Source organism: Giraffa tippelskirchi, chromosome 3 (assembly GCF_054371585.1).
Source record: "Giraffa tippelskirchi isolate mGirTip1 chromosome 3, T2T-mGirTip1v1.2.pri, whole genome shotgun sequence".
In the NCBI taxonomy this organism is placed as follows: domain Eukaryota; kingdom Metazoa; phylum Chordata; class Mammalia; order Artiodactyla; family Giraffidae; genus Giraffa; species Giraffa tippelskirchi.
The window spans coordinates 68,579,152-68,701,047 of NC_137277.1; the positions used below are offsets into that span (position 1 = coordinate 68,579,152).

At 39.5% G+C, this 121,896-nt stretch overlaps 2 protein-coding genes across 4 annotated transcripts; one reads left to right on the forward strand and one right to left on the reverse strand.

Moving 5' to 3' along the window:
* Positions 1–41,920: 41,920 nt before the first annotated feature.
* NAB1 (NGFI-A binding protein 1) lies at positions 41,921–92,556 on the reverse strand. 3 transcript variants are annotated; one of them, XM_081581207.1, is made up of 8 exons: positions 92,296–92,556; positions 79,684–80,521; positions 65,272–65,405; positions 62,653–62,704; positions 50,644–50,733; positions 48,561–48,720; positions 45,998–46,114; positions 41,921–44,458 (listed from the first exon to the last, which is right to left on the reverse strand). In XM_081581207.1, exons 2-8 carry the CDS (start codon positions 80,500–80,502, stop codon positions 44,370–44,372), a joined length of 1,461 nt encoding a protein of 486 aa, XP_081437333.1. In that variant the 5' UTR covers positions 80,503–80,521; positions 92,296–92,556; the 3' UTR covers positions 41,921–44,369. The 3 variants fall into 3 exon arrangements, with proteins under 3 accessions (XP_081437333.1, XP_081437332.1, XP_081437334.1); XM_081581206.1 differs by having other exon boundaries at positions 48,561–48,723; XM_081581208.1 differs by lacking the exon at positions 50,644–50,733 and having other exon boundaries at positions 48,561–48,723.
* On the forward strand, positions 87,983–112,394 carry LOC145540438 (uncharacterized). The gene is made up of 5 exons (XM_081574977.1): positions 87,983–88,003; positions 91,930–92,287; positions 107,959–109,035; positions 109,465–109,546; positions 110,263–112,394. Exons 1-3 carry the CDS (start codon positions 87,983–87,985, stop codon positions 108,096–108,098), a joined length of 519 nt encoding a protein of 172 aa, XP_081431103.1. The 3' UTR covers positions 108,099–109,035; positions 109,465–109,546; positions 110,263–112,394.
* Positions 112,395–121,896: the final 9,502 nt, after the last annotated feature.

A 121,896-nucleotide genomic window follows, 5' to 3' on the forward strand; every position in this document is an offset into this window, starting at 1 on the left:
TCTGCAGGACAAAAATTAGAGAAAGGATTTTGTAGGTGTGGCTTTTGTTTAACTGATGAGCTGTAGTGAGATTCACAAGAGTCCCACAGAGTTTGTGAGAGAATTTTATCTACTAAAACACTGCCAGCTTGGACTTAAAGGGACAAAAACCGTAAAAAATGATGTTATCTTTATAGTGCAATATTGGATGGTATGTTACCCCAAATATCCACAACTAACGGTTATTTTCAAAATAGCTCATTATAAAGGTCAAAACATAATAAACAAAAGCCCACTTAATTAACTTCATAATTTAATTTTTAAAGTTAGTTTAATAAATTAATTTATTCAACTTAATTTTTTTTAAAGGGGAATTGACAGTGGTTGCTATGGTAATTAAGTAAAAACAGTAGTCTGATATAAAACATTTCTATGCAAATAATAGTCACTCAAGTCCCAAACTTCTCTATCTGCCTCCTCTTGAATTTTCTAAAATGGTTCTTGGAAGCCTTGAATTGGGAGTCAAGAAACTTGGGTTCCAGGCCTAGAGACTTCATCTGTCTGCCTTGTAACACTGGGCACATCTCTGTACATTTCTCATCAAATAATAGTCTTGTTCAGGGACCATCATCTACCTTGGCAATACAGCCTGAAATATAATTTCAGGATGAAAAATTATAAAGCTGCCTGTGGCGAGCTGCTTCATAAATATGTCCACACATTAACATTCTAGTGGCTAAGAAACAGTATTACTTTCTCACTGATGTTTTTCAATTCAGCGCATTGGGTTATGAAAGTTCTAAGGCTTTACATTTCTCCATGAAACCTAAAAAAAACCCCTCAAACTATTTTCAGCTTGGAAGGGGGAAAACTGAAAGCTACAAACAGTTTTATAACTCCTGATTCCAGGTAAAGTTTGCTCACCTCTGGCTTGGATGCTCTCTCTAAGTGATGTCTTTGAATTCTAACGTTACATGGCTCTATTCCAATTCTGGCCCAAGACTGGGTCATCTTTCTTCAGAGTCTCAGGCTTCAGGAAGTATTCTTGTCGCACCTAAACAGCCACCCTGTGCTTAAACAACTTTCTGTGCCTCCTACATTTACCCTCCATGTCAGCATGTACCTGAGCAATCTGGCTAATGGCTAAGTCAGGTTATCACAGCTGGACTAACCTGTCAAACTCGATGAATCTAAGCCAGTAGTTAAGAAGTTCAAGGATGGATAGGGCCACTGGTGGTAAAGCAATCCTTCTCCCCTCTTCTTACCTTTCATCACCCAGCACACATAAGCACACATAGTACATAAAATTCAAAAAACATCCTTAACTCATAAGTCCTCCATGCAAATTACCAATGGCCTTTGGGAATTTTTAACCCTTTTAAAGACGTCTTTTGTCATGTAGGTATACAATAGAAACCATTGACTTTCTGATGTGGTGTCAGATAGATTAAGACAGATATGAATACAGAGTGGGTATATGTATATTTAACTTATGTAACTTTAGGTACACACGAAAGAGAGAAAGAAATAAAGAACAGTTTACAGAGTGAGAAAAATTCTGCTCTCCATTCTACTGCAGATGCTTAGGACCAGAGTGATCGTAATACGAGATACGGCTTTCATGCCATCTTAAGACCCTCATCTTTGCCAGAGCTCTAGTCATCAAGTCTTCATACCTTCAACCAGAAACAGAGAGAGAGGCAAAAAGAAAAATTATACCTACCAAATGATTTTTCCCTCTCCCTGCTCCCAAATGCTCTCCTAGATGTTCCTCCAGTCACTCTATTTATATGGGAGATCAAGACGGTTTTGCTGTTTTCTCTTACTTTTTCAAACTGGGACCTTTGCTACTCCAATAAAATCAGGATTCCTGGAGCAAAAATATATATTATATTCCTGGAGCAAAAAAATGTATATTTATATATATTTATATATTATATATTCATTATTATATATTATATATTTACTATTTATTATATATTATATAATATATATTATATATTGTATTATATATTACATATATTATATATGTAATATTTATATTACATATTATTTTATATTTCATATATTAAATTTAAAATTTTAATTTTAAAAAGTTTTATTTTATTTATTATTTGTTATATTATATATTTATTATATTATATATTATATTATTATTTATTTTATATTATATATTTATTAAATATTTATATATTTATTATGATATATTATATACTATATGTTATATATTTATTAATAAATATTATATAATATATTATAATTATATTATAATATATAAAAATATGATACATTATATAATATATATTATATAATAGTTATATCAATTTAAATCATATCAATTTATAATATTATTATATAATAATTATATAAATTCTATAAAATTTATATAAATATATATTATATATAATATATAAATATAAATTCTATATAATTCTATATAATATATAATATATTTAATTTATATTTATTTTATTATATATTTAATTTATATATTATAAATATATAATATATAATATATTTTAATAATTAGTATAATATATAATATATTTACATATGTAATATGTATTATACAATATATTATAATCATATAATATATAATATATTTATTTATATTTATATAAATATATACATATTATATATTATAATATGTATTATTTATAATACATATTATATAAATATATTATATTGTATAATTAATATATAATTATATATTTATTATATATTATGTATAATATTTATTATATATTTATTATTATATTATATATTATATGTTTACATATATATAATATATAAAAATATATATTGCAAGAGGCAATGAGTAAAAAGCAGTCTCTGTTGTGCACCACTTTTGTTTATTCTCACAGAGAGCTAGCTACACTTAGTCATTACTATATTTACTTTTGACCCATGAGCTACTTCACTTTCACTTTTCACTTTCATGCATTGGAGAAGGAAATGGCAACCCACTCCAGTATTCTTGCCTGGAGAATCCCAGGGACAGTGGAGCCTGGTGCGCTGCCATCTATGGGGTCGCACAGAGTCGGACACCGCTGAAGTGACTTAGCAGCAGCAGCAGCAGCATGAGCAATAAGGGAAAAAAGAACTACGCATTCTCTTTCTTACTTTCATAATATACAAAAATGAATACAATATAATAATAGAGAAGCTAAATAAACCATAGCCCATTCATATTATGATATATTATGCAGCCATAGAAATTTGGAGAAAAACCTTTATTAACATATAAAATAGTTATTTTATACTAAGCTGAAATAAATCAGCTTTGAAAACAAAATGTGTAGTATAATCTTATTTTGAAGGAAAAGTGTTACAAATGTTATGTTTTTTGTGTTACAAAAGTGTTTTATACACACACATTAGAAAAAAGTGACTGGAAATACACACCAAAATCTTGATAGTGATTATCTCTAGAATATGGTATAATAAGAAATTTTAATTTCTTTTTTTGAACTCTTCTGCATTTTCCAGTGTCTTAATAATACAGTTATTACTTTTGTTTTGAGTAAGCAAATGCCTTAAACTATATTTTAAAATTATTATCTCCTTTTCAATTTGAAAACATTCTGAGATAAAATCCAGCTATCTTTTTTTAGCAAACCAATATGACATTTCTGTGTATTTTTTAAGATTGTATTTGTTTGGTCATTTGTCACCAAATCTGTTGCAAGGCATTTTAATTTATGAATTATCAAACACAATCCTAAGTCTTTGAAGGAAATAGAAGAATCATGAGATTCAGTAAGAGTTATTGCTGTCTTGTTTCTCTCAAAAATGCCAATTATCTCATTATTTGTGCAATTAGTGAGCTCCTGGTATACTGTGAAAGACTATCAAATGCTTTATGAATTCATTCTGCCCATTAAGCATAGCTGATAGTGTGCTCAGTCACACAGTCATGCTCAGCTCTTTGAAACCCCATGGACTGTATCCCACCAGGGTCCTCTGTCCATAGCACTCTTCAGGCAAGAATACTGGAGTGGGTTGCCATTTCCTACTCCAGGGTATCTTCCCGACCCAGGGATCTGGGTCTCCTGTATTGGCAGGTGGATTCTTTAATTAGTTATCTGTAGCTGAGGAATAAATTAGCTCAAAACTTAGCAATTTAAAGCAACGAGTACGTGTACCCCAATGTTCATAGAAGCCAGTTCACAGTACCCAGGACATGGAAGCAACCTAGATATCCATCTACAGATGAATGGATAAGGAAGATGTGGTATATATATACAGTGGAATATTACTCAGCCATAAAAAGGGACAAATCTGAGTCAGTTCTAGTGAGGTGGATGAACTTAGAACCTTTTACACAGAGTGAAATAAGTCAGAAAGAGAAAAACAAATATCATATATTAATGCATATATATGGGATATAGAAAAATGGTATTGATGAACCTACTTGCAGGGAGGGAATGGAGGCACAGATGTAGAGAATGGACTTGCGGACACAGTTGGGGAAGAAGAGAGTGGGACAAATGGAGAAAGTAGCATCAGCGTATATACACTATCATGTGTGAAATAGATAGCTGGTGAGAAGTTACTACATAACAAGGGAGCCCAGCCTGGCACTCTGTGACCTAGAGTGGTGGCATGGGGGGAGGGGAGGGCGGCACAAGAAGAAAGGAATAGATGTATAATTTTGGCAGTTTCGTGTTGTTGTACAGCAATAACCAGCACAGAATTGTAAAACAATTTTCCTTCAATTAAAAGATAAATAAAAAATAAAGCAGCAAATATTTCACTAGTCCTCTTTTTAGGAATCTAGATATAGCTTAGCTAATGTCCTTTGGCTCAGGGTTCCCTGCAATCAAGTTGTTGACTAGGGTTGCAATGTAATAAATGATAGTCATCTCAAGGTTCATCTAGGAAAGATCTGCTTCCAAACTCACACAAAATTGCTGGCAGGATTCAGTTCCTCCTGGCTGTGGACTGAGGACCTCAGATCTTCTCTGGCTACTGGCTGGAGACTCTCCTCAGTTTCCTGTCATGTTCAGTTCAGTTTGGTCGCTCAGTTGTGTCCAACTCTTTGTGACCCCATGGACTGCAGCACATCAGGCTTCCCTGTCCATCACCAACTCCCGGAGTTTACTCAAACTCATGTCCATTGAGTCGATGATGCCATCCAACCATCTCATCCTCTGTCATCCCCTTCTCCTTCTGCCTTCAATCTTTCTCAGCATCAGGGTCTTTTCCAATGAGTCAGTTCTTCGCAGCAGGTGGCCAAAGGATTGGAGTTTCAGCTTCAGCATCAGTCCTTCCAAAGAATATTCAGGACTGATATCCTTTAGGATGGGCTGGTTGGATCTCCTCGCTGTCCAAGGGACTCTCCTTGCTGTCCAAAGAGTCTTCTCCAACACCACAATTCAAAAGCATCAATTCTTTGGTGCTCAGCTTTCTTTATAGTCCAACTCTAACATCCATACATGACTACTGGAAAAACCATAGCTTTGACTGGATGAAACTTTGATGGGAAAGTGATGTCTCTGCTTTTTAATATGCTGTCTAGGCTGTTATAACTCCTCCTTATAAGGCAGTTCATAACATGGCAGATGGCTTCAAATTGAGTGAGTGAGCAAGTAAGAAACTTGAGAAAGTAAGCAAGATGCAAGCCTTTGTTGCTTAATCTTGGTGGTGACATTTTATCACTGAAATGTGTATTCTAGTCATTAGAATCAAATTACTAAGGCCAACCCACCTTCCTGGGCATGAATACTAGGAGGAAAAGAGCCATCCCAGAGCTGTCAACCACACTAACCAAAACATGGTTTTCCAGCATTCTTATTTTAAAGTTGTATTCAAAGTTCTGCTACAAAGATATAGAAATCTGTTCGGCATCTTTGTCAACATATGTCTCTGTATATTGGTGATAGGTAGGCTTTTACAAATCAGGGAAAAGAGTTCTGAGCAGAGCTAAACTCAAACTTTTGAAACCCACAGCATGAGGTTCTTCCTGGTCTTCAGGGCAGAGCTGCCCAGTTTGTGTGCCCCAAGTGGATGCTATTGTATTCTAGATACAGATTCCCTAGTGGAGTGGGGTTTGACAATGTGCCCCAAGACTCCTGCAGAGGACAAGCAGAACAGTGTCCTTTATTTCCACTCTGTCAAAACGCAAGAATTGCAGTCAAGGAAGTGCTTTACTACCTCCTTCAGCCAGCCATGTTAGAGCACACCAACACAGACTCAACACGAATGACAAGGCTACGGTCCTGCTGGGGGAGTTAGTGTTCTGGATCCTAAATTACAGAGAGTGTGTGTGATTGGGAAGCTTGGATGGAGCCTTCTGGCCTGTGTAGCTCCTGACCCGACATTAACCCTTAATCTCTATTTTAATATTTATTCAGTGTTCCCATCCATTTGCAGCCAACATGGTTTTTTGAGGGACATCTAAGCTAGCTGCACAGTAACTATAGTACAATGCATGCATGAAAGTAACACACTAAGCAGATTTGAAAATTTTTTAATAGACTTCAAAGCCATTCCTATCATTACGAGAAAGGTCAACATTACGTTTATCAGTGAAAGGATGAAAGAGCTATTAGTCTTTAAATATATTTTCAACAGCAGTGAATTTTTGAATTGCTAATTTTAAAAGTTTTTACTTTTTCCCTCACCCATTTGTGAACAGTTTCTCATTAATAGTGACTATCAAGAATCAGAAGAGCTCTTCACTGAAGAGCATTGATAATAAATACATGCAGCCTTTTCAAGCAAAAATCACAACATAAAATGGGTCATGTTTATGGAAGCAAGATCAAATTTTTCATTAAAATTTCAAAATATTTTTTGGCAATTTCAGGCAAATTCAAGGTCTGCTACCTTCCCTTATACTTTGTATTATAGTTCTTTATCATAATTATAGTATAAATAAAATGTGATAGGTAGTTTTATCAAGTCCAACATAGAGATCCCCAGATCTCAAGTTTATCCCAGTTTCAATATATGCTATGACTTTAATAAAAAGTTTGTTTCTCAGCTTTTTACTTAACCTTTTATAATCTACTCTGTGTTGCTTAGATCTGAAGGTCTGTAAATTACATTTCTCAGGCTCTTTGCCAGTGGCTTCCTATTAGTATCTGCCAATGGCTGGCATTAACAAAGATCAGAGGGTTGGAGGAAGGGAGAAATATCCTACTTCTAAATTCAGCAGCAGCAGCTACTGTGGCAGCAGAGGGGCAGTTCTGCAGACTCCAGCAGCCAGGCAGCAGCAGAGGCTCTTTGTTGATTACAGCCTTAGCCATGGAGGGACACTTGTGACAATTCCAGTCCCAGAAGCGGCAGCATTCGGAGCTGCCCAGTGGCTGGAATAGGCTCATGAGGGTCAAACTGGAAGAATCAGGAGCTTTCAGTTCTCCGTGTATCATCCCTTCCTCCTTTTGCTCCTTCAGCTGTTCTGATTTTGTTGTTGTTGTTGTTCAATCGCTAAGTCATGTCTGACTCTTTGCGATGCCACGGACTAGAGCACACCAGCCTTCCGTGTCCTTCACTATCTCCTCGAGTTTGCTCAAATTCATGTCCATGGTGTTAGTGATGCTATCTAACCATCTCATCCTCTGCTGCCTCCTTATCTTTTTGCCTTGAATCTTTCCCAGCATCAGGGTCTTTTCAAATGAGTCGGCTCTTCTCATCAGGTGGCCAAAGTTTTGGAGCTTCAGCGTCAGTCCTTCCAATGAATATTAGGGTTGATGTCCTATAGGATTGACTGGTTTGATCTCCTTGCTGTCCAAGGGACTCTCAAGAGTCTTCTCCAACACCACAGTTTGAAAGCATCAATTCTTCAGCACTCAGCTTTCTTTATGGCCCAACTCTCACATCAGTACATGACTACTGGATAAATGATAGCTTTGACTATATGGACCTTTGTCAGCAAAGTGATGTATCTGCTTTTTAGTATGCTGTCAGGGTTTGCCATAGCTTTTCTTCCAGGGATGAAGTGTCTTTTAATTTCATGTCTGCAGTCTCCATTCACAATGATTTTGGAGCCCAAGAAAAAGTCTGTTACTGTTTCCACTTTCTCCCCTCTTATTTGCCATAAGGTAATGGGTGCAAATGCCATGATCTTAGTTTTTTGAATGTTGAGTTTTAAGCCAGCATTTTCCCTCTCCTCTTTCAGCCGCATCAAGGGGGTCTCTAGTTCCTCTTCCCTTTCTGCCATTAAAGTGGTATCATCTGTGTGTCTGAGGTTGTTGATATTTCTCCTGGCAATCTTGAGTCCAGTCTGTGAGTCATCCAGCCCAGCATTTTGCATGACGTACTCTGCATAGAATAAGCAGGGTGACAATATACAGTCTTGCTGTATTCCTTTCCAAATTTTGAACCAGTCAGTTGTTTCATGTCCAGTTCTAACTCTTGCTTCTTGACCCGCATACAGGTTTCTCAGGGGATAGGTAAGGTGGTATGTTACTCCCATCTCTTGAAGAACTTTCTATAGTTTGTTGTGATCCACACAGTTAAAAGCTTTAGTGTAGTCAATGAAGCAAAAGTAGGCGTTTTTCTGGAATTCCCTGACTTTCTCTATGATCCATTAAATTCCCCTTGTTTGAAATACCTGTCATGGTTTCTGTATTCCTGACTGAATTCAGAATATTGTATTGAGTTTAATGTGAAGAGGAATTACTTTTCTATCGTGAAAGGCCCTGACAGCTCCTGGGAAAGGAGACAAGAATTTTGGGTCCAGTCTAGGACCACGGGGAGTGTTTGAAGACATGTCACTCCAAGCTGTCCTCTTTTTCCTAAAGCACGGAGAGAAGGCACTGAGGATGGACAGTGGGTAAAGAAAGAAGGAAAAGATAAGAGTAGCAAATGACCTACAGATCTAATGAATGGGCCCTTAAAAGTCACTGGAAAGTCCTGATTGCCTCAGTGAGGACTCCAAAATGAACCTTGGTGTCAAAAAAAAAATGCCTGTATTGTTGATCTCTCATAGGTACAATCTCATCTCTTAGTTACAATCTATACTTTTCTTTGGTGTTTTCTTATTTGATATTATTAGCATCTTTGCATCCCATTAGAAAATTACTACCTCTAAAGAGCATGTTGAATCCACTTATCCAGACAGACTGAATTACAAATATCAAATATTATTTTCCTAGAATTAGAGAAAAACTTCTAGAGCTTGAAGTGTCCCTTCTCTTGGCTAGCCAGCTATTGAATAAGTGAGGTGCTTTCAACATTCCTTATTTGATCTAAGATCAACTATTATTCTAGAGAGATATAAAAATCACTTCTGTTTTAGACTCATTCTGTATCAACTGATTAGTTGCATTCCAAGATATCTGTAGCATTTCCAGAAATGTCAACATATTGGATAAGATATCATGTAAATTATATCTTACTCTTAAATTCCTCAAATACTTGCAGAAAAGGCAAATATGCTTATATGCTTACCTGCACAACTTAATGTACATTTGCCTACATGCAAGCAAGCTTTGCTGCACAAGAATAGCACAATACAGCAGACTCAAACTGCAGCCTGCTGGCTCTGCATCTGCTCTGCAGTGCCCTGGAGTGGCTGTTAGAGAATATCACAGGTTTTCTCCACTTCCTCATTGCCTCGGCCTCCCCTGGAGCCAAGTGAGAATGGAACAGTGTTCAAGCCAAAGACTCATTTCTGGAGAACCTGGGTAGGCATAGAATATACCAGCATGGCTGAGAAAGAGAAAGCGATTAATTATATATCCTTTCTGCCCTATTTATTTTGACTTTCATTGAAATGAAATTTCCACAGGGAAAAGTCCATTTTGCTTTAAACCCCAAATTGTCCATTCCTAGTAGTGGGCTGGTGATTGGATAGGAAACATTATACTCAGAGCTAGCGTGTGAACTGTAGCCCTTCTTTACCCCTGTTGTGTGTGGTGTGTGGGATGTGTGTGAAATGGCAATTAATGATGCTCAGCTTGACTTTTGGAGTCATTGTGGTATCTACACATTTTTAACGACTTTTGATGTAGTGATTTCCAGTAAGGCTTGTTTGCAAAGTAGAAAGAGAGTCCATTTGTAAATTCAAAGGTCTCAGTTGATATTAATCTTAATGCAATCATATTAAATTTGTGCAGGTTAACTTTCTAGAATAGTAGCCCAAAGACTCCTTGTATAATAGCAGATCCCTGTCTTCCTGGGGTCTCTTCAACAATTCAAGTTCAAAGATCTTATTTAATCCAGAATTGTATAAATGTCCTTTTGCAATATGTTTCCTTTCTGAGACTTACTCAGTGTCAGATTCTTAAGTTTATGCTTGATGCTAATGTGCATTTGACCATATTTCCCGAAAATCTTCCTATAGTTATTTTTATACCACCACCCACCACCTTCCTTTATGTATTTCTTGTACTTCTGTTTTTCTGCTTGGATTGCTCAAAAGTCTTGTTTGACAGCAGAAGTGAGCTGAGAACTTCACATACTCAAGGTCACTGCCACCAAAAGCTCTGCATTATCACACGGTATCTGTCATCACTAGGGGAAAAATATCGTACTTCAACCTGCCTACAGCCCAGCCCAACTGTGAAATGTCTTTCTAATCATATAGGATCTCAGAAGGTGTGGTTTGCCTGTATAATCAGATAATAACAACAAAAGTCCTCAGGGTCTATGTGAATATGCTGCCTTCTTTGATAAAAAATAAGACCGACTCTCTTTGGAGAGTCTGGCAAAAGAGGCAGCTAAACTACCAGGACTTGGCACTGCTCACGAAATTCACCTTTCCCTTGAGAATTCTGATCACAAGATGTTAGTATTTCCTAGTGCAACTGAAACAAAGTCTTTTGATTCAAGGCAGGGAGGTCACAAAGGGAAAACGAAGCACATAGTCCCAGGAACAGGAAGCAGGGTTCTCCAGAGAGGCGCTCACACGGCTCAGAATAAGGGGACTCACTGGGGCACAGGATGAAAATACTAGGATGCTCTACATCTGTTTTTTACATCACCCTTTGAAACTTTATGTGTATGTTCTGTGATGTACAGAGAATGTTAGTGTAATGCACATGGGCTCCCCAAGTGTCTCTGTATCTGCGTGCCAATGTAGGAGACGCAGGAGACGTGGGCTGGATCCCTGGGTTGGGAAGATTCCCCTGGAGAAGGAAATGGCAGCTCATTCCTGTATTCTTGCCTGGGAAATCCCGTGGACAGAGGCGCCTGCTGGGCTACAGTCCATAGGGTGACCAGCTCTTCTGTTGGACATGACTTAGTGACTAAACAACAACAGTGTACGTGTGTGTAATGTGTACATTTGTACACATAAAGTTGAAAATACATGTTCAAGTTTGTTTGGGGGTACACAATCCAGAACATTTGGTGACCACTTGTTCAAATGTTATATATATGTATATAGCTTATAAACGATGGATGGTTTTCTGTCTCATAAAAAATAAAAATTCTTGTTTAACAATTTGCTCTTGCTTAGTCAAATATTAAGGTCAAAGGAAAAGGAGAGGAAGACTTATTACTTTTAGAGACACACATCAAGGGAGGTGGAAGACACAGTAATCTATTTTTGCTGTAGAAACTCAGAGGACAAAATGTCAGTTCTGCCTTGATACAGATTGGGAAGGGTTTATGGAAACGGCTCTCAAAAGAAGTTTGGCATAAGAATAGTAATAGAATCTTGACAAGAAAAGGTGGGTAAGGGACCTTTTGAGAGGGAATTGACAGCATAGATAAAGGAAAAAGAAGGCAAAAATATCAGGCTTCTTCAGCAAGCAGTGTGAGGTTCTATATGGCTAAAAGTACAGTACAATAAGTGAGAGGGAATCAGACATGGTGGCTGAGGCCAGTTCATGGAGGCCTTGAATGCCTTGCTAAGCAGTTTAATATTATTCTGAAATCAATGAGAAAAAAAACTGAAGTTGTCTTGATTTTAAAGCTAGACACTCATTTATTCCACAGTTTACATTAGGAAGATGAACTTGGCCGCACTGGGTATCGGTGTGACTGGAGAAAGAACAATTAGAGGAACAACTGTCAAGAGGAGAGCATGGTGGCTTAAATTACAAATATGATGGTGGTTAGAATGCACAGCACACATTCAGGAGACATTATAGAGATACCTTTGGAAGGACTATCAGCCAGCTGGATGGGAGTGTTTTGATTCTAAAATGACCAGATTAGGGAACTGGAAGCATTGCCTGAAATCGAGCTTCAAGGAAGAATAGGTCTTGGGTTAACAGTGAGGGGAGGGAGACCTTGGTTGGGCTTACTAAGATGATGGAAATTTGTATGCAGGAATTTGGGGGAGTTTGATAATTTGCTAGGAGGAATAACAGGGGTTGGTATATGGCTGTACCCACAGATATAATTAATCACAGTAAAAGGATATAAAGAAAAATTAGCAAAAGGCAAAAGGTACCTGGGACAAAGCCAGGAGGAAATAGGGCACAAGCTTCCAAGAGCCTTCTTCCAGTGGAGTCACACAGGACTTGTGAGGCAACACACGTGCAATGTGTCTACCAGGGAACTCAGTAGAGACTCAGGGTTTTATTGGTGGCTGGTCACGTAGGTATTCTTGACTTAGCACACGCCAGAATTCCACACTCCCAGAAGGAAAACGGGTGTCTAGCACAGACCACATTGCTTTCACAACCAGTTTGGGCACTGTGAGCTACTCCTCTCAGTTCTGGGAATGGAATAAACCCAAGTTTCCAGATACCAGCCAAGGGCCATATTTCCAAACTGGTGTTTTGAGGATAGCCCCTCAGACCACTATGCCAGCTCTTTTCTGCACAGGTAGAACATCACCTATGTAGAAGAAAGGGAAGCAGAACTGGAAAGAGAGAAGATTTAAACCACGAAGCAGTTGCATGAAAGGCCTCAATCAATCCCACAGAAAGCTCTGAAGCTGGATGGCCCTTCAAATCTATCTGAAATCAAGCCCAAGGGGCCAGACTTTCCTACCCCAACATTGACCATTGGGAGCTCCCTTCAGCTGAGAGAAGGAATTCCTTAGGGAAGGAATGAAGGAAGGGAGGGACAAAAGGAAGGGGGAGAAAGGAAAACAATCAAGCCCTCTGTAGGCAGTCCTCCAGAAAGCTGGATCAGGGAGTGTTCTGTCCCATGGGCAGCACACCTCAGCATCCACCTCAGAGGGCACAATGAACTGAGTGCTGTTGCTGGGACCTTTCCTTTTATGCTAATAAGATCCAACCACTTTGAAGATGTCAGAATTCTAAAGCAGAAATTTGAGTTCCAGGGGTCTAAATCCAAGCAATATAATGGTGTATAGATATATAAGACAAGCTACAAGATAGTGTAGAAGAGAAGGTTTCTAAAGCATCCTGGCACCTGAGGGCCCTCAGAATAGCCCCGACTTTTCTCCAGAGAACTGTCTGAGCAGCTTTACCCATCGGGTACTAGCATATGCCTAAATCCTATCACCACCACCACCTCAATTCCCAACGTTAGCCACTTAGAGGAATTCTACATTGGAATGATTTGCCCAGGACAAAGGAAACTGTGGCACTGGCAGACAGAGGTAGCATTCTATCCTTTAAATGAGAAAGAAAACCCAATTTCCAGGAGCCTGGTAGGCTACAGTCCATGGGGTCGCTAAGAGTCGGACACGACTGAGCAACTTCACTTTCACTTTTCCCTTTCATGCACTAGAGAAGGAAATGGCAACCCACTCCAGTATTCTTGCCTGGAGAATCCCAGGGACGGCGGAGCCTGGTGGGCTGCCGTCTGTGGGGTTGCACAGAGTCGGACATGGCTGAAGTGACTTAGCAGCAGCAGCAGCAGCATGCTCACAATGATAATCAGACATCATTTTACTTGACGTCTTGTTTCACATCTCTTTTACAGACATTAGGCCTTCTGAACTTGTGTGAACTTCAGCAGGCAGTGTTACAGTTCTTAACACTGAGGAAATTGAGACTTAAGGGTTATGGGATGAGCCCACCATTCCACCACCAGTACGTAACAGATGCGGGCCTGAGATCTGATGAATCTGATCTCCAGCATTCTTTCCACTACCCGACACATCTCTGCCTTACCATCAGATCTCCCTCCTAGAAGACAGAACCAGGGTACCAGATGTGCTTTTAAAGTAACAGGGAAATTATTTATTTTAAAAAATTAACATTAAAAATTCTACTTTGTTTTATTTGGACCCAAATTGCCAGAATTACTAGCAAATGAGAAACTAACAGACATAAACTTAATGAACAAAGAGGTTGGAGAGGTCTGCAAAGAGTAATTCCTGCTCTGGGAATTCAAATATCCTGCTATATGAGAGAGATTCTGTTCATTTTGGAAAGACCATGAATCATTTCCTGAAAGAGAAAATAATGGAAGCATTTCATTCCAAGTTTCCAAGAAATGTTGTCTAAAAGCAGAAGAGACTTGCAAACACCAGGCCACGTGTACGAGGCCTTAACTGTGTCCTGGTCAGAAGTGGACCCTTCCTCTTAAACCCTGGGCAAACAGTTGAGAAGCACCTAGTTACTGGCAGGGTCTTCTTCCTCCCAAGTAGTCATCCGGTTAAGGGAGAAGATTCATTTCTTTCTGTTCTCACAGGTTACATTGGTGGGGAATACATTACTTGGATAGTCAGTGGCTGGTATCAGAGCCTAGAGATCTAATTTTCAAAATGTTGGTAAGGGTCTTTTTACCAGGGAATTTCCACTGAAGTCAGCATGTCTGCTGTCTTCCTCATAACCCCACAAGAAACCCAGAAGTGCAAGATCCGTGTTTGCATCTGTGAGATTTAAGTGCAGTAGATGCTTGTCAGCATCAATAAATCAGAACACAGTCAGCATTTCCATTATAAACCTCTCGTGTTCCCCTCAGTCTTTAGACATTTGTAAGTCAACCATAAAAATTCACCGCATGCTGGAACTTGAGAACTTTCTTTTTAGGCTGGAAATGTTTTTTTCTCAAATGATAGAGTGGAGATGGCTCTGACATTTCCCAGTGAGCTCCAGGGAAGGAGGATGGCTGGGAGATGTACAGCACAATAAAGAGTTCTTTCTCCAAGAGTGAACTTGGGTATGAATTGTGTCCTACAGGAATCATCTTTTTGAGTTTCACCCAGCAGATAGAGAAAATGATAGGGATTCTGTAGGTTCCAGAACAATCTTTTCCCCAGAAGCTCTGGAGCTGTGTTGACTAAATCAGTCTCTGATTTAGTTGTGAAGGACAGTCTCCAATTTATGTCACACTGCCTTTGCTGATGATCAAAATTAGCTTTCTCAGTTTGACTCAAATGATCTATTTGTATTTCTATGCTATCTTCTTACCGAGGAGAAGCAAAAACTCAATCTGTATTGATTAAATTTGGCAAGTTAACTGAGTTTCTTAGACATTGTTGAAATCTTTGTTGCTTTTTTGAACAAAAGAAGAGCAAGATGTAATAGCTGATCACGTGACTGTAGGGTCAGTTCAAACATAAAAGCACTCAGATGTGCTCTCTGTAACCAGGTTCAGCTGTGGCTTTTTACACTGATAGCTGTCTCCTGTGCCTCACAAGGCAGGAAGGTGTCTAAGGAGAGGATGGGTGGGATTCGGGGAAGCCTCTCATGATTTCAATACCAAATATGCCTTTAGCAGCTGGTGAGGCTTTAAGAGCCTTCTGGCTAAACCGCTTGCCTCTATCCTCAAAGCTAAGTAGACCATTTGTTTCTCAAGGTGATACACATATACCAGCTTGATTAGTGACCTGCAAACCAATGAAGTGGACCTCTATGTTTTCATTGCACCAGGTTTGGGGGCATTAGAGTCAAAACAAACATTCTGTCCATGCATCACAAAACTAAAGTGGTTAATTGAGCACTATTACAAAAATCACAGGTTTTGATCGTAACACTCTGGCAGTGTATTTGTGAAAGTTGAGTAAAATAGCAACTTATAAACAGGCAATCAGCTTTTGTATAATGACACTAAAGCATTTTACAAATTCATTCATTTCAAGAAAAGTTTGGTACTTAATAAATGATCTATTCTTAGAGTTGCAAGGATTCTCTTTAGCTTAAACATGTTGGCGTGTTCTTCAAACCCTAACAACTTGCACCACCTGTTCATTTCCACCAACATAATCAGGGTGACGTTAGGCATCGTCTCATCACCTGGAAGTGCTCCAGCTCAGAAATAGAGTTCAAATCTCCCCAAAAACAGCTTTCAAACATTTCCACTGGCCCACAGCTGCTTTTTCTTTGTGTGTGTGTGTGTGTTTTACCATTTGGCTCATGGCCTTCTACGTTATCTGCTACCTTACTAGCACTCCCTGCCCCACTCTTTGCATTCCATGCTGACATGCTAGTCCCACCTTTCTGTCCTCCCAAAGCAATGTTGTGTCTTGACTAGGTGACTTGCTCATGTGGTCATTCAGCTACTCAACAGGTATTTGTTGAACTACCTCTCTGTGAGAATCACTTTGTTGACCCCTCTGTCTAGAATGTCAGCCTTCTCTCCCACATGGTGCTTCTTCCCTGTAATTCTTACACATCACATAAGAAACAGTCTTGGAGGCACATCCTGTAAGAAGCCTCTTTCAACTATCCCTTCCATTCCACTCTTCTCCTTCCATTACACTAAGTCATGTGCCCCGTAACAATTTGTGCTTATCTGCATCAATGAATCAGTCTGAAATTGTTTCCACATCCCCCACTAGACTAGCATACTCACTTTTGGGGGTGAGTACAAGGCAGTGGTTAGAGTCAAACAACCTAATGTCATACACTATCTCCAACTGCTTATTAGCTGTTAAGATCTTAAGCAACTTCTAAACCTCAGTTTCCCCATCGATAAAATAATAAGCCCACTAATAGGGATTGTGGGCTTCCCAGGTGGTGCTAGTGGTAAAGAACCCACCTGCACATGCAAGAGACACGAGGGATGTGGGTTCGATCCCTGGGTTGGGAAGATCTCCTGGAGTAGAAAATGGCACCCCACTCTAGTAGTTTCGCCTGGGAAATCCATGGGCAGAAGAGCCTGGTGTGTTACAGTCCATGGAGCTGCAAACAGTTGGACATAACTGAGTGAGCACAATGGAGATTGTATGTAAAGCATTTAGCACAATGCTTGTATACACTAATGGGAAATAAATACATGTTGAATGAATAAACATTACAGGAACACCCTTAGAAGACTCCCTAAAAGGAAAATATTTATCCTTTAAACAAAGGACATAGTGACAAGGAGCTTGTTCCATTGCTGGGTAACTCTAATTATAGTGTAACTCAAACTATATGGCTTGACTCATACTAGTTTTATTGACATAAATTAGCCCCTCCCCTCTATGGTCCCCTTCTATGCCTAAGAATTTTGAGACTCTCTGAGGGTCTACCCTGTCATGTGTTTCTGCAAACAGTCCCTTTAGTACCCCATTCCAGCCACTATCTCTGATATAACCGACTACAGTGAGATGATCTTTCCTGGGCAAAGTCCTTAGCTAGTGCCCAAGGCTGGCCACTAGGACCACGGCCTCAGAACAGAAGTCTCCTCCCTACTTTGTACAACTTTGCTCCATGTGTGTTGTGGACTTTTCTCCATAATTCTTCCCAGGACATCAGAAGTCAAAATAAATGAGATGCTTATGAAATCTTAGGAAGTTCAGGGACAATGAATGGAAACGGGGAACACAGAGTCGATTCTGGAGCATAGGCTCAATCACCCCCAGGAGGAAGCGTGTCATTCCTGGTGGCCCACGTGCTCTGGGGAGCACCTCAGGGCCTCATGAGGTGCCCTTCCTGGGAGATCTACTCAGGCTGACTCCAGATCCCAGAGTTCTAATTTCCTGCCCCACTGCTGACCTCTTCTGAGGACAGCTGGCTGTGAGCAGTTCCAGTCCCTTTGGGGGAAACCCCACCCGCATAATCACACGGTGATTCATCACCAGTGCATTTCCACAAAGCTGTACCATTCAGTCTTGCCTGTTGCCACTGTGTTGGTAATGAAAATAGGAGCTACCGCATCTGGTGTATTAAGCAATCCTCGTTCACAGGGGAATCAAATATGAAATGATCTTATTTTTCTACAGCCACTTCCTTCAGATCTGCAATGTTCATAGACTCCTTGCTGTGCTATCCCCACCCCCCGACCCCATCCCCTGAGAACTCAGGCAGATCTTAGGGTTCCCATCACTTTCAGAAATAAAAAATCCAATCCAGTCTAATAGGATCTAAAACTTCAGTCTTGCTTCAGTACAATGACCATATCCTTTTTCCCAGCCCTAGACAGTACCCCCTGGAGAAGGAAATGGCAACCCACTCCAGTATTCTTGCCTGGAGAATCCCAGGGACAGCGGAGCCTGGTGGGCTGCCGTCTATGGGGTCGCACAGAGTTGGACACGACTGAAGCGACTTAGCAGCAGCAGCAGCAGCAGCAGACAGTACCCCCACCAGAGAGACTTAGCACACAGAGGTGTTTACCAGCTCCTGGATCCTCCTCCTCTCTGTAAGGAGACAAGGAAGAGGGACAGGAGAGACAAGTGTTTCTTACCTGCCTGGGGTGTTGGAGTCCTCTTCGGCAGTGCTGCTGGCTGCCCTCTCTGTGGCAGACATCCTCTCTGTGGCAGATGTCCAGATCTGACTCCCTTGTTGCTGCTTATGTGAATTTTCCAGAGGCCTCACAGAAGGCCTCCTACTTCACCATCTGCTCCTGCCCTTGGTGATTCACCCCACTGTTTCTTGTTACTGGGTCCACTTTCCTGGCAACCAGTTCTCTTTGGTGGTATACCGGTGAGACAGCCTCAAACCTGGCTGCCTTCCACAGCATCCCTTTGGTCCACAATAAAATCCCATATTCATCACCAAATGCTAAGTTCTGGGCATGGAAGCTACTACACTTTACCTCTCCTTGCTGCTCCACCTTCTCCTTCCAGTTCTCTATTCCACTTACTAACCTGGGCAGAGGTAAACCAGCCCATTTGTGGTATAAGCAGACAGCCAACTGGTGAATGAGCAGGGAGCAGGAAAAGCATCCCCTCACAATGCAGCCAGCCCCCCCGCACCACCCCTATCCCCCCGACCCCTGCCACAAGGATGCAGATGTCCTCCCAGAAGTCTCTCCTCCTGATTCCTCTCTGCTTACGTGGACTGGAAGCAGGTGGCAGTCTTCACTGGGAAAGCAAAGTAAGTTCAACTACTTCTTGATAAGCCCTGAAAAGGATTTCTGATCCCTAATCATTTATCATTTATTTTTTGGTCCTTGATACTTTGCTCTCAGTTTTGGATTCCAGTTGTTAATTCTGGAGCAACAGGAAACCTTTCCTTGAACATTCTAGACATTGTATTAGGGCCTTTATATGTGTATATATATATATATATATATATATATATGATCTCATATGAACCTCAAAACTCTACATTGTTACCTACATTTTATTGGTGAGGAAATAGTAATTCAGAGTTTAAGTACATTTTTCAAGCTCACACAGCTACTAGTGGTAGATCCAGAACTTAGACCCAGTGCATCTGATTCTAAAGCCCTGGTTCTTCTTCCTTTAGGCCAGTGGCCCACAATCTCCTGGAAAGATTTCAAACTAAAACACCTGGGCTCACTCCCAATGTATACTGATTTAATTTTTCCCTGTCCCCAGGCAGAGATGGGGTTGTATAAAGCTCCCCAGGTGAATCTAAGATGCACCCAGTGTAGAGAACTACTGCTTTGGTGAAGTTCAACTTCTTAGATTCGTCTTGCCCACAACTGTGTTGCATGATGATAGTTATTTATTCTGCAAGCTTCTCTGCTCTTATAAATCACTACAGTGGATCTCAGGCATTTTCTGTTTCAACCCCCTCTTGAACTGCCCACTATTTTCCAGTTGGAGAGTGATCCTTGTTCTCCATTAATTTTTAGGGCATTTGTGATTGGTTTACTCTGAGTCCATGGAATAATCAAGTTCTTCCTGACTTAGGCCACCAGCTTTGTTCACTCTCTCAGATTCTCTCTGGCAATCCTTTCAGGCAACTTTCCCCCACTGCCTCTGCTTCTCTGGAAGGGTCTCTCTCAGTGTCCTCATTAGTAATAAAACTAACATGCCTCAAGCCCAGAAAAGGCCAATTGGCAGTATTCGCACCTCCAGGCTTCCTTTCCACAATCATTCTAGACAGTGCTAATCAATCAGGTGATGGATTTCCCTAAGCACTGGCTTTGACATTCTCCTCACTGAAGTGCCATTCAATGCAGTTAGCCACTACTAAACAATTGGAACTGCCGTTGAAAATAAAGCTGACCAGCCTTAAACTCACAGTGAAAATGGCTCTAACAATATTCAGTGAGGGAAGATGAAGGGCATCATCCTTAAAGTTCAGAGCCTCTTTATTTTTATACCTTCTCTGTAAGGGTGCCCTCAAAACAGACAAAACATGTCTTGTGACAACTCAGGTTTATATGTGATGCAACCAGCGATTGTTTCCCATCGCCCATGTCATTCATTAACCTTGCAATAACACTGATCCTCATGTTACTTGATTGACGTTTTTGAATTTGGCTTACAGCATAATAGCGGGGTTTTGCTCTGTGTTAAACTATGGTTTGCCTGTTGTTTTTGACTGAATGCTTATGTCCAAATTCATATGTTGAACCCCTAACATCCAAGCAATGGAATTTGGAAATGGAGTCTTTGAGAGGTAATTAGGTTTAGATGAGGCCATGAGGGTGGGGCATCCATGATGAGATTCAGTTCAGTTCAATTCAGTTCAGTTCAGTCACTCAGTTGTGTCTGATTCTTTGTGACCCCATGAACCGCAGCACACCAGGCCTCCCTGTCTATCACCAACTCCCGGAGTTTACACAAACTCATGTCCACTGAGTTGGTGATGCCATCCAGCCATCTCACCCACTGTCGTCCCCTTCTCTTCCCGCCTCCAATCTTTCAGTGCCCTTAAAGGAAGAGGACAGACCTTGCTCTCTATGCACATGCAAAAGGCCTTGTGAGCACACAGGGAGGTTTGCAACCCAGGAAGGGGGCTTTCACTAGACACAGAATCTGCTGGCAGCATGATCTTGGTTTTCTAGCCTCCAGAACTGTGAGAAATAAATGTCCGCTATTTAAGCCCCTCAGTCTATGGTGTTTTGTTACAGCTGCCCAAGCTAACTAAGATATTTATGCCCAGTTACACAATACTTGCCTACAATGCGGGAGATCTGGGTTCGATCCCTGGGTTGGGAAGATTCTCTGGAGAAGGAAATGGTACCCCACTCCAGTACTCCTGCTTGGAAAATCCCATGGATGGAGGAGCCTGGTAGGCTACAGTCCATGGGGTCGCAAAGAGCCGGACACCACTGAGCGACTTCACTTTCACTTTCTTTTCACACAATACTTGAGAATGGGATAAGACCCAAAACTAAATTTAACAAATTAAAGGCTGAAGAAAGCTTTTATCTATCCTTTTTCTTCTTTCTCTTTCTACCCATCTTTTTTTAGTTTTATTTTCAACAGAAGAATCAAGATTAAATTCTCAATTCTCACTATATTAAGGTTAAGAGGTAAAAAGGGATAGTCTCTATTAATGATATATTCAGCTTTAAAAATACGTGTAAGGAAAAAACTATGAAATTCAAAAGTCATGCCAACATGCAAGCAGTTTCCTTTTAGGCTGGTGGGGTTAGAATTGATTTCTTTCTTCTTAGTTTCTACTTTTAAAAAATATAATATGGATCTATTATTTAATAATGAAAAAAATTGATTCATATTTTGAAATATCAGAAGTTTAAATTGATAAAATTAGTTATCTTTTAAAAAGAACAAAAAGTGTATTTTTTTAATATGTTCTCTTTGTAGGGTTTAATACAAAATAATCTCTGTGTGATAGCCAAACAACAGGAATATTGAATTTCAATTTACAAGCAATGATTAGATTAGTTTACCAGGGTTTCATTTTGAGGATCCTGAAGACACCTCCAAAGAGCTTAAAAAAATAAGTAAATAAAAAGATTTTCTTTTGAAATAACATAAGTATGAAAGCTGAAGAAACAACTGTTTCTCCCACAATTTTTTTCTTGACTTTACATTAGCTCTGATCTGGTTTAAATCTTTGCTTGGACAATATCTGCTATATTTCACCACAGGAAGGTTATACCTACTTTGGACTTCTATGTCTTCATGGATAAAATAATCTTTATCTTGAAAAACTGTTGCACAGTGGAAAAAATTATATATTTAAAAGCACTAACAGTCTCATATAAAAACATGCCTGAATATAATTCATTACAGTTGAGATTCTGAGATCAAAATCTAAATTTCTTCCAATTTTCTAGCACTATTCAGTTCACTGATGAAAAATTCTTTTTTAAAAAATTAATTAATTTATTTTAATTGGAGGATAATTACTTTACAATATTGTGGTGGGTTTTGCCATACATCTACATGAATCAGCCATGGGTGCATATGTGTCCCCCCACGCTGAAACTCCCTCCCAACTCCTTCCCCACCCCATCCCTCTGGGTCATGAAAAATCCTTTTAGCATGTATTATGCTTGTCTGCTGTACTTCCTCATCATATTTTTAAGTCATCAGAACTATACTGACACATGTCTCAAAGGAATATACAAAATTTAGGTTGCAAAAAACACATCATTGAAGGAAATGGCATTTACACATGAAGTTGGTGAACATATTTTTTCTAGGAATCGTAACTGTAGTATGATTAAATCTTTAGTGTAGTAAAGATTGGCTTCTCTATAGCACTGGATGAAACAAGCAAGGAAGATCATCCCCATTCTGACTCCACCTCTGAAATGCCCTGGAGAATCTCCTTGCCCATTTCTTACCCAATATTGGTAGTTCCTGCCCAAGCTCTCAGTGGCCCTCGGCATTCCCTTTACTCATGATTTACTATATTTCATATATTGGTTTCTCTTGGGTTGTTATTATTATTCTAAAGGTACCTAAGAGGACAGCTGAAGCCAGAAGATGTCTGGGTTGCTAAGACTTCTTGAGAAAAGTGTGGTTGATTGGATAGCTGGAGAAATGGGCAGGTCTCATCTAAGCTGGATTATAAATCCTTGGGGATGTGTTTTCCTACATATACTTTTTGTCATTTTCTGTATTTGAAATGAATAGTGTTAAATTTAAAGCAAAGAAATGTAAACGAAAATGTCTATTCTGCCATAGTGCAAAAATTATATTCCTATGGAAAGCTTGTGCTATCAAAAATGTTGTTATAAACTTAATTTCCTTGTGAGATGGGGTTAGGATCTAGAGAATCTTATACACAATTCGTATCACTTTCATTGTTATTATGAACAAGACAAAATTGGTGTAAGAGATTAACAAAAGAAAGAGTTACATGAGCAGCCAGCTACACAAAGCAGGCATGTATTCCTAGCCTGTGTGAGCCACAGAATTTTCATTTTTCTTATTTTGGTGCCAGTTCTTGATTGCAATTGTTATAATCAAAGGAAATCTGTGTTACACAAAACATGTTCCCCAATCAGTCAATTGTCTCTTAAGCAATTAGTGTTAAACAAAACTTGCTCTGAGGAAGAAGTATCTGTACTTAATATCCGTGAATGGAAGCATTGTCTGTCCACCTCATTCTAATCTTTTAAAACAGCCCAGCCCATTCACTGAAGCCCTTCAGAATTCCTGATTTTGACTCTTTGTCCTATTTTGGTTTCATGCCTTCATCCTCGCTTCCCCTCAGGCCCCGAGACTGGTATCCCAATTTTGGATTTAGCCTCTTCAGGACAGAGTTCCCAGGTACCACCACCTGGTCTCAATCATCCTGACCACGGATTAGAAGAGATGCTCTGCCCCTGAGCACGGGCCACAGCGTGTGAGATCTGCCAGGTTTTGTCCAGTTCTTACCTCCTATGGGATGGATCCTGTAGAGTGGTGATCAATAAGTAAGGTTCATGAGAGTCCCTTGGACAGCAAGGAGATCAAACCAGTCAATCCTAAAAGAAATCACCCTGAATATTCACTGGAAGGACTGATGCTGAAGCTCCAATACTTTGGCCACCTGATGCAAAGAGTCAACTCATTGAAAAAGACCCTGATGCTGGGAAAAATTGAGGGCAGGGGGAGAGAAGGGGGCAACAGAGGATGAGATGGTTGGATGGCATCACTGACTCAGTGGACGTGAGTTTGAGCAAACTCCAGGAGATGGTGAAGGACAGGGAAGCCTGGAGTGCTGCAGTTCATGGGGTCACAGAGAGTCAGACACAACTTAGCGACTGAACAACAGTAAGTAAGGAACACACAAGCCTCCTCAATTATTTTTCAGTCTATTCTGTGGATACTGATATGGATGAGCAGAGCAAGACAGATTCTTATACCTCTGGGAGGTTTGATATAATCTAGTTTAGAAGAAAGGGTTTGCACTAGACTAGGATTTCTTCCCATCTGGTGATTCCATAACCTATTCTTATCAGTGCTTGCAACTACAGAACAGAGTTATTTTGAGCAAGGATTTGTAGTTTACAGCTCAATTCCTTCAGTGTGAACAAGCAGTGCTATTTATAGGGAACTCATTTTATTGCTTTAATTTATGTATCTGAAAGAATCTGCTCTAATTATGGGCAATTTTCAGTAGGGAAATGTGCTCTCATGCACCTCAGGAGATTTGTTTGTGGCCTATGGTTTTAAATAGCCCATTTATTCCCCAGTGGGTAGAAAATCAATTTTATGGATCTTCAAACATACATAATAACCATCATGAATAATACAGTTATATATTAAAGTGGCATTAGCACATTATACATTTGCTTTAATGGATTTTCTTTTTTTAATCTACAAACAAGTTGCCTGTGTTACACAAAACATGTTCCCCAATCAGTCAATTGTCTCTTAAGCAATTAGTGTTAAACAATTTCTACTGTGTATGTACTTCCAAGGGTATTCCTCATGTAACACAATACAAGGAAGAGCTTTGACTTACTCTATGGATTACTAGTAATCAAGACTGGTTAATGGCGTTGACAGGAGACACAAGGCCTCAAGCAACAGACAAGACCCTCTAAGGCGTGAGAAATGGTAGAGTGAATTTCCTCTGACTGCAGATGACCTTAAGGAAACATGATATGTCTAAACAAAGCTGGCCCTCCCTATCAAGTATTTGATATATACCTTTCCAACCCAGCTTTCTCACTGACACAGAGTTGTATTTCTCAACCAAAAGTTGAATGAAAATATTCATCTCCTCAAAAACTGGAAGTGCATTTTTGTTGCTTATAGAATAAAGTTTGAATCCCTAGCTGGCTTCTTTACCCATTTGTTCCCCCAGCAATGCCATATTCACTAACATTTTAGGCCTTGCTTATGTAATTTCCTCTGACTTTAATGCCTTGTCTACCTGTCAAAACCCTGCTTCACATTGAAGGATATTAAATAACACCACTCCCAAGAAACTTTTTCTGATCAAAATCAACCCTCCTCAATTAAAATCAACACCTCTCCAACCTGTCAAAGAAGTTATTTTGTGTTGTATATCATGACTAGTTGCTGACATATCACCTGTTAATTTCTACACTCCTGGATTTCAGATTGTCCCATTTATCTGTGCATATCCCACAAATTCCACATGTATCCCCTACATAGAAGTTGTGAAGAAGAAGTTGTGTGATTGCTATGTGAGCACAATAGTGAGTGGTGGGGATACATAGAATATCCCCATCATTATCCCAATCCTATCACGGGGAAACTTGGAATCCAAAGAATCTGATCAAAGCTGAGACACCCTTCTTAGACAGATGGTGTGTTGGCTCATGTCTTCAAGCCAACTGTTTCCCGGCACAAAAAAAAACAGCAGGTTCCATTTTTTTTTTAAAAGGATAAGAAAATCATAGTAACAAGAGACTTAGCCTAAAAAAACAAAACTTACATTGGTGAGGTGTGACTACCTTCTGGCTGACCAGTGGGAAAGGTCAGCTTTTTATTTATTATAGTTTATTGTAGTTCTCATGGCCAGGAGACTTACCTGGGGTTAGAACAGCTACTTTCACCCTCATTTATGGGTCTGGAGCTTGTTCCTTCCCTCCAGAGTTGACTGAATCAACATTAGTACCACAAAATATACCTTGTCAAAGCCTGATGGGGTCAGATTTTCAAGATTCAAAAAGGTTTCTCTGGACACAGCTTCCTCTTCCTCGTTGGAAAGAATTTCCCCAGAGAAAGGATGAGGATGGGGCCTTTAACGGTGGAGGGGAGGATGAAGGGAAGGAAAAACGGAAGGATGGACCTACAGAAGACAGTTTCCCTTTGACGTCCACGCTGGGGAGAGTTTTTGCTTGGACAGGACAAAGGCATGCCTTGGAGTCAGCCACAGTTGATGCTTCTTCCACACTGCCCCACTCCCCTGAGATCTGACACATCCGTGGAAAACAGCAACCACACACACTTTACATACTTGGACTGAGGCTCTGTTTGTTTGATCAGGCAGGCCAAGGGGTCAGGCAAAGACAGAGCTGGAAGGAATTTTGTCCCCAAGTAGATTACTGAGAGTGGTCATACCTGAATAGTGGCAGTGATAAGGAGACCCACTGTCTCCAGAAACAGAGAACATGAGACATAGAGATGGTCACACTGGACTTCTAGGTGATTGTATTGATATATCAGCAGTTCAGTTCAGTTCAGTTGCTCAGTCATGTCCGACTCTTTGCCACCCCAGGGACTGCAGCATGCCAGGCCTCCCTGTCCATTACCAACTCCCGGAGTTTACTCAAACTCATGTCCATTGAGTCGGTGATGCCATACAACCATTTCATTCTCTGTCATCCCCTTCTCCTCTTGCCTTCAATCTTTCCCAGAATCAGGGTCTTTTCCAATGAGTCAGTTCTTCGCATCAGGTGGCCAAAGTATTGGAATTTAAGGGCATCCTAAAAACCAACAGGTGATGAGTAATAGGGATTCTCATAAGGAAAACTTTCTCATAGTTGGGGGCTTAGAATGGATGAGTGGAGATTTAGGGAACTCTTGGTGAACTCTTTGCTGAAATAAATCATTTGCATAGAGAGAGAAGGCAAAAAAAATCTATGTGGAGGCCATCCTGAAGAAAGCATTAAAGGCTATCTGACCTCCCTTTCCCAGCTGGTGAATGCCAGGGTTTCCTATCCAGCTGAGTTGGATTTGTCAGAGGACCTCATCAACTGCACCATATGGAGCTAGATATGAGAGGCACCATTTGGGAAAAAGTTCAGTCCAAAGCCAAGCAGGTGTCCAAATTCACTATCAATTGGATAGAGCAGGGTAATGAGAAATCTGGTGATGAGACATAGGACAGATTTGAAGTGCCAGGTAGGAGGGTCCTCTGAGCCAGAGAACATACTTTGCTTTTTTCTAGTAACCCAGGGGCACTGATATCTGGATAGGGAGGAAACTCCTAACAGTACTCACTGGCCCCTCTATCCCTGCAAATGCTTGCCTAGGGAATTTGGATTTTATGCTATTAGCAATAGAAAATCATGGGAATTGTTTGTAGTGCTGTGTTTTGCTTTTCTTTAGAAGGGGAATGAATGAAGAAAGTACTGTTGGGGGGAATTATTCTGGAAACAATATACAGAATGAGATGGAGGACAGAAAAAAAGTAGAGGTTGAAATTGCATGAAATGATAAGGGACTAAACTATAGGATGACAATAAGACTAGAAAGATATGAATGTATGTGTGAGAAGATGCAAATGAAAAATCAACAGGACTTGGTATTTGGCCAAATATGAAGAACAGAGAAAGGTATGTTTCAACGATGACAAGTTTTGAATGTAAGTGAAGATGAAAGTGTTGGCACCAATCAGGAGTAAGAATAGTTAGCCTTTCCATTGTTTCCCCTTCAAGTTCTCCCTGAGCATATTTTGGTGGAAATAACTCATTTTAGGGAAGCCAATAAGCTAAAAATAATTGTATCAAGTAATTTGAGCAGAGAAAGAGAAAGAATGAAACTCTTTCCTGATTACAAAATTCTTCCAGCTAGATAGGAAGGTAACATAAGCAGAGTCCAGTGAAGATATCATAAACTCAAGCTAATATTCTTTAAATATTGTTGTATAGGTGTTTAGTAGGAATGGGAATAAACTATTATTCATTAACAAAAGCTGTGTTTTTTTATGTTAAAAAGCATTGATTACATGACCTGAACGTAACAACATTTTCACATTTTACAGTTTTAAAATCATTCCTGCCAAATAATATCATTCAAATTTTATTTTGCTGAACCAATTGGAACTTGCTTTATTTAGAAAAGCAGTGTTCCAGTTTCAATCAGCTCTCAGTTATAGAATCTTCAGAGTCATTATCTGACACAGAAGATATCCAACACTGTTTTATTTGATTTTTCCACATCATACTCAGAAAATGAAATGTATTCTGCACAAAAAATGTTTACATAAACAAGAGAAAGAAACATTTATTTAGGGATTTACTCCTGTAGCCAAAAATCAAGACTGAAATGATTTGGCCAAAATATTCCACATTTCTGTAGTTGTTTGTTTGTTTTGGGCCCCTCTCCCTTCAGTTTTCTTCTGCAGTATTTTGAAATAGCACATTTCTTGGGAGTCCTACGAAGGTTTCAAAATTTAGACAATAAAGCAAACCACTTGTTCTCAGTAACAGCCCTGTACCTTGCAGTGTTAGGTGTCACAGTTTTAGCTGACTGAGACTTCAAGAGACTGTCAGCTGATCTCATGGTTGATATCCATCTTACAACTGCATGGTGCAACATGCATTTATGTGTTGCAAGATTCTCATCAGAGATTGCGGTTTGGTATTCCTACCCAAGAACACCAAAGGAGCAAGACAAGCTATATTTAACCTATTATTCAAGGAGCTACTTAATTAACCACCAAGATATTCCCAAATAGTTCCAGTGTGTCCACATGAATCCCTATTGACTGGAGTCCCAAGATGGTCAACAAGCTAGTTACCTTTTAAACCAGTTCTGAGTTTCTGTTGTGGGAAATTACATAGGAGTCAATCATTAAACAGTCAACTGGCTTGTTTCAGAGACTTCTTACAAAATCACTTAAAAATGTGGCCATTTTGCTACCTACAAGGCCAACAGTCAGGAGCTGGGCTGAAGGTGTAGCAACGTGCTTAGCTTTACGTGGATAATACTAATGTCTTCTCCCCATCTCTAAAAAGCCAGAGTTATAATTCAATGAATCTTTCAATCTGTGATATTAGAAAATCCATAGAATTCAGAGACGAAGAAATTTCCTTTGGAAACCAACGTTCTGGTATGTTAGTTTTCTGGTAACAAAGTACCGCAGACTCAGTGACTTAAAACAGAAAGGTACTTACTCACAATTCTAGAGGCTATTCTTCCACCATGAGAGTATCAGCAGCGTTGGTTTCTTCTGAGGGCTGTGAGGGAGGGACCTGGTCCAGGCCTCTCTCCTTGCCCTGTAGTTGGGCATCCACTCCCTGCATCTTCACACCGTGTTTCCTCTGTGCACTGCGTCTATGTGTCTAAACTTCCTTTTCTTAGAAGGAGAACAGTCGTATGAAGGCCCACCTATGAGACCTCATGTTAATTTAATTACCTCTTTCAAGACCCTGCTTCCCTAGTAGCTCAGATGGTAAAGAATCTGCCTGAAATGCAGGCGACCTGGGTTCGATCCCTGGGTCGGGACGATCACTGGAGAAGGCAATGGCTACCCACTCCAGTATTCTGGCCTGGAGGATTCCATGGACAGAGGAGACTTGGCGGGTTACAATCCATGGGGTCGCAGAGTTGGACACAAATGAGGGACTAACACTTTCACACTTTCAAGACCCTATCTCCAAATATGGTTACACTCTGAAGTACCAGGGTTGGGGGAGTGGTTAAAACTTCAACACATGACATTTTTAGGGAAGCACAATTCATAACATCTGGAGACAAGGTTTTATGGATCTTAAAGACCTTTAGCCCCTGTTTGAGTCAGTGTAGACACTGGCTCTGAGGCGAGGGGAGTCCCAAACGTGTCCCCAGATCACAGCAGTATTACGTGACATGGACACCGGGCTTGCTTTCTTCTACTTCTTTTACTTCAGCTCTAGTTTCATCACATCATCTCCTCACAAGGCTTCTGAGAGAATTCTTCCTGTGGCCACCAGCCTGTGAGGACTCCCGAGTCCTTGTACAGGGTGCAGGCTCTGCTCCCACAGCTGCCAGTCCTTGGGCTGCCACAGCCATGCTCCCCGCCACTGTTGTCATCTGGGCTCCTGAAGCAGCTGACCTGTACCCAAAGTCTCAGAGTCTTCTTGACTAACATATTTAGCTCTAGCCCCCAACCCCTCACCACACAGAGGACCCCAAACAGTCCAAGGGATGTGGAAGAGACTTCAGTCTGCCCTCTGCAGCCTTCTCCCCCTCTACCTCAGCCCATCAGTCCTACAGAGCTCTCTGATCACCTGTCTACCAACATTCACAGATGTGTTCATGTTTATGTCTGTAAGGTTTCTTAAAACTCATTATTTAATATTCCATGATTCTCTTTATCTTAACACATTTGTAAATGTCGGTAGACAGGCCAATCATTCAGAGAACTAAAACTGAAAAATCAACTTCTGTGCTAAAATAATCAATACCGTCTATACACACAAAAACAAACACACTTATGGGCTTCCCAGGTGGCACAGTGGTAAAGAATCTGCTAGCAATGTAGGAGACACAGGAGACTAGGGTTTGATCCCTGGGTCAGGAGGATACCCTGCAGTAGGAAATGGCAACTTACTCTGGTATTCTTGCCTGGAAAGTTCCAAGTTCAGAGGAGTCTGTCGGGCTTACAGTCCAAGGGGTCCCAAAGAGTTGGACATGACTGAGTGACTGAGCATGTGCACACACACACACACACAGATATTTATCTTTAGAGTTTATGTGAAAAAACTGGAAGGGAAAAAGAAATATTGTGTCCAAGTTTACATAATAGTTCATAAAAGATTATATTTTATAAGTCTGAATGCTGACATATTGTCTAATGATCTGATACTATGAGTTATAACTGTGTAAAGAGTTTCATATGAAAACATTTTGGAGTATTTGCCTGGTTCATGACATCCCCCTAGAATATGCCCCTCCACCTAAAGTGGATGAATCTCTAACCTCCTTTCCACAGTGAGTTGGACTGGAGTGGACAACTGACCCAGGCTATGCCAATCAGAATTCCTTCCCTGGGAATTTGGAACTGAACTTGGAGATAGAAAGCAGCAATCTGTGTGATCCTATGAAGAAGTCACGTTCTCCACTGCCAGTACTGTCCAAATACAGGGGCAGTAGCCTGTTTCTCCTTCTGTCGCTACCCACCTCTGGGGTCAGGGCCCACTCTCTGTGCGGAAAGACTTACATATGTCCTGCACCATTGAAATGGCTGGTCCACATGGGCAGATCAGATGGATATCCTTAAATTCTTGAATCCAGGAGGCCCCCTTCGGAGCCAAGGGGATGTGATGTACTAGCTGCTGTCAGCAGAAGGACCTCTATAGGTAGCAAGGCAACAGAGCCCAGCTGTTTGTGGCTCCCTGAAACAAGGACAAGTGTGGGCTCACTCCAGTGGTTCCCCACGCTCTGCTGGCCTGGCTGGGATCTCCCACGTGGTTCCCAGCCCTGCTGACTAAGGTACTCATAGCTTCTCCAGGCCAACTCTGCCTTCATCTATGTAGATCCCGGAAGGTCCTGGTCCCTCATCCCAGGCTTCACTGACCTGTCTCCCTTCTTATGGGGGTAAGGGACAGTTACACTCAGGGTCTTATTCCAGCTTTTTCCACTGTATTATTTTTAGGATATAAACTCTATACCCTGCTTCCTTCAAGGTCCTTTCTTTTATTTCTCACAATTCCTTCTTTCAACAAAACCGACGTCATTCAAATTAAAACTTTGGCTGCTATGCATATTTTCCTGAAGACTTTGGCTTCTTTGCAAGACTTCTGTGAAATACTCAAGGGCAATTGTCTACTGTGGGCAGGTATTCGAGAAATTACCCCTGCAGGTGAGGCATTTTGGTGCCTGGCTGTGCTGACTCCTACGGTGGCCCCCCCCACCATACTGGGAGTCTGGGGGCCTGACCACATGGATGCCCTCACCCAGTGCTACTGTGCCAGGCCCACTCGAGCCAGATCTCTATTCTGCCCAGCAGTGGTCAAACAGTGCCATGACTCCAAGGTCAAGTTCCCACTGCCCTATAGGCTCCTGCATCACCAGAACGAACCATGTTTCACCATCAAGAGGCTCAACACACTCTTACTTATTTTCTTTTCCACTACTACAGGATATTGAATACAGGATACTGAATTTCCTAAACAGTAGGACCTTGTTGTTTATCCATTCTATATATGTTAGTCGCTCAGTCATGTCTGCCTCTCTGCAATCCTATAGATTATAACTCACCAGGCTCCTCTGTCCATGGGATTCTCCAGGCAAGAATACTAGAGTGGGTTGCCATTTCCCTCTCCACTATTCTATACATAATAGCTTGCTAATACCAAACTCCCAATCCATCTTCCTCCTATTCCCCCCTCCCACTTGGCAACCACAAGTCTGTTCTCTTGTCTGTCAACACCCTCATTTAGTTGCAAAGCCTCCCCACCCAAACCTGCCCGAATAAAAACTCCTTGGGGAAAGGGAAAGAAAGACAGAATATACAGAAAACTTCTGTATCTTCCTCTCCATTTTCCTATGAATTTTAAACTACTCTAAAATGTGAAGTCTTACCAAAAAGAGTTTCAGCTTCCAGAGCTACTGTTTCTGACAAAAAAAAAGAGCTTATTTTGTGGAAAAAAAAGCAAGCATTGACTGTCTTTGCATACTGTCTGGAACTTTCTTAATTCTCTTTGAGGCAGTGTGGATGGCTCTGGAGGAGCAGAAGTACAAAACAGAAACACAAATTCATATTTCTATCACCTCCAAAGTGGGTAAACTCACTATTCTTGGAGGTCATATTCCACTTTGTGAACGAGGGAACAGGTAAAAGCCAGTTGGCAGGGACGGTAAGAAAGTGTACCTACAGAGAGAAGCAGAGGACAGCTGAGGAGAGAACGATGTGGGCTCCTGATATTCGTCAGTTTCCTAGTTCCTGCCCAGTTAGAGCTACCCTTTCTTCCTCATATTCTTAAACATCACTGTAATTCTAAAATAGATTTCTAATTTTCCTTAAGCTAGCTCAAATGAGCTTACATATTTAGCAACCAGAACAGTGATAACAAATATAGTTTTATAGTTTCAAAGTTAATCTACATTTTTCTGTCTTAAAAATTTTTTAAACATTAATAGGTAGTTAAATGGTCCTACAATTTTTGTTAGGAAAGTCTGTATTATTTCTGCAACTCTGTGGTTAACATTTTCTTGATGAAGATTTCAGAATGTGGTTGTAACATAAAATCTCAAGTGTTGGTATCCATCTGGAAACAGATACAGACATACCAGACTAGCTCCCTGATGCTAACTGGTAGCTGTGGGCTATGGATGTCTTCTCCAGATAAAGGCTCCCTCTGAGCGGGAGGAGTAGCAGGAAGAGACTGGACCTTGGGAGCAAGTGACAGTGATCCATCCTCAGCTACTATCAAATGCTCCTGATATTGTTGATTCCTTCGCCTTGATTTGAGGTCTGCCATACGCTAGGTAGGCTTCCCTGATGGCTCAGCAGTAAAAATGGCCTGCAGTGCAGGAGAAAAGTGAAAAGTGAAAGTGAAGTCGCTCAGTCGTGTCTGACTCTTTGTGGCCCCCGTGGATTGCAGCCCACCAGGCTCCTCCCTCCATGGGATTCTCCAGGCAAGAATACTGCAGTGGGTTGCCATTTCCTTCTCCAGGGGATCTTCCCAACCCAGGGATCAAACCTGGGTCTCCTGCATTGCAGGCAGATGCTCTAACCTGAGCCACCAGGGAAGCCTGCAGTGCAGGAGACAGGGGTTCAATTCCTGGGTCAGGAAGATCCCCTGGAGGAGGAAGTGGCGACCTGCTCCAGTATACTTGTCTGGGAAACTCCATGGACAGAGAAGCTTGGTGGGCTATAGTCCATGGGGTTTCAAAAGAGTTGGACACAACTTAGCAACTAAACAACAGGAACAACAAATATGCTAGGTATAAAAGTCAATTCCTTTACCTATCATTTTCACTCTTCCTAACACCTCTTTAGGGAAGCTTAAGGGAAATTTAGCTCTCATGACTCTCCTTTCTTAAACTGGAGCAATCAAATCTCCCTGGAGGGAATTTGAGCATTCAAGACTCCATCAATCTTGATTGAGGTCTGAGTGGAAAGCCATTGCTCTAGTTAGCTGGCCATGAGTATTCTGAAGCAGACACTGCTGGTGGGACAGATAAAGTAGATGTGCAGAGGGAAGGGGAAACTAGGAAACATTTAGCTTCTCTGAGAGGCTGGAAACAAATAAATTCACTTCTGAACCCCCAGCTTCTTGGGCACTGGTTCTTCCTGAGCCCGTACTAATATCCTGTCCAGGATTCCTTGAGATATACTTGTATTCTTCAAAAAAACTTCCCTATGTGCTTAAACTGATTTGAATGGACTGTTTTGCAGTCAACCAAGAGCTTACTGTAGTCATTATATAATTGGTAGAGTAGGTGGTCTGTCACCCATTCACCTGATTCTCAGAACAGGTAATATATAAAAGAGAACATAATCCAAGTTTATTTATTGCCTTTGCATGTATCTTTTCAAGCAAAGAGGAGTTCTTCAATTTCTTCAATTTCTTTTTAATATGAACAGATTTAAGAACTTGTTATATAAAGTGCCATTGTATTTTATAGTTGCTGCCCTAGATGTGTGAGCCAAAAATTATCTATGCTTAAGATATGGGATGACAGATTCAGGAGTTCCCATTTTAAATAATACTGAGGACTTCAGATCCTTTTCTTCACAGATTTCAACTACTTATGGAGTGGCGTTGTGCCAGAAATCTCCTACCATCTGTAGGATCCAGGTTGAACTCTAATGAATAAAAAAGCTAACTGAAAATGGAATTTTATCTTTGCCCAAAAGAGACATAGACATCTTGGTCAGAGCTTTCCTAGACAATTAAATCTAGAAGAGGCCAACGAGGTTAGGGATTCTTAACCTGGAGTCCATTCTGTATTAGGTTAGACTGTGTTGTTGTTCAGCCACTCAATCGTCTCCAACTCTTTGCAACCCCATGGACTGCAGCACGTCAGGCTTCCCTGTCCATCACCAACTCCCAGAGCTTGCTCAAACTCATGTCCATCGAGTTGGTGATGCTATCCAACCATTTCATCCTTTGTTGTCCCCTTCTCCTGCCTTCAGTCTTTCCCAGCATCAGGGTCTTTTCAAATGAGTCAGCTCTTCACATCAGGTGGGCAAAGTATTGGAGCTTCAGCTTCAGCATCAGTTCTTCCAATGAATATTCAGGGTTGATTTCCTTTAGGATTGACTGGTTTGATCTCCTTGCTGTCTGAGGGACACTCAAGAGTCTTCTCTAACACCAAAGTTCAATAGCATCAATTCTTTGGCACTCAGCCTTCTTTATGGTCCAACTCTCATATCCACATGCAACTACTGGATGGACTGACTAGATGGATCTTTGTCGGCAAAGTAACATCTCTGCTTTTTAATATGCTGTCTAGGTTTGTCTAGGCTTTGAGTCCACTGAAATTTATGCTAAAGTTAAGGCCTGGGTGCATTATGAAAAGAGGATCAATACACTTAATCAGATTATCAAAAGGGTATGTGGCACAAAGAATTAACAACCCACGAAACTCTCTTTTCACAGAAGAGGAAATCAGGGTACAGCAAAGGTGTGATCTGACAAGTCACACAGTAAGACATTAGCAGAGTCCAGGACTGGAGTCCGGCATCCCTAACCTTACTGAGTGTTCCCTTGCTTCGTGACAGGCCCTCCCATGAGTTCGAATAAAAGCCTTTTTAGTCGGCTTGCAACAAATAAGCAAAGAAGTATGTTCTTTAATGGAAAGAAAGTTTGCAGACCCTAGTAATTTTTTCCTCAGTAAATATTAGCAATAACTTAAACATTGTCAGGATAGCCTCCTGGATTCTTGAGGATACTCATGGAATCACATAAGGCAATGTCTGTACTTTATAAAAGTCTGTGACTATTTTAGAGCTCTTCTATGTCTTCTATATGCAATAATTCCACCGCAGCCCTGGGGTCTGGAGAGCGTCTCATGATCCACTTCTTACACGTGAGAAACTAAAGATCAAAAAGCTTTAATGACTTGTTCGAATGTTTTGTTGCCTGAAGATAAAACCATTTATAAAGCAGAGACTCTCTGACCCCCAGTCCTTGATCTGTAGCACTCAGTTTTGAAGTAACAAACTGTACTTCTCTGGATGATGGAAATGCAGCTATAGATGTAGAGATGTGAGTGACTTGGTGGCAAATAAATGGTAGATAAGTCAGAACTCAAATTCATGTTTCCTGAACTTGCTCTGGCCACTAACAGTACAAAGTTCTCTGTTTTGTTTGGGGAAGTACTAAAAATCTCACCTAGTGGAGAGGCAGGGTGGTGTAGGCGAGCACTGGACTAGGGAGACAGGGGCCCGGGGGCTCGCCAGGTCAGGTCGGCTGTGAGTCCTTTGACAAGTCACCAACTGCTGGGCCCAGGTTCATCTGGGGAATAGAGCAGGTGATCTTAACATTCTACCCTTTTTCATCACGGGTCCAGTCATTAGTAGTTTACAGTTAAAAGCTTGCTTTACCGAGATGCATAGAAAAACAAACAAAAAACCTAAATGTTTTCTTTTACACCAAACTCTTCTGCTGTGAAGTCTGGTGTTCCTGATCAGGTGTTGTGGGATTCTACCTCAACCTTTTTTAATTAAAAAAAAAAAAAGCATTTAGCTGCATCAGGTCTCAGTTGTGGCATGTGTGATCTTTGCTGCATCCTCACTGTGGTGCAGGGACTCGCTCTAGTTGAGGTGTGGAGCTCAGTTGCCCCATGGCATGTGGTCTCATAGTTCCCAGACCAGAGATCAGATCCACGTCCCCCGAAGTGCAAGGCAGATTCTTAGATGACTGAACCACCGGGGAAGTCCCTCTACTTCCACCTTTGAGATGCAGGTTGTGACAGGTGTTGGGCTGAGCTAAAGCGATCAAGGTACACTGATTTCTGGCTTGCATAGTGAGCTGGGATTTCACACAGCCCTAAGTAAAGCCGTCTAGCCTGTGATGAGGCAGGAATGTTTGAATAAAGATGCCATAAGTCAAGGTCACTACTAATTTTCATACTCGATCACTTTTATCAGTATGTTGTTTTACTTTGGTGAATCACACTAAACAGTTGCATCAGTTCTTTTCCCCCAATTACCCTGTTTGGTAGCACTCTCTTAAAAGGTTAACAAAGACCTATTTAACAATCAAATCCAACAGCCTGTTCTCATCCTACTTGACTCTTACCTAATTTGACATGACTGATGACCGCCTCTGTAGCTTCCTGGATGTTAACTCTCGCTCCGTTCTTCTAACTGCCCTTTCTTTTGTGCCTGGCAGCTCTTCTCACTCCACCTGCTCCACGCTAGTATTCCCCAGGACTCGAACTTTCTCCTATTCCTGTGCTCTCTCACTCTGATAGCTTCAACCACCATTTATGAGACACCAGTTTAAAGCCCAAATCCATGAACCCTGTCTTGATCTGAGCTCCAGACTTTCCTGATCCCCAGACTTTGTTTCCAAGTAAACCCTAAATAGCTCCACTAAGACAAACTGAGGGCCTGTCAAACTCAGCGTGTCCAGCAGAGCTCATGGTCTGCCTCCCCACCCCGGCCCCCGAAAGCAGCCTCCAAGATGGCTGGCAATGATACCCATTCCTGGTACACACGCCCTGGAGTGAAGGCAGAGTATGGGTCTGGATGTGAGCTGTTTGTAATTCTCTTATTCTTTGAATTTGTTCTGAATAATGTCATCTGTTTAGTATTATAAATGTTTCAAGTTCAGGAGTCATACCTTAATTTGTTCTTATAGTCACCTTGTTCTCAGACGCATGACTAAAAAATGTTCATGGTAATTTTTGCCGTATTTAGAAAACCCTGGAGCTTTACGAAAATACTTAACAACACATGATTTCTCTGAAGACCGTCCATTTAAGAAACAATCTTTATATTTGAGGTTGTCAGTGCCTATGCTGCTTCTTTCCTCAACCTTCTTTAATTGTCTCACTGGAGTCCTCACATTGGTCCACATAAACGAGCTGGAGGCAACTTTGGGGTTTTCAATGCAGAGAGGTTTTCTTTTATTAAGGACAGAAACCAAAGCAGAAACAATTGTCATCAGCAAATTAATTCCTTCTCAAGGTATCACTGGGCTTCCAAATCTCTCAATGTAGTTTTTCTTTCATAAAAGGAGGAAATCAGTGCCAAATTTGCTGGTTTGTGGAAAGGGATTAATTAGGTCACAACTGTAATGATAAAGATAGCCTGCAAGCTTTCAATAAAGGTGCTACTTCCAGAATTTTTCCACTCAGTCCAGGAAAGGAGAATAAACTAGATTTCACAATTTTATATATATATATATATTTACAAGTGAATGGTTTTTTAAAACTCTAAGAATTGGAATTAAGTATCTGGTTATATCTATGATATGTCCATCTCATCAGTCAAGCTGTCTTCTTACTGATAACAATCAGAAAGATGTGCTCCAATTTGAGAATTAGCTGATGCATGCAGAAGTTCCGTCAATCAATGTACGAGCATGTTCTGATGATAGAATAACCGGCTGAATTTAGAAAGGAAAAAGATGACCTCGTAAATTTTAACTGCTGATGGAAAACATCCTCACATTATGTTGTCAGAGACTTAAGGGTAGAAAGCGTGTTGTACCTCTTCTTTAGAACTGTAAACTGATGAGACTCTGAAGGGCTTACAGTACGAGAACATGCCACCAAAAAAAAAAAAAATCACCTTGTCTTCTGGGAAGGCTACTAAATAACAGGGTATGGGGCTAGACCACAGATGTTTGGTTTAACAGTTCACAGTTGAGGATGGTACGGAGTCTCAGAAAACTATAAAATCCTCAGCCGAGCCAGTTACCGGTAAGATTCCACCTACGTGTGCACTACTTAAATATCTTCCTACATACTTGAGCCTAAATGACCTGTCAGCAGAGGGTGTCTGTGACAGTTACAAGAGTATGGCCTTACTTGCTTAGGATTGTGTGTAGGTGTTGAACATGGCACTTTTAAGCATAAATTTATGAGGTGCAAACTTTTAATGCAAAGATGACTCATAAAGTTTCAGAATGTGCAAATATGAAGCACAATCTTAACTTATACCGTCACTGGTGCTCACCCACAGCAAAACTAGCCTTGGTTGATTACCAAATTGTTTGGACTACCAGGAAATTGACAAAAATCTGTCACTCTTAATAGGCTGATGAGAAAAATTCTTGGGTTGATTGTAACACCTGTGTGGTGCTATCATCTTAAACCAGTGTTACATGTACTTAATCTGCATTTTGCAATATTATGTTTGATGGCAGCATTCAATTAACTGTATTTCTGATATTGTGAAGAAATCAATTCTTTTGAGAAGCTACACTGGAAAACTTAAATAGACAGCAATTATATAGCAGAGTAAAAAAATTCGAGGTAACTTCTCACTTAAAGTGTCTGGAATCAGGCAGTAAGAATAAAACAGAAAAAGGATCATAACTAAACATTTGATCTGAATGTTGCGATAAAACTAAGATCAGTATTTTCTGTAATTCATTTGTGATGTTCCCTGAGAGTTTTATGCAGTTGCTACAAAAATGTCATAAAAATTTCCATTAATTAAGATGAATTGGTAAAAACTAGCCCTTTAACCTTATTAGGAGCAATACTTGGAAGTAGATTATTTAGCTGTCAGAAAAATAAACTTGGAAATTGTGATCAAACAGACACAACCAGGAGACCTAGAATTCAATAGGATGTTGTTTTAATAATTCAAAAGTGTGGCCCTTAGAAGACAGGAAGAATATGAAAGAATAAAAATATAAGGGATTTTTTAACCAATTTTGTAAATGGAACCAACCGATTATTCACAGTTCCCTAAAAATTGCTAAACTTATAGACAGAAAAAAATGTATAAGATAAACTTAGAAACTTAAAACACAGTAAATTTTTGGATTCTAACTTTAATAAGTTGATAGTGAATTTACAAAATAAATTTCTGATTAGCTTTTTCTGCACAAAAAATTTAAAACACCATAGAGGTGGTTTTTTTCTTTTTAAAAAAATTTTCATAGGTCAGTAGAAACAGAGGCCAGAGAAGAGATTTTAAAGCTGTAACTGCTGCATACTCAAAGAAAAACACTACATTTAGCTTTTGATCGCTTCAATGTAAAATAAGAATCATCTTATAGAGCCACTAAGAAAATAATCAACTGTAAGGTTTTCTGAAATTAAACATATTTACAATAAAAAACAAATTTCTTGACATTGGATCATTCTTTTATTAAGTTTGGAGGCCCACTTAAGAATCTCATTTATGAGAACACCCACAGATAATAACAAATAAATAAGTCTGGATTCCCTGAAACACCACCCATGCACACAGCTGGACCATAAGGTGGTTTTTAGTTAAACAGCAGCTACCATATTTGGTCTTATGCTTCAAGCTGTTACAAACACAAAAATGTTTGCTCAACTCTAACTTCAGCTGTTTACTGATGAATTCATTTCCTATAAGAGATAGACCTCCTAGTTTCACTAGGTTAGTACCTCGGTTGATTTTTCTTTTGAAGAGTCAGCGCAGTATTAAGTGAAGTCACAAGCACAATGAGTATTGTGTCAGTAATACTTAAACATTTGAGTAGCCAAGTGAGCAGACTATGTTAGGAAATTCCTTACATGCTTATTTAGGCTTCAGCTCTTAAACTGTCAAGGTTCACTAGGTGCTCATAATCACCAAATCCTAGAGCTTTTCCCCAGGCGGTTTTACTAATTAAGGACAGGAAAAAAAGCGTAAGCCTTAATACTGAGGCCTAGTTACATTAACACTTTGCAAATATTAGTAAGTTTGCAAAGTCTTAAATCCTGATGTTCCCCCTTTTTATTTATTTAGTTGGTTAGATACGGTGGGTAGTTTTCAAAATGTCTTTGTAACCTTCTCATTAAGTGAGAACAATATAAACCAAATTCTCTTTCTGACAGAAGAGTCAACTGAGTACCTTGTCTGCCAAATAACTTCATAGAAATGAAGGCAGCTGACAATAATATTTAGTCTTAAGACATTAAGCCCCTGCCGTTTTACAAGTTCAGTGGAACTGTCAAAAGAATGATTATCCATGGCAAGCATTATTTTGAAGCATTCAGCTTTGTAACTTTTTAATAAGTGACCTCCAAGTGAAATGCATGCCCACTACAGCTTTACAGGCACACCCCACATCTTTCTATTAACTATTCCAGTCCTGGCTCATCGCCAGTCTCAATCACGAAATATGCTTTCACCTGTAAAGCATTTACTCCCGTAACACCTACAGAACACAGAATTCACTTAAATGCCAGTTCCTTACTTATCCCTCTGTAACACACTGGAATCTGGATTTTATCTGAGTGACAACAGTTCCCATTCAACTAGGTATTGGGTTCCCAAAGGGCAAAGATCACGTCTTATATTTTTTTCTGTGGCCTTCACCCTCACCCAAACCACTGGCTCCGCGTTGAAGCTATCTATCTAGCAAACTCACCCATTACAATTTCACTGCAAGGCTTTTGCTAATTCTCTACCACAGGTTAGTTCAATTTCATATATAGCCCTTAATACTGAGGCCAAGTCACATTAACACTTTGCAAATATTAGTATGTTTGCAAAGTGTTAAATCCTAATGTTCCCCCTTTTATTTATTTAGTTGGTTAGATACGGTGGGTAGTTTTCAAAATGTCTTTGTAACCTTCTTACAAGTGAGAATAATATAAACCAAATTCTCTGACAGCCAGAGTAAACTGAGTACCTGTCTGCCAGATAACCTTATAGAAATGAAGGCAGCCGACAATATTATTGTTAATAATATGTCTTAAGACATAAGCCCCTGGCCCTAACACTCAAGTTCAGACCAAATGAGAGGGGAGACAGGTAGGCTAGTTACTACTGTGAGGAATGCTATGTAGAAAGTTCTATAAACATACATGTGTGAGGCACAGAAAGTCTTTATTGCCACAGGAAGCAAGTGCACTCATCCCACCTCACCAACAGCTTTTAGAGTCACAGAAACGAGGACTTCACATAATAAAGTACAACACAAGACTTGGAGAGAAATGGTCCCTTGGACTATATTGGCTGTAATACTGAGGTAACCAATTGACCTTGTTCAGTGAAAATACCTCTAACACAATGAAAAAAATCGACTAGTTATAACATCCAATTCATATATACAATCCAAATAAAAATATATATTATTTGCTTCAATGTATAGCAAGTTTAATACATTAGTGTTTACAAAATAAAAACTGTCTTCTACTGAAATTTTTCTTGTGCTTCCCCCTTATCACTTAGCACGAAAAGACCAGGAAAGTATGATACTTAAGGAAACTTATTCATGGATTTAAAGATGCAGTTTGTGTGGTCATGAAAGACATAAATATTAGTTGGAAGATTACCACATCTTTAAAAACTGTTGCTTATTAAAATCTACAAACTTGAACTATAAGACACAATTAAAAAAAAACCCACAAAATTTCTCAAAATAGATTAGAATACAGGAAACGTTTCATGAAACTACTGAGATACTAACCAGTTCTATGGCTAATATTAAAAACTGAACAATCTATGTAAATCGTATTCATACTATTTCTACATACAGTCAACAATACAACCACAATTATCAACCTCAAGCTAGCAACAAAGTTGCAAGGTCCATAAAAAGCTTCTTTAGTGGGCAAAACACTATGGTACAATGAAAACATTTAAGAAGGGAAAAAGCCTTTTAATAGTATAAAAGTTGTTTACTGGTGTTTCTACTGTAAAGCTATTCTACAAATCAACATGAAAAAGGAATTATATATGTGACAGTCATCAGAGACTGCAGTGCAGACATTTCATCTAACATTTGGCTGATGAATTTTAATAACTATAACTTAATATTCTTTATTCAGTTATGACCTAGAGCAGAACTGAAAACAAAAAACACATATTCCAAGTCAATACACTCTCCTGGGCAATATCTGGGTTTAAATCTGGAGGAAGGAGGTAAAGCTGTCAAACATCTCCTCTTAAACCAACAGAAAAAATATACATCGGTAGAAGTAGTATTTGTTTTTCACTATGGATTCCAATGGGAAATTCTGATAAGTATGCAAGTATGTTATTAACATTTAAGCACACTCTCACATATATGTATACAGCCCACTAACTAAATAGGGAGAATTAAAACAGATTTTCAAGTTAAAATGAGTTTTAAGAAAACACTGCATTCATAAATCCGAAAAGTATACAAAAATGAAATTGTAAAATAAATAATGAATATAGGTGTCAACTAAACCTCCATAGAAATATGCCTGCAAATGTGGATGTACTGGTTGTCCACAACTGTGAGCAGTTTGGATGGGAAGATGTTCCCCAGGGAAAACCATCTAGCTTCTCTGACTCTGGTACGTAGAAAAGGATTTTCTACATACAGGAATTTCTGGATATAAAACAGTGCTTACTCTACTACATATATAACTTTTGTTAACAGTCATCATTCTTATCACATTTAGGGTTAACTTACTATGTCTTAATCTATATAACACACTCTGAAATAACAATGTTTAAGTCAAGGCTTTTATGCATCAGTCCATCTGTTTCAGGGTCTCTGTCCAAGGAGCAGCTTCCTATTTTTGTTATGCTTTAAGTAGCTATCATAGAATGCAACCTGGATCAACCAGGTAGGAGAGATTTTTCTACTCTATTGCTCATCTTTTTAACTTCACTCCAGTATTTATTAACTATTGCCTAATTAAGCCAGTAAAAATGACATCTGACTGGGAAGAAATGAGACATTTCCTATTTAAACAAAATCAGTTTTATCAGATATTAAAACTGCAACATTTTCCTTGGCTTAAATTGAGTATCTGCTTTCTATTTTTTCCAAAGTCATTACAACCTTGCCAACAACTACATCACTTAAACTTTCTTTTTTATGACTGCAAAGATTCTAAACTCTGACATACAATAATATTTATGTAAAACACTTAAAGCAGACAATGAAATTTCAAGTAAAATAAACTTTATCCACATCTATTGGTCCAAACAGGTCTCAACATCTAGATTTTACTTCTATAAATTACACAAATACATTGTACATTCTTAAATAATGAATGCTTACAATATTAATTTGTAAGCCTTTCCACATAAAATGACTTACATAGGAATGTGGATCAGTATTTCTGTTACAGATTGCAACATTCTCTCAAATTTACTCCTTTGTGGCTGTAGTTTTGTCTTCCTGGTTTCCACAGTCTACTGTATCAGTTCTTATGCTTTGGCTATGAAATCTGTTTGTGCTGAATGAGGCAACATTGGTTATTAAGGCTTATTTCTATGATGGAGCATTATCCTTAACTCTGATGCCATTTCCAGAGAACAGTGGAAGAATCACAACTATCTTGAATCTTCAGGCTCTGTTTTGATGACTTTCTTTTCCAAAGTAAAAGCTGAGTGAGGGTAGTCTTTTAAAATCCCAAGGCTCTCTGTATAAAAATGGAAACACAAAATATATTAATACTTTAAATCAAAGGTCACAATAAAACAAAAAGAAACCCCCAAACTCAAACCCCAAAGCAAGCAGTATCAACTATTTGTAACTGCAATTCCGTATAAAATGTTTATGTTTATAAAACTGTGGCTGAAATTTTGGATTCTGGATTTATACTCCATTTCTACCAATTTCTAGCTGAATATATCTCTAGGCAAGTTACACATCTCTCTAAGCCTTAGTGTCTTCATCTATAAAATGTGGCTAGGATCTACACATGGTAGTATGAGGCCAGAATTACAAAATGCATGTAAAGCACACAGCATATAGAACCTACTGATTTTTATTTAATGCTTGGACCAAAGTGATAAATAAAATATCTAAAACAAAACTGGTCACTCATATACAACAAAGTTACTGGCCAAAATATTTACCACCAACGAAGACATGAGGCAGAAAGACATTTTCCATGTTTAAACACGGGACTACTTTTAAGTTTCTCTAGTCACAAAACCTTAATGTGGGAGAAATAGGGATAAAAGAATGAAGATTCTATTTTTCATAAGGACTCATTCCTTAAGAGCTACACGAATAGTTATCTGAACCTCAAACACACACTACAGAATGACAATAAAATGTAGTATTTATTTATGTGAAGTATTAATACTGGGGGATACACACATACACATATACACTTTAAAAAGGATTCTAGAAAAGTAACCAACATTAATAACTTATCTGAGATTAGGAAGGTGACTTTATGAATTTTCCTCTCTGTACAGAAATTCAGCATACAAAGAGTAATAGTAGCTACCATTTACTGAATTCCTATCACCCAGGCAATTCATACAGGTTATCCTGTTTAATCCTGATTATTCAATGAGGCAGAAATTATGTTTTACAGATGAGACAACTGACTTCAAGTGACTCCTAAAGTTACTTTAACTCAGAGACTGAACAATACTGGATTCTTTCAAATGGTGTTGGTCTCTAATACCTTTAACTCTCACTCACTTTACTTGGATAAAAACATGAAAACACCAGCCTATATGAGGAACAGCTTGCCCTTTTATGGAGTTCAGTTTATTTCTGAAATGCAAATATCACCCCCCAAATGCAGCTGCATGAAAAGTTTCGATTTTGGTACACAAGTGGTTTTCTTAGCATGACAGCAAACATATAATCAATCAATTTCATATCATGAAAGGGTGGAAAAGGTAATATAGTATCTGAAGCCAGTCATTTATTACCTGGTTTACAATCTTGCATAAAGCCACCATTCATGTAATAGGTAATCAAAATAATCTCAACCTTCAAGAGCTTTTTCCTATTTTTTGGAATATCATGTTTTCAAAAAAACAAAACAAAACAAAACTGGCTATTAATATGGCAATCTGTTATTTCTACAGCACTGACTAGGAACAGTATTAGCAATGACACCTTTTTAAGGAGGGATAAATAGAAGTTAGGAGATTAGAATCAAAATACATTTTATTCAAGTATTACCCCCTCTAATCACATCCTACATTTTCACCTGATGAGTGGGACTTTGCCTCACTGGAGTAATGTCTACTCAGCTCTCCATCCACCACAAAATGATGGGGTTGTCTGTTCTGTAAATTAGGCATTCGGAGATTCAAAGGTCTTTCGCCTAATGAAAAGAAAAAAAGGAATATGAATAATTAAAAATGCATCACGGCTTTCTTAAAAATAAGTTTCCATGAATTGCCTGAACACTCCTTAAAAAATAAGGAAGGAAAGTCAACAGGCACTGAAGAATTAAAATGCTAGCTGGAGAAATATTTAAGATAATAATTTAGGAGGAAAATGGCAATTCATGCTAGTTTCACAGTTTATTGTTCTGTTAGGACATTTTGACAAGCTAATCACAAATGAAACAAAAGACTGAGATTTCCAGGCATTTGCTTATTAGTGCAACCATTTTACCAAGGTAGGTCATTAACCACATAATAACAAATGCTATAGACACAGAAATCTCTTCTGTGGCTCAGATGGTAAAGAATTTGCCTTCAATGCAGGAGACCTGGGTTCAATCTCTGGGTCGGGAAGATCCCCTGGAGAAGGGAATGGCAACCCACTCCAGTATTCTTGCCTGGAAAATCCCAGGGACAGAGGAGCCTGGTGGGCCACAGTCCATGAGATTGCAAAGAGCTGGACACGACTGAGTAACTAACACTTTCACACACAGACACAGAGATGGCTTCAAGCCAATTGCCAATTACTAGAACAATAGCAAAACCTATGGCAAAGCCAGGAAAAGATGTAATTAGCACAGATATGGTAAAAAATGTCTCATATACCAAATCATATTCCCTATCATAAACCTAAATCCATTATACTTAGCAAACTGCTGCCTTGCACTGGGAGTATCCTAGTGTCACAAATGAGAGTAATCAAATCTTTCATTAATGTCTTTGATTCTTAACTCTCGGGCTTCCCTGGTGGCTCAGATGGTAAAGAATCAGCCTGCAAGGCAGAAGACCTGGGCTAAACCCTTGCGTCAGGAAGATCCCTCAAGGGAATGGCTACCCACTCCAGTATTCTTGCCAGGAGAATTCTATGGACAGAGGAGCCAGCTGGAGTACAGTCCACAGGGTTGTAAAGAGCTGCACACAACTGAGTGACTAACATTTCTTAACTCTGATCTTAACTGTCAAGGATGACCGGAAAAGTTAAACAAGACCTCCACTAAAGTTTCTGTAATATTTTAAAGGAAGAATGTTCTTCACCACTACTCTGATCTGCTGACATTTAATGTTTTACTCCATAGTTGAAGAAGGCTGGTTAGGACAGTATTCCTATTTAGAAATCTTATTTTCTTGACTATAATAGCCACTCTCTAAAAAAGTATAACAGCAATACAAAAAAAGAGAAAGTCCTACAAAGTTGCTTTTCTTCAAACACTATCACTATTTGAAACTAGAGGATCTATTCTGATACTTCGATGCTATCCATCTTTCTCCATTCAAGCATAAGCCCCAAGGGAGCAGGGTCTATCTGACTTACTGCTACATTTTCAGTATCTAGAAGTGTGGCACACAGGAGATATAAAAAAATATTTGCTGCATGAGTGAATGACAGTCACTTGGGATTTTCTTCATGTGTGGATACAAATGAAGTAATTTTAAGAATGGTAAAAATACTCATGAAGCAAAGCCTTCTACATCTAAAGAGTTTAAGAGAACAATTTCCAAAGTACATGTCACACAAAATATCTTCACAGAGTCTACAGAACAATGTGAAGCTTGAAAGAAGATAACATTTCTACAAGTCTCTTCCTTCTTATACTCTCTTCAAAACTCTATTTTGTCAAAGTATTTTAGACACAGTTACCACATTCTCTTAGGAACCAAATGTTATAAATTTCAGACAAATCTGCTTATGTAGTCTTAAAAAAAATAGTTTTAGTCTTTTAAAAAAACAATCAACATCTCCCATGGAATTCATTTCTTGAGGAAAAATGATCTACACTGTTTACATCTCCCATTCCCATTCACCCTCTACAAAACACATGTCAGTTACATGGGCCAGCTCTTATTTAGGGTTGTGGTGCTAGGGAAGACTACTGAGAGAGTCCCCTGGACTGCAAGCAGATCAAAACATTTAATCCTAAAGGAAATCAACCCTGAATATTCACTGGAAGGACTGATGCTGAGCTGATGCCCCAATACTCTGGCCACCTGATGTAAAGAGCCGACTCACTGGAAAAGACCCTGAAGTTGGGAAAGACTGAGGGCAGGAGGACAAGGGGGTGACAAAGGATGAGATGGTTGGATGGCATCACCGACTCAAAGGACATGAGTTTGAGCAAACTCCAGGAGATAGTGAAGGACAGGGAAGCCTGGTATGCTGCAGTCCATGTGTGTCTCAAAGAGTCAGACACAACTTAGCGACTAAATAACAAGGTTAAAAAAAACTACAAATTAAATTTGCAGGAAGAATGCTTTCCTCTTTAGAAAAAGGGACAATGTAAAAATTTTGATAGAGAACTATTAACAGCATTTTTGTTTGTTTCTCTCTCTTTAAAGTGCACAGAGTAGCTGGCACTAAAGGTGTGGGTCATTCTAAAGATGTACCTTGTCCATCAGCATTATCTGAAGTCAAACCATTAGGGCTGTGCTCTTCTGAGCTTTGCCTGTAAAGTCCTTCAGACAGTCTTCTTTCAGCATGCTGCAGTCTGTCATAGCCAGCTTGGGTGCAAAGGAACTCCATCTGCTTTGCCATCACCTTTTCAGGCTGCTAGTAAGTAAAGCGAAAATAAAATAACTAAAACATTCTATATTTTTTAATGGTTTAAAGATGCCAATTTTAGACTCCAGCAAATATATTTAGTATTCATTAAAATTAGTTCACACTTCATGTGGTATACACGTTCCATAAATATGCACTGATGTCTATATCACCATGTTAAAACACAGAATGTTGGATTTTGTACAAAAGGAAAAAAGCTTTCTGCTCAATCCTATAAAGAGAATTCCATTTTAGCTCAAAAGCAGAATAATCTTAGCTTTGTTTTCCAAGGTACCAAGTCCTTTTAAAGGTTTTTTTTCAAAAGAACCTCAGAGCAACAGTACCATCTGCTATAAACTGCTTCTGACACAGGGTGAAATCTTGGCATTTTTATTTTAGGATTTGGCACTACACAAACCCCGATATGATGACAGTATGTTTGGGGGAGAAAAGGTGTAAAACGGCTGTCTAGAAGAACAAGACAAACACACCTCCCACTAAAATTAAACAATGCAAATTATGCAGAAAAACCTCAGTGCCAACGAGGATCTTCACCTTCATCATGGAATGAAACTGCAGTATTTTCCAACCACTCATCAAATGACATGTTTTAAAATACACACTTAGTTGGCTGACATATAAATTTATCTCTGCATGTGTTCTCTAAGTCCCTTCTCTATGCACTGTTCTAAATTACCTGTGTGTGATATTTGGAGCACTGTATTTGTGATATTTTGCCAAGGAGGTAATAGTCCAAAGGCACAGATATGAATCGCTGTCATGCTACATAGAAGATTCGTACACAGGAGACTCACACAAGGAATATGCTATATAAAACTAGTTACAATAATCCTCATTCACAATAGTAAAAATCAATAGGTGAAATATGCTAACACATAAAATTACTCATAAAATAGAATAAAAGCTTAGACTATTTTTCTGAATCAAATAAACCAGATTAAAAGGAATCATAATTTCCAATTCACTTATTACTAATTAATAAAATTTCAATAAGATTTCTGGAGGAGGAAAATTTTTCATCCTCTTAACATGAAACCACAAAACTTGGCACCACTGCTGCTGCTGCTGCTAAGTCACTTCAGTTGTGTCCGACTCTGTGCGACCCCATAGACGGCAGCCCACCAGGCTCCGCCATCCCTGGGATTCTCCAGGCAAGAATACTGGAGTGGGTTGCCATTTCCTTCTCCAGTGCCTGAAAGTGAAAAGTGAAAGTGAAGTCGCTCAGTTGTGTCTGACTCCTAGCGACCTCATGGACTGCAGCCCACCAGGCTCCTCCATCCATGGGATTTTCCAGGCAAGAGTACTGGAGTGGGGTGCCATTGGCACCACTAAATCTGACCAAAAGCAGATTGGTCATTAGCAGTGAGAAGATCAACAAGAATAAAACTTACAGTACCTACTAAAGGGCAAAAATGACTTTTAAAAATGTTAATTTCTGTGTACACAATAAAATTACTTAGTAGCGAAAGCACTTGAAAGTACACATTAGTTTTTCATTATACATGAATTGAAATGATTCAACAATAGCTACAATGTTGACTATTACTATTTTATTGAGAACTAGAATTGCTTTATCTCACAGCTGTAATACACAGAGTCAACATGGCTGTTTTCCTGGTATCAAGTTGCTTCTGAGTTTTCTTAAGTAGAGAATCTGTCTTACTTCCTACAAAACTTCAAAGAATAAACAAGTAGCAGATACTAGGTTCTGTTCACAAAGCAGACCAAACCTAGTTGATACTGGTAACTTGTTGATACAGCTGTGGATCAGATGACATTGTAAAAACAACTGGGAATAAATTTAGTCTTTGGATGAAACTGAATTTAAAACTGAAGCTAGCTGAAGGGGCCACTGAGGTTTTCACCCACCGAAGCTATTATGAAGTGTTAACTAATGGCTGATGTTACCTGTGAGCTAAGAGCAGTGAGCTCCTCACTCTTAGCTTTAGCCTGCTGGAAGAGTGTCTGGACCGAGTCCTGGAAATCTGGAAATCCATCCTGTGGGTCAAAGAATATGTACTTTTTACTTTAAAATAACCACATTATCAAAAACTCAGAAGATGAGGCAAAGAAATCCACCTTAATCCTGATACTTGAATAATCAAGATTAAGATTTTAACATATAATACTTCATTTCAGTCTTTCATGGTACAGTTAATTACCTTATTTCCACAGTTGCAACCTCAATAAAAACACACATGAAAAAGATAAAAAAGTTTATACATTCACAGTGTTTTACACTGAAACACAGATTTTATGATCATTGATAATAATAATTATATAACATTTCATCTGGTGGTTTGACTGTTTAATCACCATGTTCATATTGGACATTTAGATTATTTGCCTTATTTTTGGTTTTATGAAAAATACTGCAAAAATACTTTCATGGAAATAGCATTCTCTATAGTTTAGATTATCTAATACAATAGATTACCAGAAGTAGAATTGGTACAAAAGGATGAACACTTTTATGTCCATCACATATGTTCCTCAAGGGCCTTTACTGTTTTATTGTATCATAAGCAAAGTATGACAGTTTTCCTTGCCAGTACTGGGTGTTGTTTTCTTACTTTTTGCCAATTTATATTTTTGTTTTGATAGTCAAAAAAATTTAACTTTACGTATTGTAGCTATACTGAATATACACTTAGATTTTACTTTGTGACTTCTTCTATTACTATACAATTCGAAAGACATTCTCTTTTGGAGATTTGAGAGGTACTCAAATCTACCCCCTAGTTTTCTAAAGCTTTATTCTACTGTTTCTTTCGTTTTTTAAATGGTAACTCTCTAACCTATCTGGAATTTATTTTGTTATATGTAATGCGATAAAGATCCAAAGCAAACTTCCAACCCAGATTTCTGCAGAATTCTTCCAAGCTGATTTGACATTTCTCCTTTACCATTTTACGTGACAGACAATGAGGTAAGGAATCAGAAAGACCTGTACCTGTGTTCTGATTCCACCACCACTTACTAGATACATGACACTGGATGAGTAACTAACCCTTCTGAACTTTAGTTCTTCATATGGATTATCAGGATAAGAGAACCTATCTATCAGGGCTGTTGTGAGATAAAGCAAATGAGATATTGCCTTTAGCATACAATAACTACTGAATAAATGTATCAGTTGGTATTCTTATATATACTTATTTATATGTATTCTTATATTAAGTAGCATGTACTTGGGGCACGGTACATATCATATCACGGTAATCCAAGTCTATGCCCCGACCAGTAACGCCGAAGAAGCTGAAGTTGAACGGTTCTATGAAGACCTACAAGACCTTCTAGAACTAACACCCAAAAAAGATGTCCTTTTCATTATAGAGGACTGGAATGCAAAAGTAGGAAGTCAAGAAACACCTGGCGTAACAGGCAAGTTTGGCCTTGGAGTACAGAATGAAGCAGGGCAAAGGCTAATAGAGTTTTGCCACGAGAACGCACTGGTAATAGCAAACACCCTATTCCAACAACACAAGAGAAGACTCTACACGTGGACATCACCAGATGGTCAACACCAAAATCAGATTGATTATATTCTTTGCAGCCAAAGATGGGGAAGCTCTATACAGTCAGCAAAAACAAGACCAGGAGCAGACTGTGGCTCAGATCATGAACTGCTTATTGCCAAATTCAGACTTAAATTGAAGAAAGTAGGGAAAACCACTAGACCATTCAGGTATGACCTAGATCAAATCCCTTATGAGTATACAGTGGAAGTGACAAATAGATTTAAGGGACTAGACCTGATAGACAGAGTGCCTGATGAACTATGGACAGAGGTTCGTGACATTGTACAGCAGACAGGGATCAAGAAAATCCCCATGGAAAAGAAATGCAAAAAAGCAAAATGGCTGTCTGAGGAGGCCTTACAGATAGCTGGGAAGAGAAGAGAAGTGAAAAGCAAAGGAGAAAAGGAAAGATATTCTCATCTGAATGCAGAGTTCCAAAGAATAGCAAGGAGAGATAAGAAAGCCTTCCTCAGCGATCAGTGCAAACAAACAGAGGAAAACAACAGATTGGGAAAGACTAGAGACCTCTTCAAGAAAATTAGAGATACCAAAGGAACATTTCATGCAAAGATAGGCTCGATAAAGGACAGAAATGGTATGGACCTAACAGAAGCAGAAGATATTAAGAAGAGGTGGCAAGAATACACAGAAGAACTGTACAAAAAAGATCTTCACGACCCAGATAATCACGATGGTGTGATCACTCACCTAGAGCCAGACATCCTGGAATGTGAAGTCAAGTGGGCCTTAGAAAGCATCACTACGAACAAAGCTAGTGGAGGTGATGGAATTCCAGTTGAGCTATTTCAAATCCTCAAAGGTGATGCTGTGAAAGTGCTGCACTCGATATGCCAGCAAATTTGGAAAACTCAGCAGTGGCCACAGGACTGGAAAAGGTCAGTTTTCATTCCAATCCCAAAGAAAGGCAATGCCAAAGAATGCTCAAACTACCGCACAATTGCACTCATCTCACATGCTAGCAAAGTAATGCTCAAAATTCTCCAAGCCAGGCTTCAGCAATACGTGAACCGTGAACTTCCAGATGTTCAAGCTGGTTTTAGAAAAGGCAGAGGAACCAGAGATCAAATTGCCAATATCCGCTGGATCATCGAAAAAGCAAGAGAGTTCCAGAAAAACATCTATTTCTGCTTTATTGACTATGCCAAAGCCTTTGACTGTGTGGATCACAATAAACTGTGGACAATTCTGAAAGAGATGGGAACACCAGACCATCTGACCTGTCTCTTGAGAAACCTGTATGCAGGTCAGGAAGCAACAGTTAGAACTGGACATGGAACAACAGACTGGTTCCAAATAGGAAAAGGAGTCCGTCAAGGCTGTATATTGTCACCCTGCTTATTTAACTTATATGCAGAGTACATCATGAGAAATGCTGGGCTGGAAGAAACACAAGCTGGAGTCAAGATTGCCGGGAGAAATATCAATAACCTCAGATATGCGGATGACACCACCCTTATGGCAGAAAGTGAAGAAGAACTAAAGAGCCTCTTGATGAAGGTGAAGGAGGAGAGTGAAAAAGTTGGCTTAAAGCTCAATGTTCAGAAAACTAAGATCATGGCATCTGGTCCCATCACTCCATGGGAAATAGATGGGGAAACAGTGGAAACAGTGTCAGACTTTACTTTTTTGGGCTCCAGAATCACTGCTGATGGTGACTGCAGCCATGAAATTAAAAGACGCTTACTCCTTGGAAGGAAGGTTATGGCCAACCTAGATAGCATGTTTAAAAGCAGAGACATTACTTTGCCAACAAAAGTCCGTCTAGTCAAGGCTATGGTTTTTCCAGTGGTCATGTTTGGATGTGAGAGTTGGACGGTGAAGAAAGCTGAGCGCCGCAGAATTGATGCTTTTGAACTGTGGTGTTGGAGAAGACTCTTGAGAGTCCCTTGGACTGCAAGGAGATCCAATCAATCCATCCTAAAAGAGATCAATCCTGGGTGTTCACTGGAAGGTTTGATGTTGAAGCTGAAGCTCCAATACTTTGGCCACCTCATGCGAAGGGCTGACTCATTGGAAAAGACCCTAATGCTGGGTAGGATTGGGGGCGGGAGGAGAAGGGGACAACAGAGGATGAGATGGTTGGATGGCATCACCGACTCGATGAACATGGGTTTGGTTGGACTCCGGGAGTTGGTGATGGACAGAGAGGCCTGGCGTGCTGCAATTCATGGGGTCGCAGAGAGTTGGACACGACTGAGCGACTGAACTGAACTGAACTTGGGGCACTCTACTCTTGGATAACACTTCAACTTATTTCCATTTTATACCATACATATATACATATTATGTATTTGCAAATCCATTTACTAATTTTATCAAATTTCTTTGCCCGTTTAGTGCTCCATATAAAATTTATAACTACAAACATCATGATAACATGGTTTTACTAACTCTACTAAAAATTACTCAAGAGATCCTCAAAGACATTGTCATTAACCTCCAAAACATTTTTCTCCTTGTTTGATAAAGCTTTATGTTTGTAGCAAAGAGTGAATAATGAAAAACTAAAGTTGTTATGTAATAACAGAGCAGAAAAGGATGTAATAGTAACAAATTATTTATACTATTTCAAGTATGAAATACTGATTCAGATTTTCCCCATCAGGGTCTTTTCAAAAAATTATTTCTCCACTGCAAATCTCATGTTTTCAAATATTGCATCTACTAAAATTCATTTCCTAATAATTATCAACAATTGTCCATCTTTTAAAAATTCAGAGACATGAAATAAAGTAATTTAGAGTCAAGAGAAAATAAATTTAACATCTTGAAATAGTCTTATGTAGCTCCATGGTGGGTTGATATACAATCAGCCTTTTTAAATTAAGAATAGCCACCTTTCTAGGCCTGTACAAGACCAAAGACCCTGGGCTTAAAGGAATGCATAGAATACAATCATTAACTGAACTAGAATGAATTTTATACAAGTGTATATAATTTAAATGAAAAGTACACTTTTCTTAGTCATTCAACTTTTCACCTAAGAATTTATTTATACCTAAAACCCAGCTTTATCTTTAACAAATCCTCCTTTAAGTTCTAAAGTTCAATGAGGTAAGCCAGCAGAAAATAACATCAGTAAGAGCAGCTATCATTTTTCAGGTGCCTACAATCAACCAGTTTCCTAACCATGTTCTGTGTTTTACTTGTACTGTCTCATTTAATCCCACAAAAAACCCTAGAGTTCCCTCATTTTATAGCTACAGACATTGGCTTCAAAGCCTATGTCAGAACCATAAAATCCTTGAATTGCCACCTTTGTGAAACTAAAAACAGTTACTAGAGGCATTTCCTTTATTTCCTTTATTTTAGAATACAGATACAAAAATATATATATTACTATGATTTATGTCAAAGAATGTGCTGCCTATGTTTTCCTCTTGGAGTTTTATAGCATCTGGTCTTACATTGAGGTCTTTAATCCATTTTGAGCTTACTGTTGTATATAATGTTAGAGAATCTTCTAATTTCATTCTTTTACATGTAGGAATCCAGTTTTCCCAGCATGACTGATTAAAAAGACTGTCTTTTCTCCACTGTATAGTCTTGCTGCCTCCTTGCAGAATTGGCCATAGGTGTGTGGGTTTATTTCTGGGCTCCCTATCCTATTCCATTAATCTGTTTGTCTATTTTTGTGTGCTAATACCATACTGTTTTGATTACTGTAGCTTTGTAGTATAGAACTACCACATGACCCAGTAATTCCACTCCTGTGTATATATCCAAAAGAAACAATGACACTAATTTGAAAAGATATATGCATCCCAATGTTCATACCAACATTATTTACAACTGCCAAGACACAAGAAGCAACCTAAATGTCCATCAACAGATGAATGGAAAGTTAACCTCATTGCTTCCAGTTTTCCCAGTTTTTAAATGGAGATTAAAACATAGCTTAACTGCTCAATGGAAATTTGTGGGGATCAAATAAAATAATGCAAATGGTAAAGGTTTGGAAAATGCACATTGCTACAGAGATGTATGGCTGCACCACTGTCAGGATTATTAACCCTGAGGATTCTGAAAAGCTGGGAGAACCTCAAACTCTACATGGGAAAAGTTTTTACAAAATGGACACTGCTCCATCATTAATAAAGAGAAAGAAAAACATGCAATAAGCAGTAAATAACACAGGTCAGTGGTCTCTCTCAGCTGGGTTCATTACTCATCCTAATTTTGTCCCAGTCTTTCAACAGTTCATCACGGATGAGAAAACTACTGGACTCAGTGGCTTTCACTCCATGACATATAAAGTAAGTTTAAGGGACCCCAAAACATACGACTTAGAAATAAAAGTGAGAACATTCCCAAGAAAATGGTCTCTTTTCAAATCATGTTTGGAACAGGACTCTTCTTAGTATGTTTCTCAAGCTTTTTCCCCAGGAACCAGCTGTACCATGCTATGAGCAATTTGTCTTCCTGTCATTTTTGGCTGCTGTCATTAATCACTGTGTTCCCTTACTGGAGAGACTCTGAGTCTGAGCGCTGAGAAAATAAAAGATACAGGGTGGGATGCTGCTCATGACCTAGTTACTCTCATCTCACTGGTCTCCACCCCATTTGTCCTCATCCTTTTACACCAAATACTAGCAACTTGCTTTAAAACCACTGCTTAGCTATCTTTAAAAAGACTTGTTCCAACAGATGTTCTTAGTCTCACATGTGCATTTTCCCTTTTTCTACTCACACTTTCTGTATGAATAGCAGATTGTAATGCTTCTGTTTTTCTGATCCAGAGGGGAAGAGTCTACATCAAATTAGACCAGCTTTCTTTTCAACAAGCTTAGTAACAGCGTGGGTGGATATTCTGACCCTCTTCCCTCCTCCTGCCTCACTTTCCCACCCCTACCCCACTGGAACTGCTAGCAGATGTTTCCTCTAAGTCCTTCTTTTTCAAGCCCCAATTCTCTGGCTTCCTGGTCTCTCTTAACAAACTTCATTTCTTTCATCCAGTTATCTCTGATTGCTTTGCACTCTCAGCCCACACAGATCAAGAATGCTGTCACCTGTCCTCTCTTTGCCTAGTCTCCAGCAATTTCAGGGAACAAAGAAAACTGACAGACGAGCCCGAACAGTAACAGTCTATTTAGTCAGCTGCCATCAGCAGGGCTAAGACTGGCTGTTTCACACATCCTCTCTCTCTTCTACGATAATGCTTATTACATTGGAGGAAATGACAGGGTTTGTTCATAGGATATGCTCTTGATAAAAAAGAAAAGATATCAACTGAATCCACTCATAACTAATGTTATAACTAAGAGGAAGGCAAGAGAGTCAGGGACTTTGGCTCTTGATTTTTCATCTCCTTTAACTTGCAATCAAGCCCTCTGAAATACGTCTGTCACAGAGTATAAAAAAATAAAACTAATTTTTCTTGATTTATTCTGCTAATCTTCCCAATGCACTGTTTTTTCTTCATTCTAAAAAATGAGTATGTCAAATGGTGTTATCTTATATTTAAATACATTTTGTAACTTACATTGTTAAATTTTCTACTCAAAATGTATAACTGCCTTGAATTAGACAATAACTGTCATTCTTTTCCCCCTCTGCTAAGACTACCAGTCTTGTGCACATTTTGCCATTCTTACCATACTAGCAGGAGGAAAGCATTTTTCACACCTTAGGTGCTCTGTGAATGATCATTAGCACCCAGGAGAGTGGTACTGCTTTGAAGTTGACAAGTCAGACCTAGATTTGAAGGCCAGGCTCTGGCTACTAGATGGCAATGTTACAAGGCAGGTAAGTTTCTGAGCCTTTCTGGGTTTCTCCTTGGCTGTAAGTGGAACTCATAAAGCCTTCATACAGAGTAGACAAGGTTTGTGATAATGAATTTCAAATGCCTAGCAGGGATTCAATAATTGATTCAATAAAATCAGTTATTTCCACAAATGACCCAGAGCTAGCTTTGAGGTTTCTAAGGAAAAAGAATAAATGTAATCCATTAGCACTTTAGCTGAAAGTGGATTCACAGAGGACGGTGATCTAGCCTCAAGAGGAGAAATATTCCCAAACCTCACTAACTAACATATAGGGCCAAAGAGGCTGTATAATAAGTGACAGACTACCCTAACAAGGCCTCTGGAAGTCAGCAGGCTTTTTTCTCCGTGACTATCTCATATATTCTAGGAATTACAAAGTTCCAAACTCCTACGTTTTTTTAATGTCTTACATCCCTATAGGAAGGAACACTATTCAAGAATAAGAAATTATCCTGAGTACTTCGCAACATGTATACTGACACTCAACACTGACAATCAAATAAATAGTTAACTATTTATTATCGTTCCCCAACAGATGAGGAAAATATGGCGACAACTACTGAGCTTGAATAAAGCTCTAGTTTTTAGCGTACTCTCATAGCTCTAGTGTTTTAGTGTATTCTCATAGCTCTAGTTTTTAGTGTATTTTCATAGCTCTAGTGTTTTAGTGTATTCTCATGCATTGAAAATGGCGCAAGAGAAAATGTGTCTCTTTCCTTTACATGTCTATTTTGAGTTACTTCTATTTCATCTACCAGATATTACATTTCTTTTTGTTCTCTGATGTTACAGATCTTAAAAACGATCTTTTTAAGATTGAAAAAAACGTAGCAACTTGGCAAGTATGCTCATTGGTTGCTGACAAAAACTTTAGAAAAATGAAGATGAAGAGAAAAAAAGGACTCATTAATTTGAGCCTAGCAATTAGGAATCTTACACTACAATAAGCTAAGCTTATTTTTATATAACTTTTTCTTAATAGAGAATTAATGAGCTAAGAATCACAAAACAATACTCAAATGAAATAAGACAAACAGTATACTCAAAGAATTCTAAAATCTTTCTCATTTACTTATGACGTCCTTTGTGTCAGCCACATATTCCGGAAAAACTGGTCTTGGTGCTGCTGCCGCTGCCGCTGCATCACTTCAGTCATGTCCGACTCTGTGCGACCCCATAGACGGCAGCCCACGAGGCTCCCCCGTCCCTGGGATTCTCCAGGCAAGAATACTGGAGTGGGTTGCCATTTCCTTCTCCAATGCATGAAAGTGAAAAGTGAAAGTGAAGTCGCTCAGTTGTGTCCGACTCTTTGCGACCCCATGGACTGCAGCCTACCAGGCTCCTCCGTCCATGGGATTTTCCAGGCAAGAGTACTGGAGTGGGGTGCCATTGCCTTCTCCGAAAACTGGTCTTACTGTTCTCTAAACACACAGAGTATTTTCTTACCTCTGTGTCTTTGCCCATGCTAGTCTTTCTTTGCAATGCCCCTCCACCTTCCACCCCACATCCCTATCTTCTGAAATCCTACCCTTCTTTTAAAATCCAGCTCAGATGGTATCTCCTCATTAAGCCTCCCCTAATCTCTTTTCATGCCAGAAATTCTCCCCCCTCCACAGTAGCCACAGAGAAGGTAGACATAAATAAAGCACTAATGCTTGGTGAAGTCTTCTTAGGGGAGTAGTAACCCTATACTGCCAATATTAACTACCTCAGTATCAGCTTCTGAAACCAAATGAACAGCTCCAAGATCTCAAATCCGACTTAAGAGTACACAAGAGAATTTATACACAAGAGAATTTCAAATGCCTAACAGGGACAGGCATTTGAAATAAATGGCATAACACCATTTATGCCAGTACTGTATATTTTACAAAGGATTACACATTACACTATATACACGTGTAGGTATACACACAGGCACAACACACATTTTGCATAAATCAATGCTCTGCAATACACAAGCTATTTTAAAAAAAACTAAGCAAAAACAAGACAAAAAAATATACTGACAAAAGTAAACAGCTGTCCTAAATTCAAAGCCAAAGTCCCTATTCATTTCTAAAATCAAGAATTTAGTGTCGACAAGAACACTTGGGGTTTATTAGTCACTTGTCTGTTTAGGAAGCATTAGAACTGTTATTCACAGAAAAAGGAAACAATGATTATCTTAATTTTAAATCCACAACTGTGCAAATGTCTTTGGGAAGTCTAGTAAAGTAATAAACTAATCATATAGAACTATAATTCAATTGGGGCTTCCCAGATGGCGCTAGTGGTAAAGAACCTCCCTGACAATGCAGGAGACCTAAACGATGAGTGTTCAATCCCTGGGTTGGGAAGATCCCCTGGAAGAGGGCATGGCAACCCATTCCAGTATTTCTGCCTGGAGAATCCATGGACAGAGGAGTCTGGTGGGCTACAGTCCATAGGGTTGCAAAGAGTCAGACATGACTGAAGCGACTTAAAACGCACGCATAACTCAAGTATCTCCAGTGAATATAAAGGACTGGAAGGGTCGCATCTAACTTCAATCTAACACTGTGAGCTCCTAAAAAGAAATCCAAAACACTGTAACTGGATATAGAAATAATCAGCTTACATTTCAGATCAGGGGTATTGAGAATATCAGAAAGCATTATCAATACAGCCTAAAAAGAAAACACTATAGCTCCAATAGTCCATGAGATTCATGATCTCAGACTTCAATGTTCACCAGTGACCTCTGAAGCTAGACAAAAGAAAACCACGGCTTGAAAATGTGAGAACAGCCTGAGTCACAATGACATGGAAGGTCAATGGTGAGAAAGAGAGGCAGACATATTTTCTAATAACCCAGTAGCTGACTGATTACCTTTCCTGGCCACATGGTAGGTTTTGTACCTTCCTGCCTCTAAATCCTCCAATGGCACATGCCTTTTAGTAGTTTCTTTGTTTATCCAGTTTCCCTTCTAGAGGCAGAGTCACTAACAGATAAATCCACAGGGATCCTCTCTTACTCATTATTTTGAGATGCAACAGGAGAAAATATTTCACTAGTTAGCTCTTTCAATGGCCTTAGGTCATTTCAATAAGTTTTTTGAGTACTCTATGTGAGGTTAACCCATCTTAAACATTACTCCAGAGTTAACACTGAAGTAGATTACAAACATAAACATAATTTTTAAAAAGGCACTCATTTTGGACAACATTTTTCTTCTGTGAGAACCACTGTGTATAGCTAAAGCTTTTAGAATGCAAAGATATCTACTTATGGCCATTCATGATTTCATCTAACAGATTTTAAGTCCTACTAAGTACAAGGCATTATTATAAACTAAGTAAGAGTAGGGGATAGATAGATAAGAGCTCTATTTTCACCTAATGGGGAAGACCAGTAATAAATTAAAAACACATACATACTAGTTTCAGAAACGGGTAAGTGCTGTGAAAACAAACAAGCCATGCCAGGATAAAGAGCCTAAATGTGATGATGGGGTAACAGTACCTCTTTAGAGAGGGAAGCAGGGAACTCAAGAGGAGACTCTCGGCTACAAGCTGAAGCCGTGGGAAGATCTAGAGAGATCTATGAAGGGGCAACAATCAGCCAGTGCTGAGGCATCAATGAGTCTGACGTGTTCCAGGAACAGAAAGTCAGTCAGTGGAACTGGGACACTGTCAGAATGGGGAAGTGTGGACGCAGATGAAGTTAGAGAGTCGAGTCAGAGTCAGCTCGTGCAGGGTCTTAGGTGCCACAGGAAAAAGTGTAGATTTTATTCTAGGTACAGTAGACAGCCACTGGAAAGATTTAAGCAAGAAAAGGGATGTATGTTTTTAAAAGATTTACTCTGGCTTTGGTATAAATGAAAGATTATTGCAGGCAATCAGATGCTTAGCAAGAATAATCTGATTATGGAAATTTAGGGTAGTTAAACACAGCTTGTTTTCCTCAACAAGAAACTAAATAATGAATGGCTAAGAGTAACGACCTCTCTCCCCTGTCCAAGAAAAAGAGGAGCTGCCGGATCTGCTTCAGACTGGCCTTCAGAAAAGCATCAATCCAAATTAAGGAGCAGTCATTCTGAAACTAGTTCTGAGAGCCATAAGAAAAACATAGTTTTCTTGCTCAACTCACCTTACCACTCACAGGTCTAAAATCAGAAAGACAGCCTCAGCAGTGATACTCTAAAAGAGACTTTTAATTACAGTAAAGTTTTCATAACTTACAGCTACTAAAGTGTCACTTCTCTCAGATATTTAATATTAAAGAAATTAAACTTTAGTTCCTTTGAGTCCACTTGATAAGATGACTAATGATGTAAATAAAATTATAAAAGGAACAGTTTAACCAGTAAAGAGTTTTAAATCTGTAAGAAACACCTATTTACAAATCAACCTTTGATAAACTGACTGGATACCAAGCTCATCACTGTTGTTTCCTTCTAAGAATTTTCTGAGTATCCTAGTTCAAATTACTACAGATACTTCAAAGTGACCAAATTCTGTATCATTTTTCAGATTCCACAATTCACATTTTATCACTAGCTGATGGGACCATTCTTTTTTTTTTTTTTTTTCAGTTGAACTAGTAAGCAAACACTATTAGCATAAGAAAATATAACACATAATCATACCTCTACTTTAATTCTCTTCGGGGATAATTCATCTCTCTCTCCACATTTTGACCTGAGGGGAATGAGGGAGAGAGAAAAATTTGAGAAGGTAATAAATTCTTTCTAAAGGCATCTAAATCTATAAACTTCCACCAAAACAAATAACTCTGGAAACCTGCCACCAGAAATAAGACATTCATAATGAACATTAAATAATGAAAAAGAGACTTTTCATCATTTCTAAGTTAACAGTGGGGAAAGAGACAAACACAACTACCTTATATATTTTAAAAGGCCACTACCTAAGAATGCCTAACACAGAAAATACTCAGTATTAATGAGTACCACAAAATGAAAAAGGGAAAAAAATCGAGGACTGTATTCTATGAGATCCTTCATGAATCAGTACAATTTAGAATAAAATGACAATAATGATCATTTAAGATGAATGCTTAAGGCTACATGAGATTAAAGTGCATTTTGTCTACCTATCAGAACTATACATGCATCTTCCCTTGATCTTTAGGTATCCCTCTGCTGGGAATCTATCCTACAGAAGCACAAACACAAACATCAAATATAACTGCCAATTCAACTATGGCAAGTCATAAATTTTTAAGTTATACCTCAACCAAAAGATGTTAAAATGTGGAAAAACACATCTCAGAATGAACAAAATATGTATGAGATTACTGTGGTATTACTTATAATGACAAAAGACTAGAGACAACTCATGTGTCCATCAAGGGACTAGTTAAATGAATCATGGTAGACCCACATAATGCAGTTTCCTGCAGCTGTTAAAGAAAAAAAAAAATCAGTGACAAAGATGTGTCTGTACTAATACAGCAAGATCTCTAAGACATGTTAAACTAAGAATGAAATACCACATAATGTAGACACATGCTACTTCTTGTTTTTTCCAAAAAAAAGAGAAAAGGTATAAGTGAGAAAGACATGCCCATAGACAAACACGAGAAGGATGAAAAAGAAACTAATAAAAACTACTAACAATGAGAAGAGGAACAGAGTAAAAAGACAGAAATGAGAGCGCAACTTTTGGCATTAGCTTTTTACTTAGTTTCAACTTACAATGTGAAAGTCTTATGTATTTTAAAATGATTTAACTTAAAATATACAAATGTAAATAAATACTATAAAAAATAAAAACTGTTGAAAGCAGTGGCTTCTGGGTCTTAGTATTCAGAAGGAAGGGGGAGCAGGGTAATTGCTTTGTAATAAGCCTTGTATACTATAAGACTTCATATATCATGTACATGTACTACTCTGATTAAATAAAATTATTTATGTAAATGTCAGAAAGAAAATTTTGTATAATACAGTGAAGAAAATGTTACAAAAATCAGCTCTTGAACATTCAACTCAAAAAAAAAAAACTTGTAAATAATCCTCTAATGTTGCTGAATATTCTTACCCTGATCATTTATTTTGCATAATTTTACTTGTTGCTGATTTCTAAGTATGTGGGCTCTTGATAGAACAGGTGACAAAGCCGCTATGAGTTAGGGAAAATAATGGTGATGAAAGCAAGTGCCTGTCTAGGTGACTTTCAAGTTTGAACACGCACAAGAATCATAGCAGCTGCTTGTGAGAGTCTGGGCTCCAAGGTTCTGTCCCCAGAGACTGTGATTTATTAGAGCTGGGAAGGGCGCTCAAGACGTGGTTTTTTCAACATACACTCAATCACGCTAATTCATCTCCTCACAGAAGCAGTGGCAAGCACAACTGATGGTGCATTGGAAATCAGGGTCCATATGAAGCCAAGTGAACAAAATCAAAATGTTCCTCTATCTACAGACAATGCTTAGATTTTAAGTGAGGATAAGATGAAGAATACATTATATGTATGTTTACATTAAGTTTAAAATCACCACTGCTTTTCAACATGAGGTTTTTTCTTTCAAACACATATTCCATACTTCACTCACTAGTAACCTAGTATTTTCCAATTTTCCTTTGCATACTGGGTAATGAAGTCTTTATCTCTTTAGCTAATCTCATCAGATGGCAAAGTGAAGTTGCTCAATCGTGTCCAACTCTTTCTGACCACATGGAACTGGAGCCCGCCAGGCTCCTCCCTCCATGGGATTCTCTAGGCAAGGATACTGGAGTGGGGTGGCCATTTCCTTCTCCAGGGGATCTTCCCAACTGAGGGATCCACCCCAGGTCCCCCGCACTGAAGGCAGACTCTACCATCTGAGCCACCAGGGAAGCCCCTCAGATTGGCAAACACTTTGCCAAAGAAAACACATTCCTTTCAGAGAGAGTTCAAAAAGTTCATGTAGTTTGTATAATATACAAATAAGTCTATAAACACTGCTTAACTAAATCCTTTCATCACACTCAAAACCAAAGCATCAATGTGAGAGAAGAATGTTGAGAACCACTACCAGAGCAATGCTATAGTGCTAGGGAACTATCTTTCAAAAGACAATAAAAGAGTAATCCTCTTTTATTAACAAATTAACAAAAACCACTTCAGCAACAATGTTTTGAAAATTCACTTCACTGTTGATAGAATTATTACACTTCTACCTTTCTCAAATATACTCTATCGATGGATTGTGTTTCAAGCTCTACTTTATCAAACTGCAAAAATACTGTCAGTTAAACACTTACTTGGTGGTTCTGTAAGTATATTTATAGGTTACTTCTCGAGAAATCTGCCTGGCCAGGGCAAAAAGTTCATCTCTTCTTGTCAGCAGGGCATTATCCTTTACACAGAGCTGAGCAGCCGCTTCATTAACGGTGAGCTGCATTTCAAAATAAAGTTTCAAAAGTTATAAGCATTTTTATTTCATCAATATAGAAAATGTTTCACTTAAGACATGAAAGTGTCACATCATTATATAAGTCATAATTTATGAAAATCAGGATAGCCTTTACTCTTAATTAGTCCTACTGCCCAATTTCAGAAGGAAATCAGGTCACCTACACCTCTCAGAACTCAAACTAATCAAAACAGTCATCTTGGTTTTATTTATTTATATGTTTTATTTATTTTTAAGTAGAAGAATTTTGGGAAAATAAGAAAAATAAAAAGTTTAAAAATGGTCTGCATCTTTTTTTGCTTATGAGAAAGCAAGGGATCTGATTATATGATATGGTGATAATATTTCCTTAACTAAAACTGCATATATCTCAAAAAATATACAAGCAGTTCATGCAGCTGAACACCAGAAAAATAAACAACCCAATCAAAAGATAGGCCAAAGAACTAAACAGACATTTCTCCAAAGAAGACATACAGATGGCTAACAAACACATGAAAAGATACTCAACATCACTCAATATCAGAGAAATGCAAATCAAAACCACAGTGAGGTACCATCTCACACCAGTCAGAATGTCTGCTATCAAAAAGTCTACAAACAATAAATGTTGGAGAGGGTGTAGAGAAAAGGGAACCCTCTTACACTGTTGGTGGGAATGCAAACTAGTACAGCCACTATGGAGAACAGTGCGGAGATTCCTTAAAAAACTGGAAATAGAACTGCTATACAATCCAGCAATCCCACTGCTGGGCATACACACTGAGGAAACCAGAATTGAAAGAGACACGTGTACCCCAATGTTCATCACAGCACTGTTTATAATAGCCAGGACACAGAAGCAACCTAGATGTCCACTGGCAGATGAATGGATAAGAAAGCTGTGGTACATATACACAATGGAATATTACTCAGCTTTTAAAAAGAATGCATTTTAGTCAGCTCTAATGAGGTAGATGAAATTGCATCCAGTTCTAATGAGGTGGATGAAACTTACTACAGAGTTAAGTAAGTTAGAAAGAAAAACACCAATACAGTATATTAACGCATATATACGGAATTTAGAAAGATAGTAACGACGACCCTATATATGAGACAGCAAAAGAGACACAGATGTAAAGAATAGACTTTTGGACTGTGGGAGAAGGTGAGGGTGGGATGAGTTGAGAGAACAGCATTGAAACGTGTATATTAACCTATGTGAAACAGATGACTAGTTCAAGTTCGATGCATCAGACAGGGCACTCAAAGCCAACGCACTGGGACAACCCAGAGGGATGGGAGGGGGGTTTGGGACGGTGGGACACATGTACACCTGTGGCTGATTCATGTCAATGTATGGCAAAAACCTCCACAATATTGTAAAGTAATTAGCCTCCAATTAAATAAATAAATTAATTTACAAAGCTGAATACACATGGTCTGATAGATATTTTTAAATGTGAACTGACATGAAAATTCTTAGGAAGGAATAAAAATTAAATGATATTCATTAAATATTTATAAAATCACTCAGTAAAAGATAATAAAAAGTATTACCACACATGAGGGCTAAAAAGGAAAAACAAGGTCTTGGAGTTACCAAATCTCTAAGATTCACATTGTTGTTGTTCAGTTACTAAGCTGTGTCTCTCTGTGACCCCATGAACTGCAGCATACCACGCTTCCTTGTCCTTCACTATCTCCTCGAGTTTGTTCAAACTCATGTCCACTGAGTCAGTGATGCCATCCAACCATCTCATCTTCTGTCATCCCCTTCTCCGCTTGCCCTCAATCTTTTCCAGTATCCGGGTCTTTCCAATGAGTCGACTCTTTGCATCAGGTGGCCAAAGTGTTAGAGCTTTGGCATCAGTCCTTCCAGTGAATGTTCAGGGTTGATTTCCTTTAGGATTGACTGGTTTGATCTCCTTGTTGTCTAAGGGACTCTGAAGAGACTTCTCTAGCACCACAGTTCAAAAGCATCAATTCTTCTTTATGGTCCAACTCTCACATCCGTACATGACTACTGGGAAAACCACTGGTTTAACTACACGGACCTTTGTTGGCAAAGTGATGTCTCTGTTTTTTAATACGCTGTCTAGGTTTGTCATAGCTTTTCTTCCAAGGAGCAAATGTGTTTTAATTTCATGTAATTCTATTCTTTTATCTAAGTGTTAAATATTGCCAATATAGAGTTGCTCATTGACCAAACACCAGTTCTAAAAATTTAAGTATCAAATGTTATCCTAAACTCTAAGTCTATAATTTGCTTAATAGACTAGAAAATGTTTTTCATAGAATTTTGTCAATTTAAATAGATGTAAGAAACTGCCAAGGGGTACATCAGACTCTTTTAAAAAGCAAGAAACCCATTCCAGGCATGACTGACAGAAAATTGACGGGATTTGAAGGCATAGGAGGAGTCTGCTCCATCACTTATCAGCTGTGTAATTTTGGACATGTAAAAACTTCTCAGAGCCTCAGTTTTCTCTGAGGCAAAATAGGATAATATCACTACCTCCAAGGACTCTAACAAGAAATGAGACGACACACTTGCCACAAAGTTGTTTTAGTATCAATTCTCATTTTCCTTTGATAAGGAATCAGGCATTTACTCTTCCTCCCTACCCAGACATCCCACTTTATTCACAATAATTTTTTTTAAAAAGTTTTGAAAATACAGAGAAGCAAAAGAAAACAAATGCAACATGCATCCCATCCAGAATGACTATTAATATTTTTATGCATATTATTCCAATATTCCTTTGTGTACATACATGTGAATACAGGTGTGTAACCTCCTTTCTTTCACTTAACATATGCTGCATTTTTACTTTTTCATATGTTAAGGCAGAGACTTGGCTTGCCAGTAACTGGCATGGGTTGTGAGCTTAATAAATATTGACTGACTAATGAATGTATTTAAGTATTCTTTATATTGTTATTTTTACTACCTAGACACACAAATCACTGCAGATGGTGACTGCAGCCATGAAATTAAAAGACGCTTACTCCTTGGAAGGAAAGTTATAACCAACCTAGACAGCATATTAAAAAACAGAGATATTACTTTGCCAACAAAGGTCTGTCTAGTCAAAGCTACGGTTTTTTCAGTAGTCATGTATGGATGTGAGAGTTGGGCCATAAAGAAAGCTGAGCACCAAGGAACTGATGCTTTTGAACTGTGGTGCTGGAGAAGACTCTTGAGAGTCCCTTGGACTGCAAGGAGATCCAATCAGTCCATCCTAAAGGAAATCAGTCCTGAATATTCATTGGAAGGACTAACGCTGAAGCTGAAATTCCAATACTTTGGCCACCTGATGCGAAGAACTGACTCATTTGAAAAGACCCTGATGCTGGGAAAGACTGAAGGCAGAAGGAGAAGGGGTCGACAGAGGATGAGATGGTTGGATGGTATCACCAACTCGATGGACATGAGTTTGAGTAAGCTCCGGGAGTTGGCGATGGACAGGGAAGCCTGGTGTGCTACAATCCATGGGGTCACAAAGAGTCAGACATGACTGAGTGACTGAACTGAACTGAATGCTTATAATATGGCTACTGGCAATTAAGGCCAGGTTTCTTATTTTAAACCCATGGCTGAATATAAAAGCATAATAGGAAGAAATTATTTTCAGCCTTCTCCCTCCCCTCCTAAAGAATCATCAGTAGATCAATTTCTTCCCTAAGTGCTTTTGATAAGCACAATGTTACAGGAGCATAAAGTAAAATATACTTCAAAGAATAATTTCCTAAATAAATTAACTTCAATTGCAGCTTAGTGGTAGCTACAATGACCTTTAAATATCCTTTCGAGTTGCTTGTTATGTAGCTGGTTCTTTTTTGTGCTCTTAAACCTAAGTAAGTATGGATGGAGAAATTCTGATTGTCAGTAAGATATTTTAATTGACAACATTTCAGAGGTATCAGCTCATGCACAACCATAGATAATAACTTTTCAACATAAATTAAAAACAGTGTTCCAGTATTCCTTCCATCATCCTACCAGAAACCAAGAAAAACAAGCAGAACGCAATCTCTGTAACTGAATTCAGGCTCTAACAGACCAAAAAACTATACTGAACCCCCCAGGCCCTCAGAGAGCCATCTGGCAGAAAAACTGAGGCTAGAGAAATAACCGTAGCTTACTCCAAGTTGTAATATGAAGCCAATTCATCAAGCTTTCCCCTCAAAAATGTATTTTCCGTAAGTATCTTCTAGATTTCATAATCCTAGTTGCTAATAATTAAATCAATAACTATTATGATGTATTTTAAAAAGAAAAATTCTCCAAAACCGGTAGTCAGTCACTGCAGCACCAAGCTAGCTTTTTAAAAGTTCTAAGTTTCTAATTTTGTTAAAAGTATAAAATAAGATAGTCTCCCCTCACTGGTTTACTTACTTCCTCCACTTCCTCCTTTCATAGCTAAAAATACCAATATTCCATTCATATCTTTGTGAAAAGATTTCTTAGTTAGCCTTCTATTATTTATAACTAGATTTTAAAACTGTCTTTGCTGGCAGTTAAAATGATAATCTTTAACAATCAAATGATTGTGACTTTCAATTAAACTTCACATAAGTGTTAACATAAAACTACGACATGAAGGCTATGTTACAGGGAGGCTCAGAGGGCAAGACTTCCATTTCCAGCACAGGGAGGGCTATGTACTATGCCTGGCCCTTCTCACATTTCTCACAGGAAAAATGTTGGCTAAAATAGAAAGAAAAAATATCTTTACATTAATAAGCCAGTAAGAACTACTGAGGCCAAAATGAATGAAGACAGTATCTCAAAAGAGTAAGTTGAGGACGGATGCTAAAACCAGATGAACTTGAGCTTCAGTCTTCACAGCCTTGTTAGGCTGGTGAGCATGTGGAGAGAGTAAGAGAAAAACCCCAGAATCCATCAAAGGAGAGGCTAAAGAATCAAAAACCTTTCCACCATAAAGGTGAAAAATAATACGAAAGTACTACAGCCAAATGTAAGACAGAATCAGAAATATACCTGTACATGGTCCCCCCGTCCCCCCAGGGAAATGCAAGGAGAATTACCTGTCTTGAACCTTATTACTAATTGGGAGAGAATTTCATGAAAGAGAAAGCTCTTCACATGGATTTTCAGCTCTAATCCACACTAACAGCCTGAGAATTTACTTTCATGGCGCTCCAGAGTTGTAGTGTGTGGAGTACAGGTGCCTGGTAGAAGCAAAACAAAAAACCTCTAGGAGAGTCCATTTTCTTGCTAGCTCTCAAAACATTCCCACAGTTTCAAGAAATATGAGTTCATAGATAGAAATCATTAAACAGTCAAAGAAAGAAGGAATCAAAAGTAAAAACCAGCAGAAACAGACCCTCAAGGACTTCATTTAAAGAGATAAAAGGAGTTAAAAATATGAATAAAAGAGTAACATAGTAAAAATGACCAAGAAAAACTGAGAATTCAGAAGGAGAGAAGAATTAAGGAGGAAGAAGAATTGGGGCATAGGAAAAAAAGACTTCTTAAAGCAGACAATAGTCACATAACCACTGGTTTCTAAACACAATGAAAGGCCAAGGAAATGATACCTTTGATTATGAACAGAAAGTAAATGACAATATAGAATATGATACCCAAAATAAGTAGCAATTAAGAATGAAGGCAAAGCTAGTGGTGGAGGTGATGCAATTCCAAATGAGCTACTTCAAATTCTAAAAGATGATGCTGTTAAAGTGCTGCATTCAATATGCCAGCAAATTTTGAAAACTCAGCAGTGGCCACAGGACTGGTTAAGTTTTCATTCCAATCCCAAAAAAAGGCAATGCCAAAGAATGGTCAAACTACTGTGCAACTGTGCTCATCTTCACGTGCTAGTAAGGTAATGCTCAAAATCCTTCAAGCCAGGCTTTAGCAGTATGTGAACGGAAAACTTCCAGATGTACAAGCTGGATTTAGAAAAGGCAGCAGAACCACAGATCAAATTGGCAGCATCTGCTGGATCACAGAAAAAAGCAAGGGAATTACAGAAAAACATCTTCTGCTTCACTGACTATGCTTAAAGCCTTTGACTGTGTGGATCACAACAAACTGTGGGAAATCCTTAAAGAGATTCGAATACCAGACCACTTTATCTGTCTCCTCAGAAATCTGTATGCAGGTCAAGAAACAACAGTTAGAACTGGACATGGAACAACAGACTGGTTCAAAATTGGAAAAGGAGTACGTCAAGGCTGTATATTGTCACCCTGCTCATTTAACTTATATGCAGAATACATCATGTGAAATGCCAGGCGAGATGAAGCACAAGCTGGAATCAAGATTGCTGGGAGAAATAGAAATAATCTTAGATATGCAGATGACATCACCCTTATGGCAGGAAAGCAAAGAAGAACTAAAGAGCCTCTTGATGAAAGTGAAACAGGAGAGTGAAAAAGTTGGCTTAAAACTCAATATTCAAAAAACTAAGATCATGGCATCTGGCCCATCACTTCATGGCAAATTGATGGGGGAACAATGGAAACAGTGACAGACTTTATTTTTGAGGGCTCCAAAATCACTGCAGATGGTGACTCCAGCCATGAAATTAAAAGACACGTCTTCCTTGGAAGGAAAGCTATGACCATCCTAGATAGCATATTAAAAAGCAGAGATATTACTTTGCCAACAAAAGTCCATCTAGTCAAAGCTATGGTTTTTCCAGTAGTCATGTATGGATGTGAGAGTTAGACTATAAAGAAAGCTGAGCGCCGAAGAATTGATGCTTTTGAACTGTGGTGTTGGACAAGACTCTTGAGAGTCCCTTGGACTGCAAGGAGATCCAACCAGTCCATCCCAAAGGAAATCAGTCCTGAATATTCATTGGAAGGACTGATGCTGAAGCTGAAACTCCCAGTATTTTGGCCACTTGCTGTGAAGAACTGACTCATTGGAAAAGACCCTGATGCTGGGAAAGACTGAAGGCAGGAGGAGAAGGGGTCGACAAAGGATGAGATGGTTGGATGGCATCACTGACCCTATGGACATGAGTTTGAGTAAGCTCCAGAAGTTGGTGATAGACAGGGAAGGCTGGTGTGCTGCAATCCATGAGGTCGCAAAGAGTTGGACTTGACTGAGTGACTGAACTGAACTGAGAAAAGCTTTTGTATACATATATATAAATATGTACAACAAATATATTTTAGAAAACTTACACATTTTTGCCTAACTAAAAAATTACAACATTTTGATTCCACTTGTTTGACTCAGTATGAATAGAATGCTAGATTTCTAATTAACAAATAGATATGCAACAAAGGTTTACTGTATAGCATAGGGAACTATAGTCAATATCTCATAATAACTTACAATGGAAAAAATTTCAATAATAATATATCTGTATTTGTACAACCAAATCACCTTGTGTTGTACCTGAATCATTATAAGTCAACTATACTTTAATAAAAATATATATATATTAAAAATATCAAGGTGCACAGTCTGGAAATGGGGCAGATGATTTGTAATAAGGAAATACTCTTGAAAATATGCTGCCTCAGATGTATATCCATCAATATCTCAGTACTAATATAGCCAATATCCTCCTCTTCTACCCAAACTTATTGCCACATTTCAAGTGAGATTTATCTGTTTTCAACCCAAGAATATAAATTGCTTTACTATTAAAAAAAAAAAAAAAAGCTTGCTCCTTGGAAGGAAAGCTATGACAAATCTAGACAGTGCATTAAAAAGCAAAGACATCACTTTGCCGACAAAGGTTTGTATAGTCAAAGCTATAGTTTTTCCAGTAGTCATGTACAGATGTGAGGGTTGGATCGTAAAGAAGGCTGAGCACCAAACAACTGATGTGTTCAAATTGTGGTGCTGGAGAAGACTCTTAAAGAGTCCCTTGGACAGCAAGGAGATCAAACCAGTCAATCCTAATGGAAATCAACCCTGAATATTCATTGGAAGGACTGATGCTAAAGCTGAAGCTCCAATACTCTGGCCAACTGATGAAAAGAGCTGACTCACTGGAAAAGATTCTGATGCTGGGAAAGACTGAGGGCAGGAGGAGAAGGGGGCAACAGGGGATGAAGTGGCTGGAGGGAATCACTGACTCAATGGACATGAGTCTGAGCGAACTGCAGGAGATGGTGACAGACAGGGAAGCCTGGCATGCTGCAGTGCACAGGGCTGCAAAGAGTTGAACACAACTTAGCGACTGAACAACAATAACAACAAAAATGAGGGCAGAATGAAGGTATTTTCCAATAGGGTGGGGAAGGAGAGAGTTTGCCTACAGAAGGCCTTCATTAAGAAAATTCTAGATATGCACTTCAGGCTAAAGGACACTAGTTCTAGATGGTAAATGTGAGATATAAAAAAGGGGAAGGGAAGAAATACAAAATAAAGGAAATAAATTCAAAACATCAGTCACTGTAATAAATTTAAATGGACCAAATATTTCCATTAAAAGACAAAGAATATAAGACAGGATTTTTTAAAAACCCAACTATCGGTATTTACAAGAGATATATTGAAAAGATACATTCAGAAAAACCAAAAGTAAAAGGATGGAAAAAAGTAGTAACAAGCAATTACTAACAAAAAGAAAGCACATGTATTAATATGAACACAAAAAATTTTTAAAAAGCAAAATACATTATTAAAAATCAATAAGGCCACTACATAATTCAAAGAGAAATAGACAACTCCACAATCAAAGTAGGTGATTTTAACACACGACTCAGTTACTGATAGAGCAAGCCGACAAAATAATAAAAAATTCAGTCTACAGAAGGTTTGAATAACAGACCTAATAAGCTTGTTAAAACAAACACATACAGAACACTCTAACAACAACTGCAGAAGCACATTTAAAACACTGACCACATACTGGGCCATAACTAACATCTTAACATATTTTAAAAGGCTGACATCATGCAAACCATGTTCTCTGATCACAATGTAATTCAGTTAGAAATCATTAGGAAAAAGAACTAAGGAAAAACCTCTCATATTAGGAAATGAAAAAAAAAACCTTAATAATTTGTAAACAGAAAGCATAAATAAAAAAGAGAAATAATCAGAATTGAAACCTTTGGGACTAATGCTAATTCAACACATAGTGAGAATTCATGGCCTTAATTGCTTACATTAGAAAAGAACAGCTGAATATTAATGAACTCAGGATAAAATGTAAGTTAGAACAATAAACTATAGGAAAGCAGATGTAAACAAACACAACATAACTACGAAGATCAATTAAGCCAAAAGTGCTTCCTAATAAAGAAGTTGGAAAGCTTTTCTGTAAAAGGTCAGATAGTAATATTTTAGGCTTTATAGGTCAGTCTGTGTTACAACAACCCAACCCTACACTGTAGCTCAAAAGCAGCCACAGATAATACGAAAACAGAAAGGCATGTCTGTATTCCAAAGAAAGTTATCTGCAAAATCAGGAAGTGGGCAAAATTTTGCCCACAGGCTTCAGTCTGCAGATCCCTGAAAAGATTAATATAACTGACAAATCTCTGGCAAGACTGATCAGGGGAAAAGACACAAAGGTACAAACAATATTAGGTCTTAAAAACTATAAACTATCCCAGTAAGTTTGAACACTTAGATGAAATGGACAAATTCTCAGAAAAAATGTGACTTATCAAAAGTGATTCAAGAAGTGACACTAACCTAATAGCCCTATAATCTACTTTTTAAAATGATCAATAGGAAACATCCAGCATTTCTTTCAAGTATATGTTGAAATTGTTCCACTCAAGCTGAGAGTTCAGAATAAAGCATTATAACTACCAGTAGTATGTTCAGGTCTATCAGGTTCCCTGATTTGACAATCCCCCTCTCTCAAAACTCAAACTGTCGGGCTTCTCTGACACCCTCAGCCTTGCCTTCTCAACATTACAGTGGTAGCGGACCTAAACCTGGCCCCACACGTATTCCATGGGCCTAGGTCCTTGTGTCTGAAATCTCCTTAGCACTCCAGTTTCTACAGCATTTCCATGATATCTACAACTTGTCCATTGACTCTACCTTCTCCTCTTTTTCTCCTTCCTGTCTTCAAGTGCCACAGCTCTCTGGTTGGAAGTTGCTATCTGCTGACAAACATTCTCTGTAATGCCGACTTGTCTGTGTGCTTCTACCTCTGAATATTACAAGCCCCTACATTCTCTACGGCCTTGCTCTTCTCAGCTTTCACTTTCTCTCTCTTCATCCATTCACTGCATTAAGACTTGAGGCACTCTGCTTACCTAGTTTACCGCATACTCTACCAACACATCTGGACAGATGGAACTCTGCCTGCCTGGCCCTCTTTGTAATCCTGCTCCTGGGTTTGTCCCTTAGCACCTGCCCCACACCAGTTAACTAGTGTGGTTCTCGGCCTCAGCCTCTTGCATTATTATGTTCATGGTCTGACTCCTATCATCAGGCCATACCTAGCCATGTCCTAAGACTATCACTGATTCTCTAGCTTTAAAAAATGTGTCTGTAACAATGATTCATTCTACAATTCTTCACAATAAAATGTAGTGAAGTATAAATTTTACAATGTATACTGGGAAACAAGTATAAAATGCATATAAAAATGAGAATTTTAGGTATTCGGAGTTGAAAATTATTTTTCAGGTATAGATAACTTCCTGATGTTCATCTACTTGTGACCTACTTATATGTCTTGAAAGATTAAAAGAATAGTGTCCACAGAGTTTGTAATACTATACACACAGTCAGAAATACTACCAAAAGTGGATTAAGAATAAGTCATATTTTTCCTTATTTAGAAATTGAGGACAAACTAGTAACCTTCTTTACTCTTAGGAATTTAGAAAAACTCAAGTCTTTCTCTCATTTTAAACAGTCAAATTAAAAAATGTGAAATTATCACAATACCTAAACGGTATACTTGATAGTAGCTTCTTTAATTCCCTCAGGATTTCATAATTCCTACCAAACTCTTCGATGGTTACTAGTTTGAAGAAAGTGCTCTGACGCATAAACTTCTATCCTAAAATGTATTATCGGATCAGATTCACATACTTGACTTACAAATAATAAGTGGTCTAAGTTAAGTTTCAAAAACACAAGCCACATTTTCCAAAGCTCCACCCCCACATCTCCGCCTACTAGCATTCATTTTGATTGCTTCCTTCTTTTGGGAAACCCACAATGGTCTCATTACTTAAATACCACCTGTGCCTATTTATTCAAAGAAGCAAAGAGCCCCTTAGGAAAAGTCAAGTGTGAAATAATTCATTTTGGATTTTTTAAAAGCAGGTTAGGAATTTTGTAAGTGAGAGTGACAGGGTTTATTAAAGTCATCTCTATAACATACTTTTGCTTTAATAAAAATACAGGTCCTTCACTGTGTTTCATCTGCCGTATTTTAAAAACTATATGAAAGCTAGATTAAAGCATGAACCTAAAATTGCCAACATGTTTTGCCCTGTTTCCTACTGTAATAGCCTTTAGTAGATTCCTCTACATTGGGTCATAGGTAATGAAAGTGTCAAAGTGTAGCTGAATTATAATGCTACTTGTATTTTCTAGATCTATTCACAAGTTTTTGTGAATTCATTATTGTATAGCAACAATACATAACAATTACACAAGGACATGCCCAAAGGAGATCAAATCACAGAATCCCTGTGACTAATTTTGCTAACCAATTCTCTGATATTAAGCATCAGTAGACATTCATATCTATAATAATTTAAAAATATCAGATGGTGAAACTGCTGAGAAAAGAATAATATATAAAAATTGGCCAGTGATAATAATTTAAAAAGGAAACAATTTCATTTAAAATTATACCCCCTTTACATCTTACATATTCATGTTTCTATACAAGCAAAATAAATGTAAATGTTTATAATAGACATTTAATATACACATATATAATACACAGTATTTGACCTAACAAAAAATGTTCAAAACTATGAATAAAGAACTAAAAAATTACAGAAGAATATAGAAGAGCTAAGTAAATGCACATACTATGTTACTGTATGGGATTTTTCATTATTGTAAATATATCATTTTCCCCCCAAATTAATCTATACCTTTAGGGCATTTCTAGTCAAATACCAACAGAAAATTTTGGGGAAATTTGACAAATACACTAAAAATTTCCTTTGAGAAGGAGAAATGTATAAGATTACCTAAAAAAAAAGAAGCTGCAAAAGAATGCTATTGAAGGGGCACTTGCCTTTCTATATATAAAATATACTATTTTGCTACAGTAACTGAAGTAACTTTATACTGGTGAAGGAACAGAGAATTAGATGAATGAAATGACACAGGACAAGATCAATGACTATTACTACACAGAATTAAATTTCCACATGGCAACCAGTCTAAAAGGTCAAAGGACAAATGATAATCTGGAAAAATATTTACAATCTAAGACAAAAAGTTAATATACTTACAATATAAGAAGTTTTTACCAATATTTTAAAGGTAAAACAACTCCAACATTAAAACAAAGGATAAGAATATAAAATTGGATGTCTATTAACCATATGAAAAGATGCTCTTCCTCAATAAAGAAAGTTACTTTGAGCAATGAAAATTTTTCTTAGACTGACGAAAATTAAAAATGACAAATGCAATATTAGCAAGAGTGTGGAAAAATGGACACTTGCATATAATAATGATAAAGAAAATACAAATTGTTCTAGCTTTTTTAGAAGGCAACTAAGCACTATCTACTAAAATATTAAATCTACCTATTCTTTGGCCCCATAATTTTACATGTTGGAATCTATTCTATAGGAAAACATGTACATCTGTAAAGGTATATATGTATAATGTTCATGTCTCACCATACATAAAATTTTTTAAAAATGAAAACAACTTAAGTGACATCAAAAAGTGAATGATTAAGATAACAGCACACTTATACTGTGAAATATAATGTAACCCATAAATGAATAAAGTAGCTCTATATGTAACTGCTTGAAAATATATCTAATAGTATACTGTACTTTGAGTATATTATTAAGTTTTTAAAAAAAGAATTTGGAGAAGAGTGTGCAAAATATGACCCCACATTTGTATATGTAAAGAAAAGTAGCTGGATGTTTACAGATTCAGTTACTTCACATCCTTCTGTAGTAACTGAATACTTTTTCAATGAGTATATGCTATTTTTTGCGTTCAAGTACAAGTCTGTGGGGAAAGATCTTATGTTTCTAACATGAAATACTGCATTCAACTGAACATTTTTTTCAAGGAGAATTTATCTCTTTCTTCTAATGGATGCTGCTGCTAAGTCGATTCAGTCATGTCCGACTCTGTGTGACCCCATAGATAGCAGCCCACCAGGCTCCCCCGTCCCTGGGATTCTCCAGGCAAGAATACTGGAGTGGGTTGCCATTTCCTTCTCCAATCTTCTAATGGATAAATGGCTATAAATTTTAGCTATGAAACAGCTTTTGTTTAAAAAAGGTAATTCTGAAATGCATTTATTTTTCAAGTATTTATTGAGTACATTAGATTCTCAGGATATAAAAATGAATGAGATATAATCTCTGCCTTGAAGAATCCCAAAGTATACTGTGAGGGACAGAGCAATATATTAAAAAGTACAATAAAGTGTTGAAGTTACTGTGATAGAAGTTATGTATAGGGATAAAAATGGAAAGGAAAGGTCATTCTACTTGGGGAAAAAATACTATAAAAGACTTAAGCTTATGCTTGAGTCTTAAAGATGATGTGTTGGCCAGACGGACAAGAAAAAGGGAGCAAACGTGAAAGAAATATACATACATGTATTCTACTTAAGCAAATATTTCTAGATAGAATGCTACAAAATAAAATGAAGATTTTTAATGTCAAATGTCACACCAAAACAATATCCAAAGCTACAATAATTCTAACATTCATCTAATATAATTTTGTTTTCTATGCTAGCTGAAAATCACTTTAAGTTCTGGTTATTTTTTACAACTTTTTTTCCTAAAAAGTCTACAAAAATGATTTTTTAAGTTAGATTTAAAATTTCATTTTAATCCTTAATTAAAAGACAAACTGCCTTGTAAATGCAGACTTTATGCTTTCACTACTTAAACTGATATTATTCTAAGAGTCACTCTATACTACAATTTTGAAGTTAAAACATGTTTGAATTCAACACAGAAATACCTTAACACAATAAATATGGTCTATTTTCATTAAAGAGTTACATTTTGCTGAACCTAAATGTCTTTAATCCAGGGAGTGTATCATCTCTGCTGTAAACTATTACCAAATTAATCTCTTTAGGAGACATGCACACTACATACACACAAAGAAAAATGTGGGTTTTCTTACCTCATGAAGCGTGAGGTGTTTCCCGTCCTTTCTCTTCGAGTCAAATCTGCCATATATTGCACTGTATTTTCGAATTTCCTCTTCTTTGTGTGGATCGTCATCACTCATCTCAAAGATGTGACCAATCATCTTGGCCAACTTCTTGTTGGTTTTCAGCAGCTCTTTCACTTCGTTCAAGTCACTTTTTGGCAGCGTGGGGGCCATTCGCTCCACACACTCGGCTACAGAGAGCGCAGCAGCAGCATCCAGCACCTCGCTGCTTTCTTTTGGGGACGCCGGGGAGCCGAGGTCGGCTGGGGAGAGACTGTGCTCGCTCTCAGTGGCGTGGTGGCCCTGCCAGAGTCGGGAGTCACTGATGCTCTGCAGCGCTAAGCTCCCTACCACGTCTGACTTCCCCTGTCCCAGGCTCTGCACGCACGTGGTGGCAGCACACTTGGGGATTTTTAAATGAGGTTCTCGGGAGCTGCTGTTCCTTTCATAACTGCTGCAGGATATTCCCAGCCATGTTGGTGAGCCCTCTGGTAACTTATAGATGGGTATGCTACTGACAGGTAGAGAAGTCAGTGGCTGATTGAAAAGGCCAGGGTTTGTAACCCAGTCTCTCAAAGCCTTCTGCAGCCTTCTAACATGAAGGGGTTTGCTAGCCATGCCCACGAGTGCCATGATCTCCAAGAACTCCTCTTCTCCAGCTTCACAGAGCTGCTGGACATCATCACCACCTTGTTGGATAAAGGCATCAAAATAAGAAAGCAAGTTGGCTTTTTGTAATATTCTATACAGCTGCAACTCCCCCAGGGTCCTGGGTAAGGCTGTGGCCATCACTGTGGATGGGTTTAACCTGCAAAAAGAAGAGAGGAAACGTTCATCACACTTGCTAAAAAACTTCTTAAGCCTCTTTGTTGGACACTACAGGGTTTAAGATTGCAGCATGGGAAGAATAAAAAACAAGGAGCATTTGCACAGCAACTGACTAAGAAAGCCTTCTCTCTATGCTATGTGTGTGTGTGTGTGTGTATATGTGTGTGCACTCAGTGTCTGCCTCTTGGCAACCCGTGGACTGTAGCTGCCAGGCTCCTCTGTCCATGGGATTTTCCAGGCAAGAATACTGGACTGGCTTGCCATTTCCTACTCCAGGGGATCTTTTTGACACAGGGATCAAACCTGAGTCTCTTGTGTCTCCTGCATTAGCAGGTGGATTCTCTACTACTGATGCCATCTGGGAAGCCTCTCTCTATCTGTAAGTTATCTTACTCTCCTAACAATCATAATGATCAATATTCAGTAATAGTTTCCATTTTAAGGGAAACAAATATAAAGGGTCAAAGATCAGTAATTTGCCTGAGATCTCATAGGTAGCTAAACAGGTTTAGGGACTTAAACCAAACATGGCTCACAGGGCTCTGTATCCTATATTTTTGAGTATTCACTTTGCTGCTTCCATGGTGTGCACACAGAGGTGAAGTGAAGGATAATAAAATTCCAAAGGAGGTAAGAAGTATACTCTGCTACCATGCACTGAATACTTGTGTCAGACCATATGATAAACAAGCACTTAACATTACGTCTCATCCTCACAACAGCCCTGTGAGATAGGTATAGTTAGTTCCTATTTTATAAAGAAGAAGTAGCAAGATTAGTCTGGCCAGCGGAAGATGAGAGATTTCAGTATGAACTAGAATTGATAAGATACAAGGTGGTATATTTAGGAATGGAGAAAAAAGAGGCAGGAAAAATTCAGACAAATAAATGGCAAGACTTGGTGATCACTTAGGTGTAAGTGATAAAACAGAGGAAATGGTTACCATTTTTTAGAAACACTTTCTGTGGTTCCAGAAAGAGACTAATAGGTGACTACGGGATTACCTATGCGAGAGTTTAGAACTGCAACAGGCATCAGGGATACAGAAAATTAGGGATGTTGGAATTCCCTTTCAAACACATGGCACTTGAGAATGCGGCACAAGGCACAATGCTGAAGTAGAGCTGTCCCATTTGCAAAATAACAGCATGGAACCTAAGTTTGTCTCAGGGTTCAAGAGAGAGGATGAAGCCAGCGGGTGTGCAAGAGCCCAAGACAGAGCCAAGGAAGTTATACTTCTAAAGCCCAGTAAGGCAGAGAAGTCTCCCTTTAAAGAGACAAAACAAGACCCAGCAAAGCACTTCTTGACCTCTTGCTGCTGCTGCTGCTGCTGCTGCTAAGTCGCTTCAGTCGTGTCCGACTCTGTGCGACCCCACAGACGGCAGCCCACCAGGCTCCGCCGTCCCTAGGATTCTCCAGGCAAGAATACTGGAGTGGGTTGCCATTTCCTTCTCCAGTGCCTGAAAGGGAAAAGTGAAAGTGAAGTCGCTCAGTCGTGTCCGACTCCCAGCGACCCCATGGACTGTAGCCTACCAGGCTCCTCCATCCATGGGATTTTCCAGGCAAGAGTACTGGAGTGGGGTGCCATTGCCTTCTCCGCTTGACCTCTTAGCAGTTTTATTTAAAAGTCATTCACAGTTGCCTGGAGACCTCCCACATACATAGAGGAACTAGCCAAGTACTTCCATTTAAGAGAAACAAACTTGTAATCAATGCACCTTTAGGATTAAAAGGCTCCTACAGCCCTCTATAGCAAAAATTATAGAAAGCCAAAAGAATACATACATTGGAAGAAAATGCAAGTACACTCTTAACTCAAGAAAGTCAGGAGCAATTGTTAACTGGGAGATTCTGCAAGCTGAGGAATATTGGGAATAGCCCTGAAGGCCAGATCAACAAATCTGGGACTTCTGCTTTACATCATTGGCCAGACTGCTATACAAAATTCTAGTCTCAGTCATCCCATCCAAGGAGAAAGCATTTCCCTACCACCTTAAGGACTGACTCCTGGGAAACCCCAACTCCTGGAACCCCTGTGTCATCCACAATCTGCTCTCATCAACTACTGACCTCCTCAAATTTTATGGCTCTTTATAAGTCATGACCTGATGACTTCCCAAGATATATTTTTTTAAAAAAATTCAATTTTGGCCCACTAAACTTCTGCTGACAGCCAGGAAATCTCTTGGGGCGCTTCTGAAAAATATTATTTCCTAGGGTTGCATCTCAGAAGACTCTTGTGATTTGGCAAACCTGGCAAACTACACTGGAAGGTCCCTATTTAGTGTACCCTCTGGGCACCACAAACTCTTACAGCATTTGAGACCACCTTTATGTTCATGTCATGTTAGTTCTCTGGATAAAAACATTTCTGCACCTTCTGAATCACTTATAAGAGGATTTGTTTTGTCCTCCCACTCACAGGGAGACTTCTGAGGGAGAGAACTTATCATCCAGCTGAACACTAACCCACAAAAACAAGCTCTGGGGAGTTACAGACGCAAGTTCAAGTCTACATTGAACAACATTATACCAAATAGAAGGGTTTCTAGAAAGCGTACAAGATAGAGGGAAGGAAACTCATTTTCCCTTCATACACTTAATACAGTAATTCCACAGGCTTTCAACTCCAGAGTATACACACAAAAAAATATCTATACACACACATAAATATATATGTATGCACATACACACGCAAAAGCTTTTTTATAAGAGGGCTGTAACCTTGCAAGATTCATGGCGTCATTAATGACCTCACCATCTATACTCCCCCAAATTATGGAGTAAACTAAAAATCACCTGAGAAAATCCAGAACAGAGTTCTTGAATCTTTTTATGAGCAATAACAAAGAATACATCATGGACAAATATAAAAGAGAAATTTAAGAAAGAGAGAACTCAAAACTCAAACTTAGGCTTTATTCTTCTGAGATAGGCAATGGTTTTAGAAAATATTAACTTTCAATTTTTATCCTTTCTCATCTTTACCCAGAAAAAAAAAAAAAAAGGAAACCCACTGGTTTCCTAAGAGAAAGCTCTTATGTTCCAGTAAGAAAGTAGTTACCATTATAACATCTCCACAACGACTGACAAGACCAAGTGTACATTTCCGAAGTCAAGACATCAGATGAAAGATAAATAAGTGAACTATTTAGAGTCCCAGGAGGCTTGCTAAAGGCCCACACTTACTGCTGGGAAAGGAGTTTTCTCCCTAAGCTTTTTGCTTTAAGAGCATGTTTCAGCTTCTCATAAAGCCTGTTGTGATCATTTAAACACCCACCACTTCATACATTAACTTAATTTGATTTAAAAGAAAATTTTTATAAGACAAGATTTTCTGTTTTTACAAACTCTGTGTCTATTTACGCTTCAACATGAAGGTCAAATAAATCAAAAGAAAGCTGCATCTCTCCAATCGGAAGTGAATACAACAGAATTCTAGTACAAAGCGACATAACATAGGCAGCTAACAGCACAGTAAGTCTACTCAGCTGAAAACTCCAGTTACCTGGCCTTTGCAAGAGATGCTGGAACAACCATGCTGAGTCTGACCTTTTTATGAATTCCACAATTAAGAGAAATCAGTTATCCATTTTTACTGCATTCAAAAGCTAAACCAAAGGCCTGCTGCCTATATACAGCAAACCTCCACTTGCACCAGCTTAAATGTTCTTCAGTCCAGTTAGTCCCAAAGGAAGAGGAATAAAACAGTGGATTCATTTAAGGCTATCTGTTGTTGTTTGTTATTCAATGATCTATTTTAAATGGTAATAATTTGTTCCAGAACCTTTTAAAGACAAACTCACTTTGGCTCCTTATGGGGTAGCATCAGTCATCTGCCAATATTTAAACTATGCTAAGTGAAGTAAGGAGCTGGTTTGGCTCCAAAAACTTTACTGGTCAACTCCTGCTTTGTCCTTGAACCACAACACAGAACTTAGTATAAATATGGGAAACAAAATTTCTCTTTCTCCAAGCTAGGATGTGGGGATTTAGGGTAAGACAGAGGTCTTTAATGGTCACAAGGGAAAAGAAGAACCATTCCTTCAAACCTGCCTCGATCTAGTCCAAGAAGCTTCAGCCTGCCTTCTGTCCCAACTCCTCCATCAAAGCTCTCAAGTAACTACTGAGTGATCACCAGCTTTTCTCTTTAACGTCTCTGCAGTTTGACATCACTCCTTGAAATGCTCTTCACCTGACTTTTTACTATATTACGCTGCCTTCTCTTACTCTATTCTAAGTGCAGGAATTCTCCAAATTTTTATATTAGATCCCATTTCTACTATCTTTCCATATTCTCCCCTGATGATCTCCGTCCACTCCTAGGCTTCAATGTTACCTACAGCAGACCGACCCCCAAACCTCTATCTGTAGCTTGGACCAGTGGTTCATGGAGTCACTGCCAACTGTTCTCAAATCCAAACGCACACTAAGCACTAACTCACACATATACATCTACTTTGCAAAGTAAAAAAAAAAAAAGAACTTGGTGATTTAATAAAATAAAAACTCATTTAATAGTGTGATCAAATTCAAGTTGTCATTATAAGTATTCTCTATTGATAAAACACTAAAAGCAAAATTAATGAGTACTTGCTATTTTTTTAATTTAGAAAGTGATCTTCAAACCTGAAAAATGTGAGAACCCAAACTGTTTTTCTGATAATTCAGCATTTCACATGGAGACTGTCAAACTTCTCAAATCTGGTAAGCCCAAAAGCGAGTATGTGCTTTCATTTTCCTCCCTTCTTACAGATTCCCAAATCTATTCTTCCCAACTCTCATTACTTTTAGTTACACCACTACTCTTTCAGTTTTCTGGATTAATAAAAGTAGGGATTTGATTTTTTTAATTTTATTGTGATACAGTTAATGTACAATATGATACAAAAGATTCAGGTGTACAATATAACAATTCATAATTTGTTTTTAATGATTCACAGTTTTTAAAGGTCATATTTCTTTTCTGGGCTTCCCTGGTAGCTCAGCTGATAAAGAATCCGCCTGCAATGCAGGAGACCCCAGTTTGATTCCTGGGTCGGGAAGACCCCCTGGAGAAAGGATAGGCTACCCACTCCAGTATTCACGGGCTTCCCTGGTGGCTCAGACAGTAAAGAATCTGCCGGCAATGCGGGAGACATGGGTTTGATCCCAGGGTTGGGAAGATCCCTGGAGGAGGGCATGGCAACCCACTTCAGTATTCTTGCCTGGAGAATCTCGTGGACAGAGAAGCTTGGCAGGCTACAGTCCATGGGGTGGCAAAGAGTTGGACACAACTAAGCACAGCACAGCATTTCTTTTATAGTCATTATAAAATATTGGCTCTATTTCCTGTGCTGTACAATATATCCTTGTAGCTTATTTATTTTATACCTCTTAATCCCTTACTCTTATCTTCCCCATCCATTTCTCCCTTTTCCAGGTGGTAATCACTAGTTTGTTCTATATTTGTGAGTCTATTTCTTTTTTGTTATATTCACTAGTTTTATTTTTAAAATTCCACATGTAAGTGATATTATATAGTATTTGTCATTCTCTGCCTGAATACCATCCAATTCTATCCATGTTGTTGCAAATGGCAGAATTTCTTCTTTATGGCTCAATAATATTCCATTGTGTGTGTGTGTGTGTGTGTGTGTGTGTGTGTGTGTATCTTCTTTATCCACTCATGCTCGTTTTCCTCTTCCTTCCTCAACTCTACATGTCCTTAGGCCACATCACCAACCTTTTTCTCTGCCTCAAAAGCACCTATTTCTAATTTTCCCCTTGCTTCTTGCCCCAACTTTGAAAACAGCCTCCTCACCTTCAATATATGCCATACTGCAATGACTTCATCATCCTTAAGCACAGATGTGGCTCTTTACTCACTTAGGCAAATTTCCCCAGTGGATGGAGGAAAAAATCCAAACAACTCATACAGGTATCTTAGACCCATCCATCTTCCCCTGTAGCCCTTAACCTTCCCCTAATGCTTGTGCCAAACACTGGACTTTGCTCCAGTGGTTCTTCACTGACAGTTAAGAACCAGGAGACAGAGAAGTAAGCACACACTTAAACACTATGCTAAATGCTATGCTAAGTATTAAATGTAAGGAGCCATGGAACAGAGAAGCAAATTTATATGGCTCTGTAGAACAGATTACCTGAGGCCTTAAGCTCCCTGATGGCAGGAGACACTCATGGTTTAGCAGTAAAGAACCCATCTGCCAATCAATGCAGGAGAGGAGGGTTTGGTCCTTGGGTCAGGAAGATCCCCTGTAGGAGGGCATGACAACCCACTCCAGTATTCTTGCCTAGAGAATCGCATGGACAGAGGACCCTGGAGGGCTACAGTCCATAGGGTTGCAAAGTCTGATATGAATTAAGTAACTTAGCATGCAAGATGTAGGGACTTGAGTCTCATTCAGCTTTTATCCCTCTCTAAGTATTCACAGAGGAATAACATCTCTGTTAAAAGCCTCTGTTGAATGAAACCCAACATTTTAGTCAGAATCTGATTAGCAGCCTCTGTTTCTGTATCAGGGCTTCCCTGGTAGCTCACCTGGTAAAGAATCTGCCTGCAATGCAGGACACCCCGGTTCGATTCCTGGGTCTGGAAGATCCGCTGAAGGGATAGGCTACCCACTCCAGTATTCTTGGGCCTCCCTTGTGGCTCAACTGGTAAAGAATCCACCTATAATGCGGGAGACCTGGGTTCGACCCTGGGTTGGGAATATACCCTGGAGAAGGGAAAGGCTACCCACTCCAGTATTCTGGCCTGAAGAATTCCATGGACTGTATAGTCCACGGGGTCGCAAAGAGTGGGACACGACTGAGGGACTTTCACTTTCACTTTGTATTCCAAAAGGGATCCCCTGTGTGTTAACTGGTGTCTAATCTAATAAGAGCCCATCCTGCTACTTTACCTACCATCTTTCTCATTCCCTCATCCTCAGTACTTCCCCTTTCTTTAATTATATGGTGGATTCCCATAAGATGGCCAGATGAGCTCCCTTTACCAGAATACATCATTATTAGCCTAGTCCCAACAGCAGCATTTTAAGAAGTCAATTTCAATCATGAGAGATTCTAGGTCTTTTCCCTCTTGATTTCTATGAATTAAAATGTCATCTCCAGATAACAAATATCAATCTCATTAATGATCATTAGATTCAAATGGATTCACAAACACTACTCTTGAATCCTCCTCTTCATGATGCAGGAAATATACACATGTATACACACACTTCTATGAAGTCTATGGCATTCCAAAGAAGACACTCTTCCAGGAGTGGGTAGAAACCAAGGACAAAATTGTAGTAAAATCTGACTTATGCAGAGGACTATCAATTCCTGCCTCCCAACACAGCCTGAAAATTTTACTGCGAAATTATCTAAGTTAACACCAATTCTTCCAGACTTCTAAAAAAAAATGTGAAAGTACTTGGGAAGAGTTAGCTCATGAGTCATTTACAGATTAAGGTGAATTAGTTCCACCAGATTGTTTTCCTCTAACACCTAGATGAGATCGGGTACACACTAAGGAACGAAAGGTAGAGACAGGAAATGGCAAGGAAGGAAATAGGAAATCTGAAGTGGGTGGCTACATTTAAAACCTCTGAGGTATGGCCAGGTTTGGGAGAATGTAGCCTGAAGGTATGGGTTTCTCTGGTTGCGCAGATGGTAAAGAATCTGCCTGCAATGCAGGAGACGCAGGTTTGATTCCTGGAAGATCCCCTGGAGAAGCGAATGGCTACCCACTCCAGCATTTTTACCTGAAGAATTCCACGGACAGAGGAACCTGGTGGGCTCCAGTCCGTACAGTCGCAAAGAGTCGGACATGACTGAGTGACTAAGCACACACAGCCTGAAGGTATAGGAGCCTGGGGAGAGGGTGCAATGGGCACTTTACAGGTTGAGACTGAAAAGATTGACGACAAGCCAGAATCTGGATGACCCTTAAGCCTAGGAGTGAATTATTCTAATTTTTTTTTCCTAGTCCCAGACCTCAACCTAAAATAACTAAATGTGGCTTAGTTACATCATGGGTTATTTGAGATTGCACGGTGGTCCAGGTACTAACTCCTATGTATGTGTTTCAAGTATCAAATGATTTAACCAGGCATATTTATTATTAAGCATTCAGGAATACATCTTAAGGCAAGATATTTTTGAGAAACCAACATAATACTGTAAAGCAATTATTCTCCAGTTAAAAATAAATATTTTTTTAAAAAGCCAAAAAAAAATATTTTTGGATCTTATTATTGTAATATCTATGAATTAAACATATATCTTCTAATACATTAACAATAATTTAGCAAACTTAAAATGTTCTAGCCTACTGATTTTTCTTCTTAATTCTGAATGAAGCTGGAAAAAATTTCTTATAAACCTCTTAAAATTTTAATTATTCAAGGTATAAGCTTAAATTTATCAGTAATAGGAAAATCAGATTTATTTTTTGCAATTAAACAATAAGTATGCATTAACTGTTATAACAACAGGTAAACACTAGTATTTCATATAATATGACTGGAAATTCTTCAATCAACTAACAGTCAAGTTAGTCACCAAACATTAAGTGCCATCTGAGCATGTGGTGTGCACACAGTGCATACAACATTTATTTCATAAATTCCTCTTTAAAAATTATTAAATAAACATACAGTACAAATTAAGATGCAACTCTCTAAATACAATGTATTGATAAATGACAAACTATTTGAAAGCTTAATTGTATGTTTTAGCTGTGAGAATTCTGCCAAGGATTACTATTTTTTCCCCAACATCAACTTCTCTAACATCAACTTCCCATTTGTTTCAGTGTTAAGTTTAAAAGAGTATATTCTACTATTGTACTAGTTATTGAAAATGTCAGATCAAAAAGCAAATTTGCATTTAATGTAATAACTGTACTAAAAGGAATGAACGAAACACTTAAAACTAAATCCAAAGCAAAGGGGCTAGGAATCTTATATTATGCTTAAGTGGGCATTATTTATACCTTATTATTTTTAATAAATTTTATGAAATATGCATACAAAGACAATTATACTAAGGAAGATCTTAACCTGTTCAAAAAGTATTATAAAATGGTCATTTCTGTGGAAGTAACATAAAACGTATCATACTTCTGTGGTATCCAGAATACAGCTTCACATTTAAGGGTAAATTTTACAAAGCTTTTATTCCCAGTAATGTACATGCATAGCATCAACAAAAACAATTAGACTTAAAATGGAACAGATGAAGCCCAAGTATTAGGACAAAGTCTAGGTTAACAGACACAAAATCCTGACATACTTCTGTTTCCATGCAACCATTTTTTACTTTAAATATTTAAAGTTTATGCAATAAATTCTTCAAAGGTCTCCGCCACTTTGTTATACATTGTAATTTTTTCTTTCAAAACAGCCATGGTACAAATCCCCAGAATCTTTAATAATAAGCCAAGATGGTCTTAAAATGTGATTAAAAGAAAATACCTAATGCTTTAACTGATTCTCCAAATAACAAGGAGAATGGAAATATATTAATTTTCTACAGGGCAATGGATGTTACTAGTCAACAAAAAAGGAAAATTTTTCATTAATTTAACCGAGATTATTCAATTTTGTTAATTTTCAAACAAGGCAAGATATATTCACTGGATACAGCAAATTACTTATTAGCTATATAAGCTCACTAAATTTCCTTGTATCGGCTACAGTATTCCTAAGGATTTCTGTCATGTTCGCTACATCCATAATTAGCAGGAAGAATGAAACCAAAATCTACAATGCCTCAATGTCTTTATTATTTTTATTATCACTGATTTACTCACACATAATAGAAAATCACCAGAGCCAAGGAGTACAAAATTTTCCTAATACCAGGCTGGCATATTAACTTTTGTGCAAGCTGCTAAAAATAATAAAACAAGAAACCTTCCAACGGTTCCTTGGTATTTTCTTTCATGACCTGATTTCCCAATAACTAATATCCAAACAGAAATAAAGTAGGCTGACTGTGCAGATACATATAAACTCTCAAGAGAATCCTGCTGCTCAGTCACTCAGTCGTGTCAAACTCTTTGTGACCCCATGGACTGTAGCCACCAGGCTCCTCTGTCCGTGGGATTCTCGAGGCAAGAATACTGGAGTGGGTTGCCACTTCCTTCTCCAAAGAGAATCCTAACATGCACAATAATACCTACAAGGAGAATTTTTAAAACTTAACGAAAAGACAGTATTAAATGTTTCTAGTACTGGAAAATGGAGGAAAAAGAATACCCCTGAATCTAAGAGATACTTTTACCGGCTCTTAGGTTGGACTAGAAGCAGCTTTTTAGGTCTTCTGGAAAACATCAGCTCCCACCCAAAATAGAGAAAGTAAATACTATGCATCTTTTCTCCCGCTGCTGCTGCTGCTAAGTCGCTTCAGTTGTGTCCGACACTGTGAGACCCCACAGACGGCAGCCCACCAGGCTCCCCCGTCCCTGGGATTCTCCAAGCAAGAACACTGCAGTGGGTTGCCATTTCCTTCTCCAACTATTCTTTCTTAAAACCCACACATAAATTCCGACATGTCATAATCTGGTATGTTTTACAGGGAAATTTTTCAAAAAAGTGAGAATCTAAGAAGGTATTTCATTGTGTGCACACTTCTCTAACAAAACAGCCTAGCATTTCCTACGTGACTAATCTTTTTAAAATTCTGTTTCACTGTTCCTATGCAATCTAATATTATCTATTAAAACTGCCAAAATATTTTTAAACAAAATCTGAGTATTTCCCTCTCAGCTCTGATCTTTGCACTCCTTAAGTTTGCAGACACGTCACTGGCAAAACAATTGGTAGTGACAGGTTACTCCAAATCAACTCTTTCTGAAGGAAATTTTAAATTGACAGCTACCCCCAAATTTTCCCTGCCTCCCGAATCTGGGTGAGGAATTAAGTACATGCAAGTCAAGGATTCCTCCTGATCACCTGCTGCAAAACTTGGGTCTGCAGAGCCTATAAACGCATATTCCAATTCAATTATCCTTTCGCCCAAGATCTTACAAAATTTAGGATCACTCGAAGTGTCCTTTCACATCTTGAGCCTTGTGAACCGCGAAGTTGCAGTCCCAAAGCATTTGACTGCCCTCGCAACGTTTCTCCATAAATAAGGTGACAGACTTCTGCATCCAAGGCTTGTATGTCCAACATGTGTTGGCAAATTCCATACTCGGCCTTAGCGAGCACAAATGAGTCTCTCGCTTCCATCTCACCTCGGTGCCAAGTTTCTGCCAGCCACTTTCAAGCAAAACTCTCCTTCCGCCTTTAAAAAAAAAACGACTACATTCCGAAGGAGAGGATACCGAGGACGAAAATTAAGACTCTAAAGTAAACAAACCAACAAAAAGACTCTGCCTCTGCGGAAAGAGGCTGCAAAACTCCGGGGCTGGCGCGCGCTCCCACCGCGTACAACCCACGAGCGCTCCGCGCCGCGCGCGGCGGCCAAAGCCAGGTCGGAAGAGTGGACGCCGCATCGCCGGCTTTCTGGGGGCAGAACGCACAGGTCGGCCCCGCCGCCTGGCTCGCCCTCTTCTCGCTTCCCCTGCGCACCGATTCTCTCCGGGAATCGTCCGCAAGAGCCCGAGGCCGCCCTCTCTTTCCGGCGGCGGCCGCGCGGGGCCCGCTGCCTGGGGCGCCCGCCCCCCAAGTGCCGGCGCGGCCCGGGGACTCCGCCGCCCCGAGTTCGCCCGAGCACGGAGGCATTTCGCACTCGGCGGACTAGTTGGTACGTACTCGGCCAGCTGCTGCAGCGGTCTTGGCGCGCTCTCCCCAGAGGACGCCTCAGCGCCAACTCCGAAGTGACGGCCCCCGGCTCTGTCTCCTCAGTCGGCTGCGGCGGCCGGGACGCCCCCGCTCCCATGGGGGGTAGGGAAGGTGGTGGGCGCGCTCTCCCTACTCCCCCCCTCCGGCTCGGGCCCGTGGCTCCTTCCCGCCCGCCAGCCCCGACGGCACTCGCTCGGCCGCGGCGGCGGCGGCGGCGGCGGCTCCCGACTCGGGCGCGCGGGCGGTTGAGGCGGCTGAGGCGGCGGCGCCTCCCCCGCCGCGCCCTCCCCCCTCTCCCCTCTCCCCAGCCCGCCCCTCCCCCGCCGCGCCCTCCCCCAGCTCCCCACCCCGCCCCCTCTCCTCGCGCACCGCCCCCGCCCCCTCCCCCGCCCGCCTCCGCCGCCTCCACCCCCCGCGCGCTGTCACGTTGGGAGATTCCGCTCTTGCTCCATCCGCCGCTCCGGCTCCCGCCCACGCGCGGCCGAGTGACGCAGATCCCAGCGTGGGCCGCCGCGGGGCGGAGGCGGGGGCGGCGGCCGCCGGGGCCCTGGCTCGGCCTCTTCCCGCCGCCCCCTCCGCGGAACCCGGAGGGCGGCCCATTCATGCGGCAGCTGGGAGGAACCAAATGGGCGCCTGGGAGGGGGCGGCTCCCGCGAGCCCCGCGCGGGGCAAGGGGCGGGGGGAAGGGGCGGGCGGGAGAGAGAGGAGGCCGCCTCGGGCCTGCTTTCAGCTGCCGAGTGAACTGGGAAGGTTTGCAATTGAAAAAAAAAAAATGGTTTAATGTGTGAGGTTCCCAATATAGTATTTCAAAGAGCACGCCCCGCCAAATCCGACATCCCCCGGGAGGCTGACTGAAAAAGAAATAGCACGCTTGGCCCACTAATCGGGGCGCCTGGCTCGGCCCGCCCCCGCGGGCTCGAGGCAGGGGGCCAGGTGCCGCCCGCGGCCCCCACCCCCAGGTCGGCCGGCCCCCGCGTCCTGCGGGAAGTTGGCTGCGACTGCGAAGACGGGGCCGAGGGGGGAGGGCTGGCAGGTGCGCAGGGCTGCAAGAGAAACTGCCAGTTCTCGTGAATCTCTGCTTCGCCCATCTTGCCCCCTCCCCACCACCGCCCTGGCATAGGAAGGTGGGAAGGAATGGGAACCCACGAATCCCAAGTGCGGCCGTGACAGCTGTCTGGCTTGCTGGGTAGCTTCATACCAATCTTGTCAACTCTCCTGAAAACCTGCCTGTTATGTCACTGGTTAATATTTTCTATTTCCATGGTGTAAAAATCCGACGGCGCTAGAACAGCCCTGGGATGTGTTAAAATTGAGTTCCCAGGGCACGCTGTAGAATTTTTGAATTTGGTTTGCGTGAACTTTTTCTAACCAAAGAAAAGTATTAAAACACCTCCAAAAATGTACTTAAACTATTGCCAAAAAATTCGGAAATTTGTTTTAGAGTCTATTTTTCCTTTCTTTGCAAACATGGGACAAGGGAAGAATTCCTCGAGTTTTCGGATTGTGTTCTTGAAGGCTAGAGAGCATTTAGTAAATATAAAACGACTGCAAATACAGGTAAAATTCCGTTTTAATGTTCACATACAAACTCGGTTTTATAGGAGGCCATTCCCACATCCTGGCTGGCCTCCCAGAGTGTGCCTACTTTGCTGATGGCTATACAAGGCATTCTTTGAAATGGGAAATTCTTCATACCACATCTTTATGTTGCAGTAATGGATGGGCTGATAACATTGAAAGAAAAAGACCTTATGAAAGTACTGAACCTTTTTCTTTTTGCAAAAGCATATTATAGGAATGAGTAATGTCACAATGGAATATATATATAATTAAATCTCCTGTATTAGTGGAAGGTTCTGTCTGGAATAGTCGTGTTACTGTATCATATGAATAAGCATGCTTCCTTGAATTTTTCTTCAACTGAAGAATCACTACTGGAAGTGTGTCTTAGCCTCATTGTTTCAGATTTGCAGTTTTGGACCCTGTTCTAAAGAGAAAGTTAAGTTGGGTTGTAATAAAAACTTCTTGGCAAGATACAGGTAAAGATATAGGTTAAATTTGTTCAGTTTTCAAATGAACAAATGAAATCTGCGTGATTATTTTCTTCCAGTTCCTCTCTGGAATCTTGATGTTTTGCACACATTACTGGTTCTGAACAGCTAGAGAAAAATAATTTACTTCCGTAAAGGTGTACAATCAGTGATTCATCAGTCATGAAATGAGTAGTCTTACCTGAACTGTTGAGCCTCCCAGTAGAATTGTTTCGAGTTGGAAGAAATGACATGAAATCCTCTTCCCAAACTTGTATCTCTGGCCAGCATAGAATACAATGCTGAAAAGGAAATATGTCAGGGCAGATACTTTTTCTTCTGACTTGTAACTGATTATTTCTACAGTTGAACATGGAAGGCTCTCCTTGTTTGTTTTCTGAGCACATTTAGATAGTATGTTCTTCCCACATTAAGAATGGCATTTTTGGCCCACTTTGCATTGCTTTAAACACCCATGATGCTGAGGGAAATGGTGGGAGGAAGGAAAATGAAGGAAAGAAAATATTTTAAGCTTTTAGCATCCAATTCTGTATGTCTATATGACAACACTGTAGTTAATATGGCTGCTCAAAAAGAGAGTTGAGACATTCACCTGTATCTGAGACAACTCAGATAAAGAAGCATTGATTCTAAATAAATTCCCCTCCTTACCATTTTCATTGCTAGTGCCACCCTTGACATCTCCCTCACAAAACATGGTCTTCTGTCATGCCCAGGCCCCGGTAGTTTGTTAAGGAAAAGCATTCCATCCCGTAAGGTAACAATTCTGGTTTTGGATTATTCTATATTCCGTTGTATTCTGGTTTTGTATTATTCTATGTTCCATTCTATTCTGTAAGTATGTTTTACACATCTGTTGAATTCAGTAAATGTATGTTTAATAGGATCTTAAAAATGATTAGTGGAATGATTAGTGCATTTGCAAAAATAAGGAATTTTTGGACAAAAAATATTTCTGCATTGTGAAACTAAAAGTTTTGAATAAAAAATGATGTAGAAAGTTGGTAGTGGTTCTCACATGAGAATGAAAATTTCCCTGGAAGAGCATTACTTGATTGCTTTTAGAAAGATTCCTTTAAAATGCTTCAGTGATTCAAAACAAAACAACAAATGATTTTAGATGTTCTTAGAGGAGAGAAGGAATAACGTGGCTTATGACCCATAAGATCTGAGATATTGTGTAATTTTGTCCTCTTTTTCTTCTGTGGTTGCCTTAGAATAATTCCATTGTTGTTTAGTTGCTCAGTCATGTCCGACTCTTTTGCAACCACATGGACTGTTGTTCACCAGGCTCCTCTGTCCATGGGATTTCCCAGGCAGGAGTACTGGAGTGGGTTGCCATTTCCTTCTCCAGGGGATCTTCCTGACCCAGGGGTCAAACCCTCATCTCCTGCACTGCAAGCAGATTCTTTACCTCTGAGCCCCCAGGGAAGCCCAGAACCATTCCATACCTAACTAATTTTCTACTCTATGTGGTGCTGGCCCTATAGTTAACTGAATCATGTGTAATATTCATATTATCAGAAATATAATTTAAATTTCCTTTATTTTGCAATGTGAAATTTAAAGTTTTAGATGTGTATGTTGATTAAACTGGTGTTTTTAGGGTGTAGAGATTTGAATATTCTAAAATATATGAAGATTATAAACAAGTTTTTTAAAGGTATGCTAAATATAACTGATTATTTCAAGAGTCATGACTTTAAAGACACTTGCTCTTAAAAATAAACAAATCTTCATTACAGGACAATATAGAATTTTAAGATGTAAAGGACTGTGAAGTTCACCTAGTTCAACCACCTTTGTACATTCAAAATATTTTCAAATAATTTTGAGAAATTCAACATACAACTAGTTTAGTTTCCAATAAGTTGGTTATTTTGAACTCATATTGCAATTCTTGTTGGAAAAGAAAATAAAATTGTTAGATTCCCAGGATGGGCTATAAGTCCTTACAGAATGCAAATGCTGCTGCTGCTAAGTCAACTTCAGTCGTGTCCGACTCTGTGCGACCCCTACCAGGCTCCACCATCCCTGGGATTCTCCAGGCAAGAATACTGGAGTGGGTTGCCATTTCTGTCTCCAGTGCATGAAAGGGAAAAGGGAAAGTGAAGTCGCTCAGTCGTGTCCGACTCTTAGCGACCCCGTGGACTGCAGCCTACCAGGCTCCTCCGTCCATGGGATTTTCCAGGCAAGAGTACTGGAGTGGGGTGCCATTGCCTTCTCCGTACAGAACGCAAATGAAAACATTCAATTACAGACTTAGTGGGGAGCCAAATAGGATCTTAGAAGTCATCTAATCCAATTGACTTCTACAAATAAGGACATTTATGCTATACATTGCTGATATAAAGAGCAGAAAAATACTTATATGATGTTAGGCAGTAGAGACAACCAAACATTTAATTGAGTAATTCTGGTTTTATTAACTATGCTCCAATACAAAAATTTAAAAAAAAAAAAATTGTATTCAGGGACAATAGTCCTCACATTTAACAAATAAAGAATTTTGGAAAATGAGAGGAAAAAAGCATTAAATGTTAAAAAATAAAAGCTAAAAGTTTGTCTTTAAGACAGAAGATAATGTCAATGGAAACTTTTGAAAAGATATCTACAGAGCATTATGGACATTTTATGGGGATTAGTGCCCTGTTTTTCTTCCTCCTCCATCCTCTCTGGTAGTATTCTCTCTTTTCTTCCCACCTTTTCCCCATTTTTGGGCTTCCCGATGGCCTAGCTGATAAAGAATCTGGCTGCAATGCGGGAGACTTGGGTTCAGTCCCTGGGTTGGGAAGATCCCCTGGAGAAGGGAATGGCAACCCACTCCAGTATTCTTGCCTGGAGAATTCCATGGACAGAGGAGCCTGGAGGGGTACAGTCCATGGGGTCACAAAGAAATGGACACAACTTAGTGACTAACACTTCTTTCCCCTTTTTCTGGCATTCATTGTGTTGGCCCTGTATAGTTAACTGTTCCATGACACTGTTTCAGGCCTCATCACACTACCTACTCATTCCTGGCTGTTACAGACTGAATGTTTGTGTCCTTACCATATTCATATATTGAAATGTAATCCTCCAGTGTGATGCTATTAGAAGGTGAGCCATGGGGAGATGATTAGGTCATGAGGGTGAGGCCCTCATGAATGGGATTAGTGTTCTTATAAACAAGACTGTCAAGCGCTCTCTTGACCCTTCCATTATGTCAGGGCATAGTGAGAAGACAACCATATATGAACCAGCAACTAGCCCATCACCAGACACAGAATCATCTGCCAGTGTCTTGATCCTGTATTTCCCAGATTCCAGACTGTGAGAAATAAATGTTTGTTTTTTAAGCCATCATATCTATGGTACTTTTTGTCATAGCAGCCTGAATGGACTAAGGCTGGCCATTAATAACTCTCAGCTAACTACACAAGGCAAAGTGGAGAGTAGGTAAAAAAATACTCTGTTCAGCCTCTGAAATTAATCCAAACCATCTTCCACTTGCACATTTCATTCTTGTTCTTGTTCCTCACAATCCCATGTTTGGCTTTTACTCTTCACCCAATTTGCCGAGATTGACAGCAAGTCTGTGCTCACTCTCCCACCTTGTCTCTGCACTTGTCTCTTCAGGCCTATGCTGGGCAGGTAAAGGACCCACCAGTTCAAGTCCCCCTTTTAAAGCATTTGCCATGAGAGTGGATTGAAGATTTTGTTTGTTCCCTTAAAAAAGGTGTATGACTTGTTAACCAAGATATGGAGTAAAGGAATAGGAAAAGAGCATGTAAAGAAAGAGAACTTTCTTGAAGTAAGTGGGCAAGCGTTGAATGAAAGTGGGAGGAGATGAGACAAAAAGAAGATAAGTGCACTTGTGAGAAGTTAACTAAAGGGGACATAACTCTTGGAAGAAGTGAAAAACCAAGGAAAAAGTACCCAAATCCATAACACTCCTGCAGGAGAAAAAAGAAGAGACAGAAAAGTGATAACCCCAACATAAATTCCTCTAAGCTCACCACAAAGGTGTGCTCTTGACCTGGGACGGATGGCAGTGAAGGATGGAGTATTGGAGATAGATCTGCAGGAAGAAGTGGCAGAGAAAGAGCCGGTGTCCTGCTCTCTTGACTTGCAGAGAGCCTGTACGTTCATTCCCTTTAGGGTGGATTAGAAGAGGTGGCGAATGTATCAGACACAAGTGCATATCAGGTAGAAGTGCATATCAGGAAAAGGAAAGAAAAGCAGAATGGGTTCAAAAAACACTCTCTGCGCCAAGTGCTTTCACTACACTGTGGTTCAGATATGAGGAAATCGGGTGTGTTAATATTAATGAGTTGGGCTAATTGTCACAACAAATTACTCAACACTGCCTTCTAGGAGCAGACGCTTGGAAAGGACAATGTGTGTATTGTACAATAAGAGACTTAGAACTATTGACATAAAAGTAAATCGTGTTCACATACAATTGCCAAGTTACAGTTTGGATTTTATTGTTGTCTTACTGGGATTTATACATCATGACTCATCTGCCTGCCCAGGATTGGCAATAGTATATGGGAGTCAAGAATGTTAAAGACCTTGACTTCTTAATAATGGAAACTAGCCCTGCCTTTTTTTTTTCATCTTGTACCATAACAACAGTCTCTAATAGCGACAGAGTGAGAGTTTTTTCCGACCATAAATATATTTCTTAAATAAAATTTTCCAAATACTTCTGGTATTGGTAAGTTTAGGAGTTCTTATGTAAATTGCTGGTCAAAAGGTAAACGAGCATTAGAAGAGTAACTTGGCAAATTGAGCCAAGAGTTTCAAAGTATTCATATAAGTAGATCCAACAGATTCATTTCTAGGGTGTTATCCAAGTTTATAAACATTTAAGAAGAAGATATTTATCACAACAATTTTATTTACAAAATTGAAAAACCAAGACACTTGAGATGATGAATTGATTATAGTATATTGATGTGATGGAATACATTTAATTAATATTTAATAACCTTGGGAAATGATCATGATACAATAGTAGTAGTCAAAATAGGACAAAACTGAACAAACTATAATCACTCTAGCTAAATATGAAAGAAAATCTACCAAATGTTAGCAGCAGTTATCTCTAGATGATGGTATTATAGATCATTTTTTATCCTTCTTTTAATCAAAACTTTCAACAATAAACATGCATTAACTTTAAGAATCAGAGGGAACATTGCGATGTTATTTGTTTAAAAAAGATCCTGCTTCAAAAGCAGTTTACAATAAATGAAAATGAAAACAAAATTCTATGTTTATCTATTTGAAAAGAGCAACAAAAATCAGGAACTTATTCAATGAATATGTATGTATGGAGCACTTTGTATGATATTAGTTATCTATACTGAACTGTATATTGAGAGCCTACCATGTGTGAGATGTGAATGTATGATGTATATTCTGAGCCACTGGGGAAACCCAATCTGGTATATATATGTGTATATATGTGTGTGTGTGTGTGTGTGTGTGTGTGTGTGTGTGTGTGTATATTTATGTGTATATATATGGTGGTTTAGTCGCTAAGTTGTGTCCAACTCTTGTGACCCCATGGACTGTAGCCTGCCAGGCTCCTCTGTCTGTGGGATTCTCCAGGCAAGAATAGTGGAGTGGGTTGCCATTTCCTTCTCCAGGGGATCTTCCCGACCCAGGAATCAAATCGAACTTGGTCTTCTGCATTGCAGGCAGATTCTTTACTAACTGAGCTACAAGGGAAGCCATATACATATATATATATACACCATTTATATATTTATAACATTAGGAGCAGCTTTTTTTATTTTTATTTTTAATATCTTTTTTCTTCTTTTTTTTTTTCAGTTTACATGTGTTCCCCTTCCCGGACCCCCCACCCACCTCCCTCCCCATCCCATCCCTCTGGATCATCCCATTGCCCCGGCCCTGAGCCCTTGTCACATGCATCGAACATGGAATGGAGCAGCTTTAATCTGATGTTACAGTCATACCTCTTTTCTTTTTCTGATTAATCATTAGGTGTCCTGCTTGTATAAACTTGTATCTTCTTGAAGGTGCCCCTACTCCAGGAACATATGCAGTTCCGGGACTTTTGTAATTCTGCCACTGGGCTTCCACAGCCAAACGGACAAAATTGGCTTCTGGGCAGCCTCTGATGTCACCATGTCTCACTGCCCCTGTTTTGTTGCAGTGAACTGGGCCCTCCGGCTACAGTACTGGTGCAGTACTGCTGAGACCCTTCTGCAGGCTGTGTGGTCCTTTAGGGGAGGAAAGAGGAGCCCAGTCTCCCTAAGTCTGCCTTTCGCAGGACTCCACTCTTCTTCATTTCACAAGCAACATCTCCCAAGAGTGCTGCCTCCACACTGACCTTGGCCTTCTCCATGCTCAAAGCCACCCCTATCCCCATCCCAGGGATCAAACTGGCAGTGGTGGCTCCCTTTCAGACTACTTTCTGATATAACAGATCTGAATTTTGTCTTCCAGTACCTTTTCTGGATTGTATGCACTTTGAGTCATTCTTCTCACGCCTGTCTTTCCAGCCTCTCAGTTTGCCTAACAGTCGAGGTTCATTTGCGTAAGGACTATTTACATTGCTGAGAAGGTTCCCGTGGCAGGCTGCCCAGATGCTTACGATCCAGATCCTCTGCGCGCCAGGGCAGCTGCACAAGGCCCCTCTGTGTGCCTCGTGGTCGCCCTCCACTCCTACTCACACATACTGTGGATGGGTAGCAGAAGAACTGAATGCTCCACCTTCCCTGTATGCTAAGATCAAGAAATAGGCAGGTTACTTATAAGGTGGCATTTTTCACACAAGAATGGACACACAGAAGCAGATGGACAGTGGGAGGGCGATTAGAGGCAGGACAAGATGTAAAGAAGTCAGAACAGTCTGGGCTTTCCACGCAGCACGGCAGTCTGACAGCTAGGTGTCTTGTCTAAGGAAGAAAGGAAGACTCCGGTGAGGCAGCAGCCTCTACTTTCTCTGCATGGCCCACCCCACTCTGAGGTCAAGACATCATTCTGGCTCCCCCACTTGCCCCACTTTGCATTTCATTCCGCTTCCTTCGCTTGCTTTCACCACCCCCACCCCCACCCCCATCTCAGGCTCCCAGTGTTCTTCTGAGGTCTGAGCTTGGTTTGTTTCCTAACAAGTGGATGGTTCTTAGATAAAGTGGACGGCTCAGTGGATATAGAATCCCCCTGCAATGCAGGAGACGCAGAAGATGCCGGTTTGAGCGTCCCTTGGACAGCAAGGAGATCAAACCAATCAGTCCTAAAGGAAATGAACCCTGAATATTCATTGGAAGGACTGATGCTGAAGCTGAAGCTCCAATACTTTGGCCACCTGACATGAAGAGCCAACTCATTGAAAAAGACCCTGATTCTGGAAAAGACTGAGGGCAGGAGGAGAAGGAGTGTCAGAGGATGAGATATTTGGATGGCATCATCAACTCAATGAACACGTTTGAGCAAACTCCAGGAAATAGTGAAAGACAGGGAAGCCTGGCGTGCTGCAGTTCATGGGGTTGCAAAGAGACACAACTGAACAACAAGACTAGCAAAGGAAGAATATAATCTAATCCAAATATACCTGGAGGCATTAATTGCGCAGTGTGCTACTTTTCCAAAGATGTGCATACCTGGAGATTGTTTGAGCAACAATTGATCACCTACTGAAGCCTGTACTATATACCAAAGAGAATTTTAAAAATATGTCAGTAAACCTCTGCCCTAATTCCTGGTCTAAGAAGGGGAATAGACATGTAAAAGAATAGTCGTTCCACATCGTGAGATGTTTTCAGTCACACAGTGGAAGGAGTGAGGTTCTGCCTTGGATGAGGCACAGGGGTGAAAGTCAGGAGAGGCTTACACAAAAGTGACAATTGAGCAGCTCTTGAAGGATGAATTTAATAGAAAGACTCAGGAAGTACAGGCACTCCCCAGCAAGTACTGAGGCAGAGAAACAGTAGGAAACAAGAGCAATGAATTAGGACAATAATTGTACAATGAAACCTAACTGATTCCAAACGACTTCAGAATGAAATGCGAAGAGGGCAGAGGCAGAGGATGAGGTTGCAAAGAACAAATTACGCAGCATCCTCACATGACCCTCTAAGCAATGTGCACTTTATCCTGTTGCTGTAGTCCTCATCTTCACTGAATACAAGAATCAAACTAGTAGCGCTAACCTCTGAAAGAGTAGTTCCAGTTAGGTAAGAGGGAGGTGATTGGAAAGGGAGCATTGTACTTCTGAAGTTCTGGCGAGGCTGTCTGTCTTGTTTTAGGCTGTGGTTATATGGCTGTTCACTTTGTAATTATTTATTAAATCATTAAATATTTATGATTTCAGTACTTAATGTGAGCTATCCATCTCAATTGTAAAAGAGTTTTCTTTTTAATCAAACGGGGTAATTTGTTGAAAACACAGATTCTAGGGCTTCACACTCTGAGTGTAAGGCCTGGGACTCAGGAATCTGCATTTTTTCAACAGTTAGTTTAGAGCATCTGAAGCCCAAAGGGACCCCTCGACCACACTTTGAGAACACTGCTGGGGCTCCTGTGAAGTCATCCAAAAGGTTTAAGCAAGAAATGAAGAACACAAATTCGCCTGTCCGAATGGCTGGATCAGGGAGAGGAGTAAGTTGAGGATGGCTTCCATCATGTACCCAATAGTACTTGCAGGTCCTATATCCCATTCCTTTTGTGGTTTTGAAAAAAAAAATGTGACAAATAAGGTGATGATAATATATAAGTACTAACTGTATTTTTGGAGATTTTTGGGGGGAGTTCCTTAAATATGAAAAAAATTCGACCCCAGTACAATTAATTTCTAATAGTCAAATTTAAGGTATGGAACAAGCCCCTCGGGTATATATTCTGGGGCAAGTAGCAACTTTCTAGAACTTTTTAAATGAGTGCATTCTCAGCCTATGAGTAATAGTTGTCCAGCTACTGACCCACCATCATTATGTCATGTACTTAGCAATGACTGATTTGCATGGGTGCTGCTAAATTCTTTTTCTCGTGCCCCTTTATAATCAGAGGGTTATTTTTGTGATATAAAACAGCCAACATGGTATTCTTCCAAACCCTAATCCCTATGGGGAAAAAAAAGACAAGTGCTGTTGCAGAGTTGTTTTTCTGTTGGTATTCACAGAGTTGGAAAAATAAAGAGGAAACTTTACTTGGCCTTAAACAAAGGATAGGAAAGTCCAAAACTATGACACAAAATGTGTCCAGATTTTTTTTCTCATGAGGAAATGCCACAAGGCTTTTAAATTGCCAGAATTATTACTTGTAACCAGAGTTTGTCCGTTGATTCATTAGATCAGCAAAGTGTATAAGTCTGACAACACCAAGTGTTGGCTAGGATTAAGAGCGTAGGGACTCATATTCTTCTGGTAAGGGTATAAATTGATACAATCATCTTGGAGAGAAGTTTGGCAATATTTAATCAAGTTAAAGGTGTGAAAATTCTTTGACCCAGAATTTGCACTCCCAGATGTATTCTCAGAGCGACTCTCTTACATGTGCCCAGGAATAATCACAGCATCACTGGATGCTGTACTTAAAAACTGGAAACAACCTACATTATATCAATAAGAGAATTTATGAGCATGTTATGATATATTCATACAGTGGATATAGCTGTGAAAATAAATAGATCTACAACTCTTCCATGGGAGAATGTCACAAATATGATGTCGGATAAAAGAGCAAGTGGCAGATAAATGTGTACAAGATGATGCCATTTATTATCCAGGCTAAAAACTTGTAAATATTATTGTTGTGTGGGAAATTACCTTGCTACAATGGAAGCCTGTAAGTATAACAGCAGGCAAGCTGTCCAAGAGCTCACAAAACAGAAGTGCTTACAGACCAAAACGAGATGCTTGAATCACATGGTTTATTAAATCAATTGAAAACACACAGCAAGAAGCAAGGTGAAAGAGATGGGGTAGGTTAGCACATTTTAGGTATGATGTAGGTGTCTCATAAGATGACACTACCTGAATACTCAGTCCTGTCCATATCTTCCTTGATAAGTATATGGACCCGAGTTGAGATTTGAACAAAGTGACCCAATTCATAGAAGGTGCCTGGAGTCAAAATACACACTTGCTCTACAGGTTTGGGAGCAAGTGCTTCTGGCTGACAGCTGCACTGTAATTAGCCTGATGAGCAGTTATGGATTTAATCTTGCATCCATTGTGCAGAGGATGTGAGGAGCCAATGGTTGGCTGAATTAAAACCTTGTAAATAGTGAACGCCTCATGTGTCCTCTGTATCTTAAGTTTGTCATGGGTATTTGATGATTCACAGCCTCATACATATTTAGCATATTGTAACTATTAAGTATTTCTTGCTCTTTCCATCCGTTTCCAGGTATGTTCATTATAGTTCATTATTTAAGTGCTGTACTTACTTTATGTATATCTAACATCTCAAGTTACTGACTTATCTTACATATTTTATAAAATTTGCCTGTCTCATAAGCTATTTGCTTTAATTCTTCATTTTACTTTTCTCCTTGTGCATTCATTTCTCTTATTTTCTAAAGCAGAATTGATATTCTTTGTTAATTGAAATACAATCAACATATAATATTACATAGTGTACTGTAACAGGCATACTACATAGTGACTTGACATTTGCATACATTACAAAATGATCCCCTTGTTAAGTCTAGTAACCATCTGTTTCCACATGAAGTTATTGCAGTGTTATTGATCATATTCCTTATGCTGTATATTACATCTCTGTGACTTACTTATTTTATAACTAGAGGCTTTAACTGCTTAATCCCTTTCACCGATGTTGCCCACCTCCCCTCCCTTCTGGCAACCACCTAGTTTGTTCTCTGTATCTATGAGTCCATTTTCACTTTGTTTTGTTTTGTTTTTTAGATTACACATAAAAATGAGATCATACAGTATTTGCTTTTCTCTGTCTGACTTATGTCACTTAGCTTGGTACCGTCTAGATTCATCCATGTGTGACAACAGATGATTTCATTTTTTATGGCTAAGTAGTATTCCATTTGGAGAAGGCAATGGCACCCCACTCCAGTACTCTTGCCTGGAAAATCCCATGGATGGAGGAGCCTGGTAGGCTGCAGTCCATGGGGTCGCTAAAAGTTGGACACGACTGAGCGACTTCACTTTCACTTTTTACTTTCATGCATTGGAGAAGGAAGTGGCAACCCATTCCAGTGTTCTTGCCTGGAGAATCCCAGGGACGGGGGAGCCTGGTGGGCTGCCGTCTATGGGGTCGCACAGAGTCAGACACGACTGAAGCGACTTAGCAGCAGCAGCAGCAGCAGTATTCCATTGTATACATAGCACATCTTTATCCATTCAGTTGTCAATGGATACTTAGGTTGCTTTCATATCTTGACTGTTTTAAATAATGCTGCTATGAACATTAGTATGTGTATTTCTTATAGAATTGTTATTTTTGTTTTCTTTGGGTAAATACCCAGGATTGGAGTTGCTGGATTATATGGTAGTTTTATTTTTTATTTTTATTTTTTTTTGAGGAATCTTCTTATTGTGTTCCATAGTGGCTGCACCAACTTACAAGCCCACCAACAGCACCCCGGGTTTCCCTTTTTTCCACATCCTCATCAGCACTTGTTATTTGTGGTCTTTTTATCGATAGCCATTCTGACAGGTGTGAGGTGGTATCTCATTTTGGTTTCGATTTGCATTTCCCTGATCATTAGTGATATTGAGCATCTTTTCAGGTGACTGTTGACCATCTGTATGTCTTCTTTGGAAAAATGTCAACTCAGATCCTTTGCCCAGTCTGGTGCTTGTTTTTTAATGTTGAGTTATATGAATTATTTAAGATATTAACCCCTTACTGGATATAGTGTTTGCAATTATCTTGTCCCATTCAGTAGGCTGCCTTTTTGTTTTGTCAGTGGTTTCCTTCACTGTGCCAAAGACTTTTAATTTGATGTAGTCCTTGGCACCCAGCCACCTTGGCCCAATTCTGTCCATTAGGGGAAGATGGTTACCTACTGGGGAGTATGTGAAGGACTTGAACAGAACTATAACTATAGATCCCTAGGTCAAGGCCTCACTGTGGCTGGGCAGGGGCCAAAACCAGCAAAGGCATTATTGCAGAATGGACTATGTACGAGTGAAAAAATCTAGAGTTTTCCCTCTAGATCTAGCATTGGAAACACAATTCACCCTTGTCTTCCTTTGGACTAAGTCCTGGGGTCTCAGACAATTTGAGGAGAGTCTATGTTAAACCTTCTGCTGAGAGAGCAAGTAAAGGTCTAAAAAAAATTATTATAAAACTAAAGATATGACTCTAGCAATAGAATGGCTTTGTGGGTTAGGTCAGAAAATATTCATCTGTATTATGCAAATATAATGTATTAAGTATGTGTTAATTTATAGTTAGATGTTACTTTTATGAGTTCTATTCCAAACACCAAATTAACTTAAAAGTATAACATATGATCCTTAATGCATAATCAACATAAAAGTACATAAAAGTGGTAAAAATATTAATATAAAGATTTCTATACTTTAATCTTTGAAAATAACATATTATAACTGGACTTTGACAGTGTCTAAATGAATTTTGACAAATAGGACTTTGCTTTACTGTCAACATAGCCTGGTTAAAAAGTTCAACTTCATATCAAAGTTGGTGATTCTATACAATCAGAGGAGGGAAGTTAAATTGTGTGTAATCTATTTCATCTGGTTGGATATTAAACATCTTGGAAGATGCTGTTTATTCCTCATACAGAACTCTACAACACTCATCCAACATCTTTGGAAGAATTTTAGTCAAACCCTAAACATTCTTGAGATTTTTGTAGCTGATGCTCATGCTTGGCTTCTTGAAATATGATCAAATAAAATCTTCAAACTAGGATTATCATTTCTTAACACTGAGGTGTTCACCGAAACAGTGTTAAAAGAGAATGAATGCTTTCTCCAGTGTGCCTCAAGGAAATGTAGTACACTTTCCTTATTTAACTTACACTAGATCTAGAGCTCCTAGGAGGCAGGCCCTGTGTCTGAATGGTTTTCAAGCCTCCAACCTTTGACCTGGTATAGAGTCAACAGCAGCTGCCCAATAAATATTTGGTGAATTAAGTGGTTTTTTGAGGAGGTGAGATTTGGTAGCTTAGCACAGCTGCAAGTGATGCTCTGTATCATTCTTAACCAAAAACATACCTTTTTCTATTTAGATATATTGTAGGATTATGCCTATATGGTAAAATTGTTGAGAGTTTGAATAGTTGAATTTGATAAAAAGGACTGTAATTGTGCTTTGTTGTCAGAAAACCTGTGGAGTCAATATTTTAGGAACGACTGTTAACATTGTGGAGCCTCACGGTCTCCAGGCCACGGGGTCACCAAGAGTCAGACATGACTTAGTGACTGAACAACAGCAACAAATGTAACATTGCATTTAAGAGAAGTGAACTTCAGGCCAAGGGTGGAGGCAGCCCTGTCTCCTGAGGGACTAGAACTAAGAACCAGGGAGCTGGTAGGAAGATGGGGAGCATGCTGTCTTTCTCCTCTCTGCTTTTCTCTCCATAGATTTCTCTTTCCTCTTTTTTTTGCAGGTAATTTTACTGACTCAGGGTGCACAGCCCCAAGCACTGTTGATCCACAGTTCCTTGGTGCATCTTTTCTGTTGGAGAAACCAGGACAGACTGAGATGAATATTTTTGTCTTGATTTCAAACTCAAGTGGGGAAGACTGATCTGCCCAGCTCAGGCCAGAGTTATCACTCAATAACTCGTGTGATAACAGACTTAATAGAACTGATTTTACATTTTCTAGGGAAAAAATGTGAATTATATATGTTGCTAGTTAAAACCATGTTACACTGCTGGGCTCTAAATTCTCAGAAGCCTGGGAGGTTTCCTTCCTCGAAGGGTGAAAAAACAGTAATAGATGTCCCCTGGCACACATCGGGCCCATCTCTCTGGAACCTAGAACACGTCCTTGATTTCTGTTCTCAGAGGAGACTGACTGACCACAGGACATCACAGCAGACAGTCAGCTGTCCCAGGGCATTCCCCGATCCATTCTTGATGGTTACGTGTGAAGAGCCTGAAGAGTAAATAATCCTCAGAAATGCAGTGGTGTCAAAGGAGCTGGTCCACAGTCATGCCATGATGCTCTGGTTTTAATGATTCCCAGGAACAGCGCCAGAGGCGAGTGTGCAGCTGCCACGGGAGCAGCTAGTGGGCTCGGGACTGGGCTGCCGGAGGCTGGGCCCTGGGAGGGGGGCGGAGCGTGGGCAAGGGTGGTTGGAGGTGGCCCTGCTCGCTGCAGTCTGTCTCGCTCGGCTTGTTAGGTTGGCACATGGGTTGAAAAATGTACGTCTGAATCTATTTCTGGCTTTTAAATGTGTGAAGGAAAAATGTAACTTTATTATTTTATTTTTGTCAAGTTAAAGACAGAGCCAGATGCCCCTGAAGCGTATGCATTCTATAAGAAGTTTCTGTTCTTTGGTGGAGCATCTTTGGAAGCAAAAATCAAACACAAATAGGTCATCTCCTTCCTGTAAGTTTTCTGGAGGAAGACTGGCCATAAAAAAGAGTCAGCACTGGTAACTAATGGAGATGAATGAAATAAAGCCAGGGAAGATGTTGACATTTTTTAAAAAGAATTTTTAAAGGAAAAACAATGAAGTAAGTGTTGATGTAATACGAATATGTTATTATTTGTTAAAATGCCAAAAAGTACTGCAGATATGAGTAACCTTTTAAAATTTAGTGAGAAACATATGAACACTTATAGACATTCCCTCACCAGAGGGGTTTGGAAATCTTCAAAGCTTAATACCCTTTTGTGAATGGTCAGTCAGAGTAGTTAGGAATGAAAGAAATCTGGAAAAAAAAAACCACATTAGCAATACAACAGATATATTCCTGGGAGAGGTTGTTATGATAAATTCGACTTCAACTGTAGTGCTTTGCAGTCAGAGAAAATTTTATAAAACAAAATACTGTAGATGTGTGTTTACTCAAAGGATATTTTTAAGCACGTGCTATGTGCCAGGCACTGTGCTAAGCATGGGGAATATACTGGTAAATAAGCTGAATGCTATCCCTACACAGGTATCCCTGCCTAAGTTTTGAGCTGACCAGAGAAAATCACCATCACAATCACCAAATCAAATAGCTGCATGGGACCTAAGAGGTGAGTTCGTCCTAACTTTTATTTTACACAGGAAACTGAGGCCCAAAATGTATAAGCCATACTGTACTCTTGGCCTCTCTATTTTTGCTATCAGAAAGAAGCATTTCTTGTCCCACAGGTCTTTCTAAAATGTTCAGAGTATATGTCAGGTAACAAATGTAGATATTAATCTATTTCAAAATACACTTGATAGACTTTCAATATTCCTGTGACTTTCTGGAAATGAAATAGGAAATCAAATTTTAAAAAAGCCCAGGGTCCAATTTTCAATATCTAATCCAGTTTCTTCAGGAACTGTTAGCTATGTGATTTCTATTACCATCAAAGCAGTGATACAGTGTGATACTGACCATCTGTTTAGGAAATGGCAGATACACTTGGAAAATCCAGAGTAATAGGAACTCAGAACCATCATTGGTTAGAGAGATTATCAGTCCAAGAAGATGCCACTTGGGTCAGGTGTGGATGAAGCGTTGTTAGATGGACCATCTTAACTTCATGCATACCTGTCCTCTAGACTTGTGATAACCCTGTTTCCCTTGGTTGTCTGACCTGCAGTTGTACAGCACTATTAGCACAATGCTTGCCACCCAAAAGGATGTTGTGACAATTGCTAAAGTCAATGCTATTAAGCAGTCTGAGCAATTCAAAAGAAGGGTGCTGCATAATCACCCAAAATCACTATACAGGTACATCTCTTTTTTTATATTCCTAAGACTCTTGAGAGTCCCTTGGACTGCAAGGAGATCCAACCAGTACATCCTAAAGGAGATCAGTCCTGGGTGTTCATTGGAAGGACTGATGTTGAAGCTGAAACTCCAGTACTTTGGCCATCTGATGTGAAGAGCTGACATATCTGAAAAGACCCTGATGCTGGGAAAGATTGAAGGGAGAAGGAGAAGGAGACGACAGAGGATGAGATGGTTGGATGGCATCACCGACTCAATGGACACGAGTTTGGGTAAACTCCAGGAGTTGGTGATGGACAGGGAGGCCTGGTGTGCTGCGGTCCATGGGGTCGCAAAGAGTCGGACACGACTGAGCGACTGAACTGAACTGAACTCTCCAACACATAGTTTCAAAAGCATCAATTCTTCGGTGCTCAGCTTTCTTTATGATCCAACTCTCACATCCATACGTGATTACTGGAAAAACCATAGCTTTGACTAGATGGAACTTTGTTGGCAAAGTAATGTCTCTGCTTTTTAATATGCTGTCTAGGTTGATCATAACTTTTCTTCCAAGGAGCAAATGTCTTTTAATTTTATGGCTGCAGTCACCATTATAATTAACCTGGCACTAAAGGGAACCTATTCTCTTGAGGCCCCTCTGCTTGTTAATCTGTAGCTAAAATGAATTGGGTCATGATTTCCTACCTGAATCCAGATTATTTGGCCAGGACCTCTGATATGTTGGAAACACATATTTGAGAATCTATTTGATGTATGACTTGGACTGAAACCTCAATATTAAAAAAGAAAGAATGAAAGAAAGAAAAAGCACAACTAAATACAAACTAATAAATCTAAATACCTGACAGCATTGAAGCTGTCAAGGGTGATAGTGACCTAACCATCACAGATTAGTATTTATATAGCTCTCTTTATGGAGAAGGCAATGGCACCCCACTCCAGTACTCTTGCCTGGAAAATCCCATGGACGGAGGAGCCTGGTAGGCTACAGTCCATGGGGTCGCTAAGAGTTGGACACGACTGAGCGACTTCACTTTCACTTTTCCCTTTCATGCACTGGAGAAGGAAATGGCAACCCACTCCAGTATTCTTGCCTAGAGAATCCCAGGGACGGCGGAGCCTGGTGGGCTGCCGTCTATGGGGTCGCACAGAGTCGGACACGACTGAAGCGACTTAGCAGCAGCAGCAGCAGCAGCAGCTCTCTTTATTTTTCTGCTTTCCTCCTTCCCTCCCTTCTTTACCTGCTTTCATCCTTTCTGTCTCTCTCTTTTTTCTTTCTTTTTTATAATAGGTTTATTGAGATGTAATGCACATAAAAAAAATGTACCCTTTCCGAGCATACAGTTCAGTGTTTTTAGTATATTCACAAAGTTGTACAATTGTCAGCCAAAATTCCAGAACATTTTTATCAGCCCAAAGAGACCCCATACCCATTAACAGTCACTTCCCAGTGTCCCTTCTCCAAACAACTACTAATCAAATTCCTATCCCTATGGATTTGCCTACTCTGGATATTTTATATAAATGGAACCATACAAGAAATGGCTTTCAGTGTCTGGCTTCTTTCGCTCAGAATAATGCTTTCAAGTTTCATTCATATTCATTCTTTTTACAGCCAAATAATATTCCATTTATGGATATGCTACATTTTGCTTATCCATTCATCAGGACATTTAGGTTATTTCCACTTTTTAGCTATTATGAATATTAGTGTACAGATTTTTGTGTGAATGTGTACTTTCAACTAGAATTGCCAGATTATATAGTAAGTCTTATGTTTAATTTTTTGAGGAACTGAGACTGTCTTTCAAAAGACTGAATCATTTTACATTTCCACTCATAGAGAATTAGAAGGGTTCTAATTTTTCCACATCCTTGCTGACACTTGTGATTGTCCAAATTTTTTATTATAGCCATGTTAGTGAGTCTGAAGTGATTTCTCATTATGATTTTGATTTTTATTTCCTTAATGACAAATGTTGTTGAGCATCTTTTTATGCATTTGTTGGTCATTTGTATATCTTCTCTGAAGAAAATCCTTTGCCTATTTTTAATTGGGTTATTTACTTTTATTGTTAAATTTTAAGAATTCTTTGTGTATTCTGGTACAAGTCCCTTAACAGATAAGTGATATACAAATATTTTGTTCCATTCTACGTGTTGTCTTTTTACTTTGTTGAAGTGAAGCACAAAATTTTTAATTTTGATGATGTCCAATTTATCTTCTTTTGTTGTTGTTTGTGCTTTGGCGTGTCATATTTAAGAAACTATTGCCAAATCTATGGTCACAAAGATTTGTTCCTATATTTTCTTTTAAGAATTTTGTAATTTTAACTTTTATGTTTAGGTCTTTGATTCATTTTGAGGTAATGATTTTATATAACGCAAGGTCAGAATCCAACTTCATTCTTCTTTTGTATGTAGATATCTAGTTGTTCCTTTGAATTGTCTTGGTTAGCTCCTTTGTAGAAAATCAGTTGACCATACATATGAGGGTTTGTTTTTGGATTCTCAGTTTTGTTCCGTTGATCTAAATGTCTATCCTTTTGCCACTATCACACTGTCTTGATTTCTATAACTTTGTAATAAGTTTTGAAATGGGAGGAGTGTGAGAAAATGTCTGCAAAAAGTCCAGCTGAAATTTTGATATGTGTTATATCAAATCTCTAGATCAATTTAAGGAGTACCACCACTTTAACAATATTGAGTCTTGAAATCCTTGAACTTAGGGTGTCAATTCCATTATTTAGATCTTCTTTAATTTCTTCCAGTGATGTTTTAAAAGTTTTCAGTGTACAAATCTTTTACTTATTTTGTTAAATTTAAACCTATTTTATTCTTGTTTTATGTTACTGTAAATGAAATTTTCTTAGTTTCACATTGTTCACTGCCAGTGTATAGAAATATATTGACATTTGTATATTGATCTTGTATCCCCAAACCTTATATTGTTTGTTAGTCCTAGTATTTTTTTTAGTAACTTCCTTAGGATTTTCTATATACAAGGGCATGTCTTTTATCTTTTCAACTTAGATGCCTTCTGTTTCTCTTGCCTAATTTTCCTGTCTCCAGTACAGTATTGAACAGAAGTGGTAAGAGTGGATTTCCTTTTCTGTTTCCTAATCTTAGGGTGAACACATCTGGTCTTTCACCATTATGTATGGTATTAGTTGTGGATTTTTTGTAGTTGACCCTTATCAGGTTCAGAAAGTTTCTTGTGTAGCTCTCTTTTAATGCCATTGATGGCAGGACTGACTAGTTAAAACTAATGAGATCTAAAAGTTCTTTTGGGACTCTATGTCCTTTTTAATGGTGTAATAAGATATGGAAACAGTGCCCACTAGAGCCAAGTTATCTTTTTTTTTCCCCTCCTGGAAAAGGCTGCATGTTGCAGAAGGAACTTTTCTATATTTCAGTTTTCCTATCCCCTAACCCAGGGGTCCCCAACCCCCGAGCCACGAACTGGTACTGGTTCATTGTCTGTTAGGAACTGGGCCACACAGCAGGAGTTGAGCGGTGGGCAAAACTGAAACCATTTCCCCCGTCTAACACCCACCCTGCAGTCTGCGGAAAATTGTCTTCCAGAAAATCAGTCCTTTGTACCAAAAAGATTGGGGATTGCTGCCCTAAGCATCTTCCTTACCTCCCACTGCATGAGAGCAAACAACTGATTGTGGCAAGTAAATATCATAGCTTCTCTCCATACTCTCCATATGCTTGTAGGACACAGTGTTTTGTACCCAGATTTCAATAGCAAACATTCTGTGGATGATATATAAAATAAACTGCAGATAAGTCAGTTATCAACTCCAGAAAACCATCTCAACAAACTTCTAAGGAAACAAGATATTATCAAATCCAACTGAAAGTTTAGGTCTCATGGGATCTGAAATTAGGATTTGCTTTGCATCCTGGAAAAAGAATTGCTGATTTGACGATGATTATGACAATGATAAAGGTGATGGATGCAGCAGCACCAATTTACTGTATAAGAACTACCAGGTGCTAAGTGGTACCTTTAAGAAGCTGAAGCCAAAGAGCCAATGCAGCACTGGTCACCCAGGTAAAAGCAATCACAGCCAGGGAAGACCGGTACGGGAGAATTAGTTGAATGGCTTTGGTTCTATTCTCTATTTTCTAACTTCCTGTTGACTATTAGATGGCCGTTTTCCCTAGTTATCAGTGTTAATCTCTCACTCTCAACTTTTAGCCCTGTGCCTTTAGCTCCTTATAATGTCTAGAGACAGTAAGTACTGCCCTTGGCTACCCCATGAACCTCTCCCTGAAATGGCAGAATAAAAACACCACGTGTCTCCTGTTTTTGGAACTGACCCTGCAGCACCCTAGGTTTGACTTCGCTTAGCCTGGTGGGCTGCTGTCTATGGGGTCGCACAGAGTCAGACACGACTGAAGTGACTTAGCAGCAGCAGCCTTGCATTATTTACCTATGACAGTTACAATCTGAAAAGCAAACCATAACATCGAAAAAATTTTTTACGGTCCACATCATGTGCTTTCAGAGCCAAGTAACAAAAGTGTTGCACTCTTTCAGTCTTAATAGCAAGACCAGTTCTGCTCTTTGAATTGGGAGCCAGCTTTGCTGCCTCTGATAGAAGAGAGATTATTTCTTGCTTATTTTCATTCTTTTTTAAAGCATTCTCATGTATTTAATTTATTTTTATCATGTTGGATTGTAGTTGCTTTGCATTGTTGTGTTATGCTTATTTCCATTCTGTCAACTCCCATCGTTTTAGGCAAGAATTGTCCGGATAAAAAGAACTTTAAAAGAACAAAGAATCTTCTTTTGCTTTCAGATGAAACTGTAGCCCAATTACAGAGGAAGTTAGAAGTTAGGTAATTGGGAATTGTTTCTTCTGAGGATGACATCATTTATCTCTATGTAATAACTTCTGCTTGATAGAAGGAAAGGAAGAAGGAATGACGGAAGAAAAATGGATTGGGATACATGAAAACTCACAACTGTGTTTTACCTTTTCAGTTCTCCGTGAAGGAGTTTCATGTTTCTTGGGAAATGCCATTGATCCCTATGAGAAACGTGTTTGTAGTGGTCCATGCTAGCTCAGAGTGTCCCAAGAACTTCTAGTGATTGATGGTAAGAACTAAGGAACCACCCAGAACAGCTGGCCAAGGGTGAAGAACTGATAGACAAGAGGAGATGAGGTTTGATTTGTAGTTTGGGCCACACTAAGGAAACAGTGAGGCAAGACAGTGGAAAGGCAGGGTGATTTTTGCTGAAGTCTTTATGAGCTGTTATACTAATTTGTGGGCAAAGAGAAGAACCGGCTCAGATCCTGGGCTCCGACTTAGCTCTACAATGAGATAGCACATCCTCAGAGGCTTCTTAGGTGGCCTCACTAAGAGTCTGGGGAGAGGGATTTTCCACTCACCTACTTGATAATAAAATTTAAGTCCTGATTTGCAGGCAGTTAAAAGAAAGGACAAAGCTAATGTCCTCGTAAAAGCCCGAAAAAAGGAAACAATTAAGGAAATGATCATGAAAACTCTAAGAACCATTTCCAAGATTGAATCATAAAAATGTATGCTAAAAACTTAATAGCGATAATCATAGTGATGAGGATAAAGACTGTAATCCAACCAAAGAAGTCATTCAATTCCCATGTGACTGTCCTAAGAGAAAAGAGACTCTAGCCTGAAGGAAATATCAAAACTTTTTTTTTTTTTAAGTGCATAATCCTGTTATTTTTTGAGAGAATTTGCATTTGGAGGTTTATTTTGAGTAAATTTCCCCAGAGAAGTGTTATGCTGTCTTACTCTGAGGATATAGAGAGTACAGACAGTGTCAGAACCAGAAATGGAAATGACACTCAGAAATTAAATAGGGCCCAAATGGAAATACTGTGCAGGTGAAATGTTTTTCAATCACTAGTATATTTTCCTAATCTCTCTGATAGGGGTAATTTAGTTTTGGGTGAGAGTGGGGATGGGGTGGATGGGGTGGGGGTGGGGAGAAATTGTGTTTTAGAACCACAGGACTCGAAAGGGAAAGGAAGAATACCTTTTGTTCCTCCACTTGGATTATGTTAAACAATTTTCAGGAGAAGGCAATGGTACCCCACTCCAGTACTCTTGCCTGGAAAATCCCATGGGCGGAGGAGGCTGGTAGGCTGCAGACCATGGGGTCGCTGGGAGTTGGAGATGACTGAGCAACTTTACTTTCACTTTTCCCTTTCATGCATTGGAGAAGGAAATGGCAACCCACTCCAGTATTCTTGCCTGGAGAATCCCAGGGACGGGAGAGCCTTGTGGGCTGCCGTCTATGGGGTCGCACAGAGTCAGACACGACTGAAGCGATTTAGCAGCAGCAGTAGCAGCAGCAAACAATTTTCAAATAAGTCATGCTTTCTCAGCAAAAATACAAAAAAGAACTACTGAGCTTCTAGATGGAGTCTAACTTCAGATGACGTAAAGACCTTGGGAAGACCCTAAGGTAGTGGACTTCACTAAAGCTGAAGTGGAGTGGCTTACCTAAGGACTCAGAATTGAAATGTTCATAAATCCAGTTATTCAAATTGTCTAAAAACTATTTTTAGGAGAAAAGTCACAAAATACAGTTACGATGCACAGGAAAGATTATTAAGAAAAAATTTTTATGAGAAACAAGTCCCAGAGTTTAGAGTTAGGGACTCAATACATGGGTTGTGCATCTGTGAGAGCCAAGGGGGGCCACAGAAAGGACCCAAAGGTGCAGTTTCCTTCAGCCCAAAAGAGGACGCATGGCATGACCTATCCTCTGATGATTTGAGAATGTGAGCAGATCTCCAAGTTATAGGTATCTTCATGTTATCTTACAGTTTATGAAGCCCTTCATTTGTATATAAGAGTTTGCTGTTCTAATCAAACGCAACTTGAGATAGAATTTAATTTTAACACATTTAAGTGTTAACACATTTTATTATATACTGAATTATTGCACGTCATAATAATTAGACATAAATACTAACTTTGTATTTTTGTCTTCTCATTTTGCCATTTCTTCAACGTGTAAATGTCCCTAATGCTTAGGTCCCTAATGCCAAGTACAATTTAACTATCATCCTTTTCGGTCCTAACTTTCTCATCATGTACCTGCTTATTTGGTTTGGTATCTGCCCCTCAGTACCTGAATCCATGTTCCTGGCCTGGGGTTCTCTGTGCCTAAGTATTTTATCCCCAACATCCCTCTGCTATACCTTTACCCCATCCACCCATTCTCCAGGATTTGAGCAACCACTTTCTACTTCCATTCCTGCTCATTGTGTCTTAGGCAGCAAGAGGCTTGAAGTGGCAGGAACTCTGGTCCAAGATTTAAACTGCAGTCTTCAACAGAAGGGCAACAAGAATGTTACTAGGTTGTGAGTGAGGAAAAAGAAGGACCAGGGATGGCAATGTGGCAGGTGAAGAAGGGAAGGGATAGGGTGGGTCTAGAAAGTATAGGCTGCTTCCTTTCTCAATTATAGTAACATGCCCATGGCACCCCAGCACCAGGAGGCCAAAGCAAGCAGGAGGAGACCTCTTTGGGATGTGGTGAATGCTGCAACATGTCATCCACATCTCCTTGTAGGAATAAAGGCCTTATTTCTCCAAATGCCAGAAGTGCTGGTAGCCAGCAGCCTTCAACTGTCTGCCTTGTTTAGAATTGCCTGGGCTGAAGGAAGCTGTCTCGCCCTCGGTCATAGCCCCTTCCTGCAGCTCCTTGTATCCAGTGACTGATTAAAATCAAAGGCCACTCCTTCACCCCTAACAAACAATGAACCTTTCTGAAGGTCCAGCTCAGCTTCACTGTGGCAAGGAATTGGTGTTTAATAGATGTAGAGTTTCATTTGGAGATAATGAAAATTTCTGGAAATGGATGGTGATGAAGATGGTTGCACAATAATGGGAGTGTACTTAATGCCACTGAACTGTACACTTGAAGATGGTAAAAATGATCAATTTTATGATATATGCATTTTACCACAATAAGAAGTTAATAAATGAGTTAATTGAGAAAATACAGGGAGGGGTAGGATCAGATATGCTTTCAGTTTCACTCCAGTTCTCTTTAAGTTACGTTTCCAGCCCATTTTGGGTTGGTGTGGTTTCAGGGGCTAGATTATAGAGCAGTTCTCAATTTTGACTGCAAACGAAAATCAGTTTGGAAGCCTTAAAAAAATGATGCCTCAGTACCTCCATACTGATTTATACGTAATTGTCTAGGGACCTAGGTTTGGGTATTTTTAAAAGCTCCTGGTGATTCCAATATGAAAAGCTCAGTTGAGATTTACTGAGCGAGAACTGCAGCCCACACCTTCCCCACCCACTTGCTCTTGCTCCTGAGGATTTGGCCACTTGCATATCTTTCTAGACTATCTTTCCAGCTCACCTGCCCTTGCACGTACCCAAGGTACAGCTGAGCCCAACGACTTGTCATTTACCCTCTTCTTTCAGAGCCTGTCTGAGTTCTGTCCCTGTGCTCCAGTTGCCTCTGGCAAGACTGCCCTCATCTGACCGATGTCAGCCTCAGTGGACCCCTTCTTTGAGAAACCTGCCCTCAGCACCCTCACGAGGCCATGCCAGGTGCCCTCCTCTAAACTCTGGGAAGACTGCCTGCGGAGACCGCCCCCCCCATACCGCTGTCCTGATCACAGAGGTGGGAGACCCCACTCCCCAGGTGTGGGAGCCAGTCTTTCCTCTTTGTTCCCAAGTGTGAAGCAAGACACCAAGGAAGTTAACAGTACATATCAGTTGAACAAATAGATTTCTTTAATAGGTAATCCATCCCACAATTGAATAGCATTTTTTTTTCTTTGCCACTACAAAACATGTTAATGATCAACTTTGATATCCATTTGGGCTACTTTATTACTTTTTGAAATATGAACCTTCCTCCTTTTGAAGAATCTGGTCTTCATTATTTTTTTAATTAATTTATTTTCTAGTTGAAGGATAATTGCTTTACAGAATTTTGTTGTTTTCTGTCAAACCTCAACATACATATATCTCCTCCCTTTTGAACCTCTTTGAAGTAAATGCATTGGAAAGAACTACCAGGTCAGTGTAAATAAGGCAGTTTTCTTTTAACATTAATTGAGCCATTATTATGTTTCTGGGATTGTGCTAAAGCTTTACTTAGAATTTCTTACTGCATCTCTGTGACAACCCTGGGAGGCAGGTGCTATCATCTCCATGTTATAAATGAGAAACCAATTTCAGACAGGTCAAGAATTTGCCCAGGGGCCACCCTGGTGGTCTGGTGGTTAAGAATCTGCCTGCCAGTGCAGGGAACATGGGTTTGATCCTTGGTCGGGGAAGATCCCACACGCCCCAGAGCAATTGGGCCCATGCGCCACGACTATTGAGCCTGTGCCCTAGAGTCCGGGAACCAAAACTGCTGAGCCCACATGCTGCAGCTCCCGAAGCCCACGTGCCCCAGAGCCTGTGCTCTGCCACTGCAGTGAGAAACCAACCCACGCACCGAAACTCGAGTACCCTTAATCCTTGCAACTAGGGAAAAGCCTTGTGCAGCTTTTTAAAAAACTACGAAGACCCAGCGCACCAAAAATAAATTATTTTTTGAAAAATGCCTAAGCTCAATCCTACCAGGTAACCATTGTAGCCATCAAAAACAGGGCAAATTTTGAGTTTAAAAGTGGCAGCAAGTTCATAGTCTCTCAGGGCCTCGACAGGAGAAATGCAAATCTTCTCTGAAAGAATGCCTCTTAAAACCTAAGCCTCACACTTAGGAGAATGTTTCGAAGGAATGTGAGCTCACAAAAGAAAAAAAAACAAAACAAAGAATTTACCCAGGATCCCAATGAGTGTACAGCAGAGCTGGGGGTTTCAGCTAGAATACAAGTGATGATTCTAGGTCTTTCCTGATTTGGCTAAATCAGAGCAGAAATGTAGGAGGTCACTGGAACCTAAAACAAGAAGAGAGACTGTTACTGGTAGGAAAAGGGAACTAAAAAAAAATTGAGGTCACAGACAGAAATGACAAATGTTGAAATCTTACCTCTTTTGCTCAGGCCTCAGCTTAACTGTGAGGAGATATTTAAATTACAAGCACAAGGCTGGAAGGTGGGACCCTCATTCCTCAGACACACTTCAATTAAGCTTAGCCCAGCAATGCTTATTGAGGATCTATCCCACACCAGAAACAGAGATGGTGCAAGAGGTCTGCATCCCAGGCACAGATGATGCTAGATCTTTGCTCATATAGGTTCTCACTCTGGTAGGGCAAAGAGGTACACTGTTAGCAGTCACTCCAAGTACAAAGGTATGTGTTTTTATTTTCAAGGTATGTATCTGCAGCTGTAGAAGTACAAGGCAACCAAGTTTTCCAGAGAAGTCAGGGCGGGTTTTATAGCACAACTGACATTTCAACTTGGGTTCGGTGTGTGAATGGAAAAAGACCACATGGAAAAAGAGCATGAAAGTTCAGCAGATGTGAAAGCAAGAATTCGAAAGACATAGTAGGTAGGAATGGGTTAAGGAGTCACGGTTATGGTAGGGACTAGTGGGGTGGGAGGAGCACAGGGTCGCCTATGCCTAGCTAAGGGATCTGACATTATCCTGTGAATTTAAAAGCAAGAGAGTGATGGGATTAAATATGCATTTTAGAAAAAACATACTTTGATGGAGCTGTGAATGAGAGAACACTTAGAACTCTGACAAAATGAAAATCCTGGAGTAGATCTGCACTGTATGTATGTGTGTGCATGTGACAGAAAGGATCTGTAGGACTTGGTATCCAATTTTTGGAAAAGAGACATAAAGGGAAAAATCGAGGACCCTAGGTCTCTAAGCAACTAACTTGATTGAGTTGAATACTGGAACCTCAGGAGCAGTGTCTAATTGTGCAGGTGGAATGTGAGGTACCCCAGAGATACTGAAGTGAGAGAAGAAATAATATAGGAGGCACGGGGTTGTGATCCAAGATGTCAGGTTAGGGAGGCAGCAGAACTGAAATATTGTCAGTTTTTGAAAAATGAATGCCACACTGCCAGATGACATTAGAACACATCTGGGAGTCAATATGGGCTTTGGAGCCGAAAGATTCAGGCTTCCAGACTTGGTCTCTTGGTCTCTTGGTCTCTTAGTGCTGTGACCTTGGGATGTTACCTCGCCTCTGGAAATCTCGCATGTGAAATGGAAACAGTATTAACCCATGTTGCAGCATTGTATTCAGATGAGCAGTGAATTCTGCGAACTCCTAACAGTGCTATTCTGGGTTGGCACAGGGTAGTTTTTGTTCAAGTTCACAGATGGAAGAAGCTAGGTTAAAGTCAGGAGAGGGGCCTGGTCTGTGTTCAAAAGAGAGAAAAATCCAGGCAAGGGACTAGTTAAAGTGGCTAAGGTAAGGCAAGGTGGACTTACCCTCTGTAGAGAAATGGGTCCTTAATGATCCATAGCCCTTCTCAGTTCCCAGAAGTAGGTGTTAGAGGTAAAAAAAGCATAACCACCTTTTCGATTTGATTCCCTCTAGCACCCTCAAGGAGTTAAAATCATTGCACTTCAGAGTTACCCTGCCTGTGCCCCTTTCCCACCCACTCCCCAAGAAGGAAAGCAGAAGGGAAGGGAGAGGAGGAAGGAGGCACCTATAGATGGACAGATGGACAGAAGGACAATCGCCATATGCTTATTCGTACCTGAATTTCC

Excerpts from the sequence above, each read along its gene's own strand:
- LOC145540438 (XM_081574977.1), top strand. The coding sequence starts at position 87,983 with ATGAGTCATTTACAGATTAAG. Across the intron at positions 88,004-91,929 it reads TGAGTCATTTACAGATTAAG|AGGCTGCAAAACTCCGGGGC; the intron begins GTGAATTAGTTC and ends CTCTGCGGAAAG. Across the intron at positions 92,288-107,958 it reads CGCACTCGGCGGACTAGTTG|GTAATTTTACTGACTCAGGG; the intron begins GTACGTACTCGG and ends TTTTTTTTGCAG.
- NAB1 (XM_081581206.1), bottom strand. The coding sequence starts at position 80,502 with ATGGCCACAGCCTTACCCAGGACCCTGGGGGAGTTGCAGCTGTATAGA. Across the intron at positions 65,406-79,683 it reads AACACCTCACGCTTCATGAG|CTCACCGTTAATGAAGCGGC; the intron begins GTAAGAAAACCC and ends TTTGAAATGCAG. Across the intron at positions 48,724-50,643 it reads TCACTGCTCTTAGCTCACAG|CAGCCTGAAAAGGTGATGGC; the intron begins GTAACATCAGCC and ends TTTACTTACTAG.